General features: G+C 45.0%; 7 protein-coding genes across 7 annotated transcripts; 3 read left to right on the plus strand and 4 right to left on the minus strand.

Moving 5' to 3' along the window:
- The first annotated feature begins 2,720 nt into the window (after positions 1-2,720).
- LOC129839879 (piggyBac transposable element-derived protein 4-like) lies at positions 2,721-8,143 on the plus strand. The gene is made up of 4 exons (XM_055907578.1): positions 2,721-3,112; positions 3,645-3,683; positions 4,266-4,380; positions 5,090-8,143. The coding sequence occupies exons 1-4, from the start codon at positions 2,962-2,964 to the stop codon at positions 6,870-6,872; spliced, it is 2,088 nt and encodes a 695-aa protein (XP_055763553.1). The 5' UTR covers positions 2,721-2,961; the 3' UTR covers positions 6,873-8,143.
- Positions 8,144-20,966: 12,823 nt separating this feature from the next.
- LOC129839878 (uncharacterized) lies at positions 20,967-36,811 on the plus strand. Its single transcript, XM_055907577.1, has 2 exons — positions 20,967-26,312; positions 32,925-36,811. Exon 1 carries the CDS (start codon positions 20,967-20,969, stop codon positions 23,061-23,063), a length of 2,097 nt encoding a protein of 698 aa, XP_055763552.1. The 3' UTR covers positions 23,064-26,312; positions 32,925-36,811.
- Positions 36,812-42,446: 5,635 nt separating this feature from the next.
- LOC129839914 (oocyte zinc finger protein XlCOF6.1-like) lies at positions 42,447-59,778 on the minus strand. The gene is made up of 2 exons (XM_055907632.1): positions 59,303-59,778; positions 42,447-44,860 (listed from the first exon to the last, which is right to left on the minus strand). The coding sequence occupies exons 1-2, from the start codon at positions 59,763-59,765 to the stop codon at positions 44,127-44,129; spliced, it is 1,197 nt and encodes a 398-aa protein (XP_055763607.1). The 5' UTR covers positions 59,766-59,778; the 3' UTR covers positions 42,447-44,126.
- Positions 59,779-60,014: 236 nt separating this feature from the next.
- LOC129839886 (zinc finger protein 883-like) lies at positions 60,015-73,570 on the plus strand. The gene is made up of 2 exons (XM_055907592.1): positions 60,015-61,852; positions 70,615-73,570. Exons 1-2 carry the CDS (start codon positions 61,078-61,080, stop codon positions 71,700-71,702), a joined length of 1,863 nt encoding a protein of 620 aa, XP_055763567.1. The 5' UTR covers positions 60,015-61,077; the 3' UTR covers positions 71,703-73,570.
- An 11,533-nt stretch (positions 73,571-85,103) lies between these two features.
- LOC129839924 (gastrula zinc finger protein XlCGF17.1-like) lies at positions 85,104-92,584 on the minus strand. The gene is made up of 2 exons (XM_055907648.1): positions 92,025-92,584; positions 85,104-86,367 (listed from the first exon to the last, which is right to left on the minus strand). Exons 1-2 carry the CDS (start codon positions 92,332-92,334, stop codon positions 85,598-85,600), a joined length of 1,080 nt encoding a protein of 359 aa, XP_055763623.1. The 5' UTR covers positions 92,335-92,584; the 3' UTR covers positions 85,104-85,597.
- A 1,795-nt stretch (positions 92,585-94,379) lies between these two features.
- Positions 94,380-101,746, minus strand: LOC129839922 (zinc finger protein OZF-like). Its single transcript, XM_055907646.1, has 2 exons — positions 101,132-101,746; positions 94,380-95,599 (listed from the first exon to the last, which is right to left on the minus strand). Exons 1-2 carry the CDS (start codon positions 101,493-101,495, stop codon positions 94,830-94,832), a joined length of 1,134 nt encoding a protein of 377 aa, XP_055763621.1. The 5' UTR covers positions 101,496-101,746; the 3' UTR covers positions 94,380-94,829.
- Positions 101,747-106,492: 4,746 nt separating this feature from the next.
- On the minus strand, positions 106,493-120,977 carry LOC129839921 (zinc finger protein 184-like). Its single transcript, XM_055907645.1, has 2 exons — positions 120,149-120,977; positions 106,493-107,604 (listed from the first exon to the last, which is right to left on the minus strand). The coding sequence occupies exons 1-2, from the start codon at positions 120,633-120,635 to the stop codon at positions 106,958-106,960; spliced, it is 1,134 nt and encodes a 377-aa protein (XP_055763620.1). The 5' UTR covers positions 120,636-120,977; the 3' UTR covers positions 106,493-106,957.
- Positions 120,978-134,737: the final 13,760 nt, after the last annotated feature.

Below are 134,737 nucleotides of genomic sequence, written 5' to 3' on the forward strand. Positions count from 1 at the left end.
ACTGAAGGGACTGCTGGAGGTCATTTTGCAGGGCTCTGGCAGTGCTCCTCATTGCACAAAGGCAGAGGTAGCGGTCCTGCTGCTGGGTTGTTGCCCTCCTACGGCTTCCTCCACGTCTCCTGATGTACTGGCCTGTCTCCTGGTAGCGCCTCCATGCTCTGGACACTACGCTGACAGACACAGCAAACCTTCTTGCCACAGCTCGCATTGATGTGCCATCCTGGACGAGCTGCACTACCTGAGCCACCTGTGTGGGTTGTAGACTACGTCTCATGCTACCACTAGAGTGAAAGCACCGCCAGCATTCAAAAGTGACCAAAACATCAGCCAGGAAGCATAGGAACTGAAGTGGTCTGTGGTCACCACCTGCAGAATCACTCCTTTATTGGGGGTGTCTTGCTAATTGCCTATAATTTCCACCTTTTGTCTATTCCATTTGCACAACAACATGTGAAATTTATTGTCAATCAGTGTTGCTTCCTAAGTGGACAGTTTGATTTCACAGAAGTGTGATTGACTTGGAGTTACATTGTGTTGTTTAAGTGTTCCCTTTATTTTTTTGAGCAGTGTAGTTCAATGTATTTTTGTAACGTAATAAAATGTGGTGTTTTGTTTGTAAATTTACATTTGTAAATATGAAATTTGCCCAAAATAATAATTGAATTAATTACATAAAATTGTTTCAACTTATTTCTATCGTAAGTAAAGAATCCAAGCAGTACATCTCTCCATAATAGTGTAAAATCTTCATAAATGTGTTCAATTATTATGTAAAGTACTACTTATTAAGTCGTTTTTTGGGGTATCTGTACTTTATATTTTAGACAACTTTTACTTCACTTCATTCCTAAATAAAATTGTGTACTTTTTACTGCATACATTTTGACAGGAAAATGGTCCAATTCACACACGTATCAAGAGAACATCCCTGGTCGTCCCTACTGCCTCTGATCTGGCGGGCTCACTAAACAGAGAACATCCGGGTCGTCCCTACTGCCTCTGATCTGGCGGACTCACTAAACAGAGAACATCCCTGGTCGTCCCTACTGCCTCTGATCTGGCGGACTCACTAAACACAAATGCTTAATTTGAAAGTTATTCTGAGTGTGGGAGCGTGCCCCTGGCTATCCGTAGAGAAAAACATTTAAAATAATTGTGCAGTCTGGTTTGCTTAATATAAGGAATTTGAAATGGTTTATACTTTTACTTTAGATACTTAAGTATATTTAAAACCAAATACTTTTAGACTTTTCCTCAAGTAGTATTTTACTGGGTGACTTTTACTTTTTCTATTAAGGTATCTTTACTTTTACTCAAGTATGACAATTGAGTACTTTTCCCACCACTGTCAATTATACATCTACTGGTGTCTTGCCACAGATTCCTGACATGAATACAAGGCCAAAAAAGCAAAGAAGATGCAACACTGTTTCTGGGTGGTCATTACAAAAGGTACAATTTGAATTTATGTTTTTTTTTTTTACTTCATATAGTGGTTGGCAGGATAATATTTACGAATAATTTTTAAATAAACTTCCTTAATTTTGTTAATAAGTTGGTTTGTGTGTGGCAACATTCAAACTTTTTCCCAACAGATGTTATCAATGAAACCATTCCAATAATGCATGACAAGGCATAGACACAACATCCTGTTGAAACAAGGTTCCTATTGATCTATTGTTGTTGAATGGACCAACATGACATGAGGAAGAGACAAAACATCCTGTTGAAACAAGGCATGCATCGTTCTATTGTTGTTGAATGGACCAAAAGAGAAACAAATCTTTCCTACTGATGAGTCAACAGGGGTAATCGTAGGTATGTTCTGAGGGTCTTGACACGTTCCTGAATAATAAAGCAACGCCTGAGGGAATGACATCTAAAACGATTGTAACCTGTTTAGGTGTTACAGGGACCTTGTGAAGTGATCAGACTTCCTTATAACTGAGTAAAAGACCCTCTGCATTCACCAGTTGTCTCACCAATAGGATATTATTTAGGAAACAATATTCTAAAAACAAAGAAGTATTTTCATACAACATGTCCCTATTATTTCATATGTAATATATGTGCGGAGTAAAATGTACCAGTTGTCTCACCAATAGGATATTATTTAGGAACCAATATTCTAAAAACAAATAAGTATTTTTTATACAATATGTCCCGATTATTTCATATATAATATATGTGTGGAGTAAAAATTATCCTTAAGAAAAGCTGTCGATGAAAAGCAGAGTTTTACTAGAACTTTCTCTATATTATAAACAAACCAACATAAAGCACACGAACTTTTTTTATTTTCATTTTTTTTCTATTTTTTTTATTTTTATTAACAACAAATCAATACAGAAAGTACATAAGGGAACACAAGTATATAGGATTATATATAATGGACAATCTAGCACACGAACTCCGTAGTACAGAGCAGATCAATATGACGGTGCAAAATATTGCATTGTGGGTAATTTAGAAGCTAGCCGGAAATAGGTTGTAATAACACAAAAACATTTGTACTTTTGTACATATGGGTAACCAGATCGTGACTGCAACTTACGTTACCAAGTCTTTAACCACACTGTTGTTACATTGGTGGGTAAAAAGTAATGCTTCCTAAACGTTAACTTGTCTGAAAATTTAAATATTATTTTCTCTCAACTGCGTTACCCACTCCAGTCAGCAAATGGCGGTCTGCGACTTTAAGGCAATGCTGCTAATGTGACGTATAATCTAGTGGACGGAACGCTTCTTTCAACAGCAGCAACAGTCAGTCAGCCACCTCGGTAGCTTGCTGGACACAATAGACGAACCAATAAAGCTCTTTAGACGCTTTAGTGTATATTAGGAACTGTGTTCTAAACACACTTCTGTCGTTTTGTTAGTTATCCCATTTACCTTGTTGTTATTGGTCATCTAGCTGGCTGGTTAAGTTAGCAATAGTCTAGCTAGCTAACGTCCCCGACAATGAGCTCGCTAAGCTACTCACCTCCTGCTAAAGCAGAGGGGGTCTGCTGGACGGAGAAAGAGGGTCTGTGGCTGAACGTTGTCGTAAAAGAGGAGAAGGAAGAAGAAGAGGATGTCACTATACAAAAACAAGTAGAGGCTGAAGCCACGGGTATGCCAAAACATATTTTTTTACTGATCTAACTACGTTGGTAACCAGTTTATAATAGCAATAAGGCACCTCGGGGGTTTGTAGTAAATGGCCAATATACCACGGCTACGGGCTGTGTCCGCGATGCGTCGTGCCTAAGAACAGCCATTAGCCGTGGTATATTGGCCATAACTACTCTCAAATGACACCCCCTCGTGCCTTATTGCGTAAATATAACACATGCCTAAAACACATGTATCATGAGCTTAGTTCAACTACCAGAATCCAAAATAAGCTTTTTTTACTCAAATAATGTTTGGAAACAGTGTAAATGTAAATCAACACTGTATCGCCTCAACATGGTTAAAATTATAATGTAGATATCATGGATGATCAGTCCTTTCATCCATAGGTCTGTCTATGAATTTGAGAGTAGTTACATTTCTCCAGCCCCATCCATCATCTTATTACCAAAACAGTGGTGAAATTTCAGCTTTGTTATTGTTTGAACTGCAGATTGGTTGATATGGCTTTTTTTTGTTTACTTCTACAGGATCAGTGTCTCTAAATCTGGACAGTTGCTGCTCTGACGGTAAATAATGTACTTACATTCAGTCATCTTGATTTGTCATCCTGAGGGTCTTGTTTTGTTTGATCAAATCCATGTGTATATCCTACCCCGATCCATGTTATATACAGTGTTTTGCATGAATTCCGACTCTTTGAACTTGCAACAAAACAATTTATGAAATCTAAATCGGCAAAATGTTGTTTAACCCAGTCAAGTTCGGTTCCTGTGCAATCCCCAGACACTCTAGAAGGCAACCAAACTTGTTTCATCATTCTACAATACGTATTGGCTAGGCAACACGTCAATTATACCATGAAGGTCAGCCATCATTACTCACCAATGAGACGAGCTGTGTTCACTTGATTGACAGTGTCTTGGTCCAATGGCCACCTATCGTTTTGAAACATAGCTGGCTAGATAGCCAATGAGCTGGGCTTTCCAGCACTATGTGAACGGAAAAAGGACACACGGTAGTTTACGTTACGCAGCGGTTCGTTCTCTTATACAAACTTTTCTCAAAACTGAAAAAGTAAAACATGACAACTAAGAGTGGAAAAGCTAAATCAAAGTCCAAGTATAAACATTTTGATGATATTGTTTTAGAAATGGACCGGGAGAGTGACACAGAAGGAATGGATGAGGACTCTGTGAGTGACCACAGTTATGATTCCAGCGCGGAAGAAATGTTTTTGGAAGGAAAAGATCCACTTTTAGATCAGTAAGTAAAATAGGTTTTTGCTTCTCATGCTAATGCAGTTGTTTAAATGGTTGCATATTCATTTGAGAGATTTTTCTTGGATTTTTAAAATATATATATGTGTATGTGTATATATATTATTAGTTATTTTTTAAATAGTGTATATATATATATATATATAACACACAGTACAATCAAAGTTTGGACACACCTACTCATTCCAGGGTTTTTCTTTATTTTTTACTATTTTCTACATTGTAGAATAATAGTGAAGACATCAAAACTATGAAATAACACATATGGAATCACGTAGTAACCAAAGAAGTGTTAATCAAATCAAAATATATTTTATATTTGAGATTCTTCAAAGTAGCCACCCTTTGCCTTGATGAGAGCTTTGCACACTCTTGGCATTCTCTCAACCAGCTTCATGAGGTAGTCACCTGGAATGCATTTCAATTAACAGGTGTACCCTGTTCAACCCTGTTGAGGTAGACACATAGGCTATGCTACTACATTGTATGTTATGTTGGCTATGACATACTGTGGCTTTCTTAATGTCTTATTGGTCAACATATTTCATTATAGTGATTGTGTTCCACCCGTAATGTATTGATGCAGGGCTCACCCGTAATGTATTGATGCAGGGCTCACCTCTACTAAAATAAAGGTCAAATAAAATGACAGTAAACTTGAGATCTAACTGAATGTTTTTTTTAATCCTCAATAGTGGTAGAGACTCTGACTCTGATGACCTCTGGGTGCCACTCCAAAGAGACCACAGTCCTCCATCCCCTACTCATTCAAACGTAGGAACTGGTTCCTCCAGTATGATCCCTGCTGCTGCTGCCTCTGGCTCCACACCCACCCCGGCCTGGCCATCTAGAGGTGTGAAGAAGTCAGCCCAGAAGCGGAGAAGGGCCGGTGAACCAGCGGCAACTACCACCGAGGCAGAGGACCGCTGGCACACTGTGCTAGAAGATGACGTGGAGCCACTTCTACCAACATTTAGACCGAGAAGGCAGCCAGGACCTCAGCTGGACATGACTGCAAAGTACAGCCCCCTTCATCTTTTCCAGATGTTTTTCTCCTTGTCAGTTCTTGATTCGCTGGTGTCTAACACCAACAAGTATGGGGCTAAGAAACAAGTAGGCAAGAAAGAGGCATGGAAGCCCATTTCCATCCAAGACCTGTACTGTTACATCTCACTGGTTATTTACATGGGGCTGGTGAAGTTGAATAACCTGAAGGACTACTGGAGAAGCTCAACACTCTACCAACTGCCTTTCCCCACCACTGTCATGTCATCTAACAGGTTTCTGACTATCTCACGGGCACTTCATATCAGTGACCCACAAGTTGACGACGACAATGACAAGAAGAGAGGCACATCAAGCTTTGATAGGCTCTGCAAAATCAAACCTCTCTACCCCAGCATGGTTGAGGCCTGTAAGACCCATTTTCAGCCCAACCAGAACCTGTACATAGATGAGAGGATGGAAGCCTCAAAGGATACAAATGGCCTCAAACAATATACGCGTAACAAGCCAACAAAATGGGCTTACAAACTGTTTGTTTTGGCCGATTCTGTGTGTGCCTACACTTGGAATTGTTTTGTTTATGAGGGGAAATCCATCCCAGACACCGGTAAGGGACTTGGTTATGATTCCGTTATGGAATTATTGGATTTTCAACTGCTGGGGACGGGCTACAAACTGTTTGTGGACAACTTTTACACAAGCCCTACCCTGTTCACAGACCTGAGGAAGCTGAATGTGTGGGCTTGTGGCACCATTTGTCCCAACAGAGTGGGTTTTCCCAAAACAAAAGTAAACGACATGCCAAAGAGGGCTGATAGGGGTACCATGCGATGGATTCGTAAAGATGACCTGCTCTTTGTGAAGTGGATGGATACCAGAGAGGTGGTCATGTGCTCCAGTATCCACAAATCCTTCAGTGGCGATCACGTTGTCAAGCGTGTGAAGGACGCTAATGGGGCACGGACCACTAAAGATGTCCCCATTCCTGCTGCTGTAAAGGATTACAACAAGAGCATGGGAGGTGTGGACCTGTCAGACGCTCTGATAGGCTACGACAATGTTCTCCACAAGACAATGAAATGGTACAGGACATTGTTCTATCACTTCATTGACATTGCTGTGGTGAATGCATTCGTCCTTCATGAGGAAATGGCTAAGAGCTGTGGACAGACCTCCATGACACAGCTAGCCTTCAGAGAGCTGCTCATCCAGGAGCTTGCTGGCTACGGCACAAAGTCCACTGCAGCACCTTCTGTCCGCTCTACTCCTGTCGCCAGTGGTGTTCACCTGCCAAAATACATCACTGCAGACCTGAATGTGCCTCTGGGTAAAAAGAGCACAGCAGGGAGGCGTCGTTGTGTTCTGTGCCACAAGAAATCTCCCATCACCTGCTCTACTTGTTCTGTTACCCTCTGCTTCACAGCAGAGAGAGACTGCTATGGGCCTTGGCATCAGCAGCACAATCTGGTCTAGAGGTGTTACCCTCTGCTTGACAGCAGAGAGAGACTGCTATGGGACTTGGCATCAGCAGCACAATCTGGTGTAGAGGTGTTACCCTCTGCTTGACAGCAGAGAGAGACTGCTATGGGACTTGGCATCAGCAGCACAATCTGGTGTAGAGGTGTTACCCTCTGCTTCACAGCGGAGAGAGACTGCTATGGGACTTGGCATCAGCAGCACAATCTGGTGTAGAGGTGTTACCCTCTGCTTCACAGCAGAGAGAGACTGCTATGGGACTTGGCATCAGCAGCACAATCTGGTATAGAGGTGTTACCCTCTGCTTGACAGCGGAGAGAGACTGCTATGGGCCTTGGCATCAGCAGCACAATCTGGTGTAGAGGTGTTACCCTCTGCTTCACAGCAGAGAGAGACTGCTATGGGCCTTGGCATCAGCAGCACAATCTGGTGTAGAGGTGTTACCCTCTGCTTGACAGCGGAGAGAGACTGCTATGGGCCTTGGCATCAGCAGCACAATCTGGTGTAGAGGTGTTACCCTCTGCTTGACAGCAGAGAGAGACTGCTATGGGCCTTGGCATCAGCAGCACAATCTGGTGTAGAGGTGTTACCCTCTGCTTCACAGCAGAGAGAGACTGCTATGGGCCTTGGCATCAGCAGCACAATCTGGTGTAGAGGTGTTACCCTCTGCTTGACAGCGGAGAGAGACTGCTATGGGACTTGGCATCAGCAGCACAATCTGGTGTAGAGGTGTTACCCTCTGCTTGACAGCAGAGAGAGACTGCTATGGGACTTGGCATCAGTAGCACAATCTGGTATAGAGGACTGTGGTTTAAAAAAACAAAAAATCTAATTGTAAATAGTTTCCCCCCCCCCCCCCCATCTCACTTTGTGTGTGGTTTGTGGTGCATGTATGACATTAGATCAGTGTTGGCTGCTAACTTGGCCCTTATCTTAAATAGTTCACTTCTGTGTTGGATCAGCGTTCTCGTCTTATGTTAGTACCTTTTACGTAGGGAAGCTAAAGATCCATTATGAATGACATTCCTAGAGGTATGTGTCAACTTACATTTTTTTATTGCCATAGCATTTTAGTATGTTCTCTATAGTCATTAAGTTTTGGGCAAACTCATGAGGGACACCTGGGAGAACTTCATACTAAATATGATGTAGTGCTGTCATTCTTCAACGTATCAGTCTGACACTTTGCTGCCATGTGGTGGACAACAGCTAAATGATCCTTTCAGCTTCCTGTCTCAATGTAAAGGCCTTTGCATTTCAACGATGATCAAATAAAAATAGAAGAAAAAAATTCTGTTTGTTTTATCTTATTTTAGATCTATTGGCTCCTGAGTGGCACAGCGGTCTAAGGTACTACAGACCCTGGTTCGAATCCAGGCTGTATCACAGCGGCCTAAGGCCCTGCATCTCAGTGCAAGAAGCGGCACTGCAGTCCCTGGTTCGAATCCAGGCTGCATCACATCTGGCCGTGATTGGGAGTCCTCCCACATTCTGAATTCTTGCACTTTCGTCCACCCCAGTTTTATCATTGCAATGTGATACCCCCAGTTTTATCATTGCAATGTGATACAACAAGTGTCAACGGTTCTGGCCGACCAACATTATGCCCACTACGGTACTGGCCATCCAACATTATGCCCACCATGGTACTGGCCGTCCAACATTATGCATGCCCACCATGGTACTGGCCGTCCAACATTATGCCCACCATGGTACTGGCCGTCCAACATTATGCCCACCATGGTACTGGCCGTCCAACATTATGCCCACCATGGTACTGGCCGTCCAACATTATGCCCACCATGGTACTGGCCGTCCAACATTATGCCCACCATGGTACTGGCCGTCCAACATTATGCCCACCATGGTACTGGCCATCCAACATTATGCCCACCATGGTACTGGCTCTCCAACATTATGCCCACCGTGGTACTGGCCGCCCAACATTATGCCCACCATGGTACTGGCCGTCCAACATTATGCCCACCATGGTACTGGCCGTCCAACATTATGCCCACCATGGTACTGGCCGTCCAACATTATGCCCACCATGGTACTGGCCGCCCAACATTATGCCCACCATGGTACTGGCCGTCCAACATTATGCACGTCCACCATGGTACTGGCCGTCCAACATTATGCCCACCGTGGTACTGGCCGTCCGACATTATGCCCACCATGGTACTGGCCGTCCAACATTATGCCCACCATGGTACTGGCCGTCCAACATTATGCCCACCATGGTACTGGCCGTCCAACATTATGCATGCCCACCATGGTACTGGCCGTCCAACATTATGCCCACTATGGTACTGGCCGTCCAACATTATGCACGCCCACCATGGTACTGGCCGTCCAACATTATGCTCACCATGGTACTGGCCGTCCAACATTATGCTCACCATGGTACTGGCCGCCCAACATTATGCCCACCATGGTACTGGCCGTCCAACATTATGCACGCCCACCATGGTACTGGCCGTCCAACATTATGCCCACTATGGTACTGGCCGTCCAACATTATGCACGCCCACCATGGTACTGGCCGTCCAACATTATGCTCACCATGGTACTGGCCCTCCAACATTATGCTCACCGTGGTACTGGCCGTCCAACATTATGCCCACTATGGTACTGGCCGTCCAACATTATGCACGCCCACCATGGTACTGGCCGTCCAACATTATGCCCACCATGGTACTGGCCGTCCAACATTATGCACGCCCACCATGGTACTGGCCGCCCAACATTATGCTCACCATGGTACTGGCCGTCCAACATTATGCTCACCATGGTACTGGCCGTCCAACATTATGCCCACCATGGTACTGGCCGTCCAACATTATGCACGCCCACCACGGTACTGGCCGCCCAACATTATGCTCACCATGGTACTGGCCGTCCAACATTATGCCCACTATGGTACTGGCCGTCCAACATTATGCACGCCCACCATGGTACTGGCCGCCCAACATTATGCCCACCATGGTACTGGCCGTCCAACATTATGCCCACCATGGTACTGGCCGTCCAACATTATGCCCACTATGGTACTGGCCGTCCAACATTATGCCCACCATGGTACTGGCCGTCCAACATTATGCCCACCATGGTACTGGCCGCCCAACATTATGCCCACCATGGTACTGGCCGTCCAACATTATGCCCACCATGGTACTGGCCGTCCAACATTATGCACGCCCACCATGGTACTGGCCGTCCAACATTATGCTCACCATGGTACTGGCCGCCCAACATTATGCCCACCATGGTACTGGCCATCCAACATGATGCCCACCGTGGTACTGGCCATCCAACATTATGCACGCCCACCATGGTACTGGCCGTCCAACATGATGCCCACCGTGGTACTGGCCATCCAACATTATGCACGCCCACCATGGTACTGGCCGTCCAACATTATGCTCACCATGGTACTGGCCGCCCAACATTATGCCCACCATGGTACTGGCCGCCCAACATTATGCCCACCATGGTACTGGCCATCCAACATGATGCCCACCGTGGTACTGGCCATCCAACATTATGCACGCCCACCATGGTACTGGCCGCCCAACATTATGCCCACCATGGTACTGGCCGCCCAACATTATGCCCACCATGGTACTGGCCATCCAACATGATGCCCACCGTGGTACTGGCCATCCAACATTATGCACGCCCACCATGGTACTGGCCGTCCAACATTATGCCCACCATGGTACTGGCCGTCCAACATTATGCCCACCATGGTACTGGCCGTCCAACATTATGCATGCCCACTATGGTACTGGCCGTCCAACATTATGCCCACCATGGTACTGGCCGTCCAACATTATGCCCACCATGGTACTGGCCGTCCAACATTATGCACGCCCACCATGGTACTGGCCGTCCAACATTATGCCCACCATGGTACTGGCCGTCCAACATTATGCCCACCATGGTACTGGCCGCCCAACATTATGCATGCCCACCATGGTACTGGCCATCCAACATTATGCCCACCATGGTACTGGCCGCCCAACATTATGCATGCCCACCATGGTACTGGCCATCCAACATTATGCCCACCGTGGTACTGGCCATCCAACATTATGCCCACCATGGTACTGGCCGTCCAACATTATGCCCACCATGGTACTGGCCGTCCAACATTATGCATGCCCACTATGGTACTGGCCGTCCAACATTATGCCCACCATGGTACTGGCCGTCCAACATTATGCCCACCATGGTACTGGCCGTCCAACATTATGCCCACCATGGTACTGGCCGTCCAACATTATGCCCACCATGGTACTGGCCGTCCAACATTATGCCCACCATGGTACTGGCCGTCCAACATTATGCCCACCATGGTACTGGCCGTCCAACATTATGCCCACCATGGTACTGGCCATCCAACATTATGCCCACCATGGTACTGGCTCTCCAACATTATGCCCACCGTGGTACTGGCCGCCCAACATTATGCCCACCATGGTACTGGCCGTCCAACATTATGCCCACCATGGTACTGGCCGTCCAACATTATGCCCACCATGGTACTGGCCGTCCAACATTATGCCCACCATGGTACTGGCCGCCCAACATTATGCCCACCATGGTACTGGCCGTCCAACATTATGCACGTCCACCATGGTACTGGCCGTCCAACATTATGCCCACCGTGGTACTGGCCGTCCGACATTATGCCCACCATGGTACTGGCCGTCCAACATTATGCCCACCATGGTACTGGCCGTCCAACATTATGCCCACCATGGTACTGGCCGTCCAACATTATGCATGCCCACCATGGTACTGGCCGTCCAACATTATGCCCACTATGGTACTGGCCGTCCAACATTATGCACGCCCACCATGGTACTGGCCGTCCAACATTATGCTCACCATGGTACTGGCCGTCCAACATTATGCTCACCATGGTACTGGCCGCCCAACATTATGCCCACCATGGTACTGGCCGTCCAACATTATGCACGCCCACCATGGTACTGGCCGTCCAACATTATGCCCACTATGGTACTGGCCGTCCAACATTATGCACGCCCACCATGGTACTGGCCGTCCAACATTATGCTCACCATGGTACTGGCCCTCCAACATTATGCTCACCGTGGTACTGGCCGTCCAACATTATGCCCACTATGGTACTGGCCGTCCAACATTATGCACGCCCACCATGGTACTGGCCGTCCAACATTATGCCCACCATGGTACTGGCCGTCCAACATTATGCACGCCCACCATGGTACTGGCCGCCCAACATTATGCTCACCATGGTACTGGCCGTCCAACATTATGCTCACCATGGTACTGGCCGTCCAACATTATGCCCACCATGGTACTGGCCGTCCAACATTATGCACGCCCACCACGGTACTGGCCGCCCAACATTATGCTCACCATGGTACTGGCCGTCCAACATTATGCCCACTATGGTACTGGCCGTCCAACATTATGCACGCCCACCATGGTACTGGCCGCCCAACATTATGCCCACCATGGTACTGGCCGTCCAACATTATGCCCACCATGGTACTGGCCGTCCAACATTATGCCCACTATGGTACTGGCCGTCCAACATTATGCCCACCATGGTACTGGCCGTCCAACATTATGCCCACCATGGTACTGGCCGCCCAACATTATGCCCACCATGGTACTGGCCGTCCAACATTATGCCCACCATGGTACTGGCCGTCCAACATTATGCACGCCCACCATGGTACTGGCCGTCCAACATTATGCTCACCATGGTACTGGCCGCCCAACATTATGCCCACCATGGTACTGGCCATCCAACATGATGCCCACCGTGGTACTGGCCATCCAACATTATGCACGCCCACCATGGTACTGGCCGTCCAACATGATGCCCACCGTGGTACTGGCCATCCAACATTATGCACGCCCACCATGGTACTGGCCGTCCAACATTATGCTCACCATGGTACTGGCCGCCCAACATTATGCCCACCATGGTACTGGCCGCCCAACATTATGCCCACCATGGTACTGGCCATCCAACATGATGCCCACCGTGGTACTGGCCATCCAACATTATGCACGCCCACCATGGTACTGGCCGTCCAACATTATGCCCACCATGGTACTGGCCGTCCAACATTATGCCCACCATGGTACTGGCCGTCCAACATTATGCATGCCCACTATGGTACTGGCCGTCCAACATTATGCCCACCATGGTACTGGCCGTCCAACATTATGCCCACCATGGTACTGGCCGTCCAACATTATGCACGCCCACCATGGTACTGGCCGTCCAACATTATGCCCACCATGGTACTGGCCGTCCAACATTATGCCCACCATGGTACTGGCCGCCCAACATTATGCATGCCCACCATGGTACTGGCCATCCAACATTATGCCCACCATGGTACTGGCCGCCCAACATTATGCATGCCCACCATGGTACTGGCCATCCAACATTATGCCCACCGTGGTACTGGCCATCCAACATTATGCCCACCATGGTACTGGCCGTCCAACATTATGCCCACCATGGTACTGGCCGTCCAACATTATGCATGCCCACTATGGTACTGGCCGTCCAACATTATGCCCACCATGGTACTGGCCGTCCAACATTATGCCCACCATGGTACTGGCCGTCCAACATTATGCCCACCATGGTACTGGCCGTCCAACATTATGCCCACCATGGTACTGGCCGTCCAACATTATGCCCACCGTGGTACTGGCCGTCCAACATTATGCCCACCATGGTACTGGCCGTCCAACATTATGCCCACCGTGGTACTGGCCGTCCAACATTATGCCCACCATGGTACTGGCCGTCCAACATTATGCATGCCCACTATGGTACTGGCCGTCCAACATTATGCCCACCATGGTACTGGCCGTCCAACATTATGCCCACCATGGTACTGGCCGTCCAACATTATGCACGCCCACCATGGTACTGGCCGTCCAACATTATGCCCACCATGGTACTGGCCGTCCAACATTATGCACGCCCACCATGGTACTGGCCGTCCAACATTATGCTCACCATGGTACTGGCCGTCCAACATTATGCTCACCATGGTACTGGCCGCCCAACATTATGCCCACCATGGTACTGGCCGTCCAACATTATGCACGCCCACCATGGTACTGGCCGTCCAACATTATGCCCACTATGGTACTGGCCGTCCAACATTATGCACGCCCACCATGGTACTGGCCGTCCAACATTATGCTCACCATGGTACTGGCCCTCCAACATTATGCTCACCGTGGTACTGGCCGTCCAACATTATGCCCACTATGGTACTGGCCGTCCAACATTATGCACGCCCACCATGGTACTGGCCGTCCAACATTATGCCCACCATGGTACTGGCCGTCCAACATTATGCACGCCCACCATGGTACTGGCCGCCCAACATTATGCTCACCATGGTACTGGCCGTCCAACATTATGCTCACCATGGTACTGGCCGTCCAACATTATGCCCACCATGGTACTGGCCGTCCAACATTATGCACGCCCACCACGGTACTGGCCGCCCAACATTATGCTCACCATGGTACTGGCCGTCCAACATTATGCCCACTATGGTACTGGCCGTCCAACATTATGCACGCCCACCATGGTACTGGCCGCCCAACATTATGCCCACCATGGTACTGGCCGTCCAACATTATGCCCACCATGGTACTGGCCGTCCAACATTATGCCCACTATGGTACTGGCCGTCCAACATTATGCCCACCATGGTACTGGCCGTCCAACATTATGCCCACCATGGTACTGGCCGCCCAACATTATGCCCACCATGGTACTGGCCGTCCAACATTATGCCCACCATGGTACTGGCCGTCCAACATTATGCACGCCCACCATGGTACTGGCCGTCCAACATTATGCTCACCATGGTACTGGCCGCCCAACATTATGCCCACCATGGTACTGGCCATCCAACATGATGCCCACCGTGGTACTGGCCATCCAACATTATGCACGCCCACCATGGTACTGGCCGTCCAACATGATGCCCACCGTGGTACTGGCCATCCAACATTATGCACGCCCACCATGGTACTGGCCGTCCAACATTATGCTCACCATGGTACTGGCCGCCCAACATTATGCCCACCATGGTACTGGCCGCCCAACATTATGCCCACCATGGTACTGGCCATCCAACATGATGCCCACCGTGGTACTGGCCATCCAACATTATGCACGCCCACCATGGTACTGGCCGTCCAACATTATGCCCACCATGGTACTGGCCGTCCAACATTATGCCCACCATGGTACTGGCCGTCCAACATTATGCATGCCCACTATGGTACTGGCCGTCCAACATTATGCCCACCATGGTACTGGCCGTCCAACATTATGCCCACCATGGTACTGGCCGTCCAACATTATGCACGCCCACCATGGTACTGGCCGTCCAACATTATGCCCACCATGGTACTGGCCGTCCAACATTATGCCCACCATGGTACTGGCCGCCCAACATTATGCATGCCCACCATGGTACTGGCCATCCAACATTATGCCCACCATGGTACTGGCCGCCCAACATTATGCATGCCCACCATGGTACTGGCCATCCAACATTATGCCCACCGTGGTACTGGCCATCCAACATTATGCCCACCATGGTACTGGCCGTCCAACATTATGCCCACCATGGTACTGGCCGTCCAACATTATGCATGCCCACTATGGTACTGGCCGTCCAACATTATGCCCACCATGGTACTGGCCGTCCAACATTATGCCCACCATGGTACTGGCCGTCCAACATTATGCCCACCATGGTACTGGCCGTCCAACATTATGCCCACCATGGTACTGGCCGTCCAACATTATGCCCACCGTGGTACTGGCCGTCCAACATTATGCCCACCATGGTACTGGCCGTCCAACATTATGCCCACCGTGGTACTGGCCGTCCAACATTATGCCCACCATGGTACTGGCCGTCCAACATTATGCATGCCCACTATGGTACTGGCCGTCCAACATTATGCCCACCATGGTACTGGCCGTCCAACATTATGCCCACCATGGTACTGGCCGTCCAACATTATGCATGCCCACCGTGGTACTGGCCGTCCAACATTATGCATGCCCACCGTGGTACTGGCCGTCCAACATTATGCATGCCCACCATGGTACTGGCCGTCCAACATTATGCCCACCGTGGTACTGGCCGTCCAACATTATGCCCACCGTGGTACTGGCCGTCCAACATTATGCCCACCATGGTACTGGCCGTCCAACATTATGCCCACCGTGGTACTGGCCGTCCAACATTATGCCCACCATGGTACTGGCCGTCCAACATTATGCATGCCCACCATGGTACTGGCCGTCCAACATTATGCCCACTATGGTACTGGCCGTCCAACATTATGCACGCCCACCATGGTACTGGCCGTCCAACATGATGCCCACCATGGTACTGGCCATCCAACATTATGCCCACCGTGGTACTGGCCGTCCAACATTATGCATGCCCACCATGGTACTGGCCGTCCAACATTATGCCCACCATGGTACTGGCCGTCCAACATTATGCCCACTATGGTACTGGCCGTCCAACATTATGCCCACCATGGTACTGGCCGTCCAACATTATGCCCACCATGGTACTGGCCGTCCAACATTATGCACACCGTGGTACTGGCCGTCCAACATTATGCCCACCATGGTACTGGCCGTCCAACATTATGCCCACCGTGGTACTGGCCATCCAACATTATGCCCACCGTGGTACTGGCCGTCCAACATTATGCCCACCATGGTACTGGCCGTCCAACATTATGCCCACCGTGGTACTGGCCGTCCAACATTATGCCCACCATGGTACTGGCCGTCCAACATTATGCCCACCATGGTACTGGCCGTCCAACATTATGCCCACCATGGTACTGGCCGTCCAACATTATGCCCACCATGGTACTGGCCGTCCAACATTATGCCCACCATGGTACTGGCCGTCCAACATTATGCCCACCATGGTACTGGCCGTCCAACATTATGCCCACCATGGTACTGGCCGTCCAACATTATGCCCACCATGGTACTGGCCGTCCAACATTATGCCCACCATGGTACTGGCCGTCCAACATTATGCTCACCATGGTACTGGCCGTCCAACATTATGCCCACCATGGTACTGGCCGTCCAACATTATGCCCACCATGGTACTGGCCGTCCAACATTATGCCCACTATGGTACTGGCCGTCCAACATTATGCACGCCCACCATGGTACTGGCCGTCCAACATTATGCCCACCATGGTACTGGCCGTCCAACATTATGCCCACCATGGTACTGGCCGTCCAACATTATGCCCACCATGGTACTGGCCGTCCAACATTATGCCCACCATGGTACTGGCCGTCCAACATTATGCCCACCATGGTACTGGCCGTCCAACATTATGCTCACCATGGTACTGGCCGTCCAACATTATGCCCACTATGGTACTGGCCGTCCAACATTATGCCCACCATGGTACTGGCCGTCCAACATTATGCCCACCATGGTACTGGCCGTCCAACATTATGCCCACCGTGGTACTGGCCGTCCAACATTATGCCCACCATGGTACTGGCCGTCCAACATTATGCCCACCATGGTACTGGCCGTCCAACATTATGCACGCCCACCATGGTACTGGCCGTCCAACATTATGCACGCCCACCATGGTACTGGCCGTCCAACATTATGCACGCCCACTATGGTACTGGCCGTCCAACATTATGCCCACCATGGTACTGGCCGTCCAACATTATGCACGCCCACTATGGTACTGGCCGTCCAACATTATGCCCACCATGGTACTGGCCGTCCAACATTATGCCCACTATGGTACTGGCCGTCCAACATTATGCCCACCATGGTACTGGCCGTCCAACATTATGCCCACCATGGTACTGGCCGTCCAACATTATGCTCACCATGGTACTGGCCGTCCAACATTATGCACGCCCACCATGGTACTGGCCGTCCAACATTATGCATGGTACTGGCCGTCCAACATTATGCCCACCATGGTACTGGCCGTCCAACATTATGCCCACCATGGTACTGGCCGTCCAACATTATGCCCACCATGGTACTGGCCGTCCAACATTATGCCCACCATGGTACTGGCCGTCCAACATTATGCCCACCGTGGTACTGGCCGTCCAACATTATGCCCACCATGGTACTGGCCGTCCAACATTATGCCCACCATGGTACTGGCCGTCCAACATTATGCCCATCATGGTACTGGCCGTCCAACATTATGCACGTCCACCATGGTACTGGCCGTCCAACATTATGCCCACCATGGTACTGGCCGTCGAACATTATGCCCACCGTGGTACTGGCCGTCCGACATTATGCCCACCATGGTACTGGCCGTCCAACATTATGCCCACCATGGTACTGGCCGTCCAACATTATGCCCACCATGGTACTGGCCGTCCAACATTATGCATGCCCACCATGGTACTGGCCGTCCAACATTATGCCCACTATGGCACTGGCCGTCCAACATTATGCACGCCCACCATGGTACTGGCCGTCCAACATTATGCTCACCATGGTACTGGCCGTCCAACATTATGCTCACCATGGTACTGGCCGCCCAACATTATGCCCACCATGGTACTGGCCGTCCAACATTATGCACGCCCACCATGGTACTGGCCGTCCAACATTATGCCCACTATGGTACTGGCCGTCCAACATTATGCACGCCCACCATGGTACTGGCCGTCCAACATTATGCTCACCATGGTACTGGCCCTCCAACATTATGCTCACCGTGGTACTGGCCGTCCAACATTATGCCCACTATGGTACTGGCCGTCCAACATTATGCACGCCCACCATGGTACTGGCCGTCCAACATTATGCCCACCATGGTACTGGCCGTCCAACATTATGCACGCCCACCATGGTACTGGCCGCCCAACATTATGCTCACCATGGTACTGGCCGTCCAACATTATGCTCACCATGGTACTGGCCGTCCAACATTATGCCCACCATGGTACTGGCCGTCCAACATTATGCACGCCCACCACGGTACTGGCCGCCCAACATTATGCTCACCATGGTACTGGCCGTCCAACATTATGCCCACTATGGTACTGGCCGTCCAACATTATGCACGCCCACCATGGTACTGGCCGCCCAACATTATGCCCACCATGGTACTGGCCGTCCAACATTATGCCCACCATGGTACTGGCCGTCCAACATTATGCCCACTATGGTACTGGCCGTCCAACGTTATGCCCACCATGGTACTGGCCGTCCAACATTATGCCCACCATGGTACTGGCCGCCCAACATTATGCCCACCATGGTACTGGCCGTCCAACATTATGCCCACCATGGTACTGGCCGTCCAACATTATGCACGCCCACCATGGTACTGGCCGTCCAACATTATGCTCACCATGGTACTGGCCGCCCAACATTATGCCCACCATGGTACTGGCCATCCAACATGATGCCCACCGTGGTACTGGCCATCCAACATTATGCACGCCCACCATGGTACTGGCCGTCCAACATGATGCCCACCGTGGTACTGGCCATCCAACATTATGCACGCCCACCATGGTACTGGCCGTCCAACATTATGCTCACCATGGTACTGGCCGCCCAACATTATGCCCACCATGGTACTGGCCGCCCAACATTATGCCCACCATGGTACTGGCCATCCAACATGATGCCCACCGTGGTACTGGCCATCCAACATTATGCACGCCCACCATGGTACTGGCCGTCCAACATTATGCCCACCATGGTACTGGCCGTCCAACATTATGCCCACCATGGTACTGGCCGTCCAACATTATGCCCACCATGGTACTGGCCGTCCAACATTATGCCCACCATGGTACTGGCCGTCCAACATTATGCATGCCCACTATGGTACTGGCCGTCCAACATTATGCCCACCATGGTACTGGCCGTCCAACATTATGCCCACCATGGTACTGGCCGTCCAACATTATGCACGCCCACCATGGTACTGGCCGTCCAACATTATGCCCACCATGGTACTGGCCGTCCAACATTATGCCCACCATGGTACTGGCCGCCCAACATTATGCATGCCCACCATGGTACTGGCCATCCAACATTATGCCCACCATGGTACTGGCCGCCCAACATTATGCATGCCCACCATGGTACTGGCCATCCAACATTATGCCCACCGTGGTACTGGCCATCCAACATTATGCCCACCATGGTACTGGCCGTCCAACATTATGCCCACCATGGTACTGGCCGTCCAACATTATGCATGCCCACTATGGTACTGGCCGTCCAACATTATGCCCACCATGGTACTGGCCGTCCAACATTATGCCCACCATGGTACTGGCCGTCCAACATTATGCCCACCATGGTACTGGCCGTCCAACATTATGCCCACCATGGTACTGGCCGTCCAACATTATGCCCACCGTGGTACTGGCCGTCCAACATTATGCCCACCATGGTACTGGCCGTCCAACATTATGCCCACCGTGGTACTGGCCGTCCAACATTATGCCCACCATGGTACTGGCCGTCCAACATTATGCATGCCCACTATGGTACTGGCCGTCCAACATTATGCCCACCATGGTACTGGCCGTCCAACATTATGCCCACCATGGTACTGGCCGTCCAACATTATGCATGCCCACCGTGGTACTGGCCGTCCAACATTATGCATGCCCACCGTGGTACTGGCCGTCCAACATTATGCATGCCCACCATGGTACTGGCCGTCCAACATTATGCCCACCGTGGTACTGGCCGTCCAACATTATGCCCACCGTGGTACTGGCCGTCCAACATTATGCCCACCATGGTACTGGCCGTCCAACATTATGCCCACCGTGGTACTGGCCGTCCAACATTATGCCCACCATGGTACTGGCCGTCCAACATTATGCATGCCCACCATGGTACTGGCCGTCCAACATTATGCCCACTATGGTACTGGCCGTCCAACATTATGCACGCCCACCATGGTACTGGCCGTCCAACATGATGCCCACCATGGTACTGGCCATCCAACATTATGCCCACCGTGGTACTGGCCGTCCAACATTATGCATGCCCACCATGGTACTGGCCGTCCAACATTATGCCCACCATGGTACTGGCCGTCCAACATTATGCCCACCATGGTACTGGCCGTCCAACATTATGCCCACCATGGTACTGGCCGTCCAACATTATGCCCACCATGGTACTGGCCGTCCAACATTATGCCCACCATGGTACTGGCCGTCCAACATTATGCCCACCATGGTACTGGCCGTCCAACATTATGCCCACCATGGTACTGGCCGTCCAACATTATGCCCACCATGGTACTGGCCGTCCAACATTATGCCCACCATGGTACTGGCCGTCCAACATTATGCTCACCATGGTACTGGCCGTCCAACATTATGCCCACCATGGTACTGGCCGTCCAACATTATGCCCACCATGGTACTGGCCGTCCAACATTATGCCCACTATGGTACTGGCCGTCCAACATTATGCACGCCCACCATGGTACTGGCCGTCCAACATTATGCCCACCATGGTACTGGCCGTCCAACATTATGCCCACCATGGTACTGGCCGTCCAACATTATGCCCACCATGGTACTGGCCGTCCAACATTATGCCCACCATGGTACTGGCCGTCCAACATTATGCCCACCATGGTACTGGCCGTCCAACATTATGCTCACCATGGTACTGGCCGTCCAACATTATGCCCACTATGGTACTGGCCGTCCAACATTATGCCCACCATGGTACTGGCCGTCCAACATTATGCCCACCATGGTACTGGCCGTCCAACATTATGCCCACCGTGGTACTGGCCGTCCAACATTATGCCCACCATGGTACTGGCCGTCCAACATTATGCCCACCATGGTACTGGCCGTCCAACATTATGCACGCCCACCATGGTACTGGCCGTCCAACATTATGCACGCCCACCATGGTACTGGCCGTCCAACATTATGCACGCCCACTATGGTACTGGCCGTCCAACATTATGCCCACCATGGTACTGGCCGTCCAACATTATGCACGCCCACTATGGTACTGGCCGTCCAACATTATGCCCACCATGGTACTGGCCGTCCAACATTATGCCCACTATGGTACTGGCCGTCCAACATTATGCCCACCATGGTACTGGCCGTCCAACATTATGCCCACCATGGTACTGGCCGTCCAACATTATGCTCACCATGGTACTGGCCGTCCAACATTATGCACGCCCACCATGGTACTGGCCGTCCAACATTATGCATGGTACTGGCCGTCCAACATTATGCCCACCATGGTACTGGCCGTCCAACATTATGCCCACTATGGTACTGGCCGTCCAACATTATGCCCACCATGGTACTGGCCGTCCAACATTATGCCCACCATGGTACTGGCCGTCCAACATTATGCCCACCGTGGTACTGGCCGTCCAACATTATGCCCACCATGGTACTGGCCGTCCAACATTATGCCCACCGTGGTACTGGCCGTCCAACATTATGCCCATCATGGTACTGGCCGTCCAACATTATGCCCACCATGGTACTGGCCGTCCAACATTATGCCCACCATGGTACTGGCCGTCCAACATTATGCCCACCATGGTACTGGCCGTCCAACATTATGCCCACTATGGTACTGGCCGTCCAACATTATGCTCACCATGGTACTGGCCGTCCAACATTATGCATGCCCACCATGGTACTGGCCGTCCAACATTATGCCCACCATGGTACTGGCCGTCCAACATTATGCCCACCGTGGTACTGGCCGTCCAACATTATGCCCACCATGGTACTGGCCGTCCAACATTATGCCCACCATGGTACTGGCCGTCCAACATTATGCCCACCGTGGTACTGGCCGTCCAACATTATGCCCACCATGGTACTGGCCGTCCAACATTATGCCCACCATGGTACTGGCCGTCCAACATTATGCCCACCGTGGTACTAGCCGTCCAACATTATGCCCACCATTGTACTGGCCGTCCAACATTATGCCCACCATGGTACTGGCCGTCCAACATTATGTACGCCCACCATGGTACTGGCCGTCCAACATTATGCCCACCGTGGTACTGGCCAGCTGCTATTTGAGAACTCATCTGGTTTAGACATCAAACTCTTATTGCACTTCATACATATATTTTGTTTAACCTTTATTTAACTGGGCAAGTCAGTTAAAAACTAATTTTTATTTACAATGACGGTCTACACCGGCCAAACCCGGACGGCGCTGGGCCAATTGTGCGGAGCCCTATGGGACTCCCAATCACAGCCCGTTGTGATACAACCTGGAGTCAAACCAGGGTGTCTGTAGTGACGCCTCAAGCACTGAGATACAGTGCCTTAGACCGCTGCGTCACTTTGGAGCCGTTGTACAACTGTTTTTAGAGAATATTGTACTGCAAGGTATGCTATATGTGTAAGGTATGCTATATGTGTAGGCTATGCTATATCTATTAGCTATATGTGTAGGCTACGCTATATGTGTAGGCTATGCTCTATGTGTTAGCTATGCTATATGTGTAGGCTATGCTCTATGTGTTAGCTATGCTATATGTGTAGGCTATGCTATATGTATTAGCTATGTGTGTTAGCTATGCTATATGTGTAGTCTATATTGTACTATTGTATATTGTACTGCAAGGTATGCTACATGTGTAGGCTATGCTATATGTGTATGCTATATATGTAGGCTATGCTATATGTATTAGCTATGTGTGTTAGCTATACTATATGTGTAGGCTATGCTATATGTGTTAGCTATGCTATATGTGTAGGCTAAGCTATATGTGTAGGCTATGCTATATGTGTTAGCTATGCTATATCTATTAGCTATATGTGTAGGCTATGCTCTATGTGTTAGCTATGCTCTATGTGTTAGCTATGCTATATGTGTTAGCTATGCTCTATGTGTAGGCTATGCTATATGTGTAGGCTATGCTATATGTTTTAGCTATGTGTATTAGCTATGCTATATGTGTTAGCTATGCTATATGTGTTAGCTATGCTATATGTATTGGCTGATATGCAGCAGTCGTCTTTAAACCTCCATTCTAGGATACATTACACAAACACTTCTTTCTATATACATGTTTTTATTTGGGTTTCTGTGCAAAGTACATGATTGGAATGTTTCTTTAAGCCTGCAGCTCGATACTTGAAATGAGACATATAATAAGGCCAAAACACGATTCAAAAACGCTATTAACTGACATGGATAGGTAGCTAATGAAACACAAATGGACATTTACAGTAACTGGCTATTCAAACTGTAACATTGGCTGGCTTTCAACGGTTTGGCGAGCCCACAATGGTTTGGCGCAACGTGGCCCATCCTGCTCTGCTGAACTGGCACTGGGACCTGTCCTGGATGTTCGCCCATGAGATCCTCCCGGTCAGGGCCGTTATGCATTCCCGAGGCATGGCGAGGACACCCGCGTGCCCCCGACCAGGCCGCGGCCAAGATGAGTCGGTGGGCCACTTGCTTTGGGTGTGCAGAGCCGCTAGGGACCTGTGGAAGGAAGCAGGCCCCCTGATCTCCCCGTGTCTGCCAGCAGGGGAGGACCTAATGCCCCCAGCTCGTGCTGTATGTGGTGGACCGAAGGCCTATTCCACCGAAGGCCTTCACCTCTGGCCCACCCTCATGTGTCTGAAGGAAGCACTGTGGTAGGTAGCAGAACGAGTAGAGACCAGGCAGTGGCCATGGTAGCCACGGAAGCCCTGGGGTGGTACAGAAGAAAGGGGGCCTCGACCCCAGGCGAAGGGTCCCCCACAACACCCATGGCCCCGGCGGCCATGGCCTGACAGCGATGCTCCTAAGGGAGGGATCTCCTCTGGGCCCCGATGGACAGGACGGTAATTGATTCGAAGGAGGCTACTTTGATAAGGACTCACCCCGTTCCTGTACAAAGGACCAAAGACAGCCTGAAAGAAAAAAAATACTTTTTAACATAGTTTTCATGTCTTAAACATGTTTTACCTTGTTAAATCATTTGTACATATGTTAAATGGCTTTTACAGAATTTGATGTTTTTTTTACAAGGACAATTTACTTTTATTTATGGTTGTTTCTATTGTTTTTAAAACATGTCCTTTTTAACAAATGTAATAACACTGTTTTATGTTTTTATGCCGTTTTTCTGTGTATAAAATGATGTGCAAAAATATATGAGCTGTTTTAAAAGAACAATAACATTTTCCCCCCAAAAATAAGAAAATTGGCTAGCTTTCAATACATTGGATAAATGGTGGAGTTCCCTCTTCATACTATCCAGATAATTATTTTAAATTTACTCTAAAACATATTATTATCTAATTTCAGTGTTTGGGAGCTAGATATATCTGTTTCTCTTCATCAGACAGCAGCTCACGTTTTCACAAGAAGCTGTAGTTACATCGTAAATAAAAGCAGGCCATTGGCTGTCTACATCACCAGGGGTATGTACGGGACCTCTGATTGGTTCCAAGTTTAGGAGTTTGGCAAATTAGCCTGAACAGACAGAGTGTTAAAATATACTTTTTATGAGAAAATGTGCAACAATTGAAGGTGACAACAAAAGTTATAGTCATAACAATATTTTACTGTGATATTTTGCCCTCCAATCAGCAAAAAGCAATGTGGGGCTTTTAGGTTATGCTGCTACTGTGACGTATAATCTAGTGGACGGGACGCTTCTTTCAACAGCAGCAACAGTTAGTCAGACACCTCGGTAGCTTGCTAGACAAAATAGACGAACCAATAAAGCTATTTAGTGTATATTAGCTAATGTGTTTTAAACCCACTTCTGTCGTCTAGTTAGTTATCCGATTTAATGGCATATTTACGGTGGTGTTATTAGTCTGCTAGCTGGCTTGTTAAGTTAGCATTAGCCTAGATAGCTAACATCTCCGACCATGAGTTCACTAAGCTACTCTCCTGCTAAAGAAGAGGTCTGCTGGACGGAGAAAGAAGGACTCGTGAAAGAGGAGGAGGACGAGAAGGATGTTACAATACAACAAGAAGTAGAGGGTGAGGCTGTTACAGGGAAAGAAGAAGAGAAAGACGTTACAGTGAAAGAAGAGGGAGACGCGTTTAGAGTGAAAGAGGAGGATGTTACAGTAAAAGAAGAGGAGGAAGAGAAAGAGGAGGATGTTACAGTAAAAGAAGAAAAGAGAGACGTTCAGAGTGAAAGAAGAGGAGGATGCAGTTTTTGGAGTGAAAGAGGAGGAGGGGGAGATGACTGTCACATCGAAAAAGGAAGAGGAGGAAACTGGATATCTGGGCCCGGTTTCCCAAACGCAACTTACGCCGTACAATGGTTCTAATGATGATCTTTGTCGTGAAATGGTTTTGAAAAGCCGTGCCCTGATTAACACTCGTAAGTACTGTCTTAAAAACAGAGGCACAAACTCTGCAGTTGTTGAACTGATGTGTGGTGTTAAAGGGGAAATCTGCAATTGCTACATCCATATTTTAACTTTTAATTGTTTATTTATAGCCATTGATTCTTGAAGAATATAACACATGCCTCATGAGCTTAGTTCAACTGTTTTTACCCATCAGAACCCCAAATAAGCTTTTTCTACTCCAATGTTTAGAAACAATGTAAATCAACACTGTACAGCCTCAACATGGTTAAAACTATAATGTTGGTATCATGGATGGTCACTCCTTGCATCTATAGGTCTGTCTATGAATTTGAGAGTAGTTACATTTCCCCGAGAGGCGCAGCGTTCTAAGGCATCACAGTGCTAGAGGTGTCACTACAGACAGCCTGGTTCGAATCCAGGCTGTATCACAACCGGCTATGGTTGGGAGTCCCATAGGGCGGCGCACAAATGGCCCAGCATCGTCCGGGCTTGGCCGGTGTAGGCCGTCATTGTAAATAATAATTTGTTCTTAACTGACTTGCCTAGTTAAATAAAATCTTCTTATTACCAAAACAGTGGTGGAATGACAGCTTTGTTATTGTTTCAACTGCAGATTGGTTAATTGATGTGTGGCTTTTTTTGAAGCGGTTCGTTTTTAAAAAGTAACAAAATGGCTGCCCTGACACTTGGTTTGGTAAACAGCTGAGGGGTGGGGCTGGAGAAATGTAACCACTCTCAAATTCATAGAGAAAGCTATTGTAGCAACCTTAACCCAAAACCTAGCGACCTCGTCAAGAAGTTCAAACATCATGGCGTAACAGTTATAAGGTGTTGGCTTGACAGTCGCTGGACCCAGGTTTGAGTTCAGCTCAGGGCTACCCCCTGAATTCACTACACTATGAATACAAGGACTGGACATCCATAAGGTCATAATGATAGTTTTGACCAGATTTTGAGGCTATACAGTGTTTGTTTATAAACTGTGGTGTTATACAAGCTTATGTTTTGGTTTCTGGCGGGGTAATAAAGTTGAAACATTTGATGCATTTATAAGTTATATTCTTCAAGAATCAATGGTTATACAGTAAATGGGTCTTTCTATAACTGCCAGTGTAGATTTTCCTTGTGATGTCATAATGATATAATGTCTGCAGGAGGCTGCAGTGACAGTACAAGAAGGAGCGTGTACACTACACCATTTTGGCCCTAATTTTAGCTGTCTCAGACAAGTTTTTGAGATCGGAGACAATCCCCATGTTGTTGCCTACTTGGGGTGTGCGGCCGTCATCGACGGTCGTTTAATGTGACCTGGTCAGTGACACAATCACTCTCTCTCCCACCAATTAGTGCGCAAGGCATGTCCGGGTTTGGCCCGGGGTAGGCCATCATTGTAAATAAGAATTTGTTCTTAACTGACTTGCCTAGTTAAATAAATTAAAACAATTGAAATAAGATGCTTTTCTCAAAATAGAAGTTAAATACATTTTAAATAATCTAAATAATATAAAAGGCATGTCTCTCTCCAGATTCCCTCCCACCAATTGGTGCACATTCATTGTTTCCTAACTTTTTTTTTTTTTTTTTTTACTTTTTTTCACCTTTATTTAACCAGGTAGGCTAGTTGAGAACAAGTTCTCATTTGCAACTGCGACCTGGCCAAGATAAAGCATAGCAGTGTGAACAGACAACAACACAGAGTTACACATGGAGTAAACAATAAACAAGTCAATAACATGGTAGAAAAAAGAGAATCTATATACAATGTGTGCAAAAGGCATGAGGTAGGCAATAAATCGAATAATTACAATTTAGCAGATTAACACTGGAGTGATAAATCATCAGATGATCATGTGCAAGAAGAGATACTGGTGTGCAAAAGTGCAGAAAAGTAAATAAATAAAAGCAGTATGGGGGTGAGGTAGGTAAATTGGGTGGGTAGTTTACAGATGGACTATGTACAGCTGCAGCGATCGGTTAGCTGCTCGGATAGCAGATTTTTAAAGTTGTTGAGGGAGATAAAAGTCTCCAACTTCAGAGATTTTTGCAATTCGTTCCAGTCGCAGGCAGCAGAGAACTGGAAGGAAGGCGTCCAAATGAGGTTTTGGCTTTAGGGATGATCAGTGAGATACACCTGCTGGAGCGCGTGCTACGGGTGGGTGTAGCCATCGTGACCAGTGAACTGAGATAATGCGGCACTTTGCCTAGCATAGCCTTGTAGATGACCTGGAGCCAGTGGGTCTGACGACGAACATGTAGCGAGGGCCAGCCGACTAGGGCATACAGGTCGCAGTGGTGGGTCGTATAAGGTGCTTTAGTAACAAAACGGATGGCACTGTGATAAACTGCATCCAGTTTGCTGAGTAGAGTATTGGAGGCTATTTTGTAGATGACATCGCCGAAGTCGAGGATCGGTAGGATAGTCAGTTTTACTAGGGTAAGTTTGGCGGCGTGAGTGAAGGAGGCTTTGTTCCGGAATAGAAAGCCGACTCTAGATTTGATTTTGGATTGGAGATGTTTGATATGAGTCTGGAAGGAGAGTTTGCAGTCTAGCCAGACACCTAGGTACTTATAGATGTCCACATATTCTAGGTCGGAACCGTCCAGGGTGGTGATGCTAGTCGGGCGTGCGGGTGCAGGCATCGAACGGTTGAAAAGCATGCATTTGGTTTTACTAGCGTTTAAGAGCAGTTGGAGGCCACGGAAGGAGTGTTGTATGGCATTGAAGCTCGTTTGGAGGTTAGATAGCACAGTGTCCAGGGAAGGGCCGGAAGTATACAGAATGGTGTCGTCTGCGTAGAGGTGGATCAGGGAATCGCCCGCAGCAAGAGCAACATCATTGATGTATACAGAGAAAAGTCGGCCCGAGAATTGAACCCTGTGGTACCCCCATAGAGACTGCCAGAGGACCGGACAACATGCCCTCCGATTTGACACACTGAACTCTGTCTGCAAAGTAGTTGGTGAACCAGGCAAGGCAGTCATTAGAAAAACCGAGGCTATTGAGTCTGCCGATAAGAATATGGTGATTGACAGAGTCGAAAGCCTTGGCCAGGTCGATGAAGACGGCTGCACAGTAATGTCTTTTATCGATGGCGGTTATGATATCGTTTAGTACCTTGAGCGTGGCTGAGGTGCACCCGTGACCGGCTCGGAAACCGGATTGCACAGCGGAGAAGGTACGGTGGGATTCGAGATGGTCAGTGATCTGTTTGTTGACTTGGCTTTCGAAGACCTTATCTAGGCAGGGCAGGATGGATATAGGTCTGTAACAGTTTGGGTCCAGGGTGTCTCCCCCTTTGAAGAGGGGGATGACAGCGGCAGCTTTCCAATCCTTGGGGATCTCAGATGATACGAAGGAGAGGTTGAACAGGCTGGTAATAGGGGGTGCGACAATGGCAGCGGACAGTTTCAGAAATAGGGGGCCCAGATTGTCAAGCCCAGCTGATTTGTATGGGTCCAGGTTTTCCAGCTCTTTCAGAACATCTGCTATCTGGATATGGGTAAAGGAGAAGCTGGGGAGGCTTGGGCGAGTAGCAGCGGGGGGGCGGGGCTGTTGGCCAAGGTTGGAGTCGCCAGGTGGAAGGCATGGCCAGCCATTGAGAAATGTTTGTTGAAGTTTTCGATTATCACGGACTTATCAGTGGTGACCGTGTTATCTAGCCTCAGTGCAGTGGGCAGCTGGGAGGAGGTGCTCTTGTTTTCCATGGACTTTACAGTATCCCAGAACTTTTTGGAGTTAGAGCTACAGGATGGTGTGAATTGTTTGCCCTTTGATTGTTAGTGTCTATCAATTCCCTTGATACATAAATCACCAGTTCTACATTTACCACTAGTTCACTCCCTTTCCTTAGATCATATTAGTGTTTTCAGATGTCTTCATGAGAAGATGTTCCGGATGTCTCACTGTCTGACAGAGATCGCTGTACCACTTTCCTCAGATCATATTAGTGTGTTCAGATGTCTTCATGAGAAGATGTTCCGGATGTCTCCCTGTCTGACAGAGATCTCACCGCAGCTTCAAACACATGTTTATGGGGGTTTTGTATTATAAGATTTCAGTGGAGGTACATGAACTCTAAGGGGTTAACCTGTCTCCTCCCCTTCATCTACACTGATTGGACTGGATGTAACAAGTGACATCAATAAGGATCATAACCTTTAACCTCGTCAGTCTGTCATGGAAAGAGCAGCTGTTCATAATGTTTTGTACACTCAGTTTATATAGTCTTCTGTCCCTGTAAGTTCACATGTGGAACTGCATGAAATGTGTTTTAGTTTCCCATCATTTAGAAATGTGATCCCAATGTCCTACATTGTCCTCTTTATTAATAGAAAGACTCATATACAGTATAGTATTAGTTTAAAACTAAAATGGACCAATCCTGGATCGTCCCCTGTATTATCAGCCACTGAAATAGGAGAGACTTTGTCCCCTCTCTGTTTGTCTACTCAACCCCCATGTAGCCCATAGCAACCTGATGACTCAGAGTCATGTCATAAACAAGTACAACGGTCACCGTGGGGGAAAATAACTGATGTTCACCATCTGGGACCATTCAACAGTCTAGATTTACCAGGTTATTACTGCTAAATAAACTGTTCACCATCTAGGACCATTCAACAGTCTAGATTTACCAGGTTATTACTTCTAAATAAACTGTTCACCATCTGGGACCATTCAACAGTCTAGATTTACCAGGTTATTACTTCTAAATAAACTGTTCACCATCTGGGACCATTCAACAGTCTAGATTTACCAGGCTATTACTTCTAAATAAACTGTTCACCGTCTGGGACCATTCAACAGTCTAGATTTACCAGGTTATTACTTCTAAATAAACTGTTCACCATCTGGGACCATTCAACAGCCTAGATTTACCAGGTTGTTACTTCTCAATAAACTGTTCACCATCTGGGACCATTCAACAGTCTAGATTTACCAGGTTATTACTTCTAAATAAACTGTTCACCATCTGGGACCATTCAACAGTCTAGATTTACCAGGTTATTACTGCTAAATAAACTATTCACCATCTTGGACCATTCAACAGTCTAGATTGACCAGGTTATTACTTCTAAATAAACTGTTCACCATCTGGGACCATTCAACAGTCTAGATTTACCAGGTTATTACTTCTAAATAAACTGTTCACCATCTGGGACCATTCAACAGTCTAGATTTACCAGGTTATTACTTCTAAATAAACTGTTCACCATCTGGGACCATTCAACAGTCTAGATTTACCAGGTTATTACTTCTAAATAAACTGTTCACCATCTGGGACCATTCAACAGTCTAGATTTACCAGGTTATTACTTCTAAATAAACTGTTCACCATCTGGGACCATTCAACAGCCTAGATTTACCAGGTTGTTACTTCTCAATAAACTGTTCACCATCTGGGACCATTCAACAGTCTAGATTTACCAGGCTATTACTTCTAAGTAATCTGTTCACCATCTGGGACCATTCAACAGTCTAGATTTACCAGGTTATTACTTCTAAATAAACTGTTCACCATCTGGGACCATTCAACAGTCTAGATTTACCAGGTTATTACTTCTAAATAAACTGTTCACCATCTAGGACCATTCAACAGTCTAGATTTACCAGGTTATTACTTCTAAATAAACTGTTCACCATCTGGGACCATTCAACAGTCTACATTTACCAGGTTATTACTTCTAAGTAATCTGTTCACCATCTGGGACCATTCAACAGTCTAGATTTACCAGGTTATTACTGCTAAATAAACTGTTCACCATCTGGGACCATTCAACAGTCTAGATTTACCAGGTTATTACTTCTAAATATACTGTTCACCATCTGGGACCATTCAACTTCAACAGTCTAGATTTACCAGGTTATTACTTCTAAATAAACTGTTCACCATCTGGGACCATTCAACAGTCTAGATTTACCAGGTTATTACTGCTAAATAAACTGTTCACCATCTGGGACCATTCAACAGTCTAGATTTACCAGGTTGTTACTTTTTAGGGTTCTCATAGGCTCACAATTGTTGTTTTGATTGTTGCTTGAACAGTCGCTAAGATAATATTTGGTTCTGATAGTTGCAAAATACCTGTTTTGGATGCAGCAGTTGTTATCTTGAATGTTTTGGATGCAGCAGTTGTTAGCTTGAATGCTAAATGCTCACTGACAAGCTGGTAGCAAAGCTAGCCACAGAACATTTTACTGGTTGAAGTGTTTTTTAAGTATAAAGCAGTTGATGTGAGACGATTGCAAACATTTTTGCTCCATGCAGATTTACAACATCCTTATCAAACGGTTTCTGTATTAGCAGGGACGAGTTTCTGCAACTAAATTGTGAATCGCCCTCGTGCGGCAATTTTAGAAAACAAAGAAAGGGGACTATATTCTAACCTAGAGTCATCAATGTTAAAGTGAAAAAAATAAGACTAAATATGACTGTTGTTGATCACTGACTGTTATTTTAAGACAATTGTCAAATAAGTTTGTAAAACCATTTAAACATTCATTACAGATGTAAATTGTTGTACAATGTCATGGGAATCACCTTTTAGCTAAAAATAAACAGTGGATTTCTGCTGTTGTGGGCCTTTAACCATCTGTCTGACATTCATATTTCACACAGGAGAGAGCGGTGACTATTGTGGATCCTCTGGGGAGCCTCAACAACATCATGAAGCTGATGAAGCAGGCAAGAATCTCTCCACATCAGAACAGCTCAAGAAACACCAACGGAAACCCACAGGGAAGAATTCTCACCACTGCTCTGACTGTGGGAAGAGTTACTCAAGATTAGATTCACTAAAAATACACCAGAGAATTCACACAGGCGATACAGCTCACTGCTCTGACTGTGGGAAGAGATTCACCACTATAGCAAACCTTAAAATACATCAGAGAATCCATACAGGAGAGAAACCTTATAGCTGTGATCAATGTAGGAAGAGTTTTACTCACTCAAGCTGCCTGAAGGTACATCAGAGAACACACACTGGAGAGAAACCTTATAGCTGTGATCAATGTGAGAAGAGATTTGTTACATCTAGCAGTCTGACTATACACCAGAGAACACACACAGGAGAGAAACCTTTTGGCTGTGATCAATGTGGGAAGAGATTTGTTTCATCTAGCCGCCTGACTATACACCAGAGAACACACACAGGGGAGAAATCTTTTAGTTGCTCTGACTGTGGGAAGACCTTTTCAAAATTATATACATTACAATTACACCAGACAATTCACACTGGAGAGAAACTTTATAGCTGTAATCAATGTAGGAAGAGTTTTAATCGCTCAAGCTTGCTGAAGGTACATCAGAGAACACACACAGGAGAGAAATCTTTTATAGCTGTGATCAATGTGGAAGGAAATGTGTTACATCTAGCAATCTGACTAGACACCAGAGAAACAAATCTTATAGCTGTGATCAATGTGGGAAGAGATACTCTGGTAAAATATCTCTGATTAAACATCAGAAAAGACATACATGAAGGAGTTGTTTCATGATATCAATTAAATAATGTCACAATGTACAATGTTTTAACATTGTAGTAGGAGTATTTTAATAATGTCACAATATAGAATGTTTTAACATTGTAGTAGGAGTATTTTAATGATGTCACAATATAGAACCCTAAACGTTTGTCCCCTGTTCTATTGATTTCAACATGATATGGATATTAGCCTCAGGGGGGAAATCCAGGCTCTGAAATGGAAGAGTACTATTTATGTGATATAACATAAAACAGTGTTCCATTACACTTACCGTGTTGGCGACCCACATGAATCAAAATGGAACACTTCAAAATGTAGCTAGTTGTTTTATACAAATTGTCCTCTAACCAGTGATGTACACATTATTCCCAGATTCCATGTGGGAATGACAAATAAGTGTTCAAATTAAACTTTATTTGTCACATGCGCCGAATACAACAAGTGTAGACTTTACCGTGAAATGTTTACTTTACAAGCCCTTAACCAACAGTGCCGTTCAAGAATAAAATATTTACCAAGTAGACTAAAATACAAAGTAACACAATGAGAATAACAATAACGAGGCTATGTACAGGGGGCACCGGTACCGAGTCAGTGTGCGGGGGTACAGGCTAGTTGAGGTAATACATGTAGGTGGGGGCGAAGTGACTATGCATAGATAACAAACAACGAGTAGCAGCAGTGAACAAAAGGGGGGGAACAATGTAAATTGTCCGGTGGCGATTTTATGAATTGTTCAGCAGTCTTATGGCTTGGGGGTAGAAGCTGTTGAGGAGCCTTTTGGTCCTAGACTTTGTCCTCCGGTACCGCTTGCCGTGCGGTAGCAAAGACAACAGTCTATAACTTGGGTGACTGGAGACTCTGACAATTTTATGGGCTTTCCTCTGACACCACCTATTATATAGGGGCTGGATGGCAGGAAGCTTGGCCACAGTGATGTACTCGGCCGTTCAAACTACCCTCTGTAGCGCCTTACGGTCAGATGCCGAGCAGTTGCCATACCAGGCAGTGATGCAACCGGTCAGGATGCTCTCGATGGTGCAGCTGTAGAACCTTTTGAGGATCTGGGGTACCATGCCAAATCTTTTCAGTCTCATGAGGGGGAAAAGGTTTTGTCATGCCCTCTTCACAACTGTCTTGGTATGTTTGGACCATTCTAGTTTGTTGGTGATGTGGACACCAAGGAACTTGAAACTCTCGACCCGCTCCACTACAGCCCCGTCGATGTTAATGGGGGCCTGTTCGGCCGCCTTTTCCTGTAGTCCACAATCAGCTCCTTTGTCTTGCTCACATTGAGGGAGAGGTTGTTGTCCTGGCACCACACGGCCTGTTCTCTGACCTCCCTGTAGGCCGTCTCATCGTTGTCGGTGATCAGGCCTACCACTGTTGTGTCATCAGCAAACTTAATGTTGGTGTTGGAGTCGTGTTTGGCCATGCAGTCGTGGGTGAACAGGAAATACAGGAGGGGACTGTCAGGAAGTCCAGGATCCAGTTGCAGAGGGAGGTGTTTAGTCCCAGAGTCCTTAGCTTAGTGATGAGGTTTGTGGGCAATATGGTGTTGAATGCTGAGCTGTAGTCAATGAACATGATTCTCACATAGGTGTTAGTTTTGTCCAGGTGAGAAAGGGCAGTGTGGAGTGTGATTGAGATTGCATCATCTGTGGATCTGTTGGGGCGGTCTGTGAATTGGAGTGGGTCTAGGGTGTCCGGGTGGATGTTGTTGATGTGAGCCATGACCAGCCTTTCAAAGCACTTCATGGCTTGCGTTTCTCTTCAGTTTGGGGACCCCTAAATTTAAATGCATTACTCCAAAATGTAGCTGACTGTCTTCTGCAGGTTATCTTTTACCTCACTGGTTAGAGGACATCTCCCATTTCCATGTGTTTTTTTAGTTGTGTTAGTTTCAACAGCAGGTACAACCTGATTTTCCCCCTAATCGATATCAGTGATTTTGGATATTACATCCTATTCTTACTATTCATCCTATTCATCCTATTTTAATCAATGTCATTTCCTTAGAATGCGCACTAGTCTTTCAGTTTGTTATTCTTTAGTATTTTATCCTCTTATGTTTGTTGTGTAGTAAATATGAAAGTTTTTATTTTCATAGTGTTTATTAGTTTTCCTTGTGAAGCGCATTGTGTTGCATCTATGTCTGAAATGTGCTGTATAAATAAAGCTTGATTTGATCATATTGCAAAAACAAATTAACCCAATGACTGATGACTGACCAATCAACAGACTCTTGCAAAACCAATGAACAAATATGTGCAAAAGCAAAACATATCTTAGTATGAAAACGTATAATTTCAATATATCTCCCACTATGTCAAAATTGTGCTTGTGTGGCATGTAAGTTTAGTATCTCTTTTTAACCAATCAAGTACATTGTTTTTGAAAATGAACAATTTTGAAATCAACAATACGTCAAAGGATTCAACTACTGAAAACTGAAACAAACAAATGGATCAAACAGATCAATCCCACTTTTCCAGCCTGCTGAAGCTGGTGGAGTGGTAAACACCACCCCCGGCTCTACCAGGGGCTTGAGGTGGTCTCCCACAGCTCTGCTGGTGGAGTGGTAAACACCATCCCCGGCTCTACCGGGGGCTTGAGGCTGTCTCCCACAGCTCTGCTTATGTCATATTCTGTGGCCTTGCCGTTCCATTTCTTGACTGATATTTAGGGATATTATACTGAAAAATATATAAACGCAACATGTTTCATATAACAATAATAATAAAAGACCCAGAAAATTTTCAATTTTCAACAACAAAAAACGTATTTCTCTCTAATTTTGTGAAAATATTTGTTTACATCCATGTTAGTGAGCATTAATAATCCATCCAGCTGACAGGTGTGGCATATCAAGAAGCTGATTAAACAGCATGATCATTATTATCACTTTTTTGGTTACTACATGATTCCATATGTGTTATTTCATAGTTTTTATGTCTTCACTATTATTCTACAATGTACAAAATACTTTTTTTAAATAAAGAAAAACCCTGGAATGAGTAGGTGTGTCCAAACTTTTGACTGGTACTGTATATATATGTATTGTTACATGTAGGAGCAGTATAGAGCTAGGTGCTTATTTTGATACTATCTGTTTGACTGAATGAATATGAAATAGTCTTAAATGTAAAAAAGACTCATTTAACAGCTAGCTCTGCTCCACAGCAATATCAGTTCCCATTGGCTGTAGTGACCATAACATTGTGGTAATAAAGTAATTTATAAGAGATGTTACAAAATGTTTTCTCAGGACGTTTTGTTGAAGATGTGAAACATGGATGTTGGTCTGATGTGTATCAGGAAGTGGAAGTCCATCATGGATGTTGGTCTGATGTGGAACAGGAAGTGGAAGTCCATCATGGATGTTGGTCTGATGTGTATCAGGAAGTGGAAGTCCATCATGGATGTTGGTCTGATGTGTATCAGGAAGTGGAAGTCCAACATGGATGTTGATCTGATGTGGAACAGGAAGTGGAAGTCCATCATGGATGTTGGTCTGATGTGTATCAGGAAGTGGAAGTCCATCATGGATGTTGGTCTGATGTGTATCAGGAAGTGGAAGTCCAACATGGATGTTGGTCTGATGTGTATCAGGAAGTGGAAGTCCAACATGGATGTTGATCTGATGTGTATCAGGAAGTGGAAGTCCAACATGGATGTTGATCTGATGTGTATCAGGAAGTGGATATAGAAGCAGCACTGGAAGAATTTGTACAATTATTCTAATCAATTGTTGCACCTGTTATTAAGAAACTAACTGTTAGAGCCCCCTAGATTGATGATGAATTGAACAAATGGTATGATGTAGGCCGTCATTGCAAATAGTAATTAGTCTTTAATTGACTTGCCTAGTTAAATTAAGGTTAACTAAATTAAAATAAAATAAAATGATGCAAAAGAGTTGACAAACAAGTCAAGCTCCTCAGCTAATTGGTTAACATACTGTCAATTTAGAAATGTTGTGGCTGAACTTAAAAAGAACAATAAATGATACCAAACCAAGTTACATGATATTACCAAACCAAGATAAATTAAACACAACGGGGAAATACTTTGGAGTACCTTAAAACCTCTCTGGGATATGTGGGACAGTAGCGTCCCACTTGGCCAATAGCCAGGGAAAATGTAGAGCGCCAAATTAAAAAGAATGATAGAAAATCAAACTTTCATTAAATCACACATGTAAGATACCAAATTAAAGCTACACTCGTTGTGAATCCAGCTACCATGTCAGATTTCAAAAAGGCTTTTCGGCGAAAGCATAAGATGCTATTATCTGATGATAGCACAACAGTAAACAAAGAGAGTGTAGCATATTTCAACACTGCAGGCACGACACAAAACGCAGAAATAAAATATAAATCATGCCTTACCTTTGACGAGATTCTTTTGTTGGCACTCCAATATGTCCCATAAACATCACAAATGGTCTTTTTGTCCGATTAATTCCGTCCATATATATCCAAATTGTCCATTTATTTGGCGCGTTTGATCCAGAAAAAAACAGCTTCCCGTTTGCTCAACGTCACTACAAAATATCTCAAAAATGACCTCTAAACTTTGCCAAAACATTTCAAACTACTTTTGTAATACAACTTAAGGTATTTGTAAACGTTAATAATCGATCAAATTGAAGACGGGTCTATCTGTTTTCAATACAGGAGATAAACAAACTAACGCTACTTTTCTAGTCTTGCGCAACTCTCAAACAGTACACATGACGTTACACTGTTTCCAGGTACCTTTACTTCTTCATTGCACAAAGGAATAACCTCAACCTATTTCCAAAGACTGGTGACATCCAGTGGAAGCGGTAGGAACTGAAAACAGGGTGATTAGAAATCCAGTATTCCAATGAAAACTCATTAAACAGACAGTGACCTAAAAAAATTAAAATAATTAATGGTTAGTCCTCGGGGTTTTGCCTGCTACATAAGTTCTGTTATACTTACAGACATGATTCAAACAGTTTTAGAAACTTCCGAGTGTTTTCTATCCAAATCTACTAATAATATGCATATCTTATATTCTGGGGATGAGTAGAAGGAAGTTGAAATTGGGCACGCTATTTATTAAAAAGTGAAAATGCTGCCCCCTATCCTAGAGAAGTTTTAAATGTTTTCATGGGCAGAAAACCCAGTTAATCTCCAGCATTCATTAAAGTTGATGGGTCGTTTATAACAAATATTGCCAATCATTTAAATTACTATTTCACTTCTAAAGTGCAAAAAAAGCTCTAAAGTGAAATGACAACATTGAACAGCGAACTATCATATTTTTTTGTATAAAAAGATAAAATAGTGAAAGAGAAGGTTTGCTGTTTTGAATTTGGTCAAGTTAGCTTGGGAGAGGTGTACAGTGGCTTGCGAAAGTATTCCTCCCCGTGGCATTTTTCCTATTTTGTTGCCTTATAACCTGAAATTAAAATTGATATTTTTTTGGGGGGGGGGGGGGTTGTATCATTTGATTTACACAACATGCCTACCACTTTGAAGATGAAAATATTTTTTATTATGAAACAAACAAGAAATAAGACAAAGAAACTGAAAACCTGAGCGTGCATAACTATTCACCCCCCCTAAGTCAATACTTTGTAGAGCCACCTTTTGCAGCAAGTCTCTTGGGATATGTCTCTATAAGCTTGGCACATCTAGCCACTGGGAATTTTGCCCATTCTTCAAGGCAAAACTACTCCAGCTCCTCCTTGGATGGGTTCCGCTGGTGTACAGCAATCTTTAAGTCATACCACAGATTCTCAATTGGATTGAGGTCTGGGCTTTGACTACGCCATTCCAAGACATTTAAATGTTTCCCCCTAAACCACTCGAGTGTTGCTTTAGCAGTATGCTTAGGGTCATTGTCCTGCTGGAAGGTGAACCTCCATCCCAGTCTCAAATCTCTGGAAGACTGAAACAGGTTTCTCTCAAGAATTTACCTGTATTTAGCATCATCCATCATTCCTTCAATTCTGACTAGTTTCCCAGTCCCTGCCGATGAAAAACATCCCCACAGCATGATGCTGCCACCACCATGCTTCACTGTGGGGATGGTGTTCTCGGGCTGACGAGAGGTGTTGGGTCTGTGCCAGACATAGCGTTTTCCTTGATGGCCAAAAAGCTCACTTTTAGTCTCATCTGACCAGAGTACCTTTTTCCATATGTTTGGGGAGTCTCCCACATGCCTTTTGGCAAACACCGAACCATGTTTGCTTATTTTTTTCTTTAAGTAATGGAAAGAATATGGCACCACAACAAACCTGCCATAGCAAATTCATAGCAAATGGGCTTAATACATATGCACGCACCACTTTTCAGTTTTTAATTCTTTTGCATTTTTTGCATTTTTGGAAACAAGTTATTTTTTTCATTTCACCAACATGAAATCCAAATAAAAATCCATTTAAATTACAGATTGTAATGCAACAAAATAGGAAAAACACCAAGGGGATGAATACTTTTGCAAGGCACTGTATATAATCAAGATTATGCTACGAACTGGACATTAAAACAGAGTATCTTATGTTTCACCAAGTCGTGGCTGAACGACGACACGGATAATATAGAGCTGGCAGGCTTTTCCGCATCGGCAGGACAGAGAAGCTATGTCTGGTAAGACAAGGGTGGGGGTGTGTGTATAGTTGTAAACAACAACTATACATGTGTGTATAGTTGTAAACAACAGCTGGTGCACAAAATCTAATATTTAGGAAGTCTCAAGGTTTTGCTCGCCTGAGGTAGTGTATCTCATGATAAGCTGTAGACCACACTATCTACCAAGAGAGTTTTCATCTATATTTTTTCATAGCTGTCTATTTACCACCACAAACCGATGCCAGCACTAAGACCGCACTCAATAAGCTGTATGAGGTCATAAGCAAACAGGAAAACGCTCATCCAGAGGCGGCACTCCTAGTGGCCGGGGACTTTAGTGCAGGGAAACTTAAATCCATTTCTACCGTTGTGTTAAATGTACAACATTTACTCCACAACAGAGACGCGTACAATGCTCTCCTTCCTCCATTTGGCAAATCTGACCATTATTCTATCCTCCTGATTCCTGCTTACAAACAAAAACTAAATCAGGAAGTACCAGTGACCCGTTAAATAAATAAGTGGTCAGATGACACAGATGCTAAACTACAGGACTGTTTTGCTAGCACAGACTTGAATATGTTCCGGGATTCTTCCGATGGCATTGAGGAGTTCACCACATCAGTCACTGGCTTGATCGAATCAAATGAAAGTTTATTTGTCACGTGTGCCGAATACAACACGTGTAGTAGACCTTACAGTGAAATGCTTACTTACAGGCTCTAACCAATGGTGCGGGGGAAAAAAGAAGGTATGTGTGTGTGTGTGTGGGTAGGTAAGTAAATTAAGTAAAGAAATAAAACAGTAAAAATACATTTAAAAAAAAGAGTAGCAAGGCAAAATACAGACACCTGTTAGTCAGGCTTATTGAGGTAGTATGTACATGTAGGTATTGTTAAAGTGACTTGTAGGTATCGTTAAAGTGCATCGATGACGTCGTCCCCAGTGACCGTACGTACATACCCCAACCAGAAGCCATGGATTACAGGCAACATCCGCACTGAGCTAAAGGGTAGAGCTGCCACTTTAAAGGAGCGGGACTATAACCCAGACACTTATAAGAAATCCCGCTATGCCCTCTGACGAACCAAACGGGCAAAGCGTAAATACAGGACTAAAACTGAATTGTACTACACTGGCTCCGACGCTCGTCGGATATGGCAGGGCTTGCAAACTCTTACGGACTACAAAGGGAAGCACAGACGCGAGCTCACTGTGTGATCACGTTCTCCGTAGCTGATATAAGACCTTTAACCAGGTCAACATTCTCAAGGCCACCAGGCCAGATGGTTTACCAGGACGTGTACTCCGAGCATACACTGACCAACTGGCAAGTGTCTTCACTGACATTTTCAACCTGTCCCTGACCAAGTCTGTAATACCAACATGTTTCAAACAGACCACCGTAGTTCCTGTGCCCAAGAACAGCAAGGTAAACCTGCTGAAACGACTACCGACCCGTAGCACTCACGTCTGTAGCCATGAAGATCTTTGAAAGGCTGGTCATGGCTCACCATTATCCCAGAAACCCTAGACCCACTCCAATTTGCATACCGCCCCAACAGATCCACAGATGTCGCAATCTCTACTGCACTCCACAATGCCCTTTCCCACCTGGACAAATGGAACACCTACATGAGAATGCGATTAATTGACTACAGCTCAGCGTTCAACAAAATAGTGCCCTCAAAGCTCATCACTAAGCTAAGGATCCTGGGACTAAACACCTCCCTCTGCAACTGGATCCTGGACTTCCTGACGGGCCGCCCCCAGGTGGTAAGGGTAGGTAACAATTTGTTTGTTTCAGTTTAACAAAATATTTACTGGATTGGTTGAAAATAGATATTAAATGTACATACCATGCACAATTATGTCAGTGGAAGATATACTGAATTTATACTGTTTTTCATACAAAGATGTACCAAGATGGACCAAGATGTGTTGCTTTTGCAAATATTTGTTCATTGGTTTTGCAGGAATCTGTTCATTGGTTGGTCATTGGGTTATTTTGGTTTTGCAATATGTTCCAATCAAATCAAGCTCAATTGTTTTTGCTTTTGTTTATTTCAGACATGGATGCAACACAATGGCTTCACAGGAGAAAACAAATGGAAAACAATGAAAATTAAAACTAATATTTACTACACAACAATTATAAGGATAAAAAACATACAATAAAAACTGAAAGACTAATGAGCATTCTAAGGAAATGACATTGATTAAAATAGTAAGAATAGGATGTAATATCTAACCAGAAATATAAGCTTGTTTTACTACATTGTTTTATAAACAATAAAATTAAGTTAGTCGCATAAATGATTTTGATTACTAAATGTTACATGAAATGTAAATAATAAAATATCAAAACCAAATGTAAACCCCTTTGTTAATATGTATTGGCAATAATTAACTGAATGGTGAGGGATGGAATCATAAAACATGTATATTTTGTCGGGCTGAATGTTTGAATATATGAGGTGATTTGAGTCATGCTTCTTCAGTAGTGGAATAACGACAATTAGCACTTGAATGTTGTAAAGAAATGCTGGAGTGATGTCAGATTGTTAATAAAACTGATTATAAACCAATTTTTTATACTACCTCCATGCTGCAAGTACGTTGAAACTAAGTTGTTTTCAAGTCGTTGAAAAATACGTCTTTTCAACTTTCAACCAAAACCAAACGTAGATTGGACCTGGTGCAGTCTTCTTTTAAACATCTTTTCAACAACATTTTGCTTGGTGGGATCAATGTCAAAACACACTTTTAACGAGTACAAACCAATATGCGGAAACAGTTTGATATATTGAAAACCTAAACATAAAATGTACTATCGACACAAACACAATAGTAATTATAATATTTGTATTTTTTTTTAAACAAGCACATTTTAATTTGCACAAACACCAAAAACGCTGTTGTTTTGACAAGTAGCAATAAATCACTGATATCGATTAGGGGGGAAATCAGGTTGTACGTGCTGTTGAAACTAGCACAACTAAAAACACATGGAAATGGGAGATATATTTCACCTCACTGGTTAGAGGACAACGTGCAGAAGACAGTCAGCTACATTTTGGAGTGATGCATTTAAATTTAGGGGTCCTCAGAACGAAGAGAAACACAACACTTATTTGTCATCACTCATATCGATATCACTTGAAATCAATTGCACTAGAGGGGAGAGATGACGTTACACTTCCTGTTAAAACTAACAGCTCAAAAACCACATGGAATCTGTGAATAATGTTAGAGGACAATTTGTAGAAAACAGCTAGCTACATTTTGAAGTGTTGCGTTTTGATTAATTTGGCAACGCGGTAAGTTTAACAATATTTATTTTGTACTCTTTCAATTCAGAGCCTGGATTTTCCCCTGAGGCTAATATACATATGACACTGAAATCAATAGAACAAGGGACAAACATGTAAGGTTCTACATTGTGACATCATTAAAATACTCCTTCTACAATGTTAAAACATTCTACATTGTGACATTATTTCATTGATATCATGAAACAACTCCTTCATGTATTTTCTGATGTTTAATCAGACACCTTTTATTAGAGTATCTCTTCCCACAATGATCACAGCTATGAGTTCTCTGGTGTGATTTTAAACATCCTGACGAAACATAACTCTTTCCACAATCAGAGCAGGGAAAAGGTTTCTCTCCTGTGTGTGTTCTGTGGTGTACAGTCTAGATGTAACAAAACCATTCCCACATTAATCACAGCTATGAGGCTTCTCTCCTGTGTGTATTCTCAAGTGTCGAGTCAGATGGCTAGACGTAACAAAACTCTTCCCACATTGAATACAACTATAGGGTTTCTCTCCGGTGTGTATTCTCAGGTGTGCTATCAGGTTGCTAGATTGAGTAAAACTCTTCCCACATTCATTACAGCTATAAGGTTTCTCTCCTGTGTGTGTTCTCTGGTGCAGTATCAGACTGCTAGATGTAACAAAACTGTTCCCACATTCATCACAGCTATAAGATTTCTCTCCTGTGTGTGTTCTCTGGTGTATAGTCAGGCTGCTAGATGTAACAAATCTCTTCCCACATTGATCACAGCTATAAGATTTCTCTCCTGTGTGTATTCTCTGGTGTATAGTTAGACAGCTAGATGTAATAAAACTCTTCCCACATTGATCACAACTATAAGGCTTCTTTCCTGAGTGTGTTCTCTGGTGTGCTTTCAGATTACTTGAATGAGTAAAATTCTTCCCACATTGATCACAGCTATAAGGTTTCTCTCCAGTATGGATCCTCTGATGTCTTTTGAGGTCAGCTGAAGAGGTGAATCTTTTCCCACAGTCAGAGCAGCAGTGAGTTCTCTTCCCTGTGGGTCTCTGCCGGTGTTTCTTGAGGTGTTCTGATGTGGAGGGACTTTTCTCTGCCTCGTCTGCATCATGAGGTTGTTGAGGCTCCCCAGAGGATCCACGATTGTCACGTCTCTCTCCTGTGTGAATGACAATGTCAGACAGAAGGTTAAAGGCCCACAACAACAGAAATCCAATGTATATTTGAGGTAAAAGGTGATGCCTGTGATGTTGACAATTGTCTAAAGACAGTCAAGTGAGCAACAATAGACATGTTTAGTCTTATTTTTTAAACTTTAGTAGTAAAGTGGATGATTGTAGGCTATATAAGTTATTACAGTTGCAGACCACTTAACCAATATAGGGCCCTTTCAATATATAGGTTGCAGAAACTGCTCCCTGCTAATGAGGAAACAGCTAGTTATCGATGTAGTAGTAACTGCATGGAGCAAAAATGGTGAGTTTAGATTTGAGTTTTTACAAGGTATTCTGAATATTGCAACGCAAGATCATCCTCAAGGAAACACACATTAAGTTCTGGTGTCTATTCACTAATTCACCACCGTGGGGGAAAACTCAGGGGAGTTCTCATAGGCTGACAGCAAAAATAGCCTCCATTTCCAGGTTGCTTATGAGTGCATTTCACACTACTAGTGGATTATAATTGTAAGGCTTGTTTGAATGTCCTGCTTAATATAGTGTTTTTGTCATCCTCGCAATTCAACTGCTTTATACTTAAAAAAACACTACTACTTCAACAAGTAAATTGCTCTGTGGCTAGCTTTGCTACCAGCTTGTCAATGAGCGTTAGCATTCAAGCTAACAACTGCTGCATCCAAAATAGGTATTTCGCAACTATCAGAACCAAATATCTTAGCGACTGTTCAAGCAACAATCAAAACAACAATTGTAAGCCTATGAGAACCCTAAAAAGTATTTTTCTTTAGAAGTAATAACCTGGTAAATCTAGACTGTTGAATGGTCCCAGATGGTGAACAGTTTATTTAGAAGTAATAACCTGGTAAATCTAGACTGTTGAATGGTCCCAGATGGTGAACAGTTTGTTTAGAAGTAATAACCTGGTAAATCTAGACTGTTGAATGGTCCCAGATGGTGAACAGTTTATTTAGAAGTAATAACCTGGTAAATCTAGACTGTTGAATGGTCCCAGATGGTGAACAGTTTATTTAGAAGTAATAACCTGGTAAATCTAGACTGTTGAATGGTCCCAGATGGTGAACAGTTTATTTAGAAGTAATAACCTGGTAAATCTAGGCTGTTGAATGGTCCCAGATGGTGAACATCAGTTATTTTCCCCCACGGTGACCGTTGTACTTGTTTATGACATGACTCTGAGTCATCAGGTTGCTATGGGCTACATGGGGGTGGAGTAGACAAACAGAGAGGGGACAAAGTCTCTCCTATTTCAGTGGCTGATAATACAGGGGGCGATCCAGGATTGGTCCATTTTAGTTTTAAACTAATACTATACAGTATATGAGTCTTTATATTAATAAGGAGGACAATGTGGGACATTGGGATCACATTTCTAAATGATGGGAAACTAAAACACATTTCATGCAGTTCCACATGTGAACTTACAGGGACAGAAGACTATATACACTGAGTGTACAAAACATTCTTAACTGACTAGTTAAATAAAGGTTAAATAAAAATAAACATTAAGAACTGTAATATACTATAGCTGCGTCTCAGAGTCATGGCTGAACAAGGACAATATACATCTAGCTGGTTTTTCTATATATCGACATGACAGAACAGAGTCTGGTAAGATCAGGGGAGACTAGAGGGGAAACACTAGATCAGAACAGCAGAGTCTGGTAAGATCAGGGGGGACTAGAGGGGAAACTAGATCAGAACAGCAGAGTCTGGTAAGATCAGGGGGGACTAGAGGGAAAACTAGATCAGAACAGCAGAGTCTGGTAAGATCAGGGGGGACTAGAGGGAAAACTAGATCAGAACAGCAGAGTCTGGTAAGATCAGGGGGGACTAGAGGGGAAACACTAGATCAGAACAGCAGAGTCTGGTAAGATCAGGGGGGACTAGAGGGAACACACTAGATCAGAACAGCAGAGTCTGGTAAGATCAGGGGGGACTAGAGGGGAAACTAGATCAGAACAGCAGAGTCTGGTAAGATCAGGGGGGACTAGAGGGGAAACTAGATCAGAACAGCAGAGTCTGGTAAGATCAGGGGGGACTAGAGGGAAAACTAGATCAGAACAGCAGAGTCTGGTAAGATCATGGGGGACTAGAGGGAAAACTAGATCAGAACAGCAGAGTCTGGTAAGATCAGGGGGGACTAGAGGGGAAACACTAGATCAGAACAGCAGAGTCTGGTAAGATCAGGGGGGACTAGAGGGGAAACTAGATCAGAACAGCAGAGTCTGGTAAGATCAGGGGGGACTAGAGGGGAAACACTAGATCAGAACAGCAGAGTCTGGTAAGATCAGGGGGGACTAGAGGGAAACACTAGATCAGAACAGCAGAGTCTGGTAAGATCAGGGGGGACTAGAGGGGAAACACTAGATCAGAACAGCAGAGTCTGGTAAGATCAGGGGGGGACTAGAGGGAAAACTAGATCAGAACAGCAGAGTCTGGTAAGATCAGGGGGGACTAGAGGGGAAACTAGATCAGAACAGCAGAGTCTGGTAAGATCAGGGGGGACTAGAGGGAAACTAGATCAGAACAGCAGAGTCTGGTAAGATCAGGGGGGACTAGAGGGGAAACACTAGATCAGAACAGCAGAGTCTGGTAAGATCAGGGGGGGACTAGAGGGAAAACTAGATCAGAACAGCAGAGTCTGGTAAGATCAGGGGGGGACTAGAGGGAAAACTAGATCAGAACAGCAGAGTCTGGTAAGATCAGGGGGGACTAGAGGGGAAACTAGATCAGAACAGCAGAGTCTGGTAAGATCAGGGGGGACTAGAGGGAAACTAGATCAGAACAGCAGAGTCTGGTAAGATCAGGGGGGACTAGAGGGAAACTAGATCAGAACAGCAGAGTCTGGTAAGATCAGGGGGGACTAGAGGGGAAACACTAGATCAGAACAGCAGAGTCTGGTAAGATCAGGGGGGGACTAGAGGGAAAACTAGATCAGAACAGCAGAGTCTGGTAAGATCAGGGGGGACTAGAGGGGAAACTAGATCAGAACAGCAGAGTCTGGTAAGATCAGGGGGGACTAGAGGGGAAACACTAGATCAGAACAGCAGAGTCTGGTAAGATCAGGGGGGGACTAGAGGGAAAACTAGATCAGAACAGCAGAGTCTGGTAAGATCAGGGGGGACTAGAGGGGAAACTAGATCAGAACAGCAGAGTCTGGTAAGATCAGGGGGGACTAGAGGGAAACTAGATCAGAACAGCAGAGTCTGGTAAGATCAGGGGGGACTAGAGGGGAAACACTAGATCAGAACAGCAGAGTCTGGTAAGATCAGGGGGGACTAGAGGGAACACACTAGATCAGAACAGCAGAGTCTGGTAAGATCAGGGGGGACTAGAGGGGAAACTAGATCAGAACAGCAGAGTCTGGTAAGATCAGGGGGGACTAGAGGGGAAACTAGATCAGAACAGCAGAGTCTGGTAAGATCAGGGGGGACTAGAGGGAAAACTAGATCAGAACAGCAGAGTCTGGTAAGATCAGGGGGGACTAGAGGGAAAACTAGATCAGAACAGCAGAGTCTGGTAAGATCAGGGGGGACTAGAGGGGAAACACTAGATCAGAACAGCAGAGTCTGGTAAGATCAGGGGGGACTAGAGGGGAAACACTAGATCAGAACAGCAGAGTCTGGTAAGATCAGGGGGGACTAGAGGGGAAACTAGATCAGAACAGCAGAGTCTGGTAAGATCAGGGGGGACTAGAGGGGAAACACTAGATCAGAACAGCAGAGTCTGGTAAGATCAGGGGGGACTAGAGGGGAAACACTAGATCAGAACAGCAGAGTCTGGTAAGATCAGGGGGGGACTAGAGGGAAAACTAGATCAGAACAGCAGAGTCTGGTAAGATCAGGGGGGACTAGAGGGGAAACTAGATCAGAACAGCAGAGTCTGGTAAGATCAGGGGGGACTAGAGGGAAAACACTAGATCAGAACAGCAGAGTCTGGTAAGATCAGGGGGGACTAGAGGGGAAACACTAGATCAGAACAGCAGAGTCTGGTAAGATCAGGGGGGGACTAGAGGGAAAACTAGATCAGAACAGCAGAGTCTGGTAAGATCAGGGGGGGACTAGAGGGAAAACTAGATCAGAACAGCAGAGTCTGGCAAGATCAGGGGGGACTAGAGGGGAAACTAGATCAGAACAGCAGAGTCTGGTAAGATCAGGGGGGACTAGAGGGGAAACACTAGATCAGAACAGCAGAGTCTGGTAAGATCAGGGGGGGACTAGAGGGAAAACTAGATCAGAACAGCAGAGTCTGGTAAGATCAGGGGGGGACTAGAGGGAAAACTAGATCAGAACAGCAGAGTCTGGTAAGATCAGGGGGGACTAGAGGGGAAACTAGATCAGAACAGCAGAGTCTGGTAAGATCAGGGGGGACTAGAGGGAAACTAGATCAGAACAGCAGAGTCTGGTAAGATCAGGGGGGACTAGAGGGAAACTAGATCAGAACAGCAGAGTCTGGTAAGATCAGGGGGGACTAGAGGGGAAACACTAGATCAGAACAGCAGAGTCTGGTAAGATCAGGGGGGGACTAGAGGGAAAACTAGATCAGAACAGCAGAGTCTGGTAAGATCAGGGGGGACTAGAGGGGAAACTAGATCAGAACAGCAGAGTCTGGTAAGATCAGGGGGGACTAGAGGGGAAACACTAGATCAGAACAGCAGAGTCTGGTAAGATCAGGGGGGGACTAGAGGGAAAACTAGATCAGAACAGCAGAGTCTGGTAAGATCAGGGGGGACTAGAGGGGAAACTAGATCAGAACAGCAGAGTCTGGTAAGATCAGGGGGGACTAGAGGGAAACTAGATCAGAACAGCAGAGTCTGGTAAGATCAGGGGGGACTAGAGGGGAAACACTAGATCAGAACAGCAGAGTCTGGTAAGATCAGGGGGGACTAGAGGGAACACACTAGATCAGAACAGCAGAGTCTGGTAAGATCAGGGGGGACTAGAGGGGAAACTAGATCAGAACAGCAGAGTCTGGTAAGATCAGGGGGGACTAGAGGGGAAACTAGATCAGAACAGCAGAGTCTGGTAAGATCAGGGGGGACTAGAGGGAAAACTAGATCAGAACAGCAGAGTCTGGTAAGATCAGGGGGGACTAGAGGGAAAACTAGATCAGAACAGCAGAGTCTGGTAAGATCAGGGGGGACTAGAGGGGAAACACTAGATCAGAACAGCAGAGTCTGGTAAGATCAGGGGGGACTAGAGGGGAAACACTAGATCAGAACAGCAGAGTCTGGTAAGATCAGGGGGGACTAGAGGGGAAACTAGATCAGAACAGCAGAGTCTGGTAAGATCAGGGGGGACTAGAGGGGAAACACTAGATCAGAACAGCAGAGTCTGGTAAGATCAGGGGGGACTAGAGGGGAAACACTAGATCAGAACAGCAGAGTCTGGTAAGATCAGGGGGGGACTAGAGGGAAAACTAGATCAGAACAGCAGAGTCTGGTAAGATCAGGGGGGACTAGAGGGGAAACTAGATCAGAACAGCAGAGTCTGGTAAGATCAGGGGGGACTAGAGGGGAAACACTAGATCAGAACAGCAGAGTCTGGTAAGATCAGGGGGGACTAGAGGGGAAACACTAGATCAGAACAGCAGAGTCTGGTAAGATCAGGGGGGGACTAGAGGGAAAACTAGATCAGAACAGCAGAGTCTGGTAAGATCAGGGGGGGACTAGAGGGGAAAACTAGATCAGAACAGCAGAGTCTGGTAAGATCAGGGGGGACTAGAGGGGAAACTAGATCAGAACAGCAGAGTCTGGTAAGATCAGGGGGGACTAGAGGGGAAACACTAGATCAGAACAGCAGAGTCTGGTAAGATCAGGGGGGGACTAGAGGGAAAACTAGATCAGAACAGCAGAGTCTGGTAAGATCAGGGGGGACTAGAGGGGAAACTAGATCAGAACAGCAGAGTCTGGTAAGATCAGGGGGGACTAGAGGGAAACTAGATCAGAACAGCAGAGTCTGGTAAGATCAGGGGGGACTAGAGGGGAAACACTAGATCAGAACAGCAGAGTCTGGTAAGATCAGGGGGGACTAGAGGGAAACACTAGATCAGAACAGCAGAGTCTGGTAAGATCAGGGGGGACTAGAGGGGAAACTAGATCAGAACAGCAGAGTCTGGTAAGATCAGGGGGGACTAGAGGGGAAACTAGATCAGAACAGCAGAGTCTGGTAAGATCAGGGGGGACTAGAGGGGAAAACTAGATCAGAACAGCAGAGTCTGGTAAGATCAGGGGGGACTAGAGGGAAAACTAGATCAGAACAGCAGAGTCTGGTAAGATCAGGGGGGACTAGAGGGGAAACACTAGATCAGAACAGCAGAGTCTGGTAAGATCAGGGGGGACTAGAGGGGAAACACTAGATCAGAACAGCAGAGTCTGGTAAGATCAGGGGGGACTAGAGGGGAAACTAGATCAGAACAGCAGAGTCTGGTAAGATCAGGGGGGACTAGAGGGGAAACACTAGATCAGAACAGCAGAGTCTGGTAAGATCAGGGGGGACTAGAGGGGAAACACTAGATCAGAACAGCAGAGTCTGGTAAGATCAGGGGGGACTAGAGGGGAAACACTAGATCAGAACAGCAGAGTCTGGTAAGATCAGGGGGGGACTAGAGGGGAAACTAGATCAGAACAGCAGAGTCTGGTAAGATCAGGGGGGACTAGAGGGGAAACTAGATCAGAACAGCAGAGTCTGGTAAGATCAGGGGGGACTAGAGGGGAAACTAGATCAGAACAGCAGAGTCTGGTAAGATCAGGGGGGACTAGAGGGGAAACACTAGATCAGAACAGCAGAGTCTGGTAAGATCAGGGGGGGACTAGAGGGAAAACTAGATCAGAACAGCAGAGTCTGGTAAGATCAGGGGGGACTAGAGGGGAAACTAGATCAGAACAGCAGAGTCTGGTAAGATCAGGGGGGACTAGAGGGGAAACACTAGATCAGAACAGCAGAGTCTGGTAAGATCAGGGGGGGACTAGAGGGAAAACTAGATCAGAACAGCAGAGTCTGGTAAGATCAGGGGGGACTAGAGGGGAAACTAGATCAGAACAGCAGAGTCTGGTAAGATCAGGGGGGACTAGAGGGGAAACTAGATCAGAACAGCAGAGTCTGGTAAGATCAGGGGGGACTAGAGGGGAAACACTAGATCAGAACAGCAGAGTCTGGTAAGATCAGGGGGGACTAGAGGGAAAACTAGATCAGAACAGCAGAGTCTGGTAAGATCAGGGGGGACTAGAGGGGAAACACTAGATCAGAACAGCAGAGTCTGGTAAGATCAGGGGGGACTAGAGGGGAAACACTAGATCAGAACAGCAGAGTCTGGTAAGATCAGGGGGGACTAGAGGGGAAACACTAGATCAGAACAGCAGAGTCTGGTAAGATCAGGGGGGACTAGAGGGAAAACTAGATCAGAACAGCAGAGTCTGGTAAGATCAGGGGGGACTAGAGGGGAAACACTAGATCAGAACAGCAGAGTCTGGTAAGATCAGGGGGGACTAGAGGGGAAACACTAGATCAGAACAGCAGAGTCTGGTAAGATCAGGGGGGACTAGAGGGGAAACACTAGATCAGAACAGCAGAGTCTGGTAAGATCAGGGGGGACTAGAGGGAAAACTAGATCAGAACAGCAGAGTCTGGTAAGATCAGGGGGGACTAGAGGGGAAACACTAGATCAGAACAGCAGAGTCTGGTAAGATCAGGGGGGACTAGAGGGGAAACTAGATCAGAACAGCAGAGTCTGGTAAGATCAGGGGGGACTAGAGGGGAAACACTAGATCAGAACAGCAGAGTCTGGTAAGATCAGGGGGGACTAGAGGGGAAACACTAGATCAGAACAGCAGAGTCTGGTAAGATCAGGGGGGACTAGAGGGGAAACACTAGATCAGAACAGCAGAGTCTGGTAAGATCAGGGGGGACTAGAGGGGAAACTAGATCAGAACAGCAGAGTCTGGTAAGATCAGGGGGGACTAGAGGGGAAACACTAGATCAGAACAGCAGAGTCTGGTAAGATCAGGGGGGACTAGAGGGGAAACTAGATCAGAACAGCAGAGTCTGGTAAGATCAGGGGGGACTAGAGGGGAAAACTAGATCAGAACAGCAGAGTCTGGTAAGATCAGGGGGGACTAGAGGGGAAACACTAGATCAGAACAGCAGAGTCTGGTAAGATCAGGGGGGGACTAGAGGGGAAAACTAGATCAGAACAGCAGAGTCTGGTAAGATCAGGGGGGACTAGAGGGGAAAACTAGATCAGAACAGCAGAGTCTGGTAAGATCAGGGGGGACTAGAGGGGAAACTAGATCAGAACAGCAGAGTCTGGTAAGATCAGGGGGGACTAGAGGGGAAACACTAGATCAGAACAGCAGAGTCTGGTAAGATCAGGGGGGACTAGAGGGGAAACTAGATCAGAACAGCAGAGTCTGGTAAGATCAGGGGGGACTAGAGGGGAAACTAGATCAGAACAGCAGAGTCTGGTAAGATCAGGGGGGACTAGAGGGGAAACACTAGATCAGAACAGCAGAGTCTGGTAAGATCAGGGGGGACTAGAGGGGAAACACTAGATCAGAACAGCAGAGTCTGGTAAGATCAGGGGGGACTAGAGGGGAAAACTAGATCAGAACAGCAGAGTCTGGTAAGATCAGGGGGGACTAGAGGGGAAACACTAGATCAGAACAGCAGAGTCTGGTAAGATCAGGGGGGACTAGAGGGGAAACACTAGATCAGAACAGCAGAGTCTGGTAAGATCAGGGGGGACTAGAGGGGAAACACTAGATCAGAACAGCAGAGTCTGGTAAGATCAGGGGGGGACTAGAGGGAAAACTAGATCAGAACAGCAGAGTCTGGTAAGATCAGGGGGGACTAGAGGGGAAACTAGATCAGAACAGCAGAGTCTGGTAAGATCAGGGGGGACTAGAGGGGAAACACTAGATCAGAACAGCAGAGTCTGGTAAGATCAGGGGGGGACTAGAGGGAAAACTAGATCAGAACAGCAGAGTCTGGTAAGATCAGGGGGGACTAGAGGGGAAACTAGATCAGAACAGCAGAGTCTGGTAAGATCAGGGGGGACTAGAGGGAAACTAGATCAGAACAGCAGAGTCTGGTAAGATCAGGGGGGACTAGAGGGAAACTAGATCAGAACAGCAGAGTCTGGTAAGATCAGGGGGGACTAGAGGGGAAACACTAGATCAGAACAGCAGAGTCTGGTAAGATCAGGGGGGGACTAGAGGGGAAAACTAGATCAGAACAGCAGAGTCTGGTAAGATCAGGGGGGACTAGAGGGGAAACTAGATCAGAACAGCAGAGTCTGGTAAGATCAGGGGGGACTAGAGGGGAAACACTAGATCAGAACAGCAGAGTCTGGTAAGATCAGGGGGGGACTAGAGGGAAAACTAGATCAGAACAGCAGAGTCTGGTAAGATCAGGGGGGACTAGAGGGGAAACTAGATCAGAACAGCAGAGTCTGGTAAGATCAGGGGGGACTAGAGGGGAAACTAGATCAGAACAGCAGAGTCTGGTAAGATCAGGGGGGACTAGAGGGGAAACACTAGATCAGAACAGCAGAGTCTGGTAAGATCAGGGGGGACTAGAGGGAAAACTAGATCAGAACAGCAGAGTCTGGTAAGATCAGGGGGGACTAGAGGGGAAACACTAGATCAGAACAGCAGAGTCTGGTAAGATCAGGGGGGACTAGAGGGGAAACACTAGATCAGAACAGCAGAGTCTGGTAAGATCAGGGGGGACTAGAGGGGAAACACTAGATCAGAACAGCAGAGTCTGGTAAGATCAGGGGGGACTAGAGGGAAAACTAGATCAGAACAGCAGAGTCTGGTGAGATCAGGGGGGACTAGAGGGGAAACACTAGATCAGAACAGCAGAGTCTGGTAAGATCAGGGGGGACTAGAGGGGAAACACTAGATCAGAACAGCAGAGTCTGGTAAGATCAGGGGGGACTAGATGGGAAACACTAGATCAGAACAGCAGAGTCTGGTAAGATCAGGGGGGACTAGAGGGAAAACTAGATCAGAACAGCAGAGTCTGGTGAGATCAGGGGGGACTAGAGGGGAAACACTAGATCAGAACAGCAGAGTCTGGTAAGATCAGGGGGGACTAGAGGGGAAACTAGATCAGAACAGCAGAGTCTGGTAAGATCAGGGGGGACTAGAGGGAAAACACTAGATCAGAACAACAGAGTCTGGTAAGATCAGGGGGGACTAGAGGGGAAACACTAGATCAGAACAGCAGAGTCTGGTAAGATCAGGGGGGACTAGAGGGGAAACACTAGATCAGAACAGCAGAGTCTGGTAAGATCAGGGGGACTAGAGGGGAAACTAGATCAGAACAGCAGAGTCTGGTAAGATCAGGGGGGACTAGAGGGGAAACACTAGATCAGAACAGCAGAGTCTGGTAAGATCAGGGGGGACTAGAGGGGAAACTAGATCAGAACAGCAGAGTCTGGTAAGATCAGGGGGGACTAGAGGGGAAAACTAGATCAGAACAGCAGAGTCTGGTAAGATCAGGGGGGACTAGAGGGGGAACACTAGATCAGAACAGCAGAGTCTGGTAAGATCAGGGGGGGACTAGAGGGGAAAACTAGATCAGAACAGCAGAGTCTGGTAAGATCAGGGGGGACTAGAGGGAAAACTAGATCAGAACAGCAGAGTCTGGTAAGATCAGGGGGGACTAGAGGGGAAACTAGATCAGAACAGCAGAGTCTGGTAAGATCAGGGGGGACTAGAGGGAACACACTAGATCAGAACAGCAGAGTCTGGTAAGATCAGGGGGGACTAGAGGGGAAACTAGATCAGAACAGCAGAGTCTGGTAAGATCAGGGGGGACTAGAGGGGAAACTAGATCAGAACAGCAGAGTCTGGTAAGATCAGGGGGGACTAGAGGGAAACTAGATCAGAACAGCAGAGTCTGGTAAGATCAGGGGGGACTAGAGGGAAAACTAGATCAGAACAGCAGAGTCTGGTAAGATCAGGGGGGACTAGAGGGGAAACACTAGATCAGAACAGCAGAGTCTGGTAAGATCAGGGGGGACTAGAGGGGAAACACTAGATCAGAACAGCAGAGTCTGGTAAGATCAGGGGGGACTAGAGGGGAAACACTAGATCAGAACAGCAGAGTCTGGTAAGATCAGGGGGGACTAGAGGGAAAACTAGATCAGAACAGCAGAGTCTGGTGAGATCAGGGGGGACTAGAGGGGAAACACTAGATCAGAACAGCAGAGTCTGGTAAGATCAGGGGGGACTAGAGGGGAAACACTAGATCAGAACAGCAGAGTCTGGTAAGATCAGGGGGGACTAGAGGGGAAACACTAGATCAGAACAGCAGAGTCTGGTAAGATCAGGGGGGACTAGAGGGAAAACTAGATCAGAACAGCAGAGTCTGGTGAGATCAGGGGGGACTAGAGGGGAAACACTAGATCAGAACAGCAGAGTCTGGTAAGATCAGGGGGGACTAGAGGGGAAACTAGATCAGAACAGCAGAGTCTGGTAAGATCAGGGGGGACTAGAGGGAAAACACTAGATCAGAACAACAGAGTCTGGTAAGATCAGGGGGGACTAGAGGGGAAACACTAGATCAGAACAGCAGAGTCTGGTAAGATCAGGGGGACTAGAGGGGAAACACTAGATCAGAACAGCAGAGTCTGGTAAGATCAGGGGGACTAGAGGGGAAACTAGATCAGAACAGCAGAGTCTGGTAAGATCAGGGGGGACTAGAGGGGAAACACTAGATCAGAACAGCAGAGTCTGGTAAGATCAGGGGGACTAGAGGGGAAACTAGATCAGAACAGCAGAGTCTGGTAAGATCAGGGGGGACTAGAGGGGAAAACTAGATCAGAACAGCAGAGTCTGGTAAGATCAGGGGGGACTAGAGGGGGAACACTAGATCAGAACAGCAGAGTCTGGTAAGATCAGGGGGGGACTAGAGGGGAAAACTAGATCAGAACAGCAGAGTCTGGTAAGATCAGGGGGGACTAGAGGGAAAACTAGATCAGAACAGCAGAGTCTGGTAAGATCAGGGGGGACTAGAGGGGAAACTAGATCAGAACAGCAGAGTCTGGTAAGATCAGGGGGGACTAGAGGGAACACACTAGATCAGAACAGCAGAGTCTGGTAAGATCAGGGGGGACTAGAGGGGAAACTAGATCAGAACAGCAGAGTCTGGTAAGATCAGGGGGGACTAGAGGGGAAAACTAGATCAGAACAGCAGAGTCTGGTAAGATCAGGGGGGACTAGAGGGAAAACTAGATCAGAACAGCAGAGTCTGGTAAGATCAGGGGGGACTAGAGGGGAAACTAGATCAGAACAGCAGAGTCTGGTAAGATCAGGGGGGACTAGAGGGGAAACTAGATCAGAACAGCAGAGTCTGGTAAGATCAGGGGGGACTAGAGGGGAAACTAGATCAGAACAGCAGAGTCTGGTAAGATCAGGGGGGACTAGAGGGGAAACACTAGATCAGAACAGCAGAGTCTGGTAAGATCAGGGGGGACTAGAGGGGAAACTAGATCAGAACAGCAGAGTCTGGTAAGATCAGGGGGGACTAGAGGGGAAAACACTAGATCAGAACAGCAGAGTCTGGTAAGATCAGGGGGGACTAGAGGGAAAGAGGGTAGGTAGCAACACATCTGCCACGCTGATCCTCAACACCCCTCAGGGGTGCGTGCTGTGTCCCCTCCTGTACTCCCTGCTCACCCATGACTGCGTGGCCAGGCACGACTCCAACACCATCATTTAGTTTGCAGACGACACAACAGTGGTAGGCCTGATCACAGACAACAACGAGACAGTCTATAGGGAGGAGGTCAGAGACCTGGCCGGGTGGTGCCAGAGTAACAACTTATCCCCCAAGACTAAAGAGATGATTGTAGACTACAGGAAAAGGAGGACCAAGCATGCCCCCATTCTCATCGACGGGGCTGTAGTGGAACAAGTTGAGAGCTTCAAGTTCCTTGGTGTCCACATCACCAACAAACTAGAATGGTCCAAGCACACCAAGACAAAGAGGGCACGACAAAGCCTATTCCCCCCCAGGAAACTAAAAAGATTTGGCATGGGTCCTCAGATCCTCAAAAGGTTCTACAGCTGCAACATCGAGAGCATCCTGACTGGTTGCATCACTGCCTGGTACGGCAACTGCTCGGCCTCCGACCTCAAGGCACTACAGAGTGTAGTGCGTACGGCCCAGTACATCACTGGGACTAAGCTGCCTGCCATCCAGGACCTCTACACCAGGCGGTATCAGAGGAAGGCCCTAGAAATTGTCGAAGACCCCAGCCACCCCAGTCATAGACTGTTCTCTCTACGACTGCATGGCGAGCGGTACCAGAGCGCCAAGTCTAGGCTTCTCAACAGTTTTTACCCCCAAGCCATAAGACTCCTGAACAGGTAATCAAATGGCTACCCAGACTATTTGCATTGTGTGCCTCGCTACTGTATATAGCCTCGCTACTGTATATAGCCTCTCTACTGTATATAGCCTCTCTACCGTATATAGCCTCGCTACCGTATATAGCTTCTCTACTGTATGTAGCCTTGCTACTGTATATAGCCTCGCTACTGTATATAGCTTCTCTACTGTATATAGCCTCTCTACTGTATATAGCCTCTCTACTGTATATAGCCTCTCTACCGTATATAGCCTCTCTACCGTATATAGCCTGTCTACTGTTATATAGCCTGTCTACTGTTATATAGCCTCTCTACCGTATATAGCCTCTCTACCGTATATAGCCTCTCTACCGTATATAGCCTCTCTACCGTATAGAGCCTCTCTACCGTATAGAGCCTCTCTACCGTATAGAGCCTCTCTACCGTATATAGCCTCGCTACCGTATATAGCCTCGCTACCGTATATAGCCTCGCTACCGTATATAGCCTCGCTACCGTATATAGCCTCTCTACCGTATATAGCCTCTACTGTATGTAGCCTCTACTGTATATAGCCTCTCTACTGTATATAGCCTCTCTACTGTATATAGCCTCTACTATATATAGCCTCTCTACTATATATAGCCTCTCTACTGTATAGAGCCTCTCTACTGTATAGAGCCTCTCTACTGTATGTAGCCTCTCTACTGTATGTAGCCTCGCTACTGTATATAGCCTCTCTACTGTATATATCCTCTCTACTGTATAGAGCCTCTCTACTGTTATTTTTCACTGTCTTCTTTACTGTTGTTTTTATTTCTTATCTATTGTTCACCTAATACCTTTTTTTAACTTAAAGAATTGCACTGTTGGTTAGAGCCTGTATGTCAGCATTTCACTGTTGTATTCGGCGCACGTGACAAATAAACTTTGATTTGAACAACAGCCTATCAACCTCTGTTTTTAAGACAGTACTTACTAGTGTTAATTAGGGATTTAGCAACTGCAGAGTTTGTGACTCTGTTTTTAAGACAGTACTTACTAGTGTTAATTAGGGCCAGGTTTCTCAAAACCATCTTACGGCTAACTTCATAATTAGAACCATTGGATGCCTTAACTTGCATTTGGGAAACCGGGCCCAGATATCCTGTTTCCTCCTCTTCTTCCTCCTTTTTCGATGTGACAGTCATCTCCCCCTCCTCCTCTTTCACTCCGAAAAATGCATCCTCCTCTTCTTTTACTGTAACAGCCTCCTCTTTCACTCTAAACGCATCTTCCTCTTCCTCTTCTTTTACTGTAACATCCTCCTCCTCTTTCACTCTGAATGCGTCTTCCTCTTCTTTAACTGAAACGTCTTTCTCTTCTTCTTTCACGGTAACAGCCTCATCCTCTACTTGTTTTTGTATTGTAACAGCCTCCTCTTCCTCCTCCTCTTTCACGAGAACTTCTTCCTCCGTCCAGCAGACCTCCTCTTCTATAGCAGGAGAATAGCTTAGTGAGCTCATGTTCGGGGATGTTAGATAACTAGGCTAATGCTAACTTAACCAGCCAGCTAGCTGACCAATAACAACAACAACGTAAATATGAAAGTAAACGGGATAACTAACTAGGCGAAAGAAGTGGGGTTAAAACACAGTGGCTATACGAAAGCGTCTAAAGAGCTTTATTGGTTCGTCTATTTTGGCTAGCAAGCTACCGAGGTGTCTGACAAACTGTTGCTGCTGTTGAACGAAGCGTTCCGTCCACTAGATTTTACGTCACAGTAGCAGCATTCCCTTAAAGTCGCAGACCGCCATCTACTGACTGGAGTGGGTAACGCAGCTGAGTAAAATCTATATTTTATTTTCAGACAAAAAGTTAATCGGTAGGAAACATTAGTTTTTACCCACCAATGTAACAACACAGTATGATTAAAGACTTAGTAACTTAGTTGTAGTCACGATATGGTTACCTATACGTACAAACAGTTATGCTACGCGTACATAATCACCTGTAAAAGTCCATTCTATTTTTCATTTTTTCATATTGGCCATAAAAGTCACAAAGTTTGAAGGCCCGCCTACTCGTGTGATGACACTAATACCGCTTTACTGTTCTCGGAAAATGACCAATCAGATGAGGGTATGTGATGACGCGTATGCCGACAGGCTTGCAGGGCCAGACAAGAGAATTGCATTTATGCATATATATACTTACCTTTATTTAACTAGGCAAGTCAGTTAAGAACCAATTCTTATTTACAATGACGGCCTACCAGGGGGAACAGTGGGTTAACTGCCTTGTTCGGGGGCAGGACGACAGATTTTTACCCTGTCAGCTCGGGGATTCAATCCAGTAGTCTTTTGGTTACTGGCCCAACGCTCTAACCTGCCGCTCCAATACATGATAGGAGTACACACATTTTTTTTTTGACCATTAGATAAAAAAAATATATACATAACAATAAACAAATAAATCAAATTATTTTGCATCATTGTCTCACTAATTATTAATTTAGAAAGTTTACAGGGCAGGACTCTTATTCTGAAGGATTCTAAAAATCCGCGACCTGGAAGTACTTAGTTAATTTGACCTGTTTCACGACAGTCTAGTCAGTCACCTCTGTGGCTTGCTATCCAACATAGTCGAAACATTGGAGCTCTTTAGACGCTTTCAGTGTATATTTTCCTCTGTGTTTTAAACTTCTTTCGTGTAGCTAGTTGCCACATTTAAGTTCATATTTACGTTGTTAGTCAGGTAGCTAGCTAGCTGGCTTGCTAAGTTAGCTTAGCACCAGGCTACTCGTTAATGCCAACTAGCTAGCTAGTATCACCAACTATGAGCTCACTAAGCTACTCCCCTCTTGTTAGAGAAGAGGGGATCTGCTGGACGGAGAAAGAAGCTCTGGGGCTGAACATTGTCATGAAAGAAAAGGAGGAGGATATTACAGTAAAAGCGGAGGAAAAAGCTTTCAGAATGAAAGAGGAGGTAGAGGATGTTACAGTGAAAGAAGAGGAATCTTTTAGACTGAAAGAGGAAGAGGGGATAGAGACTGTCACAGTGGAAGAAGAGGAAGTAGAAGTTTTCAGAATGAAAAAGGAGGAAGAGGAGGATGTTACAGTGAAAGAAGAGGAATGTTTTAGACTGAAAGAGGAAGAGGGGATAGAGACTGTCACAGTGGAAGAAGAGGAAGTAGAAGTTTTCAGAATGAAAAAGGAGGAAGAGGAGGATGTTACAGTGAAAGAAGAGGAATGTTTTAGACTGAAAGAGGAAGAGGGGATAGAGACCGTCACAGTGGAAGAAGAGGAAGTAGAAGTTTTCAGAATGAAAAAGGAGGAAGAGGAGGATGTTACAGTGAAAGAACCTTTTGGAGTGGAAGAGGAAGCTATCTTACGTAAAGAGGAGGAGGAAGACGTATTGGGAGATGAAGAGGAGGTAGAGGAAGAGGAAGCTATCTTACGTAAAGAGGAGGAGGAAGACATATTGGGAGATGAAGAGGAGGTGGAAGGAGGGGAAGAGGAAGCTATCTTACGTAAAGAGGAGGAAGACGTATTGGGAGATGAAGAGGAGGTGGAAGGAGAGGAAGAGGCGACTGAAGATCTGATTAACACCAGTGAGTACTGTACGCCGGGTCACAAACTGCAGTTGTTGAATTATTGTATCGTTTTAATATCTGGCTCTGGGCCTCGCCATTGATTCTGGGAGAATATAACTTATAAATGTCCACTGAACTTAGTTCAACTGTCGTACCCCATCAGAACCTAAAATATAAGCTTGTTTTACTCCTTTGTTTGTAAACAATGTAATTGTAAATGGACACTATATCCTCAAAACATGGAGGTAGTTCCATTAGGCTGAACCTGAGACATGAGACTGTTATGAAAAGCATTATGATGTATTAAGAGAATTGGTCCATTTTTTAGAATGTTTAATATTGTTCAAATTCTAGACATTCAGTTGAAATAATCCCCATGTATTGTTAATGGTGCTCTGACATGGTTGCCGTGCATTAGTGCATATGTGACAAATGTACAATTTCTCTTAATGTTTAAACTTTTTTTTTTGTGGGGGGGGGTTATCATAAAAGGACCTGAATTCACAATTCAGATGTGGTTCAGTCTACCACTGTCCTGGATACCTACCGGTCCTCACTAGTTACCAAAGCCAGTAAGTCTAAGTATCATAGTAAAATATGATTTTAAACCTAACCTTAACCACAGAAACTAACTTTATGACTATCCTTAAATTAAGGCAATTTTTTGGGGGGGGCATGTTGTTTTCATTAGTTTGACTTTGTGGCTGTGGTAACTAGTGGAACTCCTACCCGACGGCACACCTCAACCTTAATGCTGTCCCCACCCACTCAGTAACGATGGTATTAATGCTGTCCCCCACCCACTCAGTAACAATGGTATTAATGCTGTCCCCCCACCCACTCAGTAACGATGGTATTAATGCTGTCCCCCCACCCACTCAGTAACGATGGTATTAATGCTGTCCCCCACCCACTCAGTAACGATGGTATTAATGCTGTCCCCAACTCAGTAACGATGATATTAATGCTGTCCCCCCACCCACTCAGTAACGATGGTATTAATGCTGTCCCCCACCCACTCAGTAACGATGGTATTAATGCTGTCCCCCCACCCACTCAGTAACAATGGTATTAATGCTGCCCCCCCACCCACTCAGTAACGATGATATTAATGCTGTCCCCCACCCACTCAGTAACGATGATATTAATGCTGTCCCCCACCCACTCAGTAACGATGGTATTAATGCTGTCCCCCACCCACTCAGTAACGATGGTATTAATGCTGTCCCCAACTCAGTAACGATGATATTAATGCTGTCCCCCCACGCACTCAGTAACGATGGTATTAATGCTGTCCCCCACCCACTCAGTAACGATGGTATTAATGCTGTCCCCCCACCCACTCAGTAACAATGGTATTAATGCTGCCCCCCCACCCACTCAGTAACGATGATATTAATGCTGTCCCCCACCCACTCAGTAACGATGGTATTAATGCTGTCCCCCACCCACTCAGTAACGATGGTATTAATGCTGTCCCCAACTCAGTAACGATGGTATTAATGCTGTCCCCCCCACCCACTCAGTAACGATGGTATTAATGCTGTCCCCCACCCACTCAGTAACAATGGTATTAATGCTGTCCCCCCACCCACTCAGTAACAATGGTATTAATGCTGTCCCCCACTCACTCAGTAACGATGGTATTAATGCTGTCCCCCACTCACTCAGTAACGATGGTATTAATGCTGCCCCCCCACCCACTCAGTAACGATGGTATTAATGCTGTCCCCCACCCACTCAGTAACGATGGTATTAATGCTGTCCCCCCACCCACTCAGTAACGATGGTATTAATGCTGTCCCCCCCACCCACTCAGTAACGATGGTATTAATGCTGTCCCCCACCCACTCAGTAACAATGGTATTAATGCTGTCCCCCCACCCACTCAGTAACAATGGTATTAATGCTGTCCCCCACTCACTCAGTAACGATGGTATTAATGCTGTCCCCCACTCACTCAGTAACGATGGTATTAATGCTGCCCCCCCACCCACTCAGTAACGATGGTATTAATGCTGTCCCCCACCCACTCAGTAACGATGGTATTAATGCTGTCCCCCCACCCACTCAGTAACGATGGTATTAATGCTATCCCCCCACCCACTCAGTAACGATGGTATTAATGCTGTCCCCCCCACCCACTCAGTAACGATGGTATTAATACTGTCCCCCCACTCACTCAGTAACGATGGTATTAATGCTGTCCCCCACCCACACAGTAACGATGGTATTAATGCTGTCCCCCACCCACACAGTAACGATGGTATTAATGCTGTCCCCCACCCACTCAGTAACGATGGTATTAATGCTGTCCCCCACCCACTCAGTAACGATGGTATTAATGCTGTCCCCCACCCACTCAGTAACGATGGTATTAATGTTGTCCCCCACTCAGTAACGATGGTATTAATGCTGTCCCCCACCCACTCAGTAACGATGGCATTAATGTTGTCCCCCACTCAGTAACGATGGTATTAATGCTGTCCCCCCACCCACTCAGTAACGATGGTATTAATGCTGTCCCCCACCCACTCAGTAACGATGGTATTAATGCTGCCCCCCCACCCACTCAGTAACGATGGTATTAATGCTGTCCCCCACCCACTCAGTAACGATGGTATTAATGCTGTCCCCCCACCCACTCAGTAACGATGGTATTAATGCTGTCCCCCCACCCACTCAGTAACGATGGCATTAATGCTGCCCCCCACCCACTCAGTAACGATGGTATTAATGCTGTCCCCCCACCCACTCAGTAACGATGGTATTAATGCTGTCCCCCACCCACTCAGTAACGATGGTATTAATGCTGTCCCCCACTCAGTAACGATGGTATTAATGCTGTCCCCCACCCACTCAGTAACGATGGTATTAATGCTGTCCCCCACTCAGTAACGATGGTATTAATGCTGTCCCCCACCCACTCAGTAACGATGGTATTAATGCTGTCCCCACCCACTCAGTAACGATGGTATTAATGCTGTCCCCCACCCACTCAGCAACGATGGTATTAATGCTGTCCCCCACCCACTCAGTAACGATGGTATTAATGCTGTCCCCCACCCACTCAGTAACGATGGTATTAATGCTGTCCCCCACTCAGTAACGATGGTATTAATGCTGTCCCCCACCCACTCAGTAACGATGGTATTAATGCTGTCCCCCACCCACTCAGTAACGATGGTATTAATGCTGTCCCCCACCCACTCAGTAACGATGGTATTAATGCTGTCCCCCACCCACTCAGTAACGATGGTATTAATGCTGTCCCCCACTCAGTAACGATGATATTAATGCTGTCCCCCACTCAGTAACGATGGTATTAATGCTGTCCCCCACCCACTCAGTAACAATGGTATTAATGCTGTCCCCCACCCACTCAGTAACGATGGTATTAATGCTGTCCCCCCACCCACTCAGTAACGATGGTATTAATGCTGTCCCCCACCCACTCAGTAACGATGGTATTAATGCTGTCCCCCACCCACTCAGTAACTATGGTATTATTGCTGTCCCCCACCCACTCAGTAACGATGGTATTAATGCTGTCCCCCACCCACTCAGTAGCGATGGCATTAATGCTGCCCCCCACCCACTCAGTAACGATGGTATTAATGCTGTCCCCCACTCAGTAATGATGGTATTAATGCTGTCCCCCACTCAGTTACGATGGTATTAATGCTGTCCCCCACTCAGTAACGATGATATTAATGCTGTCCCCCCCACCCACTCAGTAACGATGGTATTAATGCTGTCCTCCACCCACTCAGTAACGATGATATTAATGCTGTCCCCCCCACCCACTCAGTAACGATGGTATTAATGCTGTCCCCCCACCCACTCAGTAACGATGGTATTAATGCTGTCCCCCCACCCACTCAGTAACGATGGTATTAATGCTGTCCCCCACCCACTCAGTAACGATGGTATTAATGCTGTCCCCCACCCACTCAGTAACGATGGTATTAATGCTGCCCCCCACCCACTCAGTAACGATGGTATTAATGCTGTCCCCCACCCACTCAGTAACGATGGTATTAATGCTGTCCCCCACCACTCAGTAACGATGGTATTAATGCTGTCCCCAACTCAGTAACGATGGTATTAATGCTGTCCCCCCCACCCACTCAGTAACGATGTTATTAATGCTGTCCCCCACCCACTCAGTAACGATGGTATTAATGCTGTCCCCCCCACCCACTCAGTAACGATGGTATTAATGCTGTCCCCCACCCACTCAGTAACGATGGTATTAATGCTGTCCCCCCACCCACTCAGTAACGATGGTATTAATACTGTTTCAGGTTCTCTGTTGTGTGTCTCTCCTCCATGTTCTCTGTTGTGTGTCTCTCCTCCATGTTCTCTGTTGTGTGTCTCCTCCATGTTCTCTGTTGTCTGTCTCTCCTCCATGTTCTCTGTTGTGTGTCTCTCCTCCATGTTCTCTGTTGTGTGTCTCTCCTCCATGTTCTCTGTTGTGTGTCTCTCCTCCATGTTCTCTGTTGTGTGTCTCTCCTCCATGTTCTCTGTTGTGTGTCTCCTCCATGTTCTCTGTTGTGTGTCTCTCCTCCATGTTCTCTGTTGTGTGTCTCTCCTCCATGTTCTCTGTTGTGTCTCTCCTCCATGTTCTCTGTTGTGTGTCTCTCCTCCATGTTCTCTGTTGTGTGTCTCTCCTCCATGTTCTCTGTTGTGTGTCTCTCCTCCATGTTCTCTGTTGTGTGTCTCTCCTCCATGTTCTCTGTTGTGTGTCTCTCCTCCATGTTCTCTGTTGTGTGTCTCTCCTCCATGTTCTCTGTTGTCTCTCCTCCATGTTCTCTGTTGTGTGTCTCTCCTCCATGTTCTCTGTTGTGTCTCTCCTCCATGTTCTCTGTTGTGTCTCTCCTCCATGTTCTCTGTTGTGTGTCTCTCCTCCATATTCTCTGTTGTGTGTCTCTCCTCCATATTCTCTGTTGTGTGTCTCTCCTCCATATTCTCTGTTGTGTGTCTCTCCTCCATGTTCTCTGTTGTGTGTCTCTCCTCCATGTTTTCTGTTGTGTGTCTCTCCTCCATGTTCTCTGTTGTGTGTCTCTCCTCCATGTTCTCTGTTGTGTGTCTCTCCTCCATGTTCTCTGTTGTGTGTCTCCTCCATGTTCTCTGTTGTGTGTCTCTCCTCCATGTTCTCTGTTGTGTGTGTCTCCTCCATGTTCTCTGTTGTGTCTCTCCTCCATGTTCTCTGTTGTGTGTCTCTCCTCCATGTTCTCTGTTGTGTGCATTTCCACATTTTGTTACATTATAGCCTTATTCTAAAATGGATTAAATCATTTTTTCCAACTCATCAATCTACACAATGCCCCATAATGACAAATGCAAAACAGGTTGTTTATAATTTTTTGTTAATTATAAAAATATAAATAAACTGAAATATGACATTCACATAAGTATTCAGTACTTTGTTGAAGCACCTTTGGCAGCGATTACAGCCTCAAGTCTTTTTGGGTATGACGCTACAAGCTTGGCACACCTGTATTTGGGGAGTTTCTCCCATTCTTCTCTGCATATCCTCTGTCAGGTTGGATGGGGAGCGTCGCTGCACAGCTATTTTCAGGTCTTCAAAAATGTTTGATCAGGTTCAAGTCCGGGCTCTGGCTGGACCACTCAAGGACATTCCGAGACTTGTGCCGAAGCCACTCCTGCGTTGTCTTGGCTGTGTGCTTAGGGTCGTTGTCCTGTTGGAAGATGAGGACCCCGGTCTGAGGTTCTGAGCGCTCTGGATCAGGCTTTCATCAAGGATCTCTCTGAACTTTGCTCCATTCATCTTTCCCTCGATCCTGACTAGTCTCCCAGGCCCTGCCGCTGAACGACATCCCCACAGTATGATGCTGTCACCACCATGCTTCACCGTAGTGCTAGTGTTAGATTTCCTCCAGATTTGACATTCAGGCCAAAGAGTTAAGTTTTGGTTTCATCAGACCAGATAATCTTGTTTCTCATGGTCGGACAGTCCTTTAGGTGCCCTTTGGCAAACCCCAAGCAGGCTGTCATGTGCCTTTTACCGAGGAGTGGCTTCTGTCTGGCCACTCTACCATAAAGGCCTGATTGGTAGAGTGCTGCAGAGATGGTTGTCCTTCGGGAAGACTCTATATAGACAGATGTGTGCCTTTCCAAATGATGTCCAGTCAATTGAATTTTCCGCAGGTGGAGTCCAATCACCTTGTAGAAACATCTCAAGGATGATCAATGGAAATGGGATGTAACTGAACTCAATTTTAAGTCTCATAGCAAAGGGTCTGAATACTTATGTAAATAAGGTATTTCTGTTTTGTTTTTTTAAACCTGTTTTCACTTTGTCATTATGGGGTATTGTGATGTCATTATGGGGTATTGTGATGTCATTATGGGGTATTGTGATGTCATTATGGGGTATTGTGATGTCATTATGGGGTATTGTGATGTCATTATGGGGTATTGTGATGTCATTATGGGGTATTGTGATTTCATTATGGGGTATTGTGTGTAGATTGTTGAAGAAGGTGTTTTATTTAATCCATTTTAGAATAAGGCTGTAGCGTAACTTCATGTGGACAAAGTCAAGGGATCTGAATACTTTCCGAAGCCATTGACCCAACTGTTGACTATGTTAGAGCTTCAACCTGACCTTGTTACCTAACAGAACTCCCTGGTTGGTTTACAACTATGTTAGAGCTTCAACCTGACCTTGTTACCTAACGGAACGCCCTGGTTGGTTTACAACTATATTAGAGCTTCAACCTGACCTTGTTACCTAACTGAACTCCCTGGTTGGTTTACAACTATGTTAGAGCTTCAACCTGACCTTGTTACCTAACAGAACTCCCTGGTTGGTTAACAACTATGTTAGAGCTTCAACCTGACCTTGTTACCTAACAGAACTCCCTGGTTGGTTAACAACTATGTTAGAGCTTCAACCTGACCTTGTTACCTAACGGAACGCCCTGGTTGGTTTACAACTATGTTAGAGCTTCAACCTGACCTTGTTACCTAACAGAACGCCCTGGTTGGTTTACAACTGTTAGAGCTTCAATCTGACCTTGTTACCTAACGGAACGCCCTGGTTGGTTTACAACTATGTTAGAGCTTCAACCTGACCTTGTTACCTAACGGAACGCCCTGGTTGGTTTACAACTATGTTAGAGCTTCAACCTGACCTTGTTACCTAACGGAACGCCCTGGTTGGTTTACAACTATGTTAGAGCTTCAACCTGACCTTGTTACCTAACTGAACGCCCTGGTTGGTTTACAACTATGTTAGAGCTTCAACCTGACCTTGTTACCTAACGGAACGCCCTGGTTGGTTTACAACTATGTTAGAGCTTCAACCTGACCTTGTTACCTAACGGAACGCCCTGGTTGGTTTACAACTATATTAGAGCTTCAACCTGACCTTGTTACCTAACAGAACGCCCTGGTTGGTTTACAACTGTTAGAGCTTCAATCTGACCTTGTTACCTAACGGAACGCCCTGGTTGGTTTACAACTATGTTAGAGCTTCAACCTGACCTTGTTACCTAACGGAACGCCCTGGTTGGTTTACAACTATGTTAGAGCTTCAACCTGACCTTGTTACCTAACGGAACGCCCTGGTTGGTTTACAACTATATTAGAGCTTCAACCTGACCTTGTTACCTAACAGAACTCCCTGGTTGGTTTACAACTATGTTAGAGCTTCAACCTGACCTTGTTACCTAACGGAACGCCCTGGTTGGTTTACAACTATGTTAGAGCTTCAACCTGACCTTGTTACCTAACTGAACGCCCTGGTTGGTTTACAACTATGTTAGAGCTTCAACCTGACCTTGTTACCTAACGGAACGCCCTGGTTGGTTTACAACTATGTTAGAGCTTCAACCTGACCTTGTTACCTAACGGAACGCCCTGGTTGGTTTACAACTATATTAGAGCTTCAACCTGACCTTGTTACCTAACAGAACTCCCTGGTTGGTTTACAACTATGTTAGAGCTTCAATCTGACCTTGTTACCTAACGGAACGCCCTGGTTGGTTTACAACTATGTTAGAGCTTCAATCTGACCTTGTTACCTAACAGAACTCCCTGGTTGGTTTACAACTATGTTAGAGCTTCAACCTGACCTTGTTACCTAACTGAATGCCCTGGTTGGTTTACAACTATGTTAGAGCTTCAATCTGACCTTGTTACCTAACGGAACGCCCTGGTTGGTTTAAAACGTGTACTGTAATTTGGACAAGACTAAATACATGTTCTGTAGTTGTCTCCAGGATGTTTCAAATGGACTATATATTTATTAATGAGATGGTTTTCCCATCGATCGGGTTCCTATAAATATCTGGGCATTTGGATTGAAAAAAAACACATATGGATGAGATAGTTAAAAAGCTCAGATTTAAACTGGCCTTCTTTTTTTAGATCTTGCCCTGAACAGCAGAAAGCAGATTGTACAGTCAACTGTTCCTGACAGTTTTAAAATAAAAAAGAGTGTTTCTACTATTTCCCTTTGTGTTTTGAAAATATCTGATTTTCCGTGGTGTTTTAATAACCTCATGGCACAGTGTGGGTGGGTTTACGTTGTTTTATTATTATTTATACATTATCAGAAAGCCTAAATCTTCCCCTAAAAAATAGGAAGGATGGAACTTTTCTTACCTGAGATTATCGCGAATAACCAATCAGCATTTTATAATGAGGAATTTAGTCTGGATTAAACCTCATAGGAAGACAGTTTAATCATGTGGAGGTTTCATTCAGGAATATTTGTTTAACAAAATAATCTGTTTTATCTTTGGCAGGAGATAAACCAGACTCTCACTCTGACAGCGGGAAGAGTCCTTCAGGGGATCCAGACCCAGAGATTCCCAAACCAGCGACACGACACAACTGCTCCCAGTGTGGAAAGAGTTTTAAGTGGTTATGTAAGCTCAAAGAGCATGTGAGAACACACACAGGAGAAAAGCTCTTCCAATGCTCCCATTGTGAAAAGAGATTTAACCAGTCATCACTTCTGAAAGAGCATGAGAAAATACACACAGGAGAGAAGCCCTTCCAATGTTCTCAGTGTGGAAAGGGTTTTACATGGTTAAGGCACCTGAAAGAGCATGAGAGGATACACACAGGAGAGAAGCCTTTCCATTGCTCCCAGTGTGGAAAGCGTTATACCCGATTAGCACACCTAAAAATACATGAGAGAATACACTCTGGAGTGAAGGCTTACCTCTGTTCCCAGTGTGGAAAGAATTTTAGGTGGTTAGAGAACCTGAAGCAGCATGAAAGGACACACACGGGGGAGAAGCCTTACCATTGCTCTCAGTGTGGAAAGGATTTTACCACATTAGGGAACGTAAAAGAGCATAAGAAGAAACACACAGGAGAAAAACCTTTACAATGTTCCCAGTGTGGAAAGAGATTTACACATTTAGGAAATCTAAAAAGGCATGAAGGAATACACACAGGAGAAAAACTCTACCACTGCTCTCAGTGTGGAAAGAGTTTTACCCAGTTAGGGTATTTGAAAAAACATGAGAAAATACATTCTGAAGAGAAGCCTTATCCCTGTTCCCACTGTGGAAAGAGTTTTAGGTGGTTAGGGGACCTGAAAGAGCATGAGAGGACACACACAGGGGAGAAACCTTACCATTGCTCCTTGTGCGGAAAGGATTTTACCAAGTTAGGGAACCTAAAAGAGCATAAGAAGAAACACACAGGCGAAAAGCCTTACCAATGCTCCCTGTGTGAAAAGACTTTTACGCAGTTAGGGGGCCTGAAATATCACGAGGGCACACACACAGAAAAAAAGACCTACCACTGCTCTCAGTGTCAAAAGACATTTACCCGATTAGGGAACCTGAAAAAGCATGAGAGAATACACACACTCAGGTGAGGATACGACCGTTCACTGCTCCCAGTGTAGAAAGAGTTTAGGTCAGTTAGGGAACCTGATTGAGCATGAAAAACACATACAGCAGAGAAGCCTTACTGCTGCTCTAATTACGGAAAGACATTGTCCCGGTCAGAGGGCCTGAAATCACATGACAGAATAGAGACTGTGTTCTGAAATGTGTGTTTTGTTTATACCACATGAAATCATATTGTTTTTATGAAATCATGTTTATATGAAATCATCTTTATATGAAATCATGTTTTGATTATGACATGTTTTGATTATGACATCATGTTTTGATTCTGATTCTGATTGATGGAACCCTTAGATGTTCATAATTGTGTTCCAATTGTTCATTATATATTTTGGCGCTCCCGAGTGGTGCAGCGGTCTGAGGCACTACATCTCAGTGCTTGAGGCGTGCACTACAGACCCTGGTTCGATTCCAGGCTGTATCACAACCGGCTGGGATTGGGAGACCCATAGGGCGGCTCAAAATTGGCCCAGCAGCGGTCGGGTTAGGGTTTGGACAGGGTTTGCCGTCATTGTGAATAAGAAATCGTTCTTACCTGACTTGTTTAGTTAATGGTTAATTATTTTTTATATTTTTTATTATAAGATGTTCATTAATACGATTTGGATATATTCAAAATGTAAATTATAAATGGATGAATAGAATGATATTTTAAATATACTTTTTTTTAAAATTCTAACCTTAACCTCTCATGAGTGTGGCCGTGTCATCTGACCGTGCCACCGATTCTAATCCAAGTGCCAAAGAACTGTACCCAGTACCGCAACGTTTTAGCCAAACGCCTGGTTGCCTCTGCCAGGAGGCTGACACTTGAGGCCACTGTGTTCTGGTTGCCTCTGCCAGGAGGCTGACACTTGAGGCCACTGTGTTCTGGTTGCCTCTGCCAGGAGGCTGACACTTGAGGCCACTGTGTTCTGGTTGCCTCTGCCAGGAGGCTGACACTTGAGGCCACTGTGTTCTTGGGAATCTTCAATGCTGCAGACATTTTTTTGGTACCCTTCGCAGATCTGTGCCTTCGACACAATCCTGTCTCGGAGCTCTTCGGAGAATTATTTCGGCTTCATGGCTTGGTTTTTGCTCTGACATGCACTGTCAACCTTTTATAGATAGGTGTGTGCCTTTCCAAATCATGTTCATTCAATTGAATTTACCACAGGTGGAGTCCAATCAAGTTGTAGAAGCATCTCAAGGATGATCAATGGAAACAGGATGCACCGGCGCTCAATTTCAATTCTCATTGTAAAGGGTCTGAATACTTATGTAAATAAGGTATTTCTGTTTTTTTATTTGTAATAAATTTGCAAAAATGTAAAACCTGTTTTCTCTTTGTCATTGAGGTATTGTGTGTAGATTAGTAAAAAAAAGAAGTGTTTAATCCATTTTAGAATAAGGCTGTAACGTAACAAAATGTGGGAAAGGTGAAGGGGTCTGAATACTTTCCAAATGCACTGTAGATGGTGATGCTAGGAGTTCTGGATAATGTTTGTGGGTGAAGGATGGGTAGCCTACTTCCAGTCCTTCTTGACTTGTAGCTACCCTGGCTAGCTGTATTATTTTGGTCTGGCTTTTTGAGAGGTTTGGGAGATAAACTGATTAGTCATAATAGAATGTGGAGCTCTCTGGTAGTCATAATAGAATATGGAGCTCTCTGGTAGTCAAAATAGAATATGGAGCTCTCTGATAATAGAATATGAAGCTCTCTGATAGTCATAATAGAACATGGAGCTCTCTGATAGTCATAATAGAACATGGAGCACTCTGGTAGTCATAATAGAATATGGAGCTCTCTGATAATAGAATATGGAGCTCTCTAGTAGTCGTAATAGAATATGGAGCTCTCTGATAGTCATAATAGAATATGGAGCTCTCTGATAGTCATAATAGAATATGGAGCTCTCTGATAGTCATAATAGAACATGGAGCTCTCTGATAGTCATAATAGAATATGGAGCTCTCTGATAATATAATATGGAGCTCTCTGATAGTCATAATAGAATATGGAGCTCTCTGATACTCATAATAGAACATGGAGCTCTCTGGTAGTCATAATAGAACATGGAGCTCTCTGATAGTCATAATAGAACATGGAGCTCTCTGATAGTCATAATAGAATATGGAGCTCTCTGATAGTCATAATAGAACATGGAGCTCTCTGATACTCATAGTAGAACATGGAGCTCTCTGATAGTCATAATAGAATATGGAGCTCTCTGATAATATAATATGGAGCTCTCTGATAGTCATAATAGAATATGGAGCTCTGGTAGTCATAATAGAATATGGATCAGAGAGCTCCATATTCTATTATCAGAGAGCTCCATATTCTATTATCAGAGAGCTCCATATTCTATTATGACTATCAGAGAGCTCCATATTCTATTATGACTACCAGAGAGCTCCATATTCTATTATGACTACCAGAGAGCTCCATATTCTATTATGACTATCAGAGAGCTCCATATTCTATTATGACTACTAGAGAGCTCCATATTCTATTACCAGAGAGCTCCATATTCTATTATGACTACCAGAGAGCTCCATATTCTATTATGACTACCAGAGAGCTCCATATTCTATTATCAGAGAGCTCCATATTCTATTATGACTATCAGAGAGCTCCATATTCTATTATGACTATCAGAGAGCTCCATATTCTATTATAACTATCAGAGAGCTCCATATTCTATTATGACTATCAGAGAGCTCCACCATGCACGGTCGGCCGTGAAATACCTGTAGAGATGCACAAGATTGAACTTCACTTCACTTGTTACTTTGCCCCGTTAACAATGTCAACGTTTCCCACTGAAATGGGGAATTATTATTACTATACTACTGTATATTATTATACTACTTCTGTGGGAATTGTGATAGAATCAACCTTAATATCAGCCCCCTTTCAATACAAAACAAATCTAACTTAGTAGTCTGTGATTTTTTTAAATTATATTTTTTTAGGCAGAGTGCGTCGGAGGAGGATTCTATCGCACTGAAGAGTCAGATGCGGCAGTGAGTGGCTTGTTTTGAAATCAAACCATGTAACCGCGTTATATTATATCCTTCTATCTATTCTACACAGTTGTTCATATTTTTTGCTAGTTATTAGCCCAGTTCTAGCTCATTTCTGGTCAGCAACGAGGAGTGATGGCTTCCTACGGGTACATTTCTAGCCATCTTTGAAAAGCAAGTAAGATAAAAAAATATATATATATATATCTTAAAGGGAGAGGGTTGTATTTTGAGACAAGCTTGAATAAGCTAAGTGGCCAATAGACAAAGGGTATCATCTGTTTTTGTCTGACTCTCTGTATTGATTATAGTATGGGAATAATAATGACTTTTATTTTGAAAAGTGGGTTCTTGCATCATACATTACAACAACATTTTCAGTCACCTACTTGTCTGAAGGCTAAAAAGTCAAGCCCCTGCATGTTTTCAAAAGTCTCATGGAATGTAGGGCCTCGAGCACCCTGACTGCTACTGTAGGCTGAATGATAGAACAGCTATTTCCATGTTTAACTGTTATGGGATGCATTTTCTCCATTGTTTTTGATGATAGACCACTCTGGTAATAGACCATTTAAATTGATGTGAGTAGACAGGAGAAAAGCCCTACCACTGCTCCCAGTGTGAAGTGTTTCATCTAGCTACAGCACCTAAAATCACATGACAGAAAACACAAAGGAGAATCTACCATAGCCCTCTGTGTGGAAAGAGATTTATCCAGTTCAGACATCTAAATAAGCATGAAAGAATACATACACCGAAGGAGAAAACATACCACTGCTCTCATTGTTTTGGAAAGACATTTTCCCAGTCAGAGGACCTGGAATCAAATGATAGAATAGAGATTCTGTGTTCTGACTTGTGTTTTTGACTGAGAATATAGGTTTTTGTTTATGCCACACAAAACCAAATTCTCTCTCTATATATATATATATATGCTCAAAAATAGGCCTACATTTGTTTGTCATCTCGAGACATGGTCATATCTAAATTTAGATTAAAATTCTTAAGTGTATTTTATTTTGATTATGAACGTAGTGATTGGATACAAGTATAAACCCTTAAATGTTGTTTATTATGGGTTTTGCCCTTAATTGTTGTTTTGATATTGAGAAATGTAAATTATTATTATTAGCTGGATGGAATTTGCCCTTTCTTGATTCTAACCTGAAAACCCCTTGAATTTAGTTGGATTATTTGGATGTTGATATACATTTGATTGGATATATGATTTTGATAAATACCTTTTGATTAGATATATTACAACAAAAAAATGTGATTGGATTCATGATTTGGATATTGCAAAATGTACAGTATTAAATAGATGACTATAATGGGCATAAATTAATTATTACCTTGAAGCCACTTGAATTGAGTCGTTTTGTTTCATTGAGATAATTTGTGTAGTATTCATCAAGCTAAATAATACATGTTTTCATTTTTTCATCATGGGGTATTGTGATGTCATTATGGGGTATTGTGATGTCATCATGGGGTATTGTGATGTCATTATGGGTTATTGTGATGTCATCATGGGGTATTGTGTGTAGATGGGTGAGGGGAAAAATATATATTTAATACATTTTGAATTTGGGCTGTAACAATAAAATGTGTAAGAAGTCAAGGAGTCCTGTACATCTACATGATGTACTGTCAATAATGTCAGAACCAACTGTATCTCTACACTGCTTCTACATGGTCTACATTAGGTATTGTTACACCATGTAGGAGCAGTGTGGAGTTACGGTGGGGGACTGAAATTATTGACACCCTTGATAAAGATGAGCAAAAATGACTGTATAAAATAAATATTTCAAACAATGAGCTATATTGTCTGTAAAAACATTTTTGGAAAATATATAATTTGATACTAATACAACTGCTCAGAAAAGGAGATTTTGTGTAACAAGTAATTGTGCTCCAGCAACCTCCCCTTGGGGGGATAACGACACAAAAATATTTTATGAGTTCTAGAACACACCAGGAGGGATCTTAGACCATTCCTCCATACAGAATATTTCCAGATCCTTGATATCCTTTTGTCTGTGATTATGGACTGCCCTCTTCAATTAAAACCACAGGCTCTCAATGGGTTTCAAGTCCGGAGACTGAGAAATGTTTATTTTTGTGCCCATTAACCATTTCTTTGTGTATTTTGATGTGCACTTGGGTTATTGTCTTGCTGGAAGATCCACTTGTGGCCAAGTTTAAGCCTCCTGGCAGAAGCAACCAGATTTTGGTACTGGGTAAAAGTTCATGATGCCATTGACCTTAACAAGGGCCCCATGATCAATGGAAGCAAAATTGCCCCATAACATCAAATATCCAGCATCAATTTACAGCAGGTACGGACGGGGTTCTTTTGTGCTCATGCATTCTCATTTCGACTCTAAACCCGCCAAGGAGCTCTATTTTAATCTATCACTTAGCAACAGATGTAAAGTTTGTTTTAAAGTCTCACTCATTAAAAATCTGAACTAATCAATCAACACATGCTTTTATTTTTAAGTGTTCATTTTATTTAATAGTAAAAAAATAAAACATTCCAACTTCGTTTACCTACTCCAGTCAGCAGATGGCGATGCTGCAACTGTGACGTAAAATCTAGTGGACGGAACGCTTCTTCAACAACTGAAGCCACCTCGGTAGCTCGCTAGCCAACATTGTCAAAACGTTTATGTTCTTTAGACATTTTTGTGGCTTATTTGCGACTGTTTTAAACGCACTTCTGTGGAAACAACTAGTTACCCCATTTCATTTCATATTGACGTTGTTGTCAGTCAGCTAGCTGGCTAGTTTAGTTGTCACTAGTTTAGCTAGCATCCCTGACCATGAGTTTACTAAACTACTCCCCCTGCTAAAGAAGAGGTCTACTGGACGGAGAAAGTAACTATCGTGAAAGAAAAGGCTGTTACTGTCAAAAAAGATGTTCAGGGCGAGGCTGTTACACATTTGCATTTAATCTCTTTCTCTTTACAGTTGTGTTATATTCCCCAGTTTCTGTGTTCTGTGTATGTGTGTAATTTCAGGAAATAGCTTCCTGGATTCCAAAGCAGCTGATTGGTCAGCCCATCACTAATTGGAGATCTGACCCCGCCCTCTCGTCAGGGGATAAAGTCACACCATGGGAGTGTTTAAGCAAGAGGCCTGCGGGCATACATATACCCGTAGTATGTACTCTGTCTATGCACACTAGGTAAGACCTGGGCGGACCACCCCCTGTATTTTGGTTAGGGCGCCAGGTAACTAGTGGGTAGGCAGGTAAGGTAAGAGAGGGGGAACTTTAACTTTCTTTGCTTTGGTTCCGTCCAGCCCCTTTTCCCCACATGACCGTGTGAAGGAAGAATAAATTCCCTGTAAACGGTAATATTCTCTGTCTCTGTCATCCTTACCCTCCCCTACAATCACATACCTTTTTTCACTCCACGGGGAGTTGAATTGTAGCAAGGTGTTATGTTCCCTCCTCCAAGAGGCGTACATAACAGTTGTATTACATTTACATTAGTTACATAGTTGATTTACATTTACACTCCAGTTGCAATATGTCACTTTTTTGTATTTTTTTTAAAATAAATGTTCAAATGCTCCAATAAGTCGCTAGTGGTCAGCCAATGTGATGCAACAGTAACAATATAGCGCTCCTAGCATGCCTGTGAACCGTTGGATTCAACACATTCAACACAATACTTGTCTAGAGGAGATAGTTAGCTAGCTGAGCCCATGGACAACACTTGTCTAGAGGAGATAGCTAGCTAGCTGAGCCCATGGACAACACTTGTCTAGAGGAGATAGCTAGCTAGCTGAGCCCATGGACAATACTTGTCTAGAGGAGATAGTTAGCTAGCTGAGCCCATGGACAACACTTGTCTAGAGGAGATAGCTAGCTAGCTGAGCCCATGGACAACACTTGTCTAGAGGAGATAGTTAGCTAGCTGAGCCCATGGACAACACTTGTCTAGAGGAGATAGTTAGCTAGCTGAGCCCATGGACAACACTTGTCTAGAGGAGATAGCTAGCTAGCTAAACACCATGGACAACACTTGTCTAGAGGAGATAGTTAGCTAGCTGAGCCCATGGACAACACTTGTCTAGAGGAGATAGTTAGCTAGCTGAGCCCATGGACAACACTTGTCTAGAGGAGATAGTTAGCTAGCTGAGCCCATGGACAACACTTGTCTAGAGGAGATAGCTAGCTAGCTGAGCCCATGGACAACACTTGTCTAGAGGAGATAGCTAGCTAGCTGAGCCCATGGACAACACTTGTCTAGAGGAGATAGTTAGCTAGCTGAGCCCATGGACAACACTTGTCTAGAGGAGATAGCTAGCTAGCTGAGCCCATGGACAACACTTGTCTAGAGGAGATAGTTAGCTAGCTGAGCCCATGGACAACACTTGTCTAGAGGAGATAGCTAGCTAGCTGAGCCCATGGACAACACTTGTCTAGAGGAGATAGCTAGCTAGCTGAGCCCATGGACAACACTTGTCTAGAGGAGATAGTTAGCTAGCTGAGCCCATGGACAACACTTTAGCTTACAGACATGGCAGAGGCGAGTTGCAAACGACCTGACTCAGCAGCAGTAGTAGTCATGTGCTTTTTTACTGAGGAGTGACTTCCATCTGGCCACTCTAGAATAAAATACCTGATTGTTTGGAGTTCTGCAGAGATGGTTGTCCTTCTGGAAGGTTCTCCCATCTCCACAGAGGAACTCTGGAGCCCTGTCAGAGTGACCATCGGGTTCTTGGTCAACTCCCTGACCAAGGCCTTCCCCTCCCGATTGCTCAGTTTGGTCAGGCAGCCAGCTCTAGGAGGAGTCTATAGGTGGTTCAAAACAGCTTCCATTTAAGAATGATGGAGGCCACTGTGTTCTTGGGGACGTTCAATGTTGCATAATTGTGTTGGTACCCTTCTCCAGATCTGTGCCTCGACACAATCCTGTCTCGGAGCTCTACGGACCATTCCTTCGACCTCATGGCTTGGTTTTTGCTCTGACATTGCACTGTCAACTGTGGGACCTTTATATAGACAGGTGTGTGCCTTCCCAAATCATGTCCAATGAATTGAATTTACCACAGGGTGGACTCCAATCAAGTTGTAGAAACATCTCAAGAATGGTCAATAGAAACAGGATGCACCTGAGATCAATTTCAAGTCTCATATCAAAAGGGTCTGAATAAATAATAGTACATCTGTATTTCTAAAAACCTTTTTTCGCTTTGTCATTAGTAAGAAAATGTGGGAAAAGTCAAGGGGTCTGAATACTTTCCGAAGGCACTGTATGTATTTTTATATTTGACCTTTAATTAACCAGGTGGCCATGATGTCATAATGATAGTTTAACCAGGTCGGCCATGATGTCATAATGATAGTTTAACCAGGTCGGTCATGATGTCATAATGATAGTTTAACCAGGTCGGCCATGATGTCATAATGATAGTTTAACCAGGTCGGCCATGATGTCATAATGATAGTTTAACCAGGTCGGCCATGATGTCATAATGATAGTTTAACCAGGTGGGCCATGATGTCATAATGATAGTTTAACCAGGTAGGCCAGTTGAGAACAAGTTCTCATTTACATGAGAACATTTTTGGTGTTTGTGCTACAGGATACGCATTTCTGTTTAGAAAAAGCTAGCCTTTGCTTTCCTAACTGCCTGTGTATATTGGGTCCTAACTTCCCTGAAAAGTTGCATATCGCGGGGGCTATTCGATGCTAATGCAGTACGCCACAGGAGATGTTTTTTGTGCTGGTCAAGGGCAGTCAAGTCTGGAGTAAAACAAGGGCTATATCTGTTCCTGGTTCAACATTTTTTGAATGGGGCATGCTTATTTAAGATGGTGAGGAAAGCACTTTTAAAGAATAACCAGGCATCCTCTACTGTCGGAATTAGGTCAATATCCTTCCAGGATACCCGGGCCAGGTCGATTAGAAAGGCCTGCTCCCAGAAGTGTTTTAGGGAGCGTTTGACCTCGGACCCATTACGGACGCTGTCACGTTCCTGACCTATTTATGTTAGTTTTTGTGTGTTAGTTGGTCAGGACGTGAGGTTGGGTGGGCATTCTATGTTATCTGTTTCTATGTTGGTTTTGGTTTGCCTGGTATGGCTCTTGATTAGAGGCAGGTGGTTTGCGTTTGCCTCTAATTAAGAGTCATATTTAGGTAGGGCATTCTCACTGTTTGTTTGTGGGTGATTGTCTCCTGTGTCCGTATGTTATGTTCGTACCACATGGGACTGTAGCGTTTGTTTGTTTCGTTTTCGTTTCGATGTCGTCTGTTTCCTGTACGTAAGTTTATGTTTAGTTATGTAAGTTTATGTTCAGGTCTCGTCAACGTCGTTTTGTTATTTTGTAGTTTGGAAAGTGTTTTTGTTTCGTTTCGTGTGCCATCGTAATTTATAATAAAGATGGCTTATTTCCCTGAGCCTGCGTTTTGGTCTGAAGATCCTTCTCTCCTCACCTCTTCCGAGGATGAGGAGAGCGTCAATCGTTACAGACGCAGGCAATGAGGTGATCTCTGAGATCCTGGTTGAAGACAGCAGAGGTGTATTTAGAGGGCAGGTTGGTCAGGATGATATCTATGACGGTGCCCGTGTTTACGGATTTAGGGATGTACCTGGTAGGTTCCTTGATAATTTGTGTGAGATTGAGGGCATCTAGTTTAGATTGTAGGATGGCTGGGGTGTTAAGCATATCCCAGTTTAGGTCACCTAACAGAACGAACTCTGAAGATAAATGGGGGGCAATTAATTCACATATGGTGTCCAGGGCACAGCTGGGTGCTGAGGGGGGTCTATAACAAGCGACAACAGTGAAAGAGTTATTTCTGGAAAGGTGGATTTTTAAAAGTAGAAGCTCGAACTGTTTAGGCACAGACCTGGATAGCATTACAGAACTCTGCAGACTATCTCTGCAGTAGATTGCAACTCCACCCCCTTTGGCAGTTCTAGCTTGGCGGAAAATGTTGTAGTTGGGGATGGAAATTTCAGAATTTTTGGTGGCCTTCCTAAGCCAGGATTCAGACACAGCTAGGACATCAGGGTTGGCGGAGTGTGCTAAAGCAGTGAATAAAACAAACTTAGGGAGGAGGCTTCTGATGTTAACATGCATTAAACCAAGGCTTTTACGGTTACAGAAGTCAACAAATGATAGTGCCTGGGGAATAGGAGTGGAACTGGGGGCTACAGGGCTTGGGTTAACCTCTACATCACCAGAGGAACATAGGAGGAGTAGGAGGAGGGTACGGCTAAAGGCTATAAGAACTGGTTGTCTAGTGCGTTGGGAACAGAGAATAAAAGGAGCAGATTTCTGGACGTGGTAGAATAGATTCAGGGCATAATGTACAGACAATGGAGGTAAACCTAGGCGTTGAGTGACGATGAGAGAGGTTTCGTCTCTGGAGGCACCAGTTAAGCCAGGTGAGGTCTCCGCATGTGTGTGGGGTGGGACAAAAGAGCTATCTAAGGCGTGTTGAGCCAGACTGAGGGCTCAACAGTGAAATAAAACAATAAGAAATAGCCAAGACAGCAGTAGACAAGGCATATTGGCCTTAGAGAAAGGCATAAAGCAATCACAGGTGTTGATCAGGAGAGCTAAGACAACAACGCGTAAAAGGCGATGAATGGGCAGAGCGGGACAGTTAGGTCCATACAGAACCTGAGTTCGAGGCTGGGGACCGACAGGTAAACAAAATGAGGTACCGTGTTATTGAAACAGTCCAGGGAGCGTCAGCTGTGTAATCATAGGGTCAAAAGAGCAGCAATAGGTGAGTCAGGGTGCTGTTCGGTAGTCACTACTACGCTAGTCGAGCAGAGGACACAAGAGACAAAAGAGGGACAAAAGAGGAGCAATAGATGAGTCGGGGTGCTGTTCGGTAGTCACTACTACGCTCGTCGAGCAGAGGACACAAGAGACAAAAGAGGGACAAAAGAGGAGCAATAGATGAGTCGGGGTGCTGTTCGGTAGTCACTACTACGCTCGTCGAGCAGAGGACACAGCGTTCAGAAAAGCGGGTCGAGGCTAGTAGATGGTTCTTCGGCGACATCGTAACAGAATAGCCTGTTGAGACCACATCGGGCGATCACGTCGGCAGTCCAGTTGTGAATGGATCGGCGTGGCTCCGTGACGACAATAAAGGGTCCAGGCCAATTGGCAAAGGAGGTATTGTAGCCCTAGAATTAGCTGGTATATGGGCCTAGCTCGAGTGTGTAGAGTCCTCTGTGTGTAGAGACATAGTGAGTGTGTAGAGTCCTCTGTGTTTTGAGACATAGTGAGTGTGTAGAGTCCTGTCAGTGTGTAGAGTCATGGTGCAAAACTAAAACAAGGGTCAACTCAAGTTCACTTCGATCTTGGTGACATTGTGTATTCAGACCCCTTGACTTTTTTCCACATTTTACTACCTTTCAGCCTTCCGTTTTTTATTTTATTTTAATAAACTTGCAAAATTTTATAAAAACCTGTTTTTTGCTTTGTCACTATGGGGTATTTGTGTATAGATTGAGTAAAATGTTTTGATTTTAATACATTTTAGAATAAGGCTGTAACGTAACAAAATGTGGAAAATGTCCAGGGGTTTGAATACTTTCCGAAGGTCACGACTGACCTCACGGAAAAAAACATTGTAGTCAGGATGCAATATAACTGCTGCAAATAAGTTCATTTTACTGCAGTTATTCTGCAATTACTGAAATACTAGTCACCACACTTTTACTACAGTTTCCAAATCGCAGTCTTTTTGTTGTTGTAAGGGTGTAAACACATATTGCTTTAACGATTTAACATTTCCAAAACAGCACCGCCGTGGCTACTGTGCAGCCTCACTCTACCCGTGATATCAAAGTAACTTTTGTGTATGAGAGTATTCACGTTGTATTCACGTTGTATTCACGTTGTATTCACATTCATCTGTGTATGAGAGAGCATCTGACTCAGTTTCCCAGGGGGGAAAAAAATGTATTTTTGTATTCACGCACGCAAATTCAGGAGGAAACTGGAGAGCGGGTGGCTGGACAGCGTTTAGCGAGTGTCGGCTCACTTGACCACAGTGAAACACCGAAGAACTTTGATTTTGCCGCTTTTTTTTGGCAACGGAGGTGACCGACTAGCTGTTGTTGTTGGGTCGTCACTAGTTACCACAGCCACACAAATAGCTAAACCCTCCCTATTTCTAAACAAGTTCTTATTAAAATCTGATTTAACACCTAACCTTAACCACACTGCTAACCTTGTAGATGGGTTGGTTGTTTAGCAACAAACCCGGAAAGTGCTCAAATATGGGGCAAAACAAGACGGGGTTGGTCTAGATTATTGACAACATGTACACTATATTTCTCAAATTGTTGACTGAAAACATAAATAAATTGGCACAATGAGCATCTGTTGTCTCTCAGATACATTGTTACAGTTGGTTAGCCAGCTAGCGAAGTTTAACATAGATGTGCCGTCAGTCAAAACACCTCAAAACGAGACATAGAGAACAAGATGAAACAAGCCACCTACGATTCCCCACATGGCAGCTTCTTGTCATTGTTCATAGCGATCTGGCCCTCCAGAATCACAACAGCACACTGACTTCTGCCCCGTGGATGCTGTCAATATACAAGGGATATAGTGGTAGTGTCTGGCCTCAGAATCACAACAGCACACTGACTTCTGCCCCGTGGAGGCTGTCAATATACAGGGGATATAGTGGTAGTGTCTGGCCATCCAGAATCACAACAGCACACTGACTTCTGCCCCGTGGATGCTGTCAATATACAGGGGATATAGTGGTAGTGTCTGGCCATCCAGAATCACGACAGCACACTGACTTCTGCCCCGTGGATGCTGTCAATATACAGGGGATATAGTGGTAGTGTCTGGCCATCCAGAATCACAACAGCACACTGACTTCTGCCCCGTGGATGCTGTCAATATACAGGGGATATAGTGGTAGTGTCTGGCCATCCAGAATCATAACAGCACACTGACTTCTGCCAAGTGGATGCACGCACATCGTTTTCGTCATGTCAGTTAACATGTCTATGTTTAACCTTTAATTAAGAAGAAGCGTCTCGTCCTCTAGATTATACGTCACGCTAGAAGCATCGCCTGAAAGACGCACATCGCCATCTGCTGACTGGAGTGGGTACAGGAATTGTTTAATTTATTTTTCATTTCTTTCAAAAGTTTAATATTATATTGAGACTGACAAAGACACGTTTTTGCTGATCGATTAGTGAGAATTTAAAATAAACTTCACATCTACTACACATCTGTATTCAATGCAAATTCTGATTCATTCAGTCAACAGATAATATCAAAATAAACAGCTAGCTCTATACTGCTTCTACATAGTGGAATAACATTGATGGGAACACTCATGTTTTTCATGTCAACAACTTTATTATAAAAACACCATCACATTTTCATAGTCCTTTATCTGGACGACTAATACACAAATTAACTCAATGAAACAAAACAACTAAATTCAAGAGGTTTCAAAGTTCAAAATTCAAGAAATGCACATTCTATTAATCCATTTAATAATTTACATGGTGCAATATCTAAATCATGTATTCAAATTCATTTAGTGAAAAGCCAGATCAAATCAAATTCAAGAGGATAAACGTTAAAATCAAGAAATCCAGAACTCCATTCATCTATATAATAATATCCCCAAACTGTAATGAACAACAGAGGGTTTATAGATGTATCCATTAAAGTTCATAATCAAATCAGAATACAAATTGTATTTAATCTGATTTTAGACATGATCAGGTCTACAGATAGAAAACTAAAACAAAGGTCTATTTTGTTAATGATTTTATATAAACAATAGGATTTCATTTGGCATGAACAAAAACCTCAATTCTCAGGTCAAAAACACAAGTCAGAACACAGCCTCTCTATTCTCTCATGTGATTTCAGGTCCTCTGACTGGGAAAATGTCTTTCCACACTGAGAGCAGTGGTATGTCTTCTCCTCCTGTGTATGTATTATTGCATGCTTATTCAGATGTCTTAAATTGATAAAACTCTTTCCACACAGGGAGCATTGGTAGGGCTTTTCTTGTGTGTGTGTTGTCTCATGCTCTTTTAGGGTCCCTAACTGGGTAAACCGCTTTCCACACAGAGAACATTGGAAAGGCTTTTCCCCTGTGTGTATCCTCTCATGCGCCTTCAGGCTCCCTAAGCAGGTAAGACGCTTCCCACACTGAGAACATTGGAAAGGCTTTTCCCCTGTGTGTATCCTCTCGTGCTCCTTTAGGCTCCTTAAGCGGGTAAAACGCTTTCCACACTGGGAACATTGGAAAGGCCTTTCCCCTGTGTGTATCCTCTCATGTTGCTTTAGGCTCCCTAACCAGGCAAAACTCGTTCCACACTGGGAACAGTTGTACGGTTTCTCTCCAGAGTGTATTCTTTTATGCTCCCTCAGGTTTCCTAACAAAGTAAAACTCTTTCCACACTGGGAACATTGGAAAGGCCTTTCTCCTGTATGTTTCCTCTCATGCCGTTTTAGGTCCCATGATAGGGAAAATCTCTTTTCACATTGGGAGCAGTGGTGTTGTCTCGCTGGTTTGGGTGTCACTGGGTCTGGTCCCCCTGAAGGACTCTTTCCGCTGTCAGAGTCAGAGTCTGGTCTCTCTCCTGCCAAAGACAAACAGATTATTTAGTTAAATACTTAATAGAGACCTGAATAAAACTTCTACATGATAAAACTGGCTCCATGTTAGAGGAGGAGCCTGGTGAAGAGCTCCGGTCTGAGAAACTGACTGACGCCGCTCCCTCTGTGACATCGCCGCTCCCCTCTGTGACATCGCCGCTCCCCTCTGTGACATCGCCGCTCCCCTCTGTGGCATCGCCGCTCCCCTCTGTGGCATCGCCGCTCCCCTCTGTGGCATCGCCGCTCCCCTCTGTGGCATCGCCGCTCCCCTCTGTGGCATCGCCGCTCCCCTCTGTGGCATCGCCGCTCCCCTCTGTGGCATCGCCGCTCCCCTCTGTGGCATCGCTGCTCCCTCTGTGACATCGCTGCTCCCCTCTGTGACGTCGCTGCTCCCTCCTTTTAAACTACTGCCCAGCCTTTCTGAACTGCCTGGCTGAACAACACCTTATCATCTGAAGCTGTGGAATACCATCACCAAGACCTGCCAGATCGCTACATGTGTTTTGTTCGTTTTTAAAGTACTACTCTGACATTTTTTTTATTCATGCCCCCCTTCAGTCCTTGATTTTCCCTCAATAAGTCTAAATAATGATATATATACAGTGGGGAGAACAAGTATAATGGACTGTCATTGTTACAATCTTAATTTCACCTACAGAACTGCCGTTACCCACTTTGAGGAGGGCATGTCATTTTATTGAATGGTTCCCCCCCGCCCGTCCGTTTCCCGACAATAGCTCCTCTCCTTCTCCTGACAGGTTAAAGTCCATTATTGGGCTAACAGAGGCTCCTGTTATTCAGATAGTACTTACTGGTGGTAATCAATAGCTCCTCTCCTTCTCCTGACAGGTTCAAGGGACGTGACTAGTTGACAATCAGCCCCAATAATTTCTTCCAAACTGAACCTAACCTCTATTCAGACGTAGAACAACGGATTAAATTAATGAAGTAAAGCATTGTGGGGGAGAAAGGGGCAGAACGGGTGAGTTGATGAGCGAGGGGAAGAGAACTATGCAGAATTATGTCATCACCAGTTGTGAATGAAGAACAGCAGTCCTATCAGTCTACTCTGGTCTACTTGGAGTCCACAGTGAGAGTGTGGTGCCTAATTTACACAATCTGAACGAAAACTACTCGGATGGCGGGGAAGAAATGAATCAAGACATCTCTGATGATTATTCTTGGGGAGGCCCTCCACCTATAAAATGGATTTAACATGGGGGGAAAGGCCCTCCACCTATAAAAATGGTTTGAACATGGGGGGGAAAAGGCCCTCCATCAATAAAAATGGTTTGAACATGGGGGGGAAAGGCCCTCCACCTATAAAATGGTTTGAACATGGGGGGAAAGGCCCTCCACCAATAAAAATGGATTGAACATGGGGGGGAAAGGCCCTCCACCTATAAAATGGTTTGAACATGGGGGGAAAGGCCCTCCACCAATAAAATGGTTTGAACATGGGGGGAAAGGCCCTCCACCAATAAAATGGTTTGAACATGGGGGGGAAAGGCCCTCCACCAATACAAATGGATTGAACATGGGGGGGAAAAGGCCCTCCACCAATAAAAATGGTTTGAACATGGGGGGGAAAGGCCCTCCACCAATAAAAATGGATTGAACATGGAGGGGAAAGGGCCTCCACCAATAAAAATGGGTTGAACATGGGGGGAAAGGGCCTCCACCAATAAAAATGGGTTGAACATGGGGGGAAAGGCCCTCCACCAATAAAAATGGGTTGAACATGGGGGGAAAGGCCCTCCACCAATAAAAATGGTTTGAACATGGAGGGAAAGGCCCTCCACCAATAAAAATGGATTGAACTTGGGGGGAAAGGCCCTCCACCAATAAAAATGGATTGAACATGGGGGGGAAAGGTTCAGAAAACCAGTCAGTATCTGGTGTGACCACCATTTTCCTCATGCAGCACGACATCTCCTTCACATAGAGTTGATCAGGCTGTTGATTGTGGCCTGTGGAAGGTTGTCCCACTCCTCTAAAATGGCTGTGCAAAGATGCTGGATAATGGCGGGAACTGGAACACGCTGTCATACATGTCGATCCAGAACATCCCAAACATGTTCAATGGGTGACATGTCTGGTGAGTCTGCAGGCCATGGAAGAACCGGGACATGTTCAGCTTCCAGGAATTGTGTCCAGATCCTTGAGACATTATCTTGCTGAAACATGAGGTGATGGCAGCGGATGAAAGGCACAATAATGGGCCTCAGGATCTTGTCACATTATCTCTGTGCATTGAAATTGCAATCGATAAAATGCAATTGTGTTCGTTGTCTGTAGCGTATGCCTGCCCATACCATAACCCCACGGCCACTATGGGGCACTCTGTTCACAACGTTGACATCAGCAAACCTCTCACCCACACGACGCCATACATGCGGTCTTCCATCTGTCCAGTACAGTTGAAACCAGGATTCATACATGAAGAGCACACTTAACCAACATGCCAATGGCCATTGAGCATTTGCCCACTTTATTTATTTTATATAACTTATTGTCAATATGGGGGCGCTGTTTTCACTTTGTAAAAATTTGTTCCCAAATTAAACTGCCTCGTACTCAATTCTTGCTCGAACAATATGCATATTATTATTACTATTGGATAGAAAACACTCTCTAGTTTCTAAAACCGTTTGAATTATATCTGTGAGTAAAACAGAACTCAAGTTGCAGCAAACTTCCTGTCAGGAAGTGAGAAATCTGAAATCGGGCACTCTGTTCCAGGGTCAGTTTATTAATTTGCGTGTAATCTATGAGTCGACATGCACTGCATACGATTTCCCCTAGATGTCAGTAAGCAGTGAGAATTGGAATGGGGTTGCTAGGTAGATCTGAGGCCGTATAAAGGCTCTTGGAACGGGGGGTGCACTCTTTTCAACGTTCGTCATGGCGCAAGACAGACCTCAGGATGGCATTCTGAAAAGCTCTCGTTATAGGCCTTAGATATATCCGGCTCTGATTTTATTCGATATAGGTGTTAAAAACATCATGTAGTTATTTTAAACCGAGTTATATCATTTTATATCAGTATATTGCGATTTTCTGAATTTTCTTTGTGCTGCGTTATGAAGAGTTGGACACGTCTGGGCCACATAGCTAATGTTTGCTGCTAATTCCTAAGTTGAAGACGACAATCTACAACCGAGCAACGATGATTCTGGACAAAGGACAACTTGCACAAGATTCTGATGGAAGCTCATCAAATAGTAAGAACTATTTATGCTGTTAATTCGTATTTCTGTTGAAAAATGTTAAACTATAATTCCGCCATTAATTTCGTCACGGTCTCGCTGTAATGCACGCTGTATGTCGTAGTAACGTTAATTTTAAAAATCTAACACAGCGGTTGCATTAAGAACTAATGTATCTTTCATTTGCTGTCCAACCTGTATTTTTTAGTCAAGTTTATGATTAGTTATTGATTAGATTAGGTGCCTCTCCCAAGATTTCTCCCGACATTTTGTTTGCAGTTTGGCTACTATTCACGTTGTATAACCACGATTTGTGCCACTAAATATGCACATTTTCGAACAAACTCTATATGTATTGTGTAATATGATGTTATAGGACTGTCATCTGAAGAAGTTTGAGAAGGTTAGTGAAAAAATGTATATCTTTTGCTGGTTTATTCGTTATCGCTATTGTTGGCTTGAATCAATGCTGTTGTGTGGTTGGCTATTGTAGTAAGCTAATATAATGCTATATTGTGTTTTCGCTGTAAAAAACTTTAAAAAATCGGAAATATTGGCTGGATTCACAAGATCTTTGTCTTTCATTTGCTGTACACTGTGTATTTTTCATAAATGTTTTATGATGAGTATTTAGGTAATTCACGTTACTCTCTGTAGTTATTCTAGTTGCTTTGGTGAGAGTTGTGATGGTGGCTGCAATGTAAAACTATGATTTATACCTGAAATATGCACATTTTTCGAACAAAACATATGCTATACAATAAATATGTTATCAGACTGTCATCTGATGAAGTTGTTTCTTGGTTAGTGACTATTTATATCTTTATTTGGTCGAATTTGTGATAGCTACCTATGCAGTAAAAAAAATGGTGGGAAAAAAAAGTTGTGTCTTTTGCTATCGTGGTTAGCTAATAGAAATACATATTGTGTCTTCCCTGTAAAACATTTTATAAATCAGAAATGATGGCTGGATTCACAAGATGTGTATCTTTCATCTGGTGTCTTGGACTTGTGATTTCATGATATTTAGATGCTAGTATTTACTTGTGGCGCTATGCTAGACTATGCTAGTCAGCTTTTTTACTGATGAGGGTGCTCCCGGATCCGGGATGGTGACTCGTGAGAAGTTTAACTACGCAAGCCACTGAAGTCGGTTACGACGCCAAACTGCAGTCAAGAAGACCCTGGTGAGGACGACGTGCACACAGATGACCTTCCCCGACACCGTTTCTGACAGTTTGCGCAGAAATTCTTCAGTTGTGCAAAATCCAGTTTCATCGCTGCACATTTTAAAGAGTGGCCTTTTATTGTCCCCCAGCACAAGGTGCACCTGCGTAATGATCATGCCGTTTAATAATCATGTTGATATGCCACACCTGGATGGATTATCTGGATGGATTATCTTGGTAAAAGGAGAAATGCTCACTAACAGAATGTCTGCCCATTAACTTGAAGGAGGGGTCCCCTTGAGGCCCGGTGGTTCTGGTGTTAAAAAGACTTGGTCGCTTTAATAACAATGATCATGTAGAGCTTCAAGTCTTCCTTTCATGGAAACGGCCTGTTGGGTGCTTCCACCAAAAGGGTGCTTCCACCAAAGGACTGCCTTTTGCTTCCCTTTGATATTTTAAGTAGAAATTGTGCACCAATTTTGAATTCCGAAAAGCCTGTTATATTAAACGAAGTGGCCCTTTTAATATAGACCACATGTAGAATTCAATATTTTTTTTTATATGAATAAAAGCTTGCTAGAGTGACCAAAGTCAGCATTTTGACATGTCCCTCCGTCAAACATGTAACACTTCCAGCATCATTTTAACCCACTTATAACCCCCCCCCCCCCCCAAATGCTGTACATTTGACCATAATTGTATTATAATTATAATTGTAAAGCCCAAAAGGTTTAATTAGTACCTTTAATGTTCCTTTATAGGGTTACTGTTCCTTTATAGGGTTACTGTTCAATTATAGGGTTACTGTTCAATTATAGGGTTAATGTTCCCACATGGCCATATTTCCATGTTACAGCGCGTTTGAGGAAAACAGATGTAAGACAGATAGATACCTGGGCTAATTAGCTATCAGCGACTCCTAACACCTGTGTGTATTGGAATACGGACGCCACAAAGGTGTTGTCGCTGAAAAACGCTGTCGGCTGCAACTGTGTTAAAACCGGTTTTAAAAAAGTGTGCAGTAAGAGTATATTTGTGAAATTATTTTTGATGTGATATGAAAGTAGAGATATTTATGTTTCCGGAACCGTACCACAATTGAGAATCGATTCACATGTAGATGTAGTATTTGTCTGTTTTGGAGCCAATTCGCCTCAAAGCAGAACATGTCTGGTCCTTGGACTATATTGAGTCACGTCAGGCTTCTTTCGTCCATTATTGGGCTAACAGAGGTTGTGATCCTGTTATTAAGATAGTACTTACTGGTCTTAATCAGATCTTCTGTCTCCTCCTCGTCGTCTTCTTTCAATGTGACAGTCATCTCCCCCTCCTCCCCTGCATCCTCCTCTTGCTCTTCATCTTCTTCTTTCACTATAACATCCTCCTCCTCTTTCAATCTGAACGCGTCTTCCTCTTGTTTCTCTGTAAAATCCTCCTCTTTCACTCTGAACGCGTCTTCCTCTTGTTTTACTGTAACATCCTCCTCATCTTTCACGACAATGTTCAGCCACAGACCCTCTTTCTCCGTCCAGCAGATCTCTTCTTTAACAGGAGAGTAGTTTAGTGAGCTCATGGTCGGGGATGTTAGCTAGGTAGCATTAGCGACTAGCCTAGTGCTAGGCTAACTTATCAAGCCAGCTAGCTGACTAACAATTACTAACAATATACATATAACATTAAATAAAGTAACTAGCTAATCGACGAAACTCTGTTTAAAACACTGAGACAGTCTAAAGAGCTTCAATGTTTCGGCTATGTTTGCTAGAAAGCTACCGAGGTGACTGATAAGCTGTTGTTGTTGAAGAAACGTCCCGTCCACTAGATATACGTCAAACTGGCAGCATCGCCTGAAAGACGCCCATCGCCATCAGCTGACTGGAGTTGGTAACGCATTTGAGAGAAAAGTGCATTTTATTTAATTTAAAACATACTTTTCATCTGCTACATATCTGCGAGCATTTAAGGCGAAGTCGTATTAATTCAGTCAAGCAAACGCTCTGCTGCCTCGTTTAACAGTGATCTACGGTCTATGAAAGCGGCTGGGAGCAAACTGGAGAATAGCTCGAGGAAAACAAAGCTAACTGTATGTACATATGAAGTGTGTAAAACAGTATGTAAACATTATTAAAGTGACCAGTGATTCCATGTCTATGTACATAGTACAGCAGCCTTGAAGGTGCAGGGTTGTGTACCGGAAGGTTGCCAGTTAGCGACAGTGACTAAGTTCAGGGCAGGGTACTGGGTGGAGGCCGGCTAGTGATGGCTATTTAACAGTCTGATGGCCTTGAGATAGAAGATGTTTGGTGCAGTTGCTGTACCAGGCGGTGATACAGCCTGACAGGAATCTCTCAATGGCATAAGTTTGTGATGGTCTTTGGGGCCAAGACAAATTTCTTCAGCCTCCTGAGGTTGAAGAGGCACTGTTTCTCCTTCTTCACCACACTGTCTGAGTGGATGGACCATTTTCAGATTGTCAGGGATGTGTACGCCAAGGAACTTGAAGCTTTTCACCTTCTCCACTGTGGCTGGTGAAGATGGACAAAATCAATATGCGCGGATACATGTATTAGACCTAATGGATAAATAGACTAGTCAGTATAGGATACATGTATTAGACCTAATGGATAAATAGACTAGTCAGTATAGGATACATGTATTAGACCTAATGGATAAATAGACTAGTCAGTATAGGAAACATGTATTAGACCTAATGGATAAATAGACTAGTCAGTATAGGATACATGAATTAGACCTAATGGATAAATAGACTAGTCAGTATAGGATACATGTATTAGACCTAATGGATAAATAGACTAGTCAGTATAGGATACATTTATGGTAACTTATTATATTATAATGTATTAGCTACCATGGAGCCTTATTCTATTATAATGTATTAGCTACCATGGAGCCTTATTCTATTATAATGTATTAGCTACAATGGAGCCTTATTCTATTATAATGTATTAGCTACCATGGAGCCTTATTCTATTATAATGTATTAGCTACCATTGTGCCTAATTCTATTATAATGTATTAGCTACCATGGAGCCTTATTAGATTCTAATGTATTAGCTACCATGGAGCCTTAATCTATTCTAATGTATTAGCTACCATGGTGCCTTATTCTATTATAATGTATTAGCTACCATGGAGCCTTATTCTATTATAATGTATTAGCTACCATGGAGCCTTATTCTATTCTAATGTATTATCTACCATGGAGCCTTATTAGATTCTAATGTATTAGCTACCATGGAGCCTTATTAGATTCTAATGTATTAGCTACCATGGAGCCTTATTCTATTATAATGTATTAGCTACCATGGAGCCTTATTCTATTATAATGTATTAGCTACCATGGAGCCTTATTCTACTCTAATGTATTAGCTACCATGGAGCCTTATTCTATTATATTCTAGTTTAATATTATATTGAGACTGACAAAGACAAGTTTTTGCTGATCGATTAGTGAGAATTTAAAATAAACTTCACATCTACTACACATCTGTATTCAATGCAAATTCTGATTCATTCAGTCAACAGATAATATCAAAATAAACAACTAGCTCTATACTGCTTCTACATAGTGGAATAACATTGATGGGAACATTCATGTTTTTCATGTCAACAACTTTATTATAAAAACACCATCACATTTTCATAGTCCTTTAGCTTGATGACTAATACACAAATTAACTCAATGAAACAAAACGACTAAATTCAAGAAATGCACATTCTATTAATCTATTCAATATCTAAATCATGTATTCAAATTCATTTAGCGAAAGCCAGATCAAATCCAAGAGGTTTAAAGGTTAGAATCAAGAAATCCAAAACTCCATTCATCTATATAGTAATTAACATTTAGCAATATCCCAAATATATAATGAACAATATTAGAGGGTTTATACTTGTTTGCAATGGATTAAAGTTGATAATCAAACACATTGTATGGTATTTATCATCTCCAGATGGAAACTAAAACAAAAGTAGGTCTATTTTGTTAATTATTTCAGATAAACTATATGATTTCATTTGGCAGAAACAAAAACCTAAATTCTCAGGTCAAAAACATAAGTCAGAACACAGCCTCTCTATTCTCTCATGTGATTTCAGGTCCTCTGACTGGGAAAATGTCTTTCCACACTGAGAGCAGTGGTATGTCTTCTCCTCCTGTGTATGTATTATTGCATGCTTATTCAGACGTCTTAAATTGATAAAACTCTTTCCACACAGGGAGCATTGGTAGGGCTTTTCTTTTGTGTGTGTTGTCTCATGCTCTTTTAGGGTCCCAAACTGGGTAAACCGCTTTCCACACTGGGAACATTGAAAAGGCTTTTCCCCTGTGTGTATCCTTGCATGTGCCTTCAGGCTCCCTAAGCAGGTAAAACTATTTCCACACTGGGAACATTGGAAAGGCTTTTCCCCTGTGTGTATCCTCTCATGCTCCTTCAGGCTCCTTAAGCGGTTAAGACGCTTTCCACAATGGGAACATTGGAAATGCTTTTCCCCTGTGTGTATCCTCTCATGCTCCTTCAGGCTCCTTAACCAGGCGAAACTCTTTCCACACTGGGAACAGTTGTACGGTTTCTCTCCAGAGTGTATTCTCTTATGCTCCCTCAGGTTTCCTAACAAAGTAAAACTCTTTCCACACTGGGAACATTGGAAAGGCCTTTCTCCTGTGTGTATCCTCTCATGCCGTTTTAGGTCCCATGATAGGGAAAATCTCTTTTCACATTGGGAGCAGTGGTGTTGTCTCACTGGTTTGGGTGTTACTGGGTCTGGTCCCCCTGAAGGACTCTTTTCGCTGTCAGAGTGAGAGTCTGATTTCTCTCCTGCCAAAGACAAACAGATTATTTAGTTAAATACGTAACAGAGACCTGAATAAAACTTCTACATGATAAAACTGTCTCCATGTTAGAGGAGGAGCCTGTTGAAGAGCTCCGGTCTGAGAAACTGACTGACGCTGCTCCCTCTGTGACATCGCTGCTCCCTCCTTTTAAACTACTGCCCAGCCTTTCTGAACTGCCTGGCTGAACAACACCTTATCATCTGAAGCTGTGGAATACCATCACCAAGACCTGCCAGATCTCTACATGTGTTTTGTTAGTTTTTAAAGTATTACTCTGCCATTGTTTTTTATTCATGCCCCCCTTCAGTCCTTTTTCCATCAATAAGTCTGAATATATATATATACAGTGGGGCAAAAAAAAGTATTTAGTCAGCCACCAATTTTGCAATTTCTCCCACTTAAAAAGATGAGAGAGGCCTGTAATTTTCATCATAGGTACACTTCAACTATGACATACAAAATGAGAAATAAAAATCCAGAAAATCACATTGTAGGATTTTTTATGAATTTATTTGCAAATTATGGTGGAAAATAATTATTTGGTCAATAACAAAAGTTTATCTCAATACTTTGTTATATACCCTTTGTTGGCAATGACAGAGGTCAAACGTTTTCTGTAAGTCTTCACACACTGTTGCTGGTATTTTGGCCCATTCCTCCATGCAGATCTCCTCTAGAGCAGTGATGTTTTGGGGCTGTTGCTGGGCAACACGGACTTTCAACTCCCTCCAAAGATTTTCTATGGGGTTGAGATCTGGAGACTGGCTAGGCCACTCCAGGACCTTGAAATGCTTCTTACGAAGCCACTCCTTCGTTGCCCGGCCGGTGTGTTTGGGATCATTGTCATGCTGAAAGACCCAGACACGTTTCATCTTCAATGTCCTTGCTGATGGAAGGAGGTTTTCACTCAAAATCTCACGATACATGGCCCCATTCATTCTTTCCTTTACACGGATCAGTCATCCTGGTCCCTTTGCAGAAAAACAGCCCCAAAGCATGATGTTTCCACCCCCATACTTCACAGTAGGTATGGTGTTCTTTGGATGCAACTCAGCATTCTTTGTCCTCCAAACACGACGAGTTGAGTTTTTATCAAAAAGTTATATTTTGATTTCATCTGACCATATGACATTCTCCCAATCTTCTTCTGGATCATCCAAATGCTCTCTAGCAAACTTCAGACGGGCCTGGACATGTACTGGCTTAAGCAGGGGGACACATCTGGCACTGCAGGATTTGAGTCCCTGGCGGCGTAGTGTGTTACTGATGGTAGGCTTTGTTACTTTGGTCCCAGCTCTCTGCAGGTCATTCACTAGGTCACCCCGTGTGGTTCTGGGATTTTTGCTCACTGTTCTTGTGATCATTTTGACCCCATGGGGTGAGATCTTGCGTGGAGCCCCAGATCGAGGGAGATTATCAGTGGTCTTGTATGTCTTCCATTTTCTAATAATTGCTCCCACAGTTGATTTCTTCAAACCAAGCTGCTTACCTATTGCAGATTCAGTCTTCCCAGCCTGGTGCAGGTCTACAATTTTGTTTCTGGTGCCCTTTGACAGCTCTTTGGTCTTGGCCATAGTGGAGTTTGGAGTGTGACTGTTTGAGGTTGTGGACAGGTGTCTTTTATACTGATAACAAGTTCAAACAGGTGCCATTAATACAGGTAACGAGTGGAGGACAGAGGAGCCTCTTAAAGAAGAAGTTACAGGTCTGTGAGAGCCAGAAATCTTCCTTGTTTGTAGATGACCAAATACTTATTTTCCACCATAATTTGCAAATAAATTCATAAAAAATCCTACAATGTAATTTTCTGGAATTTTTTTTCTCATTTTGTCTGTCATAGTTGAAGTGTACCTATGATGAAAATTACAGGCCTCTCTCATCTTTTTAAGTGGGAGAACTTGCAAAATTGGTGGTTGACTAAATACTTTTTTGCCCCACTGTACCTCTAGTAGGACCCATAACTTCCCCATATATATAATGGAATGTCATTGTTACAATCTTAATTTCACTAACAGGACTGACGTTACCCACTTTGAGGAGGGCTTTCCAATCTTTGGGGATCTCAGACGATACGAAAGAACGGTTGAACAGGCTAGTAATAGGGGTTGCAACAATTTCGGTGGATAATTTTAGAAAGAGAGGGTCCAGATTATCTAGCCCGGCTGATTTGTAGGGGTCCAGATTTTGCAGCTCTTTCAGAAAATCAGCTATCTGGATTTGGGTGAAAGAGAAATGGGGGAGGCTTGGGCAAGTTGCTGGGAGGGGTGCAGGGCTGTTGACCGGGGTAGGGGTAGCCAGGTGGAAAGCATGGCCAGCCGTAGAAAAATGCTTATTGAAATTCTCGATTATCATGGATTTATCGGTGGTGACAGTGTTTCCTAGCCTCAGTGCAGTGGGCAGCTGGGAGGAGGTGTTTTTATTCTCCATGGACTTTACAGTGTCCCAGAACTTTTGGGTGTTTGTGCTACAGGATGCAAATTTCTGACTTGAAAAAGCTAGCCTTTGCTTTCCTAACTGCCTGTGTATATTGGTTCCTAACTTCCCTGAAAAGTTGCATATCGCGGGGGCTATTCGATGCTAATGCAGTACGCCACAGGATGTTTTTGTGCTGGTCAAGGGCAGTCAGGTCTGGAGTGAACCAAGGGCTATATCTGTTCCTGGTTCAACATTTTTTGAATGGGGCATGCTTATTTAAGATGGTGAGGAAAGCACTTTTAAAGAATAACCAGGCATCCTCTACTGTCGGAATTAGGTCAATATCCTTCCAGGATCCCCGGGCCAGGTCGATTAGAAAGGCCTGCTCTCAGGATAATATCTATGAGGGTGCCCGTGTTTACGGATTTGGGGTTGTACCTGGTAGGTTCATTGATAATTTGTGTGAGATTGAGGGCATCAAGCTTAGATTGTAGGATGGCCGGGGTGTTAAGCATGTCCCAGTTTAGGTCACCTAACAGCACGAGCTCTAAAGATAGATGGGGCCAATCAATTCACATATGGTGTCCAGGGCACAGCTGGGGGCAGAAGGTGGTCTATAGCAAGCGGCAATGGTGAGAGACTTGTTTCTGGAAAGGTGGATTTTTAAAAGTAGAAGCTCAAATTGTTTGGGCACAGACCTGTATAGTAAGACTATGCAGGCATGGGAGTGGAGCTAGGCACTGCAGGGCTTGGATTAACCTCCACATCACCAGAGGAACAGAGGAGGAGTAGTATAAGGGTACGGCTAACGGCTATAAGTACAGGTCGTCTAGTGTGTTCGTAACAGAGAGTAAGAGGAGCAGGTTTCTGGGCACGGTAGAATAGATTCAAGGCATAATGTACAGGCAAAGGTATGGTAGGATGTGAATACAGTGGAGGTAAACCTATGCATTGAGTGACGATGGGAGAGATATTGTCTCTAGACACATCATTTAAACCAGGTGAGGTCACCGCATGTGTGGAAGGTGGAACTAAAGGGTTGGCTAAGGCATATTGAGCAGGGCTAAAGGCTCTACAGTGAAATAAGGCAATAATTACTAACCAAAACAGCAATGGACAAGGCATATTGACATTAGGGAGAGGCATGCGTAGCCGAGTGAACATTGGTTACAGTGAGTAGCTGGGCGAGCTGGAGACACAGGGATTCAGACAGCTAGCGGGCCGGGGTTAGCAAGCTAGCAGAAGAGCCTTAGAGGGACGTCGCCATGGAAGAAGTCAGTTTAAGCCTTGTGCGGATTACGTCGGCAGATCAGTCGTGATGGGTCACCAGGACTCCGTGTAGTAAAAATGGGTCCAGGCCATTTAGCAAAATAGGAATAGTAGCCCCAAAAAATTGTCTGATGGACTTCTCCAGCTAACAGTCCGGTGTGCTTCTAGACAGCTAGCGGGCCGCGGCTAGGAGGCTAGCAGATCGGCATTCAGGGGACGTTGCGACCGGGGAGCCAGTTGAAAAAATAAAAATAAACTTGGGCGGATTACTTCGGTAGTCCAGTCGCGAAGGATTGGCAGGGCTCCGTAACGGCAATAAAAGGGGTCCAGGTAGGTTTCCAAAATAGGTATTGTAGCCCAAGGAGTGGCTGATATTCTAATCTTCGGCTAGCCAGGAGATGGGCCTAGCACAGGTTAGCTCCAGGCTAATTGGTGCTTGCTCCGGGACAGAGACGTTAGCCAGGAGAAGCCACTCGGATAGCAGCTAGCTAGCTGCTAAAGGTTAGCTGATGACCACTAGCAGTGGCTAGCTGACTACTAGGTAGTAGCTAGTTAGCTGGCTAGCTGCTGTTGGGGCTTCCGGTTCTGAAGTAAAGAAAATAGCAGATCCATACCACATTGGGTGAGGCGGGTTGCAGGAGAGTATGTTGGAGTTAAGAAGAATATTTTTTTTTAAATATGCGAAGAAAAAACATTAAAAGGATATAAAAAGATATATACACGACAAGACAGGACGAAGACTAAAGACGCCTGACTGCTACGCCATCTTGGAGTATGAATGAGGATGTTTTTTCAGTCAACTCATAAGGAATATATATTTTAAATAAACCCTGCTACTTTATTTGACACTTACTTTAGTTTATTTATTTACAGTCTTGATAGGAAACTAGTTTTATTTTTTATGAAGTTGAACATGTGGTCTATATGAAAGAATGTGAAAAATAATTACAAAGTTACACAATTGGTGGAACGACCCAATAATAGATGTTGAGGGCAACAGTATTACAGTCAATGGAAGGCATTTGATTCATGCATTTAGTTGGTGGCTCACTCTTGGGTGGTACACATATTTTACAGTGTAGCTTTAACAATTCCTACAGTACAGAACAACATGTTCAAATGTAAAACTTCAGTTTACGGAAAACAGATGTAAGACAGATGCATACCTGGGCTAATTAGCTATCAGCGACTCCTAACACCTGGGCTAATTAGCTATCTGCGACTCCTAACACCTGGGCTAATTATCTATCTGCGACTCCTAACACCTGGGCTAATTATCTATCTGCGACTCCTAACACCTGGGCTAATTATCTATCTGCGACTCCTAACACCTGGGCTAATTATCTATCTGCGACTCCTAACACCTGGGCTAATTATCTATCTGCGACTCCTAACACCTGGGCTAATTAGCTATCTGCGACTCCTAACACCTGGGCTAATTAGCTATCTGCGACTCCTAACACCTGGGCTAATTATCTATCTGCGACTCCTAACACCTGTATGTAAACGGAATACGGACGCAACAAAGGTGTTGTCGTTGAAAAACATTTCGGCTACAACTGTGTTAAAACCGGTTGGAACAGTGTGCAGTAAGAGTATATTTGTGAAATTATTTTTGATCTGATATGAAAGTAGAGATATTTATGTTTCTGGAACCGTACCACAATTGAGAATCGATTCACATGTAGATGTAGTATTTGTCTGTTTTGGAGCCAATTCGCCTCAAAGCAGAACATGTCTGGTCCTTGGACTATATTGAGTCACGTCAGGCTTCTTTCGTCCATTATTGGGCTAACAGAGGTTGTGACCCTGTTATTAAGATAGTACTTACTGGTCTTAATCAGATCTTCTGTCTCCTCATCGTCTTCTTCTTTCAATGTGACAGTCATCTCCCCCTCCTCCCCTGCATCCTCCTCTTGCTCTTCATCTTCTTCTTTCACTGTAACATCCTCTTCCTCTTTCACTCTGAACGCGTCTTCCTCTTGTTTCTCTGTAAAATCCTCCTCTTTCACTCTGAACGCGTCTTCCTCTTGTTTTGCTGTAACATCCTCCTCCTCCTCTTTCACTCTGAACGCGTCTTCCTCTTGTTTTACTGTAACATCCTCCTCATCTTTCACGACAATGTTCAGCCACAGACCCTCTTTCTCCGTCCAGCAGATCTCTTCTTTAGCAGGAGAGTAGTTTAGTGAGCTCATGGTCGGGGATGTTAGCTAGGTAGCATTAGCGACTAGCCTAGTGCTAGGCTAACTTATCAAGCCAGCTAGCTGACTAACAATTTACTAACAATGTACATATAACATTAAATAAAGTAACTAGCTAATCGACGAAACTCTGTTTAAAACACTGAGACAGTCTAAAGAGCTTCAATGTTTCGGCTATGTTTGCTAGAAAGCTACGGAGGTGGCCGACTAGCTGTTGTTGTTGATGAAACGTCCCGTCCACTAGATTATACGTCACACTGGCAGCATCGCCTGAAAGACGCTCCTCGCCATCAGCTGACTGGAGTTGGGAACGCAGTTGAGAGAAAAGTGCATTTTATTTTATTTAAAACATACTTTCCATCTGCTACATATCTGCCTGCATTTAAGGCGATGTCATATTAATACAGTCAAACAAACAAATCTGTACCATGGTTTAACAGTGATCTACGTTCTATGAAAGTGACTGGGAGCAAACTGGAGAATAGCTAGAGGAAAAAAAAGCTAACTGTATATACATATGAAGTGTGTAAAACAGTATGTAAACATTATTAAAGTGACCAGTGATTCCATGTCTATGTACATATGGCAGCAGCCTTGAAGGTGCAGGGTTGAGTAACATTATTAAAGTGACCAGTGATTCCATGTCTATGTACATATGGCAGCAGCCTTGAAGGTGCAGGGTGGAGTAACATTATTAAAGTGACCAGTGATTCCATGTCTATGTACATATGGCAGCAGCCTTGAAGGTGCAGGGTTGAGTAACATTATTAAAGTGACCAGTGATTCCATGTCTATGTACATATGGCAGCAGCCTTGAAGGTGCAGGGTTGAGTACCGGAAGGTAGCCAGTTAGTGACAGTGACTAAGTTCAGGGCAGCGTACTGGGTGGAGGCCGGCTAGTGATGGCTATTTAACAGTCTTTTTATTTTTTTATTTTTTATTTCACCTTTATTTAACCAGGTAGGCTAGTTGAGAACAAGTTCTCATTTGCAACTGCGACCTGGCCAAGATAAAGCATAGCAGTGTGAACAGACAACAACACAGAGTTACACATGGAGTAAACAATAGACAAGTCAATAATATGGTAGAAAAAAGAGAATCTATATACAATGTGTGCAAAAGGCATGAGGTAGGCAATAAATCGAATAATTACAATTTAGCAGATTAACACTGGAGTGATAAATCATCAGATGATCATGTGCAAGAAGAGATACTGGTGTGCAAAAGTGCAGAAAAGTAAAATAAATAAAAGCAGTATGGGGGTGAGGTAGATAAATTGGGTGGGTAGTTTACAGATGGACTATGTACAGCTGCAGCGATCGGTTAGCTGCTCGGATAGCAGATTTTTAAAGTTGTTGAGGGAGATAAAAGTCTCCAACTTCAGAGATTTTTGCAATTCGTTCCAGTCGCAGGCAGCAGAGAACTGGAAGGAAAGGCGTCCAAATGAGGTTTTGGCTTTAGGGATGATCAGTGAGATACACCTGCTGGAGCGCGTGCTACGGGTGGGTGTAGCCATCGTGACCAGTGAACTGAGATAATGCGGCACTTTGCCTAGCATAGCCTTGTAGATGAGTCTGATGGCCTTGAGATAGAAGCTGTTTGGTGCAGTTGCTGTACCAGGCGGTGATACAGCCTGACAGGATTCTCTCAATGGCATAAGTTTGTGAGGGACTTTGGGAACAAGCCAAATTTCTTCAGCCTCCTGAGGTTGAAGAGGCACTGTTTCTCCTTCTTCACCACACTGTCTGAGTGGTAGAATCGTTTTCAGATTGTCAGGGATGTGTACGCCAAGGAACTTGAAGCTTTTCACCTTCTCCACTGCGGCTGGTGAAGATGGACAAAATCAATATGCGCGGATACATGTATTAGACCTAATGGATAAATAGACTAGTCAGTATAGGATACATGTATTAGACCTAATGGATAAATAGACTAGTCAGTATAGGATACATGTATTAGACCTAATGGATAAATAGACTAGTCAGAATAGGATACATGTATTAGACATAATGGATGAATAGAATAGTCAGTATAGGATACATTTATGGTAACTTATTATATTCTAATGTATTAGCTACCATGGAGCCTTATTCTATTATAATGTATTAACTACCATGGAGCCTTAATCTACTCTAATGTATTAGCTACCATGGAGCCATAATCTATTATAATGTATTAGCTACCATGGAGCCTTATTCTACTCTAATGTATTAGCTACCATGGAGCCTTATTCTAATGTATTAGCTACCATGGAGCCTTATTCTATTATAATGTATTAGCTACCATAGAGCCTTATTCTATTCTAACGTATTAGCTACCATGGAGCCTAATTCCATTATAATGTATTAGCTACCATGGTGTCTTATTCTATTATAATGTACTATCTACCATGGAGCCTTATTCTACTCTAATGTATTAGCTACCATGGAGCCATATTCTATTCTAATGTATTATCTACCATGGAGCCGTATTCTATTATAATGTATTAGCTACCATAGAGCCTTATTCTATTCTAACGTATTAGCTACCATGGAGCCTAATTCCATTATAATGTATTAGCTACCATGGTGTCTTATTCTATTATAATGTACTATCTACCATGGTGCCTTATTCTACTCTAATGTATTAGCTACCATGGAGCCTTATTCTACTCTAATGTATAAGCTACCATGGAGCCTTATTCTACTCCAATGTATTAGCTACCATGGAGCCTTATTATATTATAATGTATTAGCTACCATGGAGCCTTATTCTATTATAATGTATTAGCTACCATGGAGCCTAATTAGATTCTAATGTATTAGCTACCATGGAGCCTTATTAGATTCTAATGTATTAGCTACCATGGAGCCTTATTCTATTATAATGTATTAGCTACCATGGAGCCTTATTCTATTATAATGTATTAGCTACCATGGAGCCTAATTAGATTCTAATGTATTAGCTACCATGGAGCCTTATTAGATTCTAATGTATTAGCTACCATGGAGCCTTATTCTATTATAATGTATTAGCTACCATGGAGCCTTATTCTATTATAATGTATTAGCTACCATGGAGCCTTATTCCATTATAATGTATTAGCTACCATGGAGCCTAATTCCATTATAATGTACTAGCTACCATGGTGCCTTATTCTATTATAATGTACTAGCTACCATGGTGCCTTATTCTACTCTAATGTACTATCTACCATGGAGCCTTATTCTACTCTAATGTATAAGCTACCATGGAGCCTTATTCTACTCTAATGTATTAGCTACCATGGAGCCCTATTCTATTATAATGTATTAGCTACCATGGAGCCTTATTATATTCTAATGTATTAGCTACCATGGAGCCCTATTCTATTATAATGTATTAGCTACCATGGAGCCTTATTATATTCTAATGTATTAGCTACCATGGAGCCTTATTAGATTCTAATGTATTAGCTACCATGGAACCTTATTATATTATAATGTATTATCTACCATGGTGCCTTATTCTACTCTAATGTATTAGCTACCATGGAGCCTTATTCTACTCTAATGTATAAGCTACCATGGAGCCTTATTCTACTCTAATGTATTAGCTACCATGGAGCCCTATTCTATTATAATGTATTAGCTACCATGGAGCCTTATTATATTCTAATGTATTAGCTACCATGGAGCCCTATTCTATTATAATGTATTAGCTACCATGGAGCCTTATTATATTCTAATGTATTAGCTACCATGGAGCCATATTCTATTCTAATGTATTATCTACCATGGAGCCTTATTCTATTATAATGTATTAGCTACCATAGAGCCTTATTCTATTATAATGTATTAGCTACCATGGAGCCTTATTCTATTATAATGTATTAGCTACCATGGAGCCTTATTCTATTATAATGTATTAGCTACCATGGAGCCTTAATCTATTATAATGTATTAGCTACCATGGAGCCTTAATCTATTCTAATGTATTATCTACCATGGAGCCTTATTAGATTCTAATGTATTAGCTACCATGGAGCCTTATTAGATTCTAATGTATTAGCTACCATGGAGCCTAATTCCATTATAATGTATTAGCTACCATGGTGTCTTAAATCTATTATAATGTACTAGCTACCATGGTGCCTTATTCTACTCTAATGTATTAGCTACCATGGAGCCTTATTCTATTCTAATGTATTAGCTACCATGGAGCCCTATTCTATTATAATGCATTAGCTACCATGGAGCCTTATTATATTCTAATGTATTAGCTACCATGGAGCCCTATTCTATTATAATGTATTAGCTACCATGGAGCCTTATTAGATTCTAATGTATTAGCTACCATGGAACCTTATTAGATTCTAATGTATTAGCTACCATGGAGCCTTATTATATTATAATGTATTATCTACCATGGTGCCTTATTCTACTCTAATGTATTAGCTACCATGGAGCCTTATTCTACTCTAATGTATAAGCTACCATGGAGCCTTATTCTACTCTAATGTATAAGCTACCATGGAGCCTTATTCTACTCTAATGTATTAGCTACCATGGAGCCCTATTCTATTATAATGTATTAGCTACCATGGAGCCTTATTATATTCTAATGTATTAGCTACCATGGAGCCTTATTATATTCTAATGTATTAGCTACCATGGAGCCTTATTCTATTATAATGTATTAGCTACCATGGAGCCTTATTATATTCTAATGTATTAGCTACCATGGAGCCTTATTATATTCTAATGTATTAGCTACCATGGAGCCTTATTCTATTATAATGTATTAGCTACCATGGAGCCTTATTCTATTATATTCTAGTTTAATATTATATTGAGACTGACAAAGACAAGTTTTTGCTGATCGATTATTGAGAATTTAAAATAAACTTCACATCTACTACACATCTGTATTCAATGCAAATTCTGATTCATTCAGTCAACAGATAATATCAAAATAGACAACTAGCTCTATACTGCTTCTACATAGTGGAATAACATTGATGGGAACACTCATGTTTTTCATGTCAACAACTTTATTATAAAAACACCATCATATTTTCATAGTCCTTTAGCTTGATGACTAATACACAAATTAACTCAATGAAACAAAACGACTAAATTCAATAAATGCACATTCTATTATTCTATTCAATATCTAAATCATGTATTCAAATTCATTTAGGTTTAAGGTTAGAATCAAGAAATCCAAAACTCCATTAATCTATAAAGTAATTAACATTTAGCAATATCCCAAATATATAATGAACAATATTAGAGGGTTTATACTTGTATGCAATGGATTAAAGTTCATAATCAAAACACATTGTATAGTATTTATCATCTCCAGATGGAAACTAAAACAAAAGTAGGTCTATTTTGTTAATTATTTCATATAAACTATATGATTTCATTTGGCATGAACAAAAACCTAAATTCTCAGGTCAAAAACATAAGTCAGAACACAGCCTCTCTATTCTCTCATGTGATTTCAGGTCCTCTGACTGGGAAAATGTCTTTCCACACAGAGCAGTGGTAAGTCTTCTCCTTCTGTGTATGTATTCTTGCGTGCTTATTCAGATGTTTTAAATTGATAAAACTCTTTCCACACTGGGAGCATTGGCAGAGCTTTTCTTGTGCGTGTGTTGTCTCATGCTCTTTTAGGGTCCCTAACTGGGTAAAACGCTTTCCACACTGGGAACATTGGAAAGGCTTTACCCCTGTGTGTATCCTCTCATGCTCCTCCAGACTCCTTAAGCGGGTAAAACGCTTTCCACACTGGGAACATTGGAAAGGCTTTTCCCCTGTGTGTATCCTCTCATGCTGCTTTAGGCTCCCTGACCAGGCGAAACACTTTCCACACTGGGAACAGTTGTACGGTTTCTCTCCAGAGTGTATTCTCTTATGCTCCCTCAGGTTTCCTAACAAAGTAAAACTCTTTCTACACTGGGAACATTGGAAAGGCCTTTCTCCTGTGTGTGTCCTCTCATGCCGTTTTAGGGCCCATGATAGGGAAAATCTCTTTTCACATTGGGAGCAGTGGTGTTGTCTCGCTGGTTTGGGTGTCACTGGGTCTGGTCCCCCTGAAGGACTCTTTCCGCTGTCAGAGTGAGAGTCTGGTCCCTCTCCTGCCAAAGACAATCAGATTATTTAGTTAAATACTTAATAGAGAACTGAATCAACGTCTACATGATAAAACTGGCTCCATGTTAGAGGAGGAGCCTGGTGAAGAGCTCCGGTCTGAGTAACTGACTGACGCTGCTCCCTCTGTGACATCGCTGCTCCCTCTGTGACATCGCTGCTCCCTCTGTGACATCGCTGCTCCCTCTGTGACATTGCTGCTCCCTCTGTGACATTGCTGCTCCCTCTGTGACATTGCTGCTCCCCTCTGTGACATTGCTGCTCCCCTCTGTGACATTGCTGCTCCCCTCTGTGACATCGCTGCTCCCCTCTGTGACATCGCTGCTCCCCTCTGATACATCGCTGCTCCCCTCTGATACATCGCTGCTCCCCTCTGATACATCGCTGCTCCCCTCTGATACATCGCTGCTCCCCTCTGATACATCGCTGCTCCCCTCTGATACATCGCTGCTCCCCTCTGATACATCGCTGCTCCCCTCTGTGACATCGCTGCTCCCTCCTTTTAAACTACTGCCCAGCCTTTCTGAACTGCCTGGCTGAACAACACCTTATCATCTGAAGCTGTGGAATACCATCACCAAGACCTGCCAGATCTCTACATGTGTTTTGACAGTTTTTAGTCTGAGATTGTCTTTGTGATGAAAAGTGTTGTATAAAATACATCATTATTATTATTACTACTATTGTTATTCTATCAGGTTTAGTCCCCCAATCACATCATGAATTTAAAGTATTACTCTGCCATTTTTTTATTCATGCCCCCCTTCAGTCCTTGATTTTCCCTCACAAGTCTATATGATGCACTGTCATTGTTACAATCTTAATTTCAACTACAGGACTGACGTTACCCACTTTGAGGAGGGCATGTCATTTTATTGAATGGTTTTCCCCCCTGCCGTCTCCCGACAACAGGGCCTGCTCCGCTACTTCTCCTGACAGGTTAAACTTCTTAGGGATAGGGGGCAGTACGTATTTATCTGGACAGGGAAGATAACAGTTTAATGTGGCTCTGTACTCCAGCATTTTAGATTTGAGATCAAATGTTTCATATGAGACAAAGGAACAGAAGCTCACCTGTTATTTGAGGGTATTTTCAGTGTATCTGTTCTACCATTTAGAAATAAAATCACATCATGTATCTAGTCCCTCCATTTGAATGGAGGATTTGGACAAATTCACTTATATGTGTATTAAAGTATTTGGTCCCATATTCCTAGAACGTAATAACTACATCAAGCCTGTGACTCTACAAACGTGTTGGATGCATTTTCAGTTTGTTTTGGTTGTGTTTCAGATGATGTTGAACCCAATAGAAATGAATGGTGTTGGGTTCTGAGAATATGAAATATACTTATTCATGAACATGAGGGAGAGAGGGTAATGTATAACGTTTACATTATATCAGGGATCCTATTGGAAGAGATCACATGGCAGGCATTGATAAGGGGAGAGAGACATGGATTAGTGATGAAGGGGGGTCGAGGTCAGGCATTGATAAGGGGAGAGAGCCATGGATTAGTGACAGAGGGGGGTTGAGGGCAGGCATTGATAAGGGGAGAGAGCCATGGATTAGTGATGAAGGGGGGTCGAGGTCAGGCATTGATAAGGGGAGAGAGCCATGGATTAGTGATGAAGGGGGGTCGAGGTCAGGGCAGGCATTGATAAGGGGAGAGAAACATGGATTAGTGATGAAGGGGGGTTGAGGTCAGGGCAGGCGTTGATAAGGGGAGAGAGCCATGGATTAGTGATGAAGGGGGGTCGAGGTCAGGCATTGATAAGGGGAGAGAGCCATGGATTAGTGATGAAGGGGGGTCGAGGTCAGGGCAGGCATTGATAAGGGGAGAGAGCCATGAATTAGTGATGAAGGGGGGGTCGAGGTCGAGGTCAGGCATTGATAAGGGGAGAGAGCCATGGATTAGTGATGAAGGGGGGTTGAGGTCAGGTCTAGCATTGATAAGAGGAGAGAGCCATGGATTAGTGATGAAGGGGGGGTCGAGGTCAGGTCAGGCATTGATAAGGGGAGAGAGCCATGGATTAGTGATGAAGGGGGGGTTGAGGTCAGGTCTAGCATTGATAAGAGGAGAGAGCCATGGATTAGTGATGAAGGGGGGTCGAGGTCAGGTCAGGCATTGATAAGGGGAGAGAGCCATGGATTAGTGATGAAGGGGGGTCGAGGTCAGGCATTGATAAGGGGAGAGAGCCATGGATTAGTGATGAAGGGGGGTCGAGGTCATGTCAGGCATTGATAATGGGAGAGAGCCATGGATTAGTGATGAAGGGGGGTCGAGGTCAGGCATTGATAAGGGGAGAGAGCCATGGATTAGTGATGAAGGGGGGTCAAGGTCAGGCATTGATAAGGGGAGAGAGCCATGGATTAGTGATGAAGGGGGGGTCGAGGTCAGGCATTGATAAGGGGAGAGAGCCATGGATTAGTGATGAAGGGGGGTCGAGGTCAGGCATTGATAAGGGGAGAGAGCCATGGATTAGTGATGAAGGGGGGTCAAGGTCAGGCATTGATAAGGGGAGAGAGCCATGGATTAGTGATGAAGGGGGGTCGAGGTCAGGCATTGATAAGGGGAGAGAGCCATGGATTAGTGATGAAGGGGGGTCGAGGTCAGGCATTGATAAGGGGAGAGAGCCATGGATTAGTGATGAAGGGGGGTCGAGGTCAGGCATTGATAAGAGGAGAGAGCCATGGATTAGTGATGAAGGGGGGTCAAGGTCAGGCATTGATAAGGGGAGAGAGCCATGGATTAGTGATGAAGGGGGGTCAAGGTCAGGCATTGATAAGGGGAGAGAGCCATGGATTAGTGATGAAGGGGGGTCAAGGTCAGGCATTGATAAGGGGAGAGAGCCATGGATTAGTGATGAAGGGGGGTCGAGGTCAGGCATTGATAAGGGGAGAGAGCCATGGATTAGTGATGAAGGGGGGTTGAGGTCAGGCATTGATAAGGGGAGAGAGCCATGGATTAGTGATGAAGGGGGGTTGAGGTCAGGCATTGATAAGGGGAGAGAGCCATGGATTAGTGATGAAGGGGGGTCGAGGTCAGGCATTGATAAGGGGAGAGAGCCATGGATTAGTGATGACGGGGGGGTTGAGGTCTAGCATTGATAAGGGGAGAGAGCCATGGATTAGTGATGAAGGGGGGTTGAGGTCAGGCATTGATAAGGGGAGAGAGCCATGGATTAGTGATGAAGGGGGGTCGAGGTCATGTCAGGCATTGATAAGGGGAGAGAGCCATGGATTAGTGATGAAGGGGGGTTGAGGTCAGGCATTGATAAGGGAAGAGAGCCATGGATTAGTGATGAAGGGGGGTCGAGGTCAGGCATTGATAAGGGGAGAGAGCCATGGATTAGTGATGAAGGGGGGGGTTGAGGTCAGGCATTGATAAGGGGAGAGAGCCATGGATTAGTGATGAAGGGGGGTCGAGGTCAGGCATTGATAAGGGGAGAGAGCCATGGATTAGTGATGAAGGGGGGTCGAGGTCAGGTCAGGCATTGATAAGGGGAGAGAGCCATGGATTAGTGATGAAGGGGGGGTTGAGGTCAGGCATTGATAAGGGGAGAGAGCCATGGATTAGTGATGAAGGGAGGTTGAGGTCAAGCATTGATAAGGGGAGAGAGCCATGGATTAGTGATGAAGGGGAGTCGAGGTCAGGTCAGGCATTGATAAGGGGAGAGAGCCATGGATTAGTGATGAAGGGGGGTTGAGGGCAGGCATTGATAAGGGGAGAGAGCCATGGATTAGTGATGAAGAGGGGTCGAGGTCAGGCATTGATAAGGGCAGAGAGCCATGGATTAGTGATGAAGGGGGGTTGAGGGCAGGCATTGATAAGGGGAGAGAGCCATGGATTAGTGATGAAGGGGGGTCGAGGGCAGGCATTGATAAGGGCAGAGAGCCATGGATTAGTGATGAAGGGGGGTTGAGGGCAGGCATTGATAAGGGGAGAGAGCCATGGATTAGTGATGAAGAGGGGTCGAGGTCAGGGCAGGCATTGATAAGGGGAGAGAGCCATGGATTAGTGATGAAGGGGGGTCGAGGTCAGGGCAGGCATTGATAAGGGGAGAGAGCCATGGATTAGTGATGAAGAGGGGTCAAGGTCAGGCATTGATAAGGGGAGAGAGCCATGGATTAGTGATGAAGGGGGGTCGAGGTCAGGGCAGGCATTGATAAGGGGAGAGAGCCATGGATTAGTGATGAAGAGGGGTCGAGGTCAGGCATTGATAAGGGGAGAGAGCCATGGATTAGTGATGAAGGGGGGTCGAGGGCAGGCATTGATAAGGGGAGAGAGCCATGGATTAGTGATGAAGAGGGGGTCGAGGTCAGGCATTGATAAGGGGAGAGAGCCATGGATTAGTGATGAAGGGGGGTCGAGGTCAGGGCAGGCATTGATAAGGGGAGAGAGCCATGGATTAGTGATGAAGGGGGGTCGAGGGCAGGCATTGATAAGGGGAGAGAGCCATGGATTAGTGATGAAGGGGGGTCGAGGTCAGGCATTGATAAGGGGAGAGAGCCATGGATTAGTGATGAAGGGGGGTCAAGGTCAGGCATTGATAAGGGGAGAGAGCCATGGATTAGTGATGAAGGGGGGTCGAGGTCAGGCATTGATAAGGGGAGAGAGCCATGGATTAGTGATGAAGGGGGGTCAAGGTCAGGCATTGATAAGGGGAGAGAGCCATGGATTAGTGATGAAGGGGGGTCGAGGTCAGGCATTGATAAGAGGAGAGAGCCATGGATTAGTGATGAAGGGGGGTCAAGGTCAGGCATTGATAAGGGGAGAGAGCCATGGATTAGTGATGAAGGGGGGTCAAGGTCAGGCATTGATAAGGGGAGAGAGCCATGGATTAGTGATGAAGGGGGGTCAAGGTCAGGCATTGATAAGGGGAGAGAGCCATGGATTAGTGATGAAGGGGGGTCAAGGTCAGGCATTGATAAGGGGAGAGAGCCATGGATTAGTGATGAAGGGGGGTCGAGGTCAGGCATTGATAAGGGGAGAGAGCCATGGATTAGTGATGAAGGGGGGTCGAGGTCAGGCATTGATAAGGGGAGAGAGCCATGGATTAGTGATGAAGGGGGGTCGAGGTCAGGCATTGATAAGAGGAGAGAGCCATGGATTAGTGATGAAGGGGGGTCAAGGTCAGGCATTGATAAGGGGAGAGAGCCATGGATTAGTGATGAAGGGGGGTCAAGGTCAGGCATTGATAAGGGGAGAGAGCCATGGATTAGTGATGAAGGGGGGTCAAGGTCAGGCATTGATAAGGGGAGAGAGCCATGGATTAGTGATGAAGGGGGGTCGAGGTCAGGCATTGATAAGGGGAGAGAGCCATGGATTAGTGATGAAGGGGGGTTGAGGTCAGGCATTGATAAGGGGAGAGAGCCATGGATTAGTGATGAAGGGGGGTTGAGGTCAGGCATTGATAAGGGGAGAGAGCCATGGATTAGTGATGAAGGGGGGTCGAGGTCAGGCATTGATAAGGGGAGAGAGCCATGGATTAGTGATGACGGGGGGGTTGAGGTCTAGCATTGATAAGGGGAGAGAGCCATGGATTAGTGATGAAGGGGGGTTGAGGTCAGGCATTGATAAGGGGAGAGAGCCATGGATTAGTGATGAAGGGGGGTCGAGGTCATGTCAGGCATTGATAAGGGGAGAGAGCCATGGATTAGTGATGAAGGGGGGTTGAGGTCAGGCATTGATAAGGGAAGAGAGCCATGGATTAGTGATGAAGGGGGGTCGAGGTCAGGCATTGATAAGGGGAGAGAGCCATGGATTAGTGATGAAGGGGGGGGTTGAGGTCAGGCATTGATAAGGGGAGAGAGCCATGGATTAGTGATGAAGGGGGGTCGAGGTCAGGCATTGATAAGGGGAGAGAGCCATGGATTAGTGATGAAGGGGGGTCGAGGTCAGGTCAGGCATTGATAAGGGGAGAGAGCCATGGATTAGTGATGAAGGGGGGGTTGAGGTCAGGCATTGATAAGGGGAGAGAGCCATGGATTAGTGATGAAGGGAGGTTGAGGTCAAGCATTGATAAGGGGAGAGAGCCATGGATTAGTGATGAAGGGGAGTCGAGGTCAGGTCAGGCATTGATAAGGGGAGAGAGCCATGGATTAGTGATGAAGGGGGGTTGAGGGCAGGCATTGATAAGGGGAGAGAGCCATGGATTAGTGATGAAGAGGGGTCGAGGTCAGGCATTGATAAGGGCAGAGAGCCATGGATTAGTGATGAAGGGGGGTTGAGGGCAGGCATTGATAAGGGGAGAGAGCCATGGATTAGTGATGAAGGGGGGTCGAGGGCAGGCATTGATAAGGGCAGAGAGCCATGGATTAGTGATGAAGGGGGGTTGAGGGCAGGCATTGATAAGGGGAGAGAGCCATGGATTAGTGATGAAGAGGGGTCGAGGTCAGGGCAGGCATTGATAAGGGGAGAGAGCCATGGATTAGTGATGAAGGGGGGTCGAGGTCAGGGCAGGCATTGATAAGGGGAGAGAGCCATGGATTAGTGATGAAGAGGGGTCAAGGTCAGGCATTGATAAGGGGAGAGAGCCATGGATTAGTGATGAAGGGGGGTCGAGGTCAGGGCAGGCATTGATAAGGGGAGAGAGCCATGGATTAGTGATGAAGAGGGGTCGAGGTCAGGCATTGATAAGGGGAGAGAGCCATGGATTAGTGATGAAGGGGGGTCGAGGGCAGGCATTGATAAGGGGAGAGAGCCATGGATTAGTGATGAAGAGGGGGTCGAGGTCAGGCATTGATAAGGGGAGAGAGCCATGGATTAGTGATGAAGGGGGGTCGAGGTCAGGGCAGGCATTGATAAGGGGAGAGAGCCATGGATTAGTGATGAAGGGGGGTCGAGGGCAGGCATTGATAAGGGGAGAGAGCCATGGATTAGTGATGAAGGGGGGTCGAGGTCAGGCATTGATAAGGGGAGAGAGCCATGGATTAGTGATGAAGGGGGGTCAAGGTCAGGCATTGATAAGGGGAGAGAGCCATGGATTAGTGATGAAGGGGGGTCGAGGTCAGGCATTGATAAGGGGAGAGAGCCATGGATTAGTGATGAAGGGGGGTCAAGGTCAGGCATTGATAAGGGGAGAGAGCCATGGATTAGTGATGAAGGGGGGTCGAGGTCAGGCATTGATAAGAGGAGAGAGCCATGGATTAGTGATGAAGGGGGGTCAAGGTCAGGCATTGATAAGGGGAGAGAGCCATGGATTAGTGATGAAGGGGGGTCAAGGTCAGGCATTGATAAGGGGAGAGAGCCATGGATTAGTGATGAAGGGGGGTCAAGGTCAGGCATTGATAAGGGGAGAGAGCCATGGATTAGTGATGAAGGGGGGTCGAGGTCAGGCATTGATAAGGGGAGAGAGCCATGGATTAGTGATGAAGGGGGGTTGAGGTCAGGCATTGATAAGGGGAGAGAGCCATGGATTAGTGATGAAGGGGGGTTGAGGTCAGGCATTGATAAGGGGAGAGAGCCATGGATTAGTGATGAAGGGGGGTCGAGGTCAGGCATTGATAAGGGGAGAGAGCCATGGATTAGTGATGACGGGGGGGTTGAGGTCTAGCATTGATAAGGGGAGAGAGCCATGGATTAGTGATGAAGGGGGGTTGAGGTCAGGCATTGATAAGGGGAGAGAGCCATGGATTAGTGATGAAGGGGGGTCGAGGTCATGTCAGGCATTGATAAGGGGAGAGAGCCATGGATTAGTGATGAAGGGGGGTTGAGGTCAGGCATTGATAAGGGAAGAGAGCCATGGATTAGTGATGAAGGGGGGTCGAGGTCAGGCATTGATAAGGGGAGAGAGCCATGGATTAGTGATGAAGGGGGGGTTGAGGTCAGGCATTGATAAGGGGAGAGAGCCATGGATTAGTGATGAAGGGGGGTCGAGGTCAGGCATTGATAAGGGGAGAGAGCCATGGATTAGTGATGAAGGGGGGTCGAGGTCAGGTCAGGCATTGATAAGGGGAGAGAGCCATGGATTAGTGATGAAGGGGGGGTTGAGGTCAGGCATTGATAAGGGGAGAGAGCCATGGATTAGTGATGAAGGGAGGTTGAGGTCAAGCATTGATAAGGGGAGAGAGCCATGGATTAGTGATGAAGGGGAGTCGAGGTCAGGTCAGGCATTGATAAGGGGAGAGAGCCATGGATTAGTGATGAAGGGGGGTTGAGGGCAGGCATTGATAAGGGGAGAGAGCCATGGATTAGTGATGAAGAGGGGTCGAGGTCAGGCATTGATAAGGGCAGAGAGCCATGGATTAGTGATGAAGGGGGGTTGAGGGCAGGCATTGATAAGGGGAGAGAGCCATGGATTAGTGATGAAGGGGGGTCGAGGGCAGGCATTGATAAGGGCAGAGAGCCATGGATTAGTGATGAAGGGGGGTTGAGGGCAGGCATTGATAAGGGGAGAGAGCCATGGATTAGTGATGAAGAGGGGTCGAGGTCAGGGCAGGCATTGATAAGGGGAGAGAGCCATGGATTAGTGATGAAGGGGGGTCGAGGTCAGGGCAGGCATTGATAAGGGGAGAGAGCCATGGATTAGTGATGAAGAGGGGTCAAGGTCAGGCATTGATAAGGGGAGAGAGCCATGGATTAGTGATGAAGGGGGGTCGAGGTCAGGGCAGGCATTGATAAGGGGAGAGAGCCATGGATTAGTGATGAAGAGGGGTCGAGGTCAGGCATTGATAAGGGGAGAGAGCCATGGATTAGTGATGAAGGGGGGTCGAGGGCAGGCATTGATAAGGGGAGAGAGCCATGGATTAGTGATGAAGAGGGGGTCGAGGTCAGGCATTGATAAGGGGAGAGAGCCATGGATTAGTGATGAAGGGGGGTCGAGGTCAGGGCAGGCATTGATAAGGGGAGAGAGCCATGGATTAGTGATGAAGGGGGGTCGAGGGCAGGCATTGATAAGGGGAGAGAGCCATGGATTAGTGATGAAGGGGGGTCGAGGTCAGGCATTGATAAGGGGAGAGAGCCATGGATTAGTGATGAAGGGGGGTCGAGGTCAGGGCAGGCATTGATAAGAGGAGAGAGCCATGGATTAGTGATGAAGGGGGGTCGAGGTCAGGCATTGATAAGGGGAGAGAGCCATGGATTAGTGATGAAGGGGGGTCGAGGTCAGGCATTGATAAGGGGAGAGAGCCATGGATTAGTGATGAAGGGGGGTCGAGGTCAGGCATTGATAAGGGGAGAGAGCCATGGATTAGTGATGAAGAGGGGTCGAGGTCAGGCATTGATAAGGGGAGAGAGCCATGGATTAGTGATGAAGGGGGGTTGAGGTCTAGCATTGATAAGGGGAGAGAGCCATGGATTAGTGATGAAGAGGGGTCGAGGTCAGGGCAGGCATTGATAAGGGGAGAGAGCCATGGATTAGTGATGAAGAGGGGTCGAGGTCAGGGCAGGCATTGATAAGGGGAGAGAGCCTTGGATTAGTGATGAAGAGGGGTCGAGGTCAGGCATTGATAAGGGGAGAGAGCCATGGATTAGTGATGAAGGGGGGTCGAGGTCAGGGCAGGCATTGATAAGGGGAGAGAGCCATGGATTAGTGATGAAGGGGGGTCGAGGGCAGGCATTGATAAGGGGAGAGAGCCATGGATTAGTGATGAAGGGGGGTCGAGGTCAGGCATTGATAAGGGGAGAGAGCCATGGATTAGTGATGAAGGGGGGTCGAGGTCAGGCATTGATAAGGGGAGAGAGCCATGGATTAGTGATGAAGGGGGGTTGAGGTCAGGGCAGGCATTGATAAGGGGAGAGAGCCATGGATTAGTGATGAAGGGGAGGGTCGAGGTCAGGTCACGTTAAGGGAGGAAGAAAAGTGTATGGCCCGTATTATTTAGTGTCAAGTAAAGTGCAGTAAAGTGTATGGCCCGTATTATTTAGTGTCCAGTAAAGTGCAGTAAAGTGCAGTAAAGTGTATGGCCCGTATTATTTAGTGTCCAGTAAAGTGCAGTAAAGTGTATGGCCCGTATTATTTAGTATACAGTAAAGTGCAGTAAAGTGTATGGCCCGTATTATTTAGTGTCCAGTAAAGTGCAGTAAAGTGCAGTAAAGTGTATGGCCTGTATTATTTAGTATCCAGTAAAGTGTATGGCCCGTATTATTTAGTGTCCAGTAAAGTGCAGTAAAGTGTATGGCCCTTATTATTTAGTGTCCAGTAAAGTGCAGTAAAGTGCAGTAAAGTGTATGGCCCGTATTATTTAGTGTCCAGTAAAGTGCAGTAAAGTGTATGGCCCATATTATTTAGTATCCAGTAAAGTGCAGTAAAGTGTATGGCCTGTATTATTTAGTATCCAGTAAAGTGCAGTAAAGTGTATGGCCCGTATTATTTAGTGTCCAGTAAAGTGCAGTAAAGTGTATGGCCCGTATTATTTAGTGTCCAGTAAAGTGCAGTAAAGTGTATGGCCCGTATTATTTAGTATCCAGTAAAGTGTATGGCCCATATTATTTAGTGTCCAGTAAAGTGTATGGCCCGTATTATTTTGTGTCCAGTAAAGTGCAGTAAAGTGTATGGCCCGTATTATTTCGTGTGCAGTAAAGTGCAGTAAAGTCTATGGCCTGTATTATTTAGTATCCAGTAAAGTGCAGTAAAGTGAAGTAAAGTGTATGGCCCGTATTATTTAGTGTCCAGTAAAGTGCAGTAAAGTGAAGTAAAGTGTATGGCCCGTATTATTTAGTGTCCAGTAAAGTGCAGTAAAGTGAAGTAAAGTGTATGGCCCGTATTATTTAGTGTCCAGTAAAGTGCAGTAAAGATACAATGCTTGTACAGATGTGCAGGAGGTTGTTTGTCTAATGCAGCTGGATTGACCCTCTGGGAAGAATAAACTGGTTCAGCTTTTGTCCGTTGGGTTTTAAATCTGAGAATTAGAACCTAACAACGGTAAATAATGTATTGTGTCATACGAGTCACTCAAGAATAGAATATGTTTCTGAACACTTTGTGGATGCTAACATGATGGGTTCGGTAGGTAGCCTGGTGGTCAGAGGGGGGGCAGGTAGCCTGATGGTTAGAGGGGGGGCAGGTAGCCTGGTGGTTAGAGGGGGGGCAGGTAGCCTGGTGGTTAGAGGGGAGCAGGTAGCCTGGTGGTTAGAGGGGGGGGGTAGGTAGCCTGGTGGTTAGAGAGGGGGCAGGTAGCCTGGTCGTTAGAGGGGGGGTAGGTAGCCTGGTGGTTAGAGGGGGGGCAGGTAGCCTGGTGGTTAGAGGGGGGGGGGGGCAGGTAGCCTGGTGGTTAGAGGGGGGGTAGGTAGCCTGGTGGTTAGAGGGGGGGGTAGGTAGCCTGGTGGTTAGAGGGGGGGGTAGGTAGCCTGGTGGTTAGAGGGGGGGCAGGTAGCCTGGTGGTTAGAGGGGGGGGGGGGTAGGTAGCCTGGTGGTTAGAGGGGGGGGGGGGGTAGGTAGCCTGGTGGTTAGAGGGGGGGTAGGTAGCCTGGTGGTTAGAGGGGGGGCAGGTAGCCTAGTGGTTAGAGGGGGGGTAGGTAGCCTAGTGGTTAGAGGGGGGGCAGGTAGCCTGGTGGTTAGAGGGGGGGCAGGTAGCCTGGTGGTTACAGCTTTGGGCCAGTAACCGAAATGTTGCTGGGTCGAATCCCCGAGCTGACAAGTTAAAAATCTGCCCTTCTGCCCTTGAACAACCCACTGTTCCCCGGTAGGCCGCCATTGTAAATAAGAATCTGTTCTTAACTGACTTGCCTGGTTAAATAAAATAGTTTTGGGGGATAATCATGAATGGATCATGAATAATAATGAGTGAGAAAGGTAGAGCCATAAATATTATACCCCTTATTGGTAATTAAATGTTGTATATCTCCACTGTCTGAATAAACAGACAGGGGAGAGTAGTTGAGGGCTTGAAGGAATGGAACAACTCTAATTCATAGTCTCCACTGTCCTAATGAACAGATAGGGGAGAGTAGCGGAGGGCTTGAAGGAATGGAACAACTCTAATTCAGTCTCCACTGTCCTAATGAACAGACAGGGGAGAGTAGGGGAGGGCTTGAAGGAATGGAACAACTCTAATTCAGTCTCCACTGTCCTAATGAACAGATAGGGGAGAGTAGCGGAGGGCTTGAAGGAATGGAACAACTCTAATTCAGTCTCCACTGTCCTAATGAACAGATAGGGGAGAGTAGCGGAGGGCTTGAAGGAATGGAACAACTCTAATTCAGTCTCCACTGTCCTAATGAACAGATAGGGGAGAGTAGCTGAGGGCTTGAAGGAATGGAACAACTCTAATTCAGTCTCCACTGTCCTAATGAACAGACAGGGGAGAGTAGCTGAGGGCTTGAACAAATGGAACAACTCTAATTCATAGACATAGCTGTGGATGCAAGGACCCACCATGAGATCAAAATGATTGTTTTAACCACGTTTTAAGTCAAATACAGTGTTTGTTTACATTTGCATTGTTTACACCCAACAGAGTTTTACAACTTATATTTGGGGTTCTGGTGAGGAGCACATTTCAGTGCAATGCCCCTTTGGCTTTAACACCACACATTAGTTCAACAACTACAGAGTTTCTGGCTGTGTTTTTAAGACAGTACTCACTGGTGTTAATCAGATCTTCAGTCTTCTCATCCTCTCCTTCATCTCCCAAAACACCCTCCTCTTCTTTGTTCAATGTTACATCCTCCTCTTCCTCCTTTTTCATTCTGAAAGCTTCTACCTCCTCTTCTTCCACTATGACAGCCTCTATCCCCTCTTCCTCTTTCACTCTAAAATGTTCTTTCTCTTCTTTCACTGTAACATCATTCTCTTCTTCTTTCAATGGTATGGCCTCCTCTTCATCATTTTTCATTCTGAAAACTTCTATCCCCTCTTCCTCTTTCACTCTAAAATGTTCATTCTCTTCTTCTTTCAATGTTATGGCCTCCTCTTCCTCCTTTTTCATTCTGAAAACTACTATCCCCTCTTCCTCTTTCACTCTAAAATGTTCCTTTTCTTCTTTCAATGTTATGGCCTCCTCTTCCTCCTCTTTCATTCTGAAAGCTTCTTCCTCTCCTTTTACAGTAATATCCTCCTCCTCTTCTTTCATGACAATGTTCAGTCCCAGAGCTTCTTTCTCCGTCCAGCCGACCACCTCTTCATTAGAAGGAGGAGATTAGCTTAGTGACCTCATGGTCGGGCTAGCTAGCATTAGCGATAAGCTTAGTGCTAGACTCAGTATAATCAACACATTTGTACATTTAACAAGCAAATTACTTTAAGTTAAATAGTAGATACGTAAAGAGGATTGTGTTAAAAACACCGAGATCAATATACACAAAAATGGTCCAAAGAGCTTGTTTTCGGTTGTATGTTGGCTACCAGGCTACGGAGGTGGTTGAATGAGTCAGCATCCGTGTTGTTGAAACAGCTTCCGGTGTCATGTGGTCCACTAGATATGACGTCACCATCTGAAGACACATATCGCTGTCAGCTGACTGGAATGGGTAACGCAGTTTAGAAAAATGTATTTGTTTATTAATTTAAAGATGAGAAAAATATGTTTTGTCTGACTTCTTACAGCCAATACTTTCGTCTATGCAGACCTGTAGCTACATGTGAATATGTACATTATGAATATATAATGGTAGAATAGTTTAATGCAGACCTGTAGCTACATGTGAATATATACTGGTAGAATAGTTTAATACAGACCTGTAGCTACATGTGAATATGTACATTATGAATATATAATGATAGAATAGTTTAATACAGACCTGTAGCTACATGTGAATATGTACATTATGAATATATAATGATAGAATAGTTTAATACAGACCTGTAGCTACATGTGAACATGTACATTATGAATATATATTGGTAGAATAGTTCCGTGTAGCTCAGTTGGTAAAGCATGTACATTATGAATATATATTGGTAGAATAGTTCCGTGTAGCTCAGTTGGTAAAGCATGTACATTATGAATATATATTGGTAGAATAGTTCCGTGTAGCTCAGTTGGTAAAGCATGTACATTATGAATATATATTGGTAGAATAGTTCCGTGTAGCTCAGTTGGTAAAGCATGTACATTATGAATATATATTGGTAGAATAGTTCCGTGTAGCTCAGTTGGTAAAGCATGTACATTATGAATATATATTGGTAGAATAGTTCCGTGTAGCTCAGTTGGTAAAGCATGTACATTATGAATATATATTGGTAGAATAGTTCCGTGTAGCTCAGTTGGTAAAGCATGTACATTATGAATATTTATTGGTAGAATAGTTCCGTGTAGCTCAGTTGGTAAAGCATGTACATTATGAATATATATTGGTAGAATAGTTCCGTGTAGCTCAGTTGGTAAAGCATGTACATTATGAATATATACTGGTAGAATAGTTCCGTGTAGCTCAGTTGGTAAAGCATGTACATTATAAATATATACTGGTAGAATAGTTCCGTGTAGCTCAGTTGGTAAAGCATGTACATTATGAATATATACTGGTAGAATAGTTCCGTGTAGCTCAGTTGGTAAAGCATGTACATTATGAATATATATTGGTAGAATAGTTCCGTGTAGTTTTTGTGAAATAACACAGTTACAAGTGTTAGTTCCGTGTAGCTCAGTTGGTAAAGCATGGTGTAACGGATGTGAAATGGCTAGCTAGTTAGCGGGTGCGCGCTAGTAGCATTTCAATCAGTTACGTCACTTGCTCTGAGACTTAAGTAGTGTTGCCCCTTGCTTTGCAAGGGCCGTGGCTTTTGTGGAGCGATGGGTAACGCTGCTTCGTGGGTGACTGTTGTCGATGTGTGCAGAGGGTCCCTGGTTCGCGCCCGTGTCGGGGCGAGGGGACGGTTTAAAGTTATACTGTTACATTGGTGCCGTGACCCGGATCACTGGTTGCTGCGGAAAAAGGAGGAGGTTGAAAGGGGGGTGAGTGTAACGGATGTGAAATGGCTAGCTAGTTAGCGGGTGCGCGCTAGTAGCATTTCAATCAGTTACGTCACTTGCTCTGAGACTTAAGTAGTGTTGCCCCTTGCTTTGCAAGGGCCGTGGCTTTTGTGGAGCGATGGGTAACGCTGCTTCGTGGGTGACTGTTGTCGATGTGTGCAGAGGGTCCCTGGTTCGCGCCCGTGTCGGGGCGAGGGGACGGTTTAAAGTTATACTGTTACAATGGCGCTTGCAACGCCAGGGTTGTTGGTTTGATACCCGCGGGGGACCAGTACGAAAATGTATGCACACACTAATGTAAGTAGATCTCCGTCTGCTTAATTAATAAAATGTTAAACAATTAAGACCTAATTCAGGACGTAACTCCAGTCTTGACAATATAATGTCAGTTGCAAGGGTCTCTTTAAATGCTCCCACCTGCAGTCTTTGGCTGTGTTCCTCTGCGCAGACGTTGCTGACACCTGACAGAGCGTACAATGCCTGGACAGGTATTTGCACATGTTATGAGTGCGAGTGGATCACTGTTGTCAAGTCACCACCTTTCAAAGTGTGATGCATTTTGGGGATTAAAGTGTCCTACATGTCGACTACATAAACTTTACAACAACCATTTGATCAAAGATCATGAAGTCGACTCGACTCCTAACCAGCTGTAACTTACAGCCATTGGCTGCATTGGGGAGGCTATATTGTCAACCAATCATCAGGGTGTTTCTGTTTTGACCCACACAAACAGGACCAATCATTTCCACATTTTGTTACTTTACAGCCTTATTCAAAAATATATTAAATTAAATTGTTCCTCATCTATCTTCACACAATACCCCATAATGACAAAATAAAGGTTTTTAGAAATGTTTGCAAATCGGTCAAAAATAAAATAAAATAAAAACACCTTATTTACGTAAGTATACAAACCCTTTGTTATGAGAATCGAAATTAAGCTCAGGTACTTTGTTTTTACACGGCCGCTACTCGCTGTTAATTATCTATGCATAGTCACTTTACCCCTACCTACATGCACAAATTACCTGGACTAACTTGTACCCCTACCTACATGCACAAATTACCTGGACTAACCTGTACCCCTACCTACATGCACAAATTACCTGGACTAACCTGTACCCCTACCTACATGCACAAATTACCTGGACTAACCTGTACCCCTACCTACATGCACAAATTACCTGGACTAACCTGTACCCCTACCTACATGCACAAATTACCTGGACTAACCTGTACCCCTACCTACATGCACAAATTACCTGGACTAACCTGTACCCCTACCTACATGCACAAATTACCTGGACTAACCTGTACCCCTACCTACATGCACAAATTACCTGGACTAACCTGTACCCCTACCTACATGCACAAATTACCTGGACTAACCTTTACCCCTACCTACATGCACAAATTACCTGGACTAACCTGTACCCCTGCACGTTGACTCTGTACTTGTACCCCCTGTATATAGCCTCCACACGTTGACTCTGTACCAGTACCCCCTGTATATAGCCTCCTCACATTGACACTGAACCGGTACCCCCTGTATATAGCCTCCTCACATTGACACTGAACCGGTACCCCCTGTATATAGCCTCCTCACATTGACACTGAACCGGTACCCCCTGTATATAGCCTCCTCACATTGCCTCTGTACCAGTACCCCCTGTATATAACCTCCTCACATTGTCTCTGTACTTGTACCCCCTGTATATAGCCTCCTCACATTGCCTCTGTACCTGTACCCCCTGTATATAGCCTCCTCACATTGACTCTGTACCAGAACCCCATGTATATAGCCTCCTCACATTGACTCTGTACTTGTACCCCCTGTATATAGCCTCCTCACATTGACACTGAACCGGTACCCCTTGTATATAACCTCCTCACATTGACTCTGTACTTGTACCCCCTGTATATAGCCTCCTCACATTGACTCTGTACTTGTACCCCCTGTATATAGCCTCCTCACATTGACTCTGTACTTGTACCCCCTGTATATAGCCTCCTCACATTGCCTCTGTACCAGTACCCCCTGTATAAAGCCTCCTCACATTGACTCTGTACTTATACCCCCTGTATATAACCTCCTCACATTGACTCTGTACCTGTGCCCACTGTATATAGCCTCCTCACATTGACTCTGTACCAGTACCCCCTGTATATAGCCTCCTCACATTGACTCTGTACTAGTACCCCCTGTATATAGCCTCCTCACATTGACTCTGTACCAGTTCCCCCTGTATATAACCTCCTCACATTGACTCTGTACTTGTACCCCCTGTTATCCAAGACGGCGTAGCAGTGTAGACGTCTTTGTCCTGTCGTGTCCCGTGTCCCTTGTATATATCTTTTTACATCTTTTTCTTCGCATATCTTTTAAAAATACTTTCTTAAACCTCAACTTCTAAATAATCTCCTGCAACCCGCCTCAGCCAATGTGGCGTGGATCTGCTTTTTTCTAAAGTATTTCTATTTACTTCTGATCTGGAATCCATCTACTGAAGATAGTCAGCTAACTGCCTACCAGCTATCAGCTAACCTTTAGCTCGGAAAGCTCTCGCTAGTTCGAACAACGTGACTAAAACCAGAGCATAACGGACCTATTTCTCTCCATATCCCCGGATTCCTACCGCAAACTCTGAACATTTTCATCTGGATCTTCGCATCTAGCTAACCACAATCCCGGGTGACCACTCCTGGCTAGCGTTTCCATCCCGGAGCAGGCACCGGAGCAGGCACCGGAGCAGGCACCAATTAGCCTGAAGCTAATTGGCTAGGGCTCCTGTGCTACCACTGAAGCCCACTCCTGGGCTACAAGACCCGGACCCATTTACTGCCGGTACGGAGCACGGAACCCCGCCTATCCTCTACGACTGGAATACCGACATAATCTGCCCGGGGACTCCAACAGGCCCCTCAGGCGTGACGCCCGCTGAAGGCCCATTCTGCTAACCTACTAGGCCTGTTAGCTACCTAGAGCTACCTGGAACCCTACTAATTCCACGACTGGTCTATCGACGTCACCGCACGAAGAGGCAAAAACAGACTTCCCCCCCATCGCGACGTCCCCCAAAGGCTAACTTGCCTGCCCCGGTCTGCTAACTGCTAGCTTATCTTGCAGCTAGCGCAGCCAGGAAGCTAGCACCAGTTAGCAAACACAATTCTACAATTCACAACCTCTCTTTCGCCATCGCTATCCGGCTTGGATTCTCTGTCGACACGACCACGTCTGGTTTGCAGACGTGCCCTCAATCGGTGCCCTCAACCGGCCTCCGTCTGAGCAGACCCCCTCCGTCTGAGCAGACCACCCCCCCGGGCTACTAACTTTAAACGCGTGCTAGCTTAGTGGAGGCCTCACTACTCCATCTACGGCTGCCCCCTGGACACTATGATCACTTGGCTACATAGCTGATGCCTGCTTGACTGTCCATTAATTCACGGTACTCCATTCTGTTTATTTGTGTTTTATCTGTCGGCTCTGTGCCTTAACTCAGGATCTGTGTGTAGTTAATCCGACCCTCTCTGCCCAGTCGTCGCCATTTTTACCTTCTGTTGCTGTGTTAGCTGACTAGCTGCTGTTATTTCACCTGCTGTTTTAGCTAGCTCTCCCAATCATGACCTGCAATCACTTTATGCCTTATTGTATGTCTCTCTCTAATATCAATATGCCTTACATACTGTTGTTCAGGCTAGTTATCATTGTTTTGGTTTGCAATGGACCCCGTAGTTCCACTCTCCGTACCTCTGATACCTCCTTTGTCCCACCTCCCACACATGAGGTGACCTCACCCATTGAGACCAGCATGTCCAGAGATACAACCTCTCTTATCATCACCCAGTGCCTGGGCTTGCCTCCGCTGTACCCGTGCCCCACCATACCCATGTCTGCACATTATGCCCAGAATCTATTCTACCACGCCCATGAATCTGCTCCTTTTATTCCTTGTCCCCAAAGCTCTAGGCGACCAGTTTTGATAGCCTTTAGCCGCACCCTCATCATACTACTCCTCTGTTCCTCGGGTGATGTGGAGGTAAACCCAGGCCCTGCATGTCCCCAGTCACCCTCATTTGTTGACTTCTGTGATCGAAAAAGCCTTGGCCTCATGCATGTCAACATCAGAAGCCTCCTCCCCAAGTTTGCCTTACTCACCGCTTTAGCACACTCTGCCAACCCTGATGTCCTTGCCGTGTCTGAATCCTGGCTTAGGGAGGCCACCAAAAACTCTGAGATTTCCATACCCAACTATAACACTTTCCGTCAAGATAGAACTGCCAAAGGGGGAGGAGTTGCAATCTACTGCAGAGACAGCCTGCAAAGTTCTGTCATACTTTCCAAGTCTATGCCCAAACAGTTCGAACTTCTAATTTTAAAAATTAATCTCTCCAGAAATAAGTCTGTCACTGTTGCCGCCTGCTACCGACCCCCCTCAGCTCCCAGCTGTGCCCTGGACACCATCTGTGAATTGATCGCTCCCCATCTAGCTTCAGAGTTTGTTCTGTTAGGTGACCTAAACTGGGATATGCTTAACACCCCGGCAGTCCTACAATCTAAGCTTGATGCCCTCAATCTCACACAAATCATCAAGGAACCCACCAGGTACAACCCTAAATCCGTAAACATGGGCACCCTAATAGACATTATCCTGACCAACTTGCCCTCCAAATACACCTCTGCTGTCTTCAATCAAGATCTCAGCGATCACTGCCTCATTGCCTGTATCCGCCACGGGTCCACGGTCAAACGACCACCCCTCATCACTGTCAAACGCTCCCTGAAACACTTCTGCGAGCAGGCTTTTCTAATCGACCTGGCCCGGGTACCCTGGAAGGATATTGACCTCATCCCGTCAGTTGAGGATGCCTGGTCATTCTTTAAAAGTTACTTCCTCACCATATTAGACAAGCATGCTCCGTTCAAAAAATGCAGAACCAAGAACAGATATAGCCCTTGGTTCACTCCAGACCTGACTGCCCTCGACCAGCACAAAAACATCCTGTGGCGAACTGCAATAGCATCGAAGAGCCCCCGTGATATGCAACTGTTCAGGGAAGTCAGGAACCAATACACGCAGTCAGTCAGGAAAGCAAAGGCCAGCTTTTTCAAGCAGAAATTTGCATCCTGTAGCTCTAACTCCAAAAAGTTCTGGGATACTGTAAAGTCCATGGAAAACAAGAGCACCTCCTCCCAGCTGCCCACTGCACTGAGGCTAGATAACACGGTCACCACTGATAAGTCCGTGATAATCGAAAACTTCAACAAACATTTCTCAATGGCTGGCCATGCCTTCCACCTGGCGACTCCAACCTTGGCCAACAGCCCCGCCCCCCCCCCCCGCTGCTACTCGCCCAAGCCTCCCCAGCTTCTCCTTTACCCATATCCAGATAGCAGATGTTCTGAAAGAGCTGGAAAACCTGGACCCATACAAATCAGCTGGGCTTGACAATCTGGGCCCCCTATTTCTGAAACTGTCCGCTGCCATTGTCGCACCCCCTATTACCAGCCTGTTCAACCTCTCCTTCGTATCATCTGAGATCCCCAAGGATTGGAAAGCTGCCGCTGTCATCCCCCTCTTCAAAGGGGGAGACACCCTGGACCCAAACTGTTACAGACCTATATCCATCCTGCCCTGCCTAGCTAAGGTCTTCGAAAGCCAAGTCAACAAACAGATCACTGACCATCTCGAATCCCACCGTACCTTCTCCGCTGTGCAATCCGGTTTCCGAGCCGGTCACGGGTGCACCTCAGCCACGCTCAAGGTACTAAACGATATCATAACCGCCATTGATAAAAGACATTACTGTGCAGCCGTCTTCATCGACCTGGCCAAGGCTTTCGACTCTGTCAATCACCATATTCTTATCGGTAGACTCAATAGCCTCGGTTTTTCTAATGACTGCCTTGCCTGGTTCACCAACTACTTTGCAGACAGAGTTCAGTGTGTCAAATCGGAGGGCATGTTGTCCGGTCATCTGGCAGTCTCTATGGGGTACCACAGGGTTCAATTCTCGGGCCGACTCTTTTCTCTGTATACATCAATGATGTTGCTCTTGCTGCGGGCGATTCCCTGATCCACCTCTACGCAGACGACACCATTCTGTATACTTCCGGCCCTTCCCTGGACACTGTGCTATCTAACCTCCAAACGAGCTTCAATGCCATACAACACTCCTTCCGTGGCCTCCAACTGCTCTTAAACGCTAGTAAAACCAAATGCATGCTTTTCAACCGTTCGCTGCCTGCACCCGCACGCCCGACTAGCATCACCACCCTGGACGGTTCCGACCTAGAATATGTGGACATCTATAAGTACCTAGGTGTCTGGCTAGACTGCAAACTCTCCTTCCAGACTCATATCAAACATCTCCAATCCAAAATCAAATCTAGAGTCGGCTTTCTATTCCGGAACAAAGCCTCCTTCACTCACGCCGCCAAACTTACCCTAGTAAAACTGACTATCCTACCGATCCTCGACTTCGGCGATGTCATCTACAAAATAGCTTCCAATACTCTACTCAGCAAACTGGATGCAGTTTATCACAGTGCCATCCGTTTTGTTACTAAAGCACCTTATACGACCCACCACTGCGACCTGTATGCCCTAGTCGGCTGGCCCTCGCTACATGTTCGTCGTCAGACCCACTGGCTCCAGGTCATCTACAAGGCTATGCTAGGCAAAGTGCCGCATTATCTCAGTTCACTGGTCACGATGGCTACACCCACCAGTAGCACGCGCTCCAGCAGGTGTATCTCACTGATCATCCCTAAAGCCAAAACCTCATTTGGACGCCTTTCCTTCCAGTTCTCTGCTGCCTGCGACTGGAACGAATTGCAAAAATCTCTGAAGTTGGAGACTTTTATCTCCCTCAACAACTTTAAAAATCTGCTATCCGAGCAGCTAACCGATCGCTGCAGCTGTACATAGTCCATCTGTAAACTACCCACCCAATTTACCTACCTCACCCCCATACTGCTTTTATTTATTTACTTTTCTGCTCTTTTGCACACCAGTATCTCTTCTTGCACATGATCATCTGATGATTTATCACTCTAGTGTTAATCTGCTAAATTGTAATTATTCGATTTATTGCCTACCTCATGCCTTTTGCACACAATGTATATAGATTCTCTTTTTTCTACCATGTTATTGACTTGTCTATTGTTTACTCCATGTGTAACTCTGTGTTGTTGTCTGTTCACACTGCTATGCGTTATCTTGGCCAGGTCGCAGTTGCAAATGAGAACTTGTTCTCAACTAGCCTAACTGGTTAAATAAAGGTGAAATAAAAAAAATAAAAATATAAAAATATAGCCTCCTCACATTGACTCTGTACTTGTACCCCCTGTATATAACCTCCTCACATTGACTCTGTACTTGTACCCCCTGTATATAGCCTCCTCACATTGACTAGGTACCAGTACCCCCTGTCTATAGCCTCCTCACATTGACTCTGTACTTGTACCCCCTGTATATAGCCTCCTCACATTGACTCTGTACTTGTACCCCCTGTATATAGCCTCCTCACATTGACTCTGTACTTGTACCCCCTGTATATAGCCTCCTCACATTTACTCTGTACCAGTACCCCCTGTAAATAGCCTACTCACATTGACTCTGTACTTGTACCCCCTGTATATAGCCTCCTCACGTTGACTCTGTACCGGTACCCCCTGTATATAGCCTCCTCACATTGACTCTGTACCCCCTGTATATAGCCTCCTCACATTGACTCTGTACTTGTACTCCCTGTATATAGCCTCCTCACATTGACTCTGTACCCCCTGTATATAGCCTCCTCACATTGACTCTGTACTTGTACCCCCTGTATATAGCCTCCTCACATTGACACTGAACCGGTACCCCCTGTATATAGCCTCCTCACATTGACTCTGTACCTGTACCCCCTGTATATAGCCTCCTCACATTGACTCTGTACCAGTACCCCCTGTATATAGCCTCCCCACATTGACTCTGTACTTGTACCCCCTGTATATAGCCTCCTTACATTGACTCTGTACCAGTACCCCCTGTATATAGCCTCCTCACATTGACTCTGTACTTGTACCCCCTGTAAATAGCCTCCTCACATTGACTCTGTACCAGTACCCCCTGTATATAGCCTCCCCACATTGACTCTGTACTTGTACCCCCTGTATATAGCCTCCTTACATTGACTCTGTACCAGTACCCCCTGTATATAGCCTCCTCACATTGACTCTGTACTTGTACCCCCTGTAAATAGCCTCCTCACATTGACTCTGTACCAGTACCCCCTGTATATAGCCTCCTCACATTGACTCTGTACTTGTACCCCCTGTAAATAGCCTCCTCACATTGACTCTGTACCAGTACCCCCTGTATATAGCCTCCTCACATTGTACTTGTACCCCCTGTATATAGCCTCCTCACATTGACTCTGTACCAGTACCCCCTGTATATAGCCTCCTCACATTGTACTTGTACCCCCTGTATATAGCCTCCTCACATTGACTCTGTACCAGTACCCCCTGTATATAGCCTCCTCACATTGACTCTGTACCGGTACCCCTGTATATAGCCTCCTCACATTGACTCTGTACTTGTACCCCCTGTATATAGCCTCCTCACATTGCCTCTGTACCAGTACCCCTGTATATAGCCTCCTCACATTGACTCTGTACCGGTACCCCCTGTATATAGCCTCCTCACATTGCCTCTGTACCAGTACCCCCTGTATATAGCCTCCTCACATTGACTCTGTACCAGTACCCCCTGTATATAGCCTCCTCACATTGACTCTGTACTTGTACCCCCTGTATATAGCATCCTCACATTGACTCTGTACTTGTACCCCCTGTATATAGCCTCCTCACATTGCCTCTGTACAAGTACCCCCTGTATATAGCCTCCTCACATTGACTCTGTACTTGTACCCCCTGTATATAGCCTCCTCACATTGCCTCTGTACTTGTACTCCCTGTATATAGCCTCCTCACATTGACTCTGTACTTGTACCCCCTGTATATAGCCTCCTCACATTGACTCTGTACTTGTACCCCCTGTATATAGCCTCCTCACATTGCCTCTGTACCAGTACTCCCTGTATATAGCCTCCTCACATTGACTCTGTACTTGTACCCCCTGTATATAGCCTCCACATTGACTCTGTACTTGTACCCCCTGTATATAGCCTCCACATTGACTCTGTACCGCCTGTATATAGCCTCCTCACATTGACTCTGTACTTGTACTCCCTGTATATAGCCTCCTCACATTGACTCTGTACCCCCTGTATATAGCCTCCTCACATTGACTCTGTACTTGTACCCCCTGTATATAGCCTCCTCACATTGACACTGAACCGGTACCCCCTGTATATAGCCTCCTCACATTGCCTCTGTACCAGTACCCCCTGTAAATAGCCTACTCACATTGACTCTGTACTTGTACCCCCTGTATATAGCCTCCTCACATTGCCTCTGTACCAGTACTCCCTGTATATAGCCTCCTCACATTGACTCTGTACTTGTACCCCCTGTATATAGCCTCCACATTGACTCTGTACTTGTACCCCCTGTATATAGCCTCCACATTGACTCTGTACCCCCTGTATATAGCCTCCTCACATTGACTCTGTACTTGTACTCCCTGTATATAGCCTCCTCACATTGACTCTGTACCCCCTGTATATAGCCTCCTCACATTGACTCTGTACTTGTACCCCCTGTATATAGCCTCCTCACATTGACACTGAACCGGTACCCCCTGTATATAGCCTCCTCACATTGCCTCTGTACCAGTACCCCCTGTAAATAGCCTACTCACATTGACTCTGTACTTGTACCCCCTGTATATAGCCTCCTCACATTGACTCTGTACTTGTACCCCCTGTATATAGCCTCCTCACATTGCCTCTGTACCAGTACTCCCTGTATATAGCCTCCTCACATTGACTCTGTACTTGTACCCCCTGTATATAGCCTCCACATTGACTCTGTACTTGTACCCCCTGTATATAGCCTCCTCACATTGACTCTGTACCCCCTGTATATAGCCTCCTCACATTGACTCTGTACTTGTACTCCCTGTATATAGCCTCCTCACATTGACTCTGTACCCCCTGTATATAGCCTCCTCACATTGACTCTGTACTTGTACCCCCTGTATATAGCCTCCTCACATTGACACTGAACCGGTACCCCCTGTATATAGCCTCCTCACATTGCCTCTGTACCAGTACCCCCTGTAAATAGCCTACTCACATTGACTCTGTACTTGTACCCCCTGTATATAGCCTCCTCACATTGACTCTGTACTTGTACCCCCTGTATATAGCCTCCTCACATTGACTCTGTACCTGTACCCCCTGTATATAGCCTCCTCACATTGACTCTGTACCAGTACTCCCTGTATATATTCTCCTCACATTGACTCTGTACCAGTACCCCCTGTATATAGCCTCCCCACATTGACTCTGTACTTGTACCCCCTGTATATAGCCTCCTTACATTGACTCTATACCAGTACCCCCTGTATATAGCCTCCCCACATTGACTCTGTACTTGTACCCCCTGTATATAGCCTCCTTACATTGACTCTGTACCAGTACCCCCTGTATATAGCCTCCTCACATTGACTCTGTACTTGTACCCCCTGTAAATAGCCTCCTCACATTGACTCTGTACTTGTACCCCCTGTATATAGCCTCCTCACATTGACTCTGTACTTGTACCCCCTGTAAATAGCCTCCTCACATTGACTCTGTACCAGTACCCCCTGTATATAGCCTCCTCACATTGTACTTGTACCCCCTGTATATAGCCTCCTCACATTGACTCTGTACCAGTACCCCCTGTATATAGCCTCCTCACATTGTACTTGTACCCCCTGTATATAGCCTCCTCACATTGACTCTGTACCAGTACCCCCTGTATATAGCCTCCTCACATTGACTCTGTACCGGTACCCCTGTATATAGCCTCCTCACATTGACTCTGTACTTGTACCCCCTGTATATAGCCTCCTCACATTGCCTCTGTACCAGTACCCCTGTATATAGCCTCCTCACATTGACTCTGTACCGGTACCCCCTGTATATAGCCTCCTCACATTGCCTCTGTACCAGTACCCCCTGTATATAGCCTCCTCACATTGACTCTGTACTTGTACCCCCTGTATATAGCATCCTCACATTGACTCTGTACTTGTACCCCCTGTATATAGCCTCCTCACATTGCCTCTGTACCAGTACCCCCTGTATATAGCCTCCTCACATTGACTCTGTACTTGTACCCCCTGTATATAGCCTCCTCACATTGCCTCTGTACTTGTACTCCCTGTATATAGCCTCCTCACATTGACTCTGTACTTGTACCCCCTGTATATAGCCTCCTCACATTGACTCTGTACTTGTACCCCCTGTATATAGCCTCCTCACATTGCCTCTGTACCAGTACTCCCTGTATATAGCCTCCTCACATTGACTCTGTACTTGTACCCCCTGTATATAGCCTCCACATTGACTCTGTACTTGTACCCCCTAAATATATCCTCCACATTGACTCTGTACTTGTACCCCCTGTATATAGCCTCCTCACATTGACTCTGTACCAGTACCCCCTGTATATAGCCTCCACATTGACTCTGTACTTGTACCCCCTGTATATAGCCTCCACATTGACACTGTACTTGTACCCCCTGTATATAGCCTCCTCACATTGACACTGTACCAGTACCCCCTGTATATAGCCTCCACATTGACTCTGTACCAGTACTCCCTGTATATAGCCTCCACATTGACTCTGTACCAGTACCCCCTGTATATAGCCTCCTCACATTGCCTCTGTACCGGTACCCCCTGTATATAGCCTCCTCACATTGACTCTGTACTTGTACTCCCTGTACAATATCATATTACACAAGGACCTTAAGGTATAGAAACACAGTTATCGTTCAAACAGGCAGAGTATTTAATTGTCTTAAAATACAGTTCAATTTCTTTTTGCAAGGTAATAAAATGTGGTGTTTTGTTTGTAAATTTACATTTGTGAATATGAAATTTGGTCAAAAGAATAATGAAATGAATTACATTAAATTGTTTCAACTTATTTCTATCGTAGGTAAAGAATCCAAGACCAACATGACATGAGGTATAGATACAACATCCTGTTGAAACAAGGTTCCTATAGATCTATTGTTGTTGAATGGACCAAAAGAGAAACAAATCTTTCCTACTGATGAGTCAACAGGGGTAATCGTAGGTATGTTCTG

The sequence above is a fragment of the Salvelinus fontinalis genome, chromosome 40 (genome assembly GCF_029448725.1).
Source record: "Salvelinus fontinalis isolate EN_2023a chromosome 40, ASM2944872v1, whole genome shotgun sequence".
In the NCBI taxonomy this organism is placed as follows: Eukaryota; Metazoa; Chordata; class Actinopteri; order Salmoniformes; family Salmonidae; genus Salvelinus; species Salvelinus fontinalis.

What these genes read in the sequence shown, in the direction of transcription:
- LOC129839879 (XM_055907578.1), top strand. Translation starts at nt 2,962, where the DNA reads ATGAGCTCGCTAAGCTACTCACCTCCTGCTAAAGCAGAGGGGGTCTGC. An exon ending in GGACAGTTGCTGCTCTGACG is followed by an intron (nt 3,684 to 4,265) that starts GTAAATAATGTA and finishes ATATTGTTTTAG; the next exon opens with AAATGGACCGGGAGAGTGAC. An exon ending in AAAGATCCACTTTTAGATCA is followed by an intron (nt 4,381 to 5,089) that starts GTAAGTAAAATA and finishes AATCCTCAATAG; the next exon opens with TGGTAGAGACTCTGACTCTG.
- LOC129839878 (XM_055907577.1), top strand. Translation starts at nt 20,967, where the DNA reads ATGCCCACCGTGGTACTGGCCGTCCAACATTATGCATGCCCACCATGG.
- LOC129839914 (XM_055907632.1), bottom strand. Translation starts at nt 59,765, where the DNA reads ATGAGCTCACTAAGCTATTCTCCTGCTATAGAAGAGGAGGTCTGCTGG. An exon ending in CCTGGCCCTAATTAACACTA is followed by an intron (nt 44,861 to 59,302) that starts GTAAGTACTGTC and finishes TCATTCACACAG; the next exon opens with GAGAGAGACGTGACAATCGT.
- LOC129839886 (XM_055907592.1), top strand. Translation starts at nt 61,078, where the DNA reads ATGAGCTCACTAAGCTACTCCCCTCTTGTTAGAGAAGAGGGGATCTGC. An exon ending in TGAAGATCTGATTAACACCA is followed by an intron (nt 61,853 to 70,614) that starts GTGAGTACTGTA and finishes TATCTTTGGCAG; the next exon opens with GAGATAAACCAGACTCTCAC.
- LOC129839924 (XM_055907648.1), bottom strand. Translation starts at nt 92,334, where the DNA reads ATGAGCTCACTAAACTACTCTCCTGTTAAAGAAGAGATCTGCTGGACG. An exon ending in AGAAGATCTGATTAAGACCA is followed by an intron (nt 86,368 to 92,024) that starts GTAAGTACTATC and finishes TGTCTTTGGCAG; the next exon opens with GAGAGAGACCAGACTCTGAC.
- LOC129839922 (XM_055907646.1), bottom strand. Translation starts at nt 101,495, where the DNA reads ATGAGCTCACTAAACTACTCTCCTGCTAAAGAAGAGATCTGCTGGACG. An exon ending in AGAAGATCTGATTAAGACCA is followed by an intron (nt 95,600 to 101,131) that starts GTAAGTACTATC and finishes TGTCTTTGGCAG; the next exon opens with GAGAGAAATCAGACTCTCAC.
- LOC129839921 (XM_055907645.1), bottom strand. Translation starts at nt 120,635, where the DNA reads ATGAAAGAAGAGGAGGAGGATATTACTGTAAAAGGAGAGGAAGAAGCT. An exon ending in TGAAGATCTGATTAACACCA is followed by an intron (nt 107,605 to 120,148) that starts GTGAGTACTGTC and finishes TGTCTTTGGCAG; the next exon opens with GAGAGGGACCAGACTCTCAC.